The following is a 144,179-nucleotide window of genomic DNA, read 5'->3' on the forward strand; positions in this document are numbered from 1 at the left end:
CTACTGCGCATGCGTGGCCCGGTGTTGTATGAAAAAACTTCGGGGTATGAAATATCTTCGGTGAAGAGATTTCATACTTAGATCATCAACATTAAAACACTAGGTTATTTTTTTATGTTACTCAAAAATCAATACATCAAAGATTAAAATCATTTAACTTTGCCAAAAAAATTACTATTCATTGCCTCAAATTTGATATTCCATATTCGTTTGTGAGCATGCCATGGTACTAAAGGCACCCGGTGTTGTGTTATTTGGTGTTCTATCGTCAAAAGCTGGCGCTTTTGTTTACAAACACTGGTCTCTCGTTATCTGCGCATGCTCAGACCAGTAAGCGTAGACCTGTACAGTCTCACAAAGCTTTTTAACACATTAATAGTTGCTGGAAGGCTGAATCAGACATACAGTACCACCATCCTCGCTGTTTCTAGAGCGACACTCTGTACATATGAATACAACTCGTACAAAGTGTCGTTCTAGAAACAGCGAGGATAGTGGTAGTGGTACTGTATGTCTGATTCAGCCTTCCAGCAACTCTTAATTACGGTTAAAAAGCTTTGTGAGACTGTACAGGTCTACGCTTGCTGATCTGAGCATGCGCACTTCACGAGAGACAAGTGTTTGTAAACAAAAGCGCCAGCTTTGACGGTGGGGACCCCAAATAACACAACACCGGTTCAGGCGTTTCTAGTATTACCGTCCATAGGTACATGTCAACGTGTGGTTTTCAGGTTTTGTAAGTTTTCTAAAATACAGATAATGAAAATTTGAATTCATCTATGTTTTTCTATCTGAAATATCAATATAGTATCGTTTTCGCCTATCGGACTTATCGCTAGGTAGTATCGGAATTATGGATTTATATCGGGTATCGGTTATCGCCTATATTTGTGTCTCCGGCAAACGAATATCGGTTATCACCGATAAGGTTTTGCACTATCAGTTATCGGTTATCGGGAATAAGGTTTTCTGTTATCGTGCCCAGCTATGATCAGAAGCACAGGGATGTCAGGCTCCAAGTGGCTTTTCCAAAAATGTTGGGGACTTTCACCACCCTAGTGTACGGTGACTATGACTAGTGCATTTTTTTTTTCACCATCCTCAGAGCATTTACTGTGGGCAAGGCAACGTGCCTCCTGATGTAAGGCCCCATTGATTTAGAGCATATTTGTAGCTGTGTCACTTACAGACTTGGTTAGATACCTGCATCACTTCACAAGTTTCAGTCTTATAGGACATTAGTCACATTACAGTTTGTAGAATATTATCATAGTTTTCATTAGTTTAATCTGATTTTGTAATTAAAATTGTTTTTGACATATTTGCTTGTATTTGTTCTATCTATAGAAAGAGTAGAAAGATTGTTTGATCTAATTTTGTAAGTAAAATTATTTTTTAACATATTTGGTTGTATGGCAGAATGTTCACAGCTCTGCCTGGTTCTTGTACCTGTGTCTGAGGAGATGGTTTTGCCTGTATCTGAACCTTGTTTCTAGCATCTACATTGCCGTCATCACCCTTAGCTTCATGGGCGCAACAGGTGAGTTATCCTGGTCTCAGTTCTCTGCTTTACAACATAAAATTAACTTTTATGTATTCCTAATTATTTTTCTGAGTTCTGCAAATATAATCCTGAAAGGATTATGAAAATATGGAATCCAAAAGATTAGTTTGGCTTTAATAAATAAGGTACAGTTAAGGCAAGGCACCTTAATCACAAATGGGTGCAACTGGCTGGAGATGCCTCTAGCTACCCTTAAGAAAGGCACCATTGCTCCCGGTAGACCAGTATAGTATAGGTGTATCCCGCACTACTGATCTCGCCACCAGGCCTTTGTTTCAGAGGGTCCCACTATATCCAGTTTCAGAATTCTGAGCTCATTCAGTAGGTAAGACAGTTGGTGAACCTCCAAGAGACAGGATTTTTTGGGAGCCCACACGGAAAACCCTTTGGAGGTTCATCCCAGGTTCAATTCTTCAAGCAGGCACCATATTTGCACCACCCCCGACACCTAGAAAACAAAGAGGGGCTAGGGGACCTTCCCTCTGCTGCAAAGGACTATATATAAACTAAATTAACAGGAAAAGCCAGCTAAAAGCAAATGTAGGCAGGAGTAAGATATTTATAATTAAAAGGATAAGAAATCATTGATTTCCAAGACCATACAGAGAAAGGAAAGGGCAAAGGTTATGTCGTACCTGAGGTTTGGCTGTGGGAAGAGACCCGATACATTTTTTTATTCTTTTTATCTTCCCACCGTGCAAAGATCATCATCACCATCATCATGAAAAACAGAGGAAAAGTACTTGAAGCTTGTATCAGATCAATATTGCTAAATGGCTCGAGACAGAAGAAATTGCAAAATGTGTTGGTTGGCAGTGATTGGAGAATGTTAATTAAGGTATATGGCTGGGACCACATGGAGAGATTGGGTATCCAGAGAAGAGGTGGCAAAATGTGGATTAAAGGAGGTGAATACAGTGCTAAGAGTACGGAGCCTGAGGTGGTTTGGGAATGTGAAAAGGAGAGGGGATGGTGAGGCATTAGGGAGAGCTGTTGGGGTGAAAGTGCCAGGTTGTCTTCCACCAAACAGGTCAAGGAAGACCTGGAGGTAGTATGAAGAAGATTTGGCAATACTTTGCACTGGAGAGGCTGAAGCAATGGGCAGAAATAGTTGGAGGCCTTTCATCGATCGTCTAACGGTCTAACCTAACAAGAAATAAATGGGAAACCTGGTGTTAAACAGATGATGGTGAGTGTGAAGGACATTGCTGAATTAGAAGGACTTCAATGCAAGGCACCAAAGATGATAATATTTCACAACAAACCCTGTGAGGAAAGGCTGTTATGTTTTAAAATGTACTCTCGAGAGATGCCACCTCCAAAGGAAACATATAAAATCTTTCAAGATATTTAATGCCTTTATTAATGTGGATAAATCCAGACTTTATGACTGATGGCAGGTCGCGAACAAGGAATAATGGTACCAAATTTAAGTGGGAACATGAAATTCGGACTGCAACAAATTAATTTTCACCAACACTATTAAACAGTAATGGAAGAAGATCCCACCTTCACCCACCCACGTTCAGTGCAACACGATTGATTCAGTTTATGATTAACACAAGTGACACTTCCTCCACCTTAACATTTTCCAACATCTTTGCAACATCATAGCGGCTATTTGATATCATTTCACTTCAGCTCAAGCACAGACCACCTAGTACAGACCACTGAGTCTGTATGATCTAAACATTTATGAAATCTCTCTCTCTCTCTCTCTCTCTCTCTCTCTCTCTCTCTCTCTCTCTCTCTCTCTCTCTCTCTCTCTCTCTCTCTCTCTCTCTCTCTCTCTCTCTCTCTCTCTCTCTCTCTCTCTCTCTCTCTCTCTCTCTCTCTCTCTCTCTCTCTCTCTCTCTCTCTCTCTCTCTCTCTCTCTCTCTCTCTCTCTCTCTCTCTCTCTCTTCCTCAATTTTCTTTTGGATCTTTTTAATATACTCTTTAGAAGCAAACTTTAAACAACTATTATTCTGCATGAGTTTTGCCCCAATATATGTATTTTACAATAACAGAGGGATATGCACATTGATGAATAGATGAAAAAATCATTTGGTACATATTGGTAAATTAATTTGTTGACAAATTAATTATTACAGCTCATTCTTTCTTTTCACTTATTAAACCATCACTTAGAGTATCATATTTTTGTTTTTTAGAAAGCCTCGGAGGGGATGTTGGACTGGCCATTTCCTCTGCTTTGACTTTGTCTTTTCAAGTCAGTTGGTGTTTGCGACAACTAGCAGAGAGTCAGAACCAGTTGATCTCAGCAGAACGAGTTTTGGAGACCTGTGACTTGAAACCTGAAGCTCCATGGGAGATTAAAGGTAATATATATATATATATATATATATATATATATATATATATATATATATATATATATATATATATATATATAGATATATATATATATACCGTATTTCCCGCCATATAAGATGCCCCGCAGTATAAGACCCACCTATAATTTGACAAGGTATTCTGTATTTAGAAAAAAAACTTCCACATTTTCTCTAAACTTCATGCATATGCAGTATTACATTTGGCCACCTTACTTCATTATTAACAAACATTTTAACACACACGTATCAGCAGCCCCACCCGTTACCCGGTTCAATAAGGGTGATGGCTGGGGCGGGACGGGGTGGCGAGGGTGGACGACTAAAGCCCCGTTCACACTGTGCCGACTCTGGGCCACGACAACCATCGACTTTTCCATTTGACAAGTTGGTTCCCACGCTCCAAGAAGGGGGGGGGAGAGGTTTTATTGGGGTCTTGGTGTCATGCCGACTGTCTGGGACATTCGGCCAACTAGTTACCAGCATGTCGTGCTAACCCTCACGACTCGAGACTCCCGTCACGACGTCGGCGCAGCATTCGGCAACAGTCTCAAGACCTCTTTCAAGACATGCCCAACCCTTTCACATCAACACCCGAGACCTCGTGTACGCTAGAGTCGTAGGTTGTCGTGGCCCAGAGTCGGCACAGTGTGAACGGGGCTTAAGGGGTCGGAGGTGACAGGTGGGGAGGGATGGCGGCAGGGGCGTTCCTCTAAAGCCCTCATAGTGCCCGAGTGGAACTCATACTCGCGAGGTTAAGGTAAAGAATGGTCTAAATCCGTTGTGTAACTGATTGCGCGGCACCCTCCCAGTACTACGCGCCCATCATGATATCACAATATGGCAGATATGCACAAATAATCGCGAGCATCCGTATTGTGTGATGAGGATGTTGCCTGTCAAGCTTGGAAACACCACTGTTTCTGCTGTTTGCACTGCCCTAATACATCCACTGACGACGTGCTGTTACCTGCAACCCACGTAGCCTTTGCCACCAACTCGTTTTCATACCATTAACGAGTCTCTTGATGGACCATCTTCCACTGCTCCTCACTCCTCAGCCACTGCCGTCGACTGTTTGCATACAACCACGCGGTTGTTCGTACACTCAACCGTGTTCCATCCGTACGGACAACAGACAACTCGCTCCCGGTTGGGCATACGGGCAACTGCGGTTGCCATAGCCCCAATGGTTAGAGGAAAAGGCCAGTGTGACACCGTCTTTTAAGGCAGCGCGCGTGACGCCGACTGTAGGTAAACGTGACCTGTACATATCAAAGCACCGCGATAGTCGGGGCGATAATGCGACAATGTCGGGATGGTAAGAATTTAGGACTAAGCGCGGAACTCGAGGATCGCGAAACTAGGAAGGGTACTGTATTTACCGCATTAAATAATAATCCTCATCATCTGTTATTTAATACACTCATATATATATTCCTGATCATAACGTTCAGCAAATCGGGCAAAAGGGGATGGAGCATCCTCTGGGCAAGGAGTGGGGCTTTTCGATGCATAATGACCAACTTAAAATAAAACAACTGTAGTATATAATATTCCCTCCTATTTCTCAAGATCCATATTTCATGCAGTTTTTTTACAAATACATTATGAAGAAGAAACTAATGCTTCTGCTTCTCCCCTACATTTATCTCCTCAGTTTTAGCTATTTTGTTGAGGTAATTGAATTGAATATGTCAGACTGCTGAGTGAAACAATGATGATGTAACAGAAAATTGCTTCAAACGATATCCAAAGTCTCAGTATTTCCACTTCTAGTGCAAACAAAACCTGTTTTGCTTTATTTTTTTTCATGATTTTTATACTTCAAAACTAGTAAACATTTTCTAATAGCTTGTTTTTTTCTTTAACTATTTTATAACCACTTTTCTGCTCTGTGTTTTATTACCAAAGAATATGGTGCCAATAGTTTCTATTAAATTTCATAGACAAAACCCCCAGTGCTGAGTGGCCACAACATGGTGTCATCGCCTTTGAAAATGTGTCTGTGAAATACAATGAAAATGAAGCAGCAGTGCTGAAAAACCTCACTTTCTACATTAAAGAAAGTGAAAAGGTAAGTGGGAGAAATTTTGATTATGTGTATTTTCACTCTTCTGCTGCTCTTTCAAAGTCATGTTGCCCCATTTTGAAATGGGAATGTCCATTAGCCTTGCTTGGGCACAATACAGGGCAAGATAGGTTTGGCTCACAGAGGAACTGTAGAAAGAGTTTAGTGAAAAATTAATACCATGCCGATTCTTTTAAGATGCATTAGTAAGTAAAAAATAGGCTTTCGTCTCCTGCAATTCCTACCTTTGAATTTTTCCCATACTTATTTCTTAAAACCTCCTTTATTGCTACCCCTCTCTATGTCTTCCTCCAAAATGATCCTTACTTTTCTCTTTTAATCCTGTGTCATTTTCTCTCTTTTCCTAAGATTGGGATTGTGGGACGGACAGGTGCAGGCAAGTCATCCCTCATCTCGTCAATGTACCGCATGACTGAGCCAAGTGGAGATATTCGAATTGATGGCATCTCTATAGGAGATTTGGGCTTACATGATCTGCGGAGTCGTCTCTCCATCATTCCGCAGGAGCCAGCAATATTCTCAAACACAGTGCGCAAGAATCTGGATCCCAGCAGCCAGAAATCAGATGATAAACTTTGGAAGGTCTTGGAGGAGGTAATATTTTTGTACTTATTTTGTGGCTTTCTCTTTGGAACTCCATCTTATGTGCATGCAGTGGAACCTCGGGTCACGAATGCCTCTTATCACGAACAGTTCGAATCATAAACAAATTTTCCGAACAAAAAGAGCGTCTCGGGTAACGAACGGTGTCTTGAGCTACGAACACGCAAACCGGTAACATCGTGGGGCGACAAGCCGTGAGGATCGGCAGGAGAGCGTCAGTTGCTGTGTAGCTTTCCTTATACACATTATGGAAGGGGACTCTCCTTCCAAACAAATACATCTCTTCCCTTTCCCTTCCTCACCACCTTCCACTTACTATTGTCATATTGTCCTTAAAAACTGTGCTTCCGTACTGACACCCTGCCTGGTCAAACTCTTTCGTCTCTGCCTGTCAACATCTACCTTTCCTTCCTGCTGGAAGTATGCCTTCATACAGCCTGTGCCTAGAAAGGGTGACCGTTCCAATCCCTCAAACTACTGTGCTATAGCTTTCCTTTCCTGTCTATCTAAAGCTTTTGAATCAATCCTTAACCGGAAGATTCATAAGCATCTATCCATTTCTGACCTTCTATCTGATCGCCAGTATGGGTTCCGCAAGGGGCGTTCTACTGGTGATCTTCTTGCCTTCTTAACTGACTCTTGCATGGTCATCCTCTCTTACCCGTTTCGGTGAAACTTTCTCAGTTGCGCTAGACATATCGAAAGCTTTCGATAGAGTCTGGCACAACTCTTTGCTTTCTAAACTGCCTTCATACGGATTCTATCCCTCTCTCTGAATCTTCATCTCCAGTTTCCTTTCCGGCCATTTTATCTCTGCTGTGGTAGACAGTCACTGTTCTTCCCCTAAACCTATCAGTGGTGTTCTGTAGGGCTCTGTCCTGTCTCCCACTCTTTCTAATATTCATCAATGATCTTCTTTCCACAACAAACAGTTACTGTCCTATCCACTCACACGCCGACGACTCTACTTTGCATTATTCAACCTCTTTAAACAGAAGATCCTCACAACAGGAATTACAAAACTCTAGACGGGAGGCTGCAGAACGCATAACCTCTGACCTTGCTATTATTTCCGATTGGGGCAGAAGGAACCTGGTGTCCTTCAGTGCCTCAAAAACTCAATTTATCCACCTATCAACTCAACACAATCTTCCAAACTCCTATCCCCTATTCTTCGACAACACTCAGCTGTCACCTTCTACAGTAAACATCCTCGGTCTGTCGCTAACTCAAAATCTTAACTGAAAACTTCACATCTCTTCTCTCACTAAATCAGCTTCTGTAGTGCCACGGCGACTAAGCCTGATGGGCGAGCCTCCCATAACTACCCTAGCCAGGGGGATACCTCTTTGGCAGACTGATTAAGAAGTGGCTCTCATGTCTCGCTGGTCGCGAGTTCGATCCCCGGCGCCGGCAAACCTTTCCTTGTCTGGATTAATTTCTCGTGTGTTTCGTTACACGCAGTGGTCGTGTGGGAGTGTAGTAAAGAGAAAATTCTGGCATTTCGCTTCTTCAAGGTTGGGCTTTTAACCCCCAAACAACGGCTATTGTTTTCATCGAATGGTGCCTAGATACGGGTAAAGAACAGCAGCTATTTTTTATTTATTTATTCATATTGTATGAAGCGTCTTATCTCACTGAACACAGCAGTGAAATCCAAAGTGCGATACGTTGTGTAATAATCACACTAGAGGGTGTGAGATGTAGCCAGGGTGTGAGCTGCTGGCACAAAACACTGCTCTGGGCAGCTTGGGGCGGGCCTCCGCCAAGGACACACATGTCGACACAGGCTGGCTACGGTGGCGGCGTGCTTCACCCTCCTCCCTCTCATAATTGAATGTCAATAATATGAATTGTTCATTACATTGAAATAATTTAGACAACATCTACTTAACTCATATATTTTCAGTCCTCAGAGCTGGGTGTTTCAGTCATGGCAACGCTTGCCTACGTGTACCATTCTTACCCTGCACTGTTGTAATGGAACTACTTGCTGGGGTACAGTACAGTAGGTACAGATAGTGAAGTATATTATATCACTCTTAGTCACTCTTACTACTGCTGCCACTGCTCACAATGTATTCATCACTGTTATCCCATCATTTCCTCCTGACGCGTCACTGAGTTTCTCTGTGTTTTCTTGAGAGGTGCTGGGTGTGGGTTCCACAGGGCTGCTCAGTGAGGACCACTCGGTGAAGGTAGTTACTAGTCCTCACACTGTTATGTTTAAACATTCTCTCTTGATACACGTTGCAAACAAGGAAAAATTGATTGTTTAAAAATACTTAATGGCTTGACGAATGTGGACAAATCCAAATTGTTTATGATTGATGACATTTCCTGAACAAGAAATAGCATCACAAAACTGAAGTGCAAAAAATATATATATATTCAAACCACCAGATTTTTCTTCACCAATGTTGTAGCGTGAGAATGGAATCAACTTCTACTTTTATTGGTTCAGTGGAACTTGATTGACTCATTTAAAAACAAACTCGACCACTGTTTCCTTCACTCCAGTATTCAATTAAAGCTGAAATTCAGTCTTGTTGACCATTGGCTATATGTTTTGCTGTACTGTCACTGTCACTTAGTTTTAAGGACAGACCACCTAGTCTGGACATTAATGCTCTATGTAATGAATTCACCTAAAGGATTTTTAAGATGCTTAAATCCTGTTCCTTTTATTTTCTTATGTTTTAGGTTCACCTGAAAAAGGTGGTGAGTGATATGCAAGGTGGTTTGGATGCTAACCTAGCAGAAGGTGGGTCCAACCTAAGTGTGGGACAGCGACAGCTGATATGTCTGGCACGTGCCATCCTCTTGCACAACAAAATTCTCATCCTTGATGAAGCATCAGCACATATTGACCTGAGGTATGTGATGTGTAGCACCATAGACATAGCTTGATAATTATGTTCTTTAATGAAATGTATATGTAGACATTACTCTTAGATAAGAGAATGTAAAACTTAATGCAATTCGAAGCCTGATAGAGATTACGAGCATAAGATCAGTACTATAAATATGAAAGTGCTATAGATAGTAGTAATTCATGTATGAAATCTTTTCACTTGATGCCTTATATTTTCCTTGTGTTGAACAAAATTGCATTGTTGCCACCCTGTTTTCTGATTAAAGTAGTTTCAGCTCATCTGCACAAGTTTAATGTTTGACTTAACTCTTTCAGGGTTTGCCCCTTGGAATTTTCTCATGGGTTTGGCTGTAGTTGAAGAATCTTCTCATGTTTCTGTCCATACAGTCCCTTGTAAATTTACTTTTTTTTATATAAACTCCATCTTTAATGTCTTATCTTTTCCCTTTTCTTTTTTGGTCAAAAAATCCCTAAACTTATCATACCAGTATTCTCTCTTTCAGAACGGATGAACTAATTCAAGAAAGTATTAGAACCAAATTCAAGGACTGCACTGTGCTTACAGTTGCTCATCGCCTGCAGACCATTATTGACTCTGACCGTGTAATGGTGCTCCGGGCAGGACAACTTGTGGTGCGTTTTTGTGTAATCTCATTCTTAAGGGACTAGTTGTAAAATCTGTGTTCATAGACATTTAGTGATCTTACTTCTCTCATGGGGTAGGTCTTTAGAGATGATCCTTACAATAAGTTTCAGCCCTAATTTTTGTTTATAAAGAAGATTTTTCCAAACATGTACTGAATTACATTTATAATATTATGAAGGGGATTCTGGTAGTGGCATAGTTAGGCCTGGGCTTTCGGGGCTATAGTCCCGAATGTTTTATGAATAGCCCCGGATCTCAAAGAGTTTTTTTTTTTTTTTTAAGAATAGCCCCAGCCAGGCCAATACAAAATGTTAATTCTTGTTAAGCTGTTAGTAATAGAAATTAGATTTCATAGATCTCATACGGAGATCATACGGTTTGTTTCCGTCCGGTTCACGTTCCTTTCACGTATTCACGGCCACTCGCCAGTCGGCCATCAGTCAGGTAGTGGTGCCAGGCGCCAGCCAAGGTGCGTAACTGCGTATCCCGGCCCGCGCACTCGTGTGAGCCAGATCTTGTTGATAGGTAGTAGCGAGCAAGACCTGAGTCTGTGGCTATGGATATAAGCAGCTTTTTTCAAATGGAAAGAGGACCAAGGCAATGAGTTACAGCCTGCAAGGCAAGAGCAGGCGGAGAAAAAGTTACTTAATCCTGCTGTTGATGTAACTGCAGATGAGTCATGACGGGAGACTGCCGCTGCCTTTACATTGTCTGTTAGCTCAGGTTGGTGAAGCAGAGGGCTTTTTAGCCAGCTAGGTCGGTATTAATAAAAAAATATAATAAGAAAAATAATATATTTATCATTATTGATAATACATAGTAGTAGCAGTAAAAGTAATAGAATAGTAGCAGGATTAATTCATTTGATATATAGTTCTCTCTCGAGTTTCGCGCTATCCGAGTTTCGCGATCCACGAGTTTCGCGGTTAGTCCTAAATTCTTACCATTCCGACTTTCGCGCATTATCACCCCGAGTTTCGCGCTGCTTTGACACGTACGGGTCACGTCTACTTACCATCGGCGTCACGCACGCTACTTTTAAAGGTAGTATCACACTGGATGTTTTCCTCCAAACATTGTGGGTATGGCAAGAGAGAGAGAGAGAGAGAGAGAGAGAGAGAGAGAGAGAGAGAGAGAGAGAGAGAGAGAAAACGGGAAGAGAGAACGGGTCGTATTGAAGCCGCAGTTGAAGGCGGCTGCCTTACAATTGGCTGACAGTTCTGAAAACACGCTTGTGATTCGCTGGGAGTCCGATGACGTCATTACCGACGCTCACCCTATCAGCGGCTTCACTGCCTTAATTAAGGCGGTGTCACAATGGCCATTTTCTCTCATTTGGCCATTTTACTCGATCCACGTGTTTGTGGTCGGAGTCTAGATGGGTGGGCCGGCCGCTCACGCGCAGTGGTGACAATGAGAACTGGCACGGAGGAACCACAGGCACGCCACACCCACAACAGCTTATTCCTTCCATTTAACTGCAGCAACAAGTCCATAACTTGGGTAATGGCAGCAAAAGCCGCGACAGCCCTTACTTTAGCAGACGACGCCATGTTGATACAGGGCAAGTGCTTTAATTGTTTATGTTGTGGATGTGGTTACGGGCAAACGACCTTGGCCGTGTGTGACGCACACCCGGAAAAGTTGGATTTGCCGGTTGCCCAAGCTGCCGCCAACGCGGTGGGAAGAAAAGGCCCAGTGTGACACCAGCTTACGGATAACCGACAACCTGCTTCCGGATGGGCGCACGGGCGTTGCCAGTAGCCACAACGGTAAGAGGAAAACGGCCAGTGTGACACCGCCCCAAGGCAGCGAGGCCGCTGACCGGGTGAGCGCCGGCGACAACGTCACCGGACTCCCAGCGAATCACAAGCGTGTTTTCAGAGCTCAGCCAATCGTAAGGCTTCATCAGTGGCTTTAAACGACCCGTTCACTCTTCCTGTTTTCTTCCTTTTTAAAAGGTACGTATTTTGAGGTAACAAGGAAGTAAAGGAGGAAAAAAAGTGAGCTACGGGGGGCAGCATAAGCCAATTATAATGGCGCCATTATAAACAGTTGCCTGCGCCATGACGGGCTCGGACCGACCATCAGGCCCAGATGGATAGCCTACCGGCGTCATAGCCCACATGTAAAAAAAAAAAAAAAAAAAAAAAAATCCACGGGTCGGAACAGATAAGCGCTTTTTCAGTGTTTTCCATACCTCGAGTTTCGCGATCCTCGAGTTTAGCGCGATATCTTCTGAACGAAGCGAGCGCGAAACTCGAGAGGGTACTGTAATTACCTCAAGTATTTCAGTGTAATTTATAGTAAATCAACAATGAATCTGCATATTATAGCAAGTTTTCAGAATTTCTGGGGAATAATTTTTAAATTTATATAAAGTGTAATGTTCTGAATACTTCTGAAATCTTACTAATGATGAGTGGCTTTATGTTTTTTTAGTAACTCAAAACTATTTTTTTTTAATTTCAATTTCAGTCCTGAAATCTGACTGTCTGTCTGGAATTGTCTGAAAGCACCATGTTTAACCTTCACTTTTTTTTTCTTTACAGAAGGAAGTTTTCTTTTGCTCTCTTTTTGCTACAATTGCATCTGTTTGATGTTTTTTTCTAGGAGTTTGATGAGCCTCATGTCCTGCTGATGGACAACACCTCTTTGTTCTCATCCTTAGTGGCACAAACCAACCCAGGCACTGCCCGTCAGCTGCGGATCATGGCAGAACACGTAAGTTTCCTTTGTGTGGTCAAACCAGAGTTGCTTCCTTGAGCCACTGATATTTATTGACATGTTCAGTCATCCACATCTGATTCATTCCAATCATCAATACTTTTATTTGGGAAACTATATATCTTGATATTATTTATACTTCTAATCCCTAATATATGTACTCATAACTCCATGTTCTTCTGTTGCCTTTAATCATAAGGTAATCCTTACCCACATTTACTAATCCACTTGCTGCTTTAAAATTTGTTGTCTCCTCTTTTATTCCTCCTACATTGTCAGTTCCAACTTATCTAATTTCTCTTCATATGACAATGTCGTCCTGAACGCGGCGCCGTCACGCTATCCATTTAGCCACCGCCTAATAGTAATCTCTACTCTGTTCCTTCCTACTCTCTCTATCCTAACTTTCAATCCAAAGCTGAATGTTGCATTTATGTATGCAATGATACCACATGCTCTCATGCCCACAACCTTGACTCTTCAGAATTTCCCACCACCTGGCCAAGACTTAATTGTCATTTTATTATTAAATGCGTCTGTACTGCTTATCTCTCACCTAACTCTACCAACTATATAAAATTCTTTGGCAATTTATATCATGGGTGTGGAGTCGGAATCACTGGAGTCGGCAACTTTTTTGGAATCGGAATCAAAGTCAGTAAAAACATCTCCAACTGTGATTCATCTACATAATCAAATCTCGTTTGAAGTACTTTTGTCTGCACTGCTAGAACAGTATTGCCAATTTATGGGAAATTTCCACAAATTTGTGAAAGAGGGAAGTTATTAAGGGAGCTCTTGTGGGAGGACGTTTCAGAAAAATCATTTGTCGATTGCTGAATGGCTATAGCATGCCGGCGCCACATCCAGGAGAACGCGGGTTCGACACCTGTCCACCGCACAGCTCGGATTTTTCAGTCACCGCCGAAGAACCTAAGACTACCCAGGTGCTATCCTAGAGACCATCGATCAACCTAGACTCTAGATTCTCTCTGCGCCACTAACGGACTGGGGCCGTCCATAAGACCCCCTTAAGAAAGCCTACCAGCGCTACAGGCAGTACAAAAAAAGGGGGGTGATGCTTAAAAAATGATGAGCCAAGCAAGATGGCGCCCTTATAAACACTTGCCTGCGCCAGAATGGGCTGGGCCGACCATGAGGCCCCACCAAGAAAAGCCTACCGGTGCAATAGGAAAAAATGTAAAAAAAAAATATATATATATATATATATATATATATATATATATATATATATATATATATATATATATATATATATATATATATATATAATGATAATGATGATAAAATGGACTTTTTTGTGGAAATGTGTATTATTATTATGCAAATTAATGAGATAAATTGCTAGACACCGGGCGAGTCTGATTCCTGTAATATATTCATGTGTCTCTACTCTCGTCTCTGCATTGAATCAGTGCTAGGCTGCTCAGAGCTCAGCATAGGGTTGCCAGGTTTGTCCTTTTAAGGATAACCTCCCCTTTATGATATCAGGATATCCTATTCATGCTAAACAAGGAAAGATCAGGCTGAATCTGTGGTTGTAGTGTGTTTTGTGGTGCATGTGGCAGTGAACTCCTAAGTCGACTATGGTGAATATCACTTAAACTACGACGACAAGACAAGATTATATGGATGAGCTTAAGTAGAAAGTCATGTGCAGCGGGGCCGCGGGAGGGGGTGAGGCATGCAGTTAGCAAGTTCAGAAGTGCCTCCCATTGTTCTTAAACACTGTGCTTCTGTGCAGACACCCTGCCTGGTCAAACCTTTACATCTATCTTTCCTTCCTGCTACAATTACACCTACATACAGCCTGTGCCTAAGAAGGGTGACCTCTCTAATTCTTCAAACCACTGCCCCATATCTTTGTCTTCTTGTATTCTAAAGCTTTTGAAAGGAAAGATCTTAAGCAGTTATTAACTTCTGACCTCTCTGATCATCAGTACTGATTCTGTAAGGAGCATTCTAGAGATGATCTTGCCTTCTTAAATGACACTTGGTCATCCTCTCTAAGCCATTCCAGAGAAACTTTTGTTGTTGCCTTAGACATCTCGAAAGTCTAGCACAAATCATTGCTTTTTAACTACCCTCTTACAGAGTATATCCCACTCTCTGTTCTTTAATCTCTAGTTTCCTTACAGGTCGATCTGTCTGCAGTTGTAGATGGTTACTGTTCTACCCCTAAACCTTTCAACAGCGGTGTTCCACAGGAGCCTATTCTAACTCCCACTCTCTTCATATTGTTCATTAATGATCTTTTATCCAAAACAACTTGTTCTATCCATTCCTATTCTGATAACTGTACTCTGCATTAATCAACATCTTTTCACAGAAGACCCTCTCAACAGGAATTACATGACTTAAGGCTTGACACTACAAAATGCTTGATTTCTGAGCTTGCCATCATTTCTGAAAGTGGCAGAAGACACTTAGTGTCCTTCAATGCCTCAAAAACTCAATTTTTTTTCTCCACCTGTCAACTTGACACACCAAACATTCATTCCCTATTCTATGATAACATTCAGCTGTCCCTATTTTAGACAATAAACATTCTCAGTCTATCCTTAACGCAAAATCTTAAATGGAAACTTCATATCTCATCTTTTGCTAAATCAGTTTCCTTGAGGTTAGATAGCATGTATTGTCTCTTAACATTTTTTCCCCCGTCCCAGATGCTGTGTTTAATTATCCTCCAGTTTGCTAATCACTGTTTCTCATCAGTAATGCATTTATTGTTTCTCCCGTAATGTTAGTTGATCAGTAAAGTATAAAAAAAAAATTATATGCTGTAAGTAAAGATCTTTATTATGAATTAGGTCATTATTAATTAAATGATTGAATAGATGAAAAATTATAGCATAATTTTCAAAATATCATTTTCCCTCATATTGTTTTGGGCATACGATAGCACGTGTTGCATGACCTATAGGGATAAAAAAGGCTAGACATTTAATGTAATGACACAGGCTGCTTTACAACACTATCCATCACCAACTGCATTGGTAATGTTTAGTTTGTTTTATATGTCTGAATCCATGGAAGCGTAAGTTTATACCTGACATGTTGCAGTCTTTTCTATAACTATAATGCATCACTAAACATTTTTCCTTTATTATTATCTCCAGTTTAAACTGCTCATTGTAAAATACATTATTTGTTAAAAGCAAAAATTTGCTTTTTTTCTTTCCAGGCCTACCAGAAGAGAAGGGGTACCTTAGGAAAATTGTGAAATAAAAATGGGTCGCACTCTTGAAACGGCAGTGAGGGAAATTCAATCAGCTTAGGAAAACAAGATGGCAAGACCTGCCAAGAAGTGAAGTATTTTTCTGATCCAGTCATGTCTATTGAAATGTTTTCATATCAGATAGATAGTAGATATATTAATAGGCTTAACAGCTAGGGTAGCTATCTAAAGGTTGCATATTATGAGTGTTCTTTGAATTTCTGCTTATTTTTTTTAATCAGCAGAGCTCTCTAATGTCCTTGAAATAAATGACACCAAACACATTGAGCTTCAGTCTCATGAGCAGTAACAAGGAGCAAACTGCTTACACTTATAAATGCAAGTCGCCCACCCCAGCTGCATTTTGGTTGCTACCAGGTGCGTATATTTAGCAACACATAGTAGTCTTATTTCCTTCCTTTGTAGCTATAATAGTCCATTTCTAATTTTGTTAATTTGTTCTATGTAACTGTAATAATTTATTTGTCATTATAAGCAGAAAATAGGAAAATACTGTTCCAGCAGTCATGTGAATACATATAAAAATGTGATTGCATTTTGCAATAGAAGTTTGTGTTTTCATTTGAATAAAGGAGAGCTTAGCCAGGTCCTCAAGTTGAGAGTTGATTGATTTCCTCATTTCATAGCAGAAAAATGTATGTGACAGGTACGTATTGTTTTCATCGAATGCTCCTAATATATGAGTAAAAACTTTTTTTTCTAAATGGTATTAAGCATCTTAACTCACTGTACACAGCGGTGATGTCCAAAGTGCGATACACTGTGCAATAGTCACGCTAGAGGATATAAGGGAGGCGGTGGCTGAGTGGTTTTTTGCCGGCGCCGCGTCCGGGAGATCCAGGAAGGACGCGGGTTCGAATCTTGGCCGCCACACAGCTGGGATTTTTCAGTAACCGCCGAGTGGCCTAAGACTATTCACATGCTGACCTGAAGACCACCTATCAACCCGGACTCTAGATTACCTCTCCAAAGAGAGGTTCAAAGATGAGCTCTGGGGGGCAGTATAAGCCAAAACAAGATGGTGCCACTACAAACACTCGCCTGCCCCACAAAGGGCTGGGTCGACCATCAGGCCCCCACCAGTGAAAAAGCCTAACGGCGCAATAGCCCGTGACGTAAAAAAAAAATATAGGCTAGCTAGGGTGTGAGATACCAGCATGAAACTGCTGCGGGTAGCTTGGAGAGGCCCTCTGGCAAGGGCACACAGCATTTCAACACAGGCTGGCAACGATGGAGGCATACTTCACACTTTCTTTTCCTCTCATAATGGAATGTAAACAATATGAATTGTTCTTTACATTGAAATAATTAGACAACATAAGGGGGTATCCAAAAGTAACCGGAATAGTTTTCTGTGGGACAAACCCGTAATAGTCCATGCTTCCGCAGCTAGATGCAGCCTGAGACAACCGTTAGGCAATTTAGGGATGGGCATGTACCGTTAATTTGAGTACCGGTAGTACCGGTACCGAAAACTCAGGTACAGTTAGTACCGGTACCGGTACCGGTACCCAAAGGAGTTTTTTTTATCTTAATGACTTCTGATGAAATTCCCAAATAAATTTCCTGTAAAGAAAACTCTCTCTCTCTCTCTCTCTCTCTCTCTCTCTCTCTCTCTCTCTCTCTCTCTCTCTCTCTGAATGAAGTGAATATTTATTTTTTCGATAAAAAAATAGCATGTATAGTTATTATGGATGTACTCGATCATAGTCTAATAACAATAACAATATATATTAACAACCTAAAAAAGGAAAAGAATCGGACATGAAGAATTGTCCAGTAACTCCAATAAATAAATCAAATAATAAAATAATGGAAACGGGAGCTGTGATGGAAACGAAAAGCAGGACAAAATGGTGGGAACTTGGGGAGACGGTCAGCGAGGCAGTGACTCAGCAGCGAGCACAAGTTGCACAACATTCAAGGCTTAAAGCGTCTCCACAGGGCCCATACCGCATGGAGACGGGCGAGCGCCGAGCGTCACTAAGATCCAAACGGTACCGGCACTAGCGGCAATGCTCAGTGCCGAGTGATCATGAGGCTTCTCGGCACCAGGTACCGGTACCGGGTGCCGAGAAGAATCGATTCAGCCGGCACCAGGTACCGGTACCTGGTGCCGAGAAGAATCGATTCAGCCGGCACCCGGTACCGGTACCCAGTGCCGGGAAGCCTCATGATCACTTGGCACTGAGCATTGCCGCTAGTGCCGGTACCGTTTGGATCTTACGGCCGTTTTCTTAAACAGTGTAAACCTAGGATACCACATTGTTAGTTAGCTAGACACCCACAAATGGATTTCATAAACGCATCTGACGCCGTTCTGTGTATGGCTAGGATCCCACATTATTGGAACATAAAAAAAAAAAGAATCGGACATGAAGAATTATCAATAAATCCAATAAATAAATTCGAGCAATCTGGTAGCGGTACCGAGCAATCTGGTACCGGTACCGTACCGTTTAGCTGGTACCGTTAGTACCGGTACTGGTACCGGTACCTGCCCACCCCTATAATAGACTGGGGTCGTGATGGGAAGACGTACGGCCCGTGGTTCGCCATTGTTTTGAAGTTTTTCGCGCCATTTCGTCTTCTTACGATGGATGAAAGGTAGGAGCAGCGTGCTGCCGTGAAATTCTGTTTTTTTGCTGGGGAAAGCGGCAGCCGAAACGGTTATCATGCTTCAAACAGCTTACAAAGATGCTGCCATGAGCAAAACACAAATTTACGAGTGGTTTGCACGCTTAAAGGCGGCTTTACACCTGGCAATTCCTGGCCGGCAATACAGCCGCAACGTGCTGCCGGCAGCATTTTGGGTCTGGGTCTGGGAGCCCTTTTCGCGGCAAGTTCTCTGCAGCTGAGCGTGTCCGTCTTGTATTGCCGACTGGCGGCTGGGTAAACAACATGTCGGCACCAATAAAACAAGAAATGACAGTTGCAGATAACAAGATTTGGAGCCGGGAGGCCGAGGTGGCATTGCATGTAGGTCAAGCTGTCAACAACACCAACAAAAACGACAAAAAAAAAAAGATATACTTTCCCATGAAATAAAAATGATCTTACCGAACAATATATTCTAATAATTGACCTAATACATTAAGGACGAGGTCAACAATACCAAGGGACTATAGTGTGGAATGGAACCAAACCACAGTAAACCACAGGATTAGGTCAACAATATAAGTAGATCTCCAAGATCCTATTAGAAAGTAGTATGTAATGGAACCCAAACACCAGGAAACCATGGAACCTTTTCTTAATGTGGTTAACGCACGAAGACATGAACACTCAGATATGGAGGAAAATTAGATAACCTTTTTTTTATCAATTAATGTGACATTATACACCAGTAATGTTAATTTTTATAACCAGAGACCAATGAGGACTAAAATATTTCTGTATTTCCAGTCATAACTATGCCAGAACACTTTTTTCCTCTTAAACCTAGAGAAAGGACGCGGGATAACCATGTGTCTGAACCGGGTCTTCAGAGAAAACCGCCGGTTATCAAAACGTATTGGAGGAAACCAATTAGTTACTGTATGGAAGGGTATTAGTGACACGTAATCATGTATAACTAAGGTGGGCAGAACTCACTCTCTTATGTGCTTAGCTTATTATTAATCTTTTCACCTGTTGATGATCAATACCAAAAGGGAATACACACTAAATAAATAGAAGATAAGTGAATGTAAAACAAGTACCAAATTAAGCATGTTAGAAACCAGACATGCTCTACAGTATTCCGGACATACAGGCTGACAATCAATGATCTAGCATTGTTGAAACCGACAGCATAATAGGGAATATATTACTGGATTACAGGTTTACTTTATCCTAATCTTAGCGTAACCTATGCATCATCAAATATTGTATGCAGAGAAAATAAAGGAGTTACCAAATGACTAGCAAATTAAACTGAAAATAAAAGGGTACGACAAGTACATATCAATTTTAGTTACACATCGTATCAAAAGATAAAAAAAAAGTTCATTAATTAGGATCAGGTATGTAAAAGGGAATTGCTGCTCAAAAACTAAATACATGGAAATCACAGTATATACAGTAAATTGAGTAAAATTACAGAAAAAAATAATAAACCAATAAACATTATGTTTCAATGAATATTGTTCATATAAATTCTTGCTGGAAGACTTTGATTATTGAAAAATAAATCCTCCCACTTGTGAACATTATGATCAGTAGTTCTCAATACCAGTATTTCATGATCTTTAATTCAATTAGGGTGAATATTTCCTCTATTACCACTTTTGCTTTTGGAATTTTATTCTTCCACTTGATAGTTTTTCAACACTTTTGAGTGTTTTGATGTCTCATTTGTTGTGAAAATGAATAATAGCCATAATATGACAATTGGGGAGATTGTATTACTCACGCGCCGACATCTCGTTTTCTACTCAACCAACTGCTCTTCTGTTGCTATACGTTACATGTTACGTTACGTTACGTCACGTTACATAATGCGTTATATATTATCTACTACCCTGTAAACCTTCCGTAAAAAAGAACATTGGGACTGTAGAGATGAAAACAACGGTAAATCTTTCCTCTATTCGCGTGTTCTCTTTTTTTTTCTTTCTTTTTTTCCATTGACAGAATTTAAGCTCTTTAGTGTTTTGAAGCATCATTTGTTGTGGAAATGAATACTAGCCGTTATATGACCACGTCAACGGAGTTAAGATTGGTGTTACCTCAATATACTCAAAAAGGCTCAAAAATTATCAAATGGAAGAAAAATACAAAACAAAGAGGAAATAATAATAAAGGAAAGAAATACCAAAGTGTGAAAATAGACATGAAATGTTGAAATGGGCGTGACCATGATGTCTCAATAGGACTTAAAGCGTACCTAGCATAGCCTATCCATCTATTTGATATGGTTATATTATGGTTAATATTCATTTGCACAACAAATGACGCCTCAAAACACTCAAAAGGGTTTAAAAACTATCGAATGGAAGAAAAAAAGGTGCGTTACCAATAGAAGCGCTGAAGTCATCCTCAAGCTTTACTTAACACTAGTTAGACCTCATCTCGATTATGTGGTTGAGTTTTGGTCAGTCCATTAAGAATGGATATCAAAATGTTAGAATCTGTACAGAGTAGGATGACAAAAAGTAACTCAAAGGACGGAAAATTTTCCATATGAGGATAGACTTAAGCATTTAAATATGCATTCTCTAGAGAAGCGAAGGTTACGAGAAGACGTGACTGACATTTATAAAGGGATGAAGGGCTTTAATAGGGTTTTGGTTGTTAAAGAGTCGGGTAATGCACGTAGCAGTGGTTTAAGATAGATAAATTCAGATTCAACAAAGACACAGACAAGCATTGGTTCACCAAAAGAGGCGTGAATGAGTGGAATAGGCTTGGCAGTCATGCTGTGCGTGACAGTATCATAAATACATTCAAGAAGAGCTTGGATAAATTCATGGCTAGTGAGGTAACCTGGAGTTAGGCACACAGGAGATGCCTTGTACCGACCAACCGGTCTCATGCAATAAAAAGACCATATTATGGTCTTTTTTATTTTTTATTATTGGCCCAGTCCACCCAACTCTGTGCTCCAGCCGGCAACTTCAAAGTGGAGGTAAGTTGTAGGTGGTGATGATGGTGGTGGTGATGATGGTGGGTGGAGGAGTTGGTTGAGAGAGAGAGAGAGAGAGAGAGAGAGAGAGAGAGAGAGAGAGAGAGAGAGAGAGAGAGAGAGAGAGATTTACATAGATTTACATAGAAAATCAGACCACACAGACCCCATGGTCCAGACTTGGTGGTCTGTCCTTAAACCTAAGTGATTTTACATTAATCAGAAGACTCCAAAACGTTGCATTTCTACTCTAGTTGATATTAAGTTGAAGGAGAGAGAGAGAGAGTATAAAACCTGAGTTATGCCATATGTCATGTCAGTCCCTCTCTCTCTCTCTCTCTCTCTCTCTCTCTCTCTCTCTCTCTCTCTGTTTGTGAAAACCACCATCACCAAGACCACCACCACCACCACCACTATCACGTACCACCACCACCACCATCACCACCATCATCACCACCATCACCACCACCATCATCACCACCACCATCACCATCATCATCATCATCACCACCACCACCACCACCACCATCACCACCACCTTCACCACCACCACCACCACCACCACCATCACCACCACTATCACCACCATCACCACCATCACCACCACCACCACTATCACCACCACAATCACCACCATCAAAAGTTCAAAACCACAACCACAAAGTGAGGGAATATGGGCTCCCCAAGATGGCTGCCGCGCCAGGGCAGCTTGCCTCTCCCGCCGCCAACCCCACAACTCGGGAGCGCGCGCTCTAGGTATATAACTCCTTGGTCTCGGTGAGTCCGAGGCATGGAGGTAGAATTCGTGGAGTCGACACTGCCCGCTAATTCCATTCATTGAGGTGAAGCCGCCGAACTGTCATTTTTAGGGCCGCAAGATGAGGGATACCCGGCTGAGAGCTCACGTGCACTACCTTAGTTGTTAATTCCAGACCCCATCTCATTCTTTATGATGGTGATGTTTTTGAGAACTGTGCAGTTATTGTTGCGGTAGATATATTTCGTAAATACTTAACCTGACAACACCAGGCAGCCTGGCCGAGCCCATAAAGGGGCAGCCTGACCTGACAACACCAGGCAGCCTGGCCGAGCCCATAAAAGGGCAGCCTGATCTGACAACACCTGACACCTGGCAGGTGTTCACAACCTTGCGGTCCTAAAGAGTTAAGAGTGGCAGTTCGGCGGATTCACTTTTTAGGGCTGATGTCGACTCCACAAATTCTACCTCCATGGTCCGAGGACAGAAAACGAAGTAATTGATGGGTGACTTGTATTTTTTTTATTTTGTCCACTGTACTACGTACCTTTTCAGTCATTCTATTATTTCTTTATTAGCTCCAAGTATACCATTAATTCCACGTTTGTATTTATAAATGGATGTGCAGCCACCTACAGCATATTAGGCATCCTGGTCCACGTCAACGCTGTGCACCCGACCCCGTCTCGTTGCAGACCAAGGAGACTATAGTCTCTTTGTTGCAGACTGACTCGGCCCCACCCAACGGACCCGGGGCCCCGCCTTTGAAGACAACTTGACGTTATGCGCGGGCCCGACGAGATTTTCGCGGGATGTGACCAGTCTTATTATAATTAGATTTTGCTCGCCGGCACGCAAGGCGGAGACTATAATCCACTGGGCCACGGGAGCCCCCTCCCTTTACACTAATTTGATAAAGCTTGTGGATGAGTCTTGTACGTATGGCACGGTGTCAAAAGCTTAATTAATGCTGTTCTGTTTTACTACCCCGTGTTATTTACGCCGCCTGCCTGCCTGCCTGGGGTGTGTGTGTGTGCATGGGTCATTCTGTTGTTGGTGGGCTGGGGTGTGGTGTAACATTCTTATTATTATTTATTTTATTTACTCATTTATTTATTTATTAAATCCCTCCCTTGTTGTGCTTTCCTTCCTACCATTGTATCTTTTTAGTTTCATGGTGCTACCCACACATGTATTAATAGTTGTATAATCACACTCTGTCCTGCCTGGGGGTTGGGATGGCATGTTCCTCCCTTCTCCCTTGTTGTTTACCTGCAACAATAAACTATCAATCAATAATTTTTTTCCCTGACCTGTAAGACTGACTGAGGCACCTATAAAATCAAGTCTCAATCCAAGACCGAGAACAAGCCTGGCAGGCAGCGGCGGCTGTGAACGCAACAGGTCGTGGCTGACCTTGCCCTCCCTGGCTGGCGGTGGACGAGAGCCCTCACTAACATGCTGGCAAGGTCGGCAGTATTACTCCTGCTCATCAGTTATAGTGGGCATGTTGATACAGAGGAAACTTGTGCCGCCTCTCAGAGAGAAAAGTGCAGTGATGAGCGGGACGAGAGGCTGGACAGGTACAGCAGAGGTAAGGCTGACGTCGCCTCGCGGTTTCGATTTATCCCTCATGGCCAGCATGCAGGAGGAAGTGGAGTGCGCTCTCAAGCACATGGGCGGTGTGCAATGTCATGGGTATTATTCCAGATTGTCACCCGTCTAGCAGCAAAAAACACCTTGGTACTATGTGATGTATTTTGTGTCCATACAACACACCACTGTATTGCTTTTCCATCGCAAATAGATGGGGGGGTCTATTGGGGCAAAGCCCCCCTTACAAGGGGATCGAGGGGGGGTGAAACCCACCCGTTAAGTAGGTTACGTCAAGTTAGGTTTGGTTGGTTTAAATTTATTCAGCACGCAGTGTGGGGCAGTGGAAATACGCAGGACAGGACAGGACGGTGACGGTCCACTACACAGACTGGTGTTGCGAGAAATGGTAATTGTGGAGAATCACTCCGCGCCTCCAAAATATGATATTATGCCTCTATATTACGGTTAAGGGACTAAATACATGTCCCTTAACCATAATATGAAGGGCAAGTACTTAAAAGTAAAGAAAAAGGCCGAATTAATCCCCTTTCCCCAATGCTCTTGGGGACCTGCGGGATTTGGGGGTTTTGGGTTTGGGAGCATATTTAAACTACTCCAACTGAACTTTACGACCCGACAGCTAACGGGGGGGGGCTTCGCCCCTCTCGACCCCCCTGCTAACCAAGGGGGGCTGCAGCCCCCTGGACCCCCCCTTACTTTTACTGGACGGAATGTTGCTCCTCACATCTACCACGTCTGCCCGCCATTTCTCCTTTTCAAATACTGGTGAATGGCAACCTGGGCAGGGGTAAGGCAAGAAACAGCTGACCGCGATGCCTATTATACTCGTCACACATATGAAACCAACATAAAAGCCTCTCAAAACGACTACTTGAACTCCGGAATCTCTTACATTTAATACTCGATTTTCCTTAAACACTTGATCCCTTAGCAAGAGAGAAGTTTCGTGCATTTGAGCACGTGCACTGTCGCCATCAAAACGGCGATGCCCCACAGGGTGGCCATTGGTGGCTTTATTTACAAAATAAGTATACAGTCGTCCCTCAAATAGTACAGTTTCGGTTTTATACGGATTGTTATAGAAAAAAAATTTGGATTTTTTAAATTTCCCTCTCGTCACACCAAGTGCCATGGTGTGAGTGGCAACACTGTTCTAGCCATGGAGGTAGAATTGGTGGAGTCGACATCAGCCCAGTTAAGTGAATCCACTGAACTGTCATTTTTAGGGCCGCAAGGTTGTGGAAACCTGCCAGGTGTCAGGTCTCGTCAGGTCAGGCCCCCCGTGTATCCCTCATCTTCCGGTCCTAAAAATGACAGTTCAGCGGCTTCACCTCAATGAATGGGATTATCGGGCCGTGTCGACTCCACCAGTTCTACCTCCATGGTTCTACCAGACTGCCACCCATGCGCATCTCCTCAGTTAATGTTTTTATTTATTTATTTATTTATTTATTTATTTATTTTTTTTACGTCGTTGCCTGTTGCGCCGGTAGGCATCTTCCTGGTGGGGCCTGATGGTCGGCCCAAGGCTTCTTCCAGGTGGGGCCTGATGGTCGGCCCAGCCCGTTCTGGCGCAGGCGAGTGTTTATAGTGGCGCCATCTTGCATTGGCTCATGCTGCCCCCCCGGAACTCGTTCTTGATTCGCTTGGATGGCTTCCTCTAGAGTCCGGGTTGATGGGTGGTCTTCAGGACAGCATGTGGGTAGTTTTAAGCCACTCGGCGGTGACTGAAAAATCCGAGTGGTAGCGTGGGGATTCGAACCCGCGTCGTCCATCACGCAGTGAATGTGGGCCCAGTACGCTACCAGTTCGGCCACCGCCTGGACATCAGGAACACTGTTTTGCCAGATTGAAATGTATGCGCTTTCCTTAAGTCCGTGTGTGTGCACAGCCTCAGATACACTTCTCCATTACCACATAACATGAACATGGCACCCAAGAGACAAACCAAAACACTTGCTATAAGCACCCCAAAGCATTTGAGAAAGCTGTTCACCATGCAGAAGAATTCAGATTTGGGAGAAGTTACATTTTGGTATGAGTTAAGATGCGGTAGGGAGAGCATACCACGTGAATCCAGGTCCTGCCTGGCTCAGCTTCTACTCGCCGGCCAAAGTTGCAAAGTTATGCATTTTCTGGTGTAGTGTTACCACGCTGGGCAACGGAGCCATCCTGGCAGCGCTGCCTTCCACATTGTCAGCGAGCGGGCCATGCCATACACTCACACTCTCTCTTACTCTACCATAATCTCTATTGCTTTCTAAATCATACTTGAAAAAAGATATGAAACGGTAATTGTGGAGATTGACTCCGCGCCTCCAAAATACGGCATTGCGCTTCACTATTATACATGTCGTTAAGGGACACATATTTAAACTACTCCAACCGAATTTTAAATAACCTGACCTCTAATAGGGGGGCTTCGCCTCTCTCGATCCTCCCAGTGTAGTAACACTGCACTGTGACTGCAGAAGAAAATGCATAATTGGCAACTGAGCCAGGCGGGAGCCAGATTCCGTAAGTGCCCAGGAGAGTTTCTGGGGGGGGGCACTAATTTCATACGGATTTTCAAATAGTACGGGGGTCCTGGGTCCCTAACCCCCGTACTATTTGAGGGAAGACTATATTTTCGCCGTAAGTAGAGCACAGAAACGCTTCATTTCAGGTAGACAGCATCATTTGTACTTGACAGTAACAATCAATTTTAACAGAAAATAACAAAAATAATAAGAAAAAAATGATATATGTGTGTGTGTAGAATTCCTCTTTCCTCGAGTTACCCAGTGGCTTTTATTTTTTTTTTTTTTTTTACAACAAAAGAGCCAGCTCAAGGGCAACAAAAATTATATATATAAAAAAAAAGCCTGCTTCTCAGCACTCCCACAACAGAAAATAGATAAGAGTAGCCAAAAAAAAAAAGGTCATTTTCGGGTGGAGAGGTGTCTTGATACACTTTTCTTGGAAGAAGACAAGTCATAGGCAGGAGGACATACAAACGAAGGAAGACAGCTCCAGAGTTTATCAATGTAATGGATGAAAGAGTGAAGATGCTGGTTAACTCTTGCATAAGGGGTTTGGACATTATAGGGATGGGTTAGAGTGGACAGTCTAGTGCAGCGGTGCGTGGGAGGAGGGGAGGCATGCAGTTAGCAAGTTCAGTAGAGCAGTCAGCGTGAAACTATCGATGGAAGATAGAAAGAGAGGCAACATGGCGGTGGAATTTAAGAGGTAGAAGACTATCAGTAAGAGGAGGAGAGCTGATGAGACGAAGAGCCTTAGACTCCACTCTGTCCAGGAGAGCTGTGTGAGTGGAGCCCCCCCACACATGAGATGCATGCGCCATACGAGGGCGGACAAAGCCCCTGTAAATGGACAGCAACTGTGCGGGGAAGAAGAACTGGCGGAGATGGTACAGAACGCCCAGTCTCGAGGAAGCTGATTTAACCTCTTCACTACGAGCTGTCAAATCGCGCGCCCTTCCCATATCCGAGTACTATACCCGAGAAGAAATAAAACACACACTGGCTGAAATGACCATGACGCAGTATACGCGTCACTCGGATATGCTACGAGAGACGAAATGACGCGTATACTGCGTCATCGGATGCAAGGGGTTAATAAGAGAAGAGATATGAAGTTTCCAGTTGAGATTTTGAGTTAAGGATACACCGTGGATGTTTGGTGTTGAAAAAAGGTGATAGCTGAGTGTTGTCAAAGAATAGGGGATAGTTGTTTGGAAGATTGTGCCAAGTGGATAGGTGGAGAAACTGTGTTTTTGAGGGGTTGAAGGACACCAGGTTCTTGCCCCAATCGGAAATAATAGTAAGGTCTGAGGCCAAGCGTTCTGCTGCCTCCAGCCTGGAATCGTTTAGTTTCTGTTGGGTGGGTCTTCCATTAAAAGAAGTTGAGTAATACAGAGTAGAGTCACCGGCGTAAGAATGGATAGGACAGTTCGTTTTGGAAAGATCATCAATGAACAAAAGAAAGAGAGTGGGAGATAGGACAGAACCCTTGGGACACCACTGTTAATAGGTTTAGGGAAGAACAGTGACCGTCTACCACAGCAGAAGTAGAACAATCAGAAAGGAAACTGGAGATAAAGGTACAGAGGGAATGATAAAAACTGTAGGAGGGTAGTTTGGAAAGCAAATATTTGTGCCAGACCCTATCAAAGGCTTTTGATATGTCCAGCGCAATAGCAAAGGTTTCACCGAAACGGCTAAGAGAGGATGACCAAGAGTCAGTTAGGAAGGCAAGATCACCAGTAGAACGCCCCTTGCGGAACCCATACTGGTGATCAGATAGAAGGTCAGAAGTGGAAAGGTGCTTTTGAATCTTCTGGTTAAGGATTGATTCAAAAGCTTTAAATAGACAAGAAAGTAAAGCTATAGGTCGGTAGTTTGAGGGATTGGAACGGTCACCCTTCTTAGGCACAGGCTGAATGAAGGCATACTTCCAGCAGGAAGGAAAGGTAGAGGTTGACAGGCAGAGGCAAAAGAGTTTGACCAGGCAGGGTGGCAGCACAGAAGCACAGTTTTTAAGGACAATAGGAGGCACTCCATCAGGTCCATAAGCCTTCTGAGGATTGAGGCCAGAGAGGACATAGAAAACATCATTCTTAAGAGTCTTAATAACAGGCATAAAAGAGTCAGAGGGGTGATGAGTAGGAGGAATATGCCCAGAATCGTCCAGAGTGGAGTTTTTAGAGAAAGTTTGGGAGAAGAGTTCAGCCTCAGAGATAGATGAGATGGCAAGCTGGCTATATAGTGCATTGTCTCACCACCCCCTTGAGTCGGGGACGTGGCATGAGGCTCACGCGGGAGCTCCGCTCCCCCTCACATCAATCCCGCTGTCTTTTTTCTTTCTTCCTTCCTTCCTTCCTTCCTTATACCTCCTCCCTGCAGTGTGTGTGAATGTGTGTGTGTGTGTGTGAGAGGGAAAGAGAGAGAGAGAGAGAGAGAGAGAGGGGTCTCTTCAACAAGTTTCAGCTTGCTGCTCCTCGATCCTTCCCTCCCTTTCTCACCATCTAATCTGTGTGTGTGTGTGTGTGTGTGTGTGTGTGTGTGTGTGTGTGTGTGTGTGTGTGTGTGTTAGATTTACATTGATTTATATAGAAAAACAGACCCCAGGGTCCAGAGAATACCGGGTCTGATCAAGGGGCGACCAAAATTCAAAAGGACTGCACATGCAGTGACGTCACTAGGTGCCAGTGAGGGTCCAAGGGTGTGTTGCCTGGCAAGTCTGTGTTGTAATGTATACCTTTGTGAAAATTATATTTTTTCTGTGATAAATAAAGGATTTTCAACATTAATATCTTATAAACATGGTCAACAGAACACAGGTGTGTGATATTGTCCTTGTTGCTTCTTTCAGCCCTGTTAACCTTGAGGACTTTACTGGGTTTAATGATTATGAACTACTGCAATATGAAAGGAGTGAGTTGCTGAGGGAGGGTGCTGCACGTCTAACTGTGCAGGAGGGCAGTGACTGGTGGTGGTAGGGTGGACTCTCACTAAACCGATCCACTCCCATCTATTACAGTACCAGATATAAAATGTTCTACATTCATTCTGCATTATTTTTTTCTCAACATCTTGTAATTATAGAGTTCATAAGTGTTGTGGAGACCATTGCCAACCACTCACATTAACCCTTTAATTTATTTTTATTATAAACCATTGAAATTACTGTCATCAGCATCACAGACAGCTATTTTTGTATATAATGGCAAATTTTCATAGAAATGTCTCTTTAGATGCAACCATGAGGGGCATAAGCTATGTGACCAGAAGTCCATGTTCCAAATATTGGCGCACTGTGATTTTCAAGGCTATATATAATAGGGGGGAGGAATTCAAGTTTTTATTTATTAGTTAATTATCAGCATAATCTTTGATCATCCTTTGATCTATTTTATAATTACTATATTAACGCAAGATAAAATCTTTTTTTTTTTTTTTTTTTTTTATTGTATCAATATTTGTGTAACCCTTGAATTAAAGCCACATCTATGATTCTCATTTATTGTGGATATCACATTTTGCTAAAATGGCTTACTGGTCAGTCCTCACAGCTTTAAGATATCTTATAGTCTTCTACATTCATATAGTCCCATATGGCTTTTCAAATTCTGCTCTTCTAACTTTCCACCTCAATGTGTACCTGTGGATCATTTTAGACTGAAAAACAGGTGTGTACTAGATATAGATCTCTTTCAGCACACATTTCAACAAGGTACAGTCATCCCATCAGATTTCCAGGGCTTAAGGACTGAGACTTAGGGCCGCTTTCACAGTCGTTTTGTTTGTTTTGATCGTTACCAATGGTGACGATCGCCGCTATAGTATTTATACGTTAAACTGGCCGATGCGGTAGAGGCGGCTGCGGGGTTAGCCTAGCCCTGCACCTTGCCACACTCACACACCTCTCACTTCCTCTGCAGCCGCCACTACCCCATAGGCCAGTTTCACGTGGAAAATTATAGCGTCGATCCCCGCCATTGGTAACGATCAAAACAAACAAAGTGACTGTGAAAGCGGCCCTAAATCTGACTAATACAAAAATACAAACTCTTTAAATATCTATTGAGATCTAGAAATGCTGCAGATTGGACTGAATTGTACTATTGCTTATTATACTGAAAATATTTTTTTATGAAATGTCTAAACAAACTTCATTTTCAGAGGCCAATGAAAAATGGGTTTCATACATAACAAATATAGATGAAGCAGTGTCAAGATATAAACCTTGTTCTACAAAGAAATGTTCGTGTCACTATCATTTAATAAAGAGAGATTTGTCTGCATTTGAAGATGGTATCCAAAAAGAGGCAGTTCAGTCTGCCAGAGAAAGGTACAGTATTTTTTTCCTCTATGCATGTATGTATATTTGTATCTATGCAGCAAACACACATATACACATAAAGGAAACTTTTACAAAACAAAGTACACAAGCTCTAACCAAAAATTATGCAGGTTAGGTTAGTGAGATCTTTTCTATCTCTATCTGGGATGATCGATCATAACAGTTCTTTCCACATTTTTCACTTATTCATCAGGACCTTGAGTGAATTGATTTGGATAACTGAGTGTTGTTTTATTAAACACAGTGCAATAGGTAGAAGTGGAAGGCTATAAATGCTTTAAGCTTAAAAGTCTGTTTTCATGATATAGATACCTAAAACAGAAAATTGTGGCTTTTTCTTTCAGTTTTATCATTTTGTGTGTTTGCAGTTCAGTAATGAAAGAATGTATGAGAGGTTTGGTATAGGTGTAAGAGGAAAGGGAGTGGATTGTGAAGTGGTTGAATGGGTTTAAATTGTTGAATGTGATCTGAGAGGGTTTTGACATGTGATTAGAATAAATGAGGATGACTTTGAGAAGAGAGTAAATGAGGGCAGGGTTGAGGGAGGTGTTAAGGGGACCGTCCGCTAGATTTCTATTTTCAGAACTATTGGACAAAAAAATCTAACTCTCGTGTCTTTTAGACGTGAATGATGTAAGAATATTGCGGAAGTTTCAAAAGATTATGATGAATCGAAAAAAAATGCAGTCAAACCTTGGTTTACGAGTGCCTTAGTTTATGAGTGTTTTGATTTACGAGCAAGAAAATCCCACAAGAAATGCCTTGGGTTACAAGCGGTGACTTGGTATACAAGCATCCTGTTCCTTTTTATTTATTTATTTATCTTTTTATTTATTTATTTATTTATTTATTTATTTTTTATTATTATTATTATTATTTTTTTTTTTTTATTTATTTATTTATTTATTTTTTTTTTTTGCCACACCCTGGGCAGAGGCTGCCAGGGTCAACCACATGCGTTCCTTCGAGGAGAGACCACTAACCCTTGCCGGGTGATGGCTGATGAAAGGGAGGGGAGGATGCCGATAGACCGACTATCGGCTTATGTCAACCTAGTCGACCAAGTCGATCTTTCGGTGAGGACTGGTGTGTCTTTTTGTATACGTCGAAGATGTGAGCGTGGATTCCTTTTGTTCGCTGCAAGACAAGAGTGCTCAACAAAGAAAACAATAGGAATAGAGTCTCAGTCAGGGCTCCCACCTTGATCTAAAAATAATAAGGAACGCATCATCCCATTCTGCAATACAGAACGAATCCGGATTTTAAGGAACAAATGGCAACCCTAAAATTTCTCTGGCCTACCATGACTGACAGCTGCTGCCTGCTGCTCATGAAGGCAAGAGGAAGGGGGAAGAGACGTTACGACGTGTATTGTACACGTATTTCAGGACGAGCCTTGACAAACAGAATTTTATGGACTGGTTTTGTGGTTCACCAAAAGATGCGCTCACTACAGGTTTAAGATACAGAATTTTATCTGTTTAACCATTCAGACAGGCAAGTATGGAACAAATGGCGTTTCGTATTTTAAGGACATATCAAAAGCTTTTGATAGGGTCTGGCACAAATCTTTGCTTTCCAAACTACCCTCCTACGGTTTCTATCCTTCTCTCTGTACCTTTATCTCCAGTTTCCTTTCTGACCGTTCTATTTCTCTTGTGGTAGACAGTCACTGTTCTTCCCCTAAATCTATTAACAGTGGTGTCCCACAGGGTTCTGTCCTATCTCCCACTCTTTTTCTGTTGTTCATTGATGATCTTCTTTCCAAAACGAACTGTCCTATCCATTCCTACGCTGATGATTCCACTCTGCATTACTCAACTTCTTTTAATAGAAGACCCACCCTACAGGAACTTAACGACTCGAGGCTGGAGGCTGCAGAACGCTTAGCCTCAGACCTTACTATTATTTCTGATTGGGGCAAGAGGAACCTGGTGTCCTTCAACACCTCAAAAACACAGTTTCTCCACCTATCCACTCGACACAATCTTCCAAACAACTATCCCCTATTCTTTGACAACACCCAGCTATCACCTTCCTCAACACTAAACATCCTCGGTCTATCCTTAACTCAAAATCTCAACTGGAAACTTCATATCTCATCTCTTACTAAATCAGCTTCCTCGAGGCTGGGCGTTCTGTACCGTCTCCGCCAGTTCTTCTCCCCCGTACAGTTGCTGTCCATATACAGGGGCCTTATCCGCCCTCGTATGGAGTATGCATCTCGTGTGGGGGGGCTCCACTCACACAACTCTTCTGGACGGAGTGGAGGCTAAGGCTCTTCGTCTCATCAGCTCTCCTCCTCATACTGATAGTCTTCTACCTTTTAAATTCCACCACAATGTTGCATCTCTTTCTATCTTCTATCGATATTTCCACGCTGACTGCTCTTCTGAACTTGCTAACTGCATGCCTCCCCCCCTCCCGCGGCCCCGCTGCACTCGACTTTCTACTCATGCTCATCCCTATACTGTCCAAACCCCTTATGCAAGAGTTAACCAGCATCTTCGCTCTTTCATCCCTCACGCTGGTAAACTCTGGAACAATCTTCCTTCATATGTATATCCTCCTGCCTACGACTTGAACTCTTTCAAGAGGAGGGTATCAGGACATCTCTCCTCTCGTATTTGACCTTGCTTTCGGCCACCTCTTTTGTTTCTTTTTTAGGAGCAGCGAGTAGTGGGCTTTTTTTTATTATTGTTTTCTTTTTTTGTGTGCCCTTGAGCTGCCTCCTTTGTTGTATAAAAAAAAAAAAAGGAAAGGGTGGCGAGTTTGCAACTCTAAGGCGTCATCTGGCGATATATGTCCTTCTTGAACGACCTCCCATTCTTGAGACTTTTTCACCTCCCTCCCTTAATCCGCCAGCACGCTCTATCTTGTCCATATGATTGGATAAACTAACATTATTTCTCATTTTGTCACTCATATAGGACAACACGCTTTAATTTAGTCACAGTTACGGGATCTTCAGTTCATTAGGAGAATTTCAGAAGCTACTTAGCATCATTGCATGCGACTTGAGTTTCTTAAAACGTCCTTTTTCTCTACAAGATATTGACAAATGGCATCGTTTCACTTTCTTGTTTCTAACGATGACGATGATGTTTTCATACCGTGAAGTTCTTACTGCACTAGCCCACATGTATCTCTCAGCGGCTTTAACTTATTTTTCACATCTTTTCGTAAAATCACTACGGGACGGTCCCCTTAAGGAAGACCAGTGATTGGATTAATCTTGTGTCAGCTCTGCCTCTTTGCCATAAATTCTTTCAATTTCTTATGTACAACCATACTGCCTTGCACACTTTCTTCTGTTTGTCACAAGCCTTTTGCATTTTGTTTCCCTTAACACCTTATTCCACATTCTCTTCATCCTATAGATTGTATATAAGTTGTTCATATCCACTACTTTTATCCTTGAGTTTTACTTCACATAGAACATAAATTTTTCCTCTTTGAGGTAGGGTGGATACTAGTCAGTGGTGGGCATGGTCTCGCTAATCCGCTGACCGCTAATTAGGGAAGCTACTTCCCAACTTAATTAGCTGATTAGCATTTTCGCTAGCTTTGGAAACAGTTAGCGGACCAATTACCTTCCACTAAATGTAGTTCCTCTTCTGCAAACTTAAAGTCCACTAAAAAATCATACAGGTTTGTTCTTGTCTGTTGTGGGCAGAGGGCTTCCATTTTGGGGTAAATTATGCCTTAAAGTAGGGTAATTGGACAATTATTAAGAAAACTTTTTGGTGTTTTAGGGTCACATATATTCCATTTCCAACTCTTTGAACTCGGGATTCAATAACAAGAATTCAATATTTTTCACCTGACAAGAAATACTTAAAATAATAAAAATAAAATTGTCAGTTATGGAAAAAAGTAAAAATGCGTAAATTTGCAGAAAATCTTTGATAAAATATATGGATTTAGGATAAACTAGAAGCTTTTTTCTCTTCTCTTCTTGTTGTTGCTTGTATGTTTTTTTTTTATTTGTGTAGACCTTCATCATCATCTGATTTTGGCATGCTATACCTTTCTGGAAAGCTCTATGACTAAGCTACAACATATTGAAATTTCAGGTCACTAGGTCTGCTTTTATGGTTTTAGAGCCAAATACTAAACCGAAGCTAAATCCTTATAAAAAAGTAGTGGTTAGCATTAGCTCTCACTAATTTCTTTATTAGAGAGATTTAGCGTAAGCAAAGTTAACTTTTTAGTCAGTGGATTACCAGTTAACAAAACTAACTTTTTGGTTAGTGGTGCCCACCACTGGTACTAGTAAATTCATAAATCATTTTTAATTAATATTAAGGAAGATCATGAAGTGAGTTTCCTGTTGTGTTTGGAATATATGGTGTTGGTTTCTTGCTGGAAATTTCTTGCCTTCTAGGCATGACTACAAATCCTCAACAATATTCTAGTAATCGTGAAATTTTTTGTTACAGGGGAACATTTTACCAGATCATTGATCATGAATTGTACAGGGAGCGAGATTGCATGTTCCCAAGCCGGTGCAGTGGTATTGAACACTTCATTCTAAAGGTAACTCCAGGCAATTAAAGGATGTTCCCTAAAATCTATGGCATCTAATGATCAATTCTTATCATTGTAATCATTGAAGGTTTAAAGGCATCAGTATTGTAAGCAATATAAATTAAGTTGATATTATCTTAACCTCTTGATGCATGATAATTTTCAATTACTTTTCTTTTCCATGATTATTTGCATTACCCCCTCCTGGGCAGCTCCTGCCATTTTTCCCACACTCCAAAATATGTGGCTTCTCAGCTAATTTTAACCTAATTTAATACTTTCATCCATATTAGTTATATTTCAGTGGCTTTGTTATTGGTTGTAGTTTACCATGAGCTCATAGAAATTACAAAAGAACCTGTTAGACCCATTTATGGACACAAAATGCTGTACAGTGGATTGTTGGGAACAAGGGGTCTCCATCTGTTCCAGGGAAGGGGAGGAGGAGAAGGAGGGAGGAGCTCCTTAGGGTGGCGTGTTTTAATGTGAATGGGATGACTGAGGAAGGGAAGAGAAAGGAGTTAGTAAACGAATTCCAGAAAAGAAGGATTGATGTATTAGGTGTGAGATGCATATGAAAGAATGTGGTGTGTGGGAGTGATGGCTGGGAGAGGCTGTGGGAAGGTGTGAAATGGGGAGTAATTTGGGCAGGGGTAGAGGGCGGAAGGGGGAGACAGGGATGTGCATTATCGGCTTCCCCATGAGTGTGGGCAGTTGTGAATGGGCATGGTTGGTGTGACTGGAGGGCAGTGTGGATGACGGGAAAGATAAGGATAGTAAGGTATGCATGGGTGTGTCTATGTGCGCCAGTAAATGATAAGGGAAGGAAAGGCAAGTGTGAGATGAAAAGCTTGTAGGAGGACTTAGGACAGTGTTTTAAAATCTTTGGAAGTGAAAGAAGAATTATTTTGTTAGGGGATATGAATGCAAAAGTGGGAACAGGGAGATTGATGGTGTGGTTGGGAAAGGGTGTGAATAGAGTGATTGAGAATGGACAATGCCTTGTGGATCTTTATGCTGAGAGAGGTTTGTTCTTGGCAAACACCTCCCAGCACATGCTAATTCACAGGTATACATGAACAAGGGGAGACATAAGGAGTGTAATGGATTATGTAGCTGTGGATATGATGTTGCAATAGGATGTACAGTACCCTCTCGAGTTTCGTGATCCACGAGTTTCGCGGTTAGTCCTAAATTCTTACCATCCCGACTTTCGCGCATTATCACCCCGAGTTTCGCGCTGCTTTGACACGTATGGGTCACGTCTACTTACCATCAGCGTCACGCACGCTACCTTTAAAGGTAGTAACACACTGGACGTTTTCCTCCAAACATTGTGGCTATGGCAAGAGAGAGAGAGAGAACGGGTCGTTTTGAAGCCGCAGTTGAAGGTGGCTGCCTTACGATTGCCTGACAGTTCTCAAAACACGCTTCTGATTCGCTGGGAGTCCGATGACGTCATCACCGACGCTCACCCTATCAGCGGCTTCACTGCCTTAAGGGGGGCGACTTTGGGGGGGGGGGGGGTCCTTCTGCGCATATGGTACGTCCAATAGCTTTGAAATCTTAGTATGTTGATTGTTACTATAAAGGTATGTTATTCTGTGAATTTCATCAAATTCGGGGGAAGTTTAGGAGAGACTCAAAGTTTTTTTTTTTTTTTTTTTTCATTGTTTCACAGGCTTTATTTTTCAGTTAATCAGTTTGAAAAAAATACCATAGAAACTTTGTTTACCTATCTACATTTTGTTGGAAGTAACTTTTTGATTTTTTGTTTTGTCTTCGAAGAAAAAAAATTACAATCTTTTATCAATTATTATTTTCTCCTCTCTGTGTCCCATTTTCTTTTGACATTATTGAAAATCTATTTCCAACAAAAAATTGCCCTTAAGTTGTAGTTTCAGCTGATACCTAACAAAAGCTGATCAGACTTTTTACAGATTTTGTGGAATTATTTTAAGTTTAAAAAACTAATTTTCGAGGTATTGGCTCCTAAAGATTTTTTTACATTTCATTCCTGTCTTGCCATTTGCATTTATTTGATTGGCATGAAATTTTCACATATTATTGTGTATATCTTGTTGACTTACTGGAGAATGATCAGGCATCTGGGCCCGCGGCACTCCGGCGTAGCACGAATGCCGCAGGAGTCCCTTGCTTCTACACTACTCTCTTGCTTGTTTTCTGAGGTTTGGCCGCTCCATAAGCCCTCTTGATGTTGGTGACTTTTTCTGGTTGCCTTGCGCTTGTACATCATTTGTAAGGACGTTTTTTTTGGCTGGAGAGGAGAGAAAAGTACGACATAGTCTTCCCGTCTGCGTCTCGCTTGGCACTGGCGTGGTGGCACCTGTCTTCCTCCCCTGCCTCTCCGCACGAAGAAGAGAGGATGACAGATAACAAAATTTACGAAGAAATAAAATATTCTAATGCAATTTTTACGTATATACGAATGATACCATGAACGTCTTATGACGCGCATGTCCGACTATGACTCAAAAGCCCCCCCAGGGGGGAGGGGTTTTAATTTTACGAAAACAAACCTCACCACATGGTAATTTAGGGTTTCCCGGCCACGCTGAGCGAAAAACGTACTCGTCCGATTTTAAATATATTCATCAAAAAATACCCCGTAGTTGCCTCCCTTAAGGCGGTGTCACAAAGGCCGTTTTCGTCCAACCGTTGGGGGTACAGGCAAGGCCCGTACGCTTAACCGGGAGCGAGTTCACAGTTATCCGTAAGCTGGTGTTACACAGGTCTTTTTACTTCCCACCGAGTTGGCGCCAGCTAGGGCAACCGGCAACTCCAACTTTTCCGGGTGTGCGTCACACACGGCCAAGGTCAGTTGCCCGTATCCACATCCACAACGTAAACAAAGCACTTGCCCTGTATCTACATGGCGTCGTCTGCTAAATTAAGGGCTGTCGCGGTTTGTGCTGCCATTACCCAAATTGTGGACTTGTTGCTGCAGTTAAATGTAAGGAAGAAACAGTTGTGGGTGTGGCGTGCCTGTGGTTCCTCCGTGCCAGTTCTCATTGTCACCAATGCGCATGCGCGGCCAACCCACCCATCTTGACTCAACCACATAAACACATGGATTGAATAACAACACACACACACACACACACACACACACACACACACACACACACACCAGACTCATTAGGAACCATTGCAGATGTTTCTGACAAACAGAAACGACTTCACCATTTCTTGAGTGTTAGAACGTATTTGGTGAGTGGCTCACATGAACCAAACCTAGCTCTTGGCAAGAAGAGAGCAGTCGTCTTTAACACTGCTCTCTTCTTGCCATTGGGTATGTTTGGTTTGTATGAACCACTCACCAAATAAGTTCTAACACACTGGGAAATGGCGAAGCCATTTTTGTTTGTGAGAAACATCTGGCATGGTTCATGAGTCTGGTGCGTGTGTGTGTGTGTGTGTGTGTGTGTGTTTCTTGTTACTCGATCGGAGTCTAGATGGGTGGGTTGGCTGCTCACATGCAGTGGTGACAATGAGTACTGGCACAGAGGAACCACAGGCATGCCACACCCACAATAGCTTATTCCTTCCATTTAACTGCAGCAACAAGTCCATAACTTGGGTAATGACAGCACAAGCCGCGAGAGCCCTTACTTTAGCAGACGATGCCATGTTGATACAGGGCAAGTGCTTTGTTTACGTTGTGGATGTGGATACGGGCAACCGACCTTGGCCGTGTGTGACGCACACCCGGAAAAGTTGGATTTGTCGGTTGCCCAAGCTGCCGCCAACGCGGTGGGAAGAAAAGGGCTCAGTGTGACACCAGGTTACGGTCAACCGACAACTCGCTCCCAGATGGGTGCACGGGCGTTGCCAGTGGCCACAACGGTTAGAAGAAAACGGCCAGTGTGATACTGCCTTAAGGCAGCGAGGCCGCTGACCGGGTGAGCGCCAGCGATGACGTCATCGGACTCCCGGCGAATCACAAGTGTGTTTTCAGAGCTCAGCCAATCGTAGGGCTTCATGTGTGGCTTTAAAACGACCCGTTCTCTCTTCCTATTTTCTTCCTTTTTCCAAGGTACGTTTTTTAGATAACAAGGGAGTAAAGGAGGAAAAAAATTGAGTTCCGGGGCGGGCAGCATGAGCCAGTTAAAATGGTGCCACTCTAAACAGTTGCCTGAGCCATGGCGGGCTCGAGGCCGACCATCAGGCCCAGATGGATAGTCTACCGGTGCCATAGCCGACATGTAAAAAAAAAATTTTTTTTAATAAAAAAACTCCACGGGCCGGAACAGATAAGCACTTTTTCAGTGTTTTCAATACCTTGAGTCTTGCGATTCTCGAGTTTAGCGCTATACCTTTGGAACGAAGCGAGCACGAAACTCGAGAGGGTACTGTAGTAGATGCAAAAGGTATGAGAGGAATATTTAATGGATCTGATCACTTTACTCTGATCCCTAGGCAGGTCTCGATACAGCAGCACAACACACTGCTCTGTGACGAGTAAATATGTCGGCAATGCCGCATATTTGCCAACACTGCTTTGGCAGCCCTGTCGTAAACAATCAGTGTTGCTGTTCTAGCAATTTTCCCCGCTAGATCTAAGGATTTTGGGTAATGACCTAGCAGGAAAATTTGCCATCTAGCAGCTAGCATTTTTGTGAAAATGCCTATTTTGGCATTTTTGGAGGGTATAATTATTGTTTTACTTAAAATTTAGTGATTTGGGACTCTGATCTAGCAATTTCTTGGGGTGAATCTAGCAGGACTTACAATTTTTCAATGGCAACACTGTAAACAACGGCAGATCAGATCTGAGCTGTTGTTTTGGATGCCAAATAAATGAGATTCTACTGTTGTAATACTGGTCTGATATATGCTTCGGATACTTTTCCTCTGTCTTTCAATGGAATGCTTTTATTTATCAGCAGTCCTTCTATCTCCACTTCCTTGTTGTTGTTTCTATTCATATTCCTACTGCTCCCTCCACTCCACCCTCACTATCTAACAAATCGCCAAGATGCCAAAACTGTTTCGGTTATTTATTACACTACCATCTACTTCTATGATTTCTGCCTCTTCTTTTTCTGGTGGATCCCCTCTATTGATTCTTCTTACACATACTGGACAGCAGAAATCTACAGTGGCCTTGCATTCAAAATTGGAATTTAGCCGGAGATTGCACTGCATTGGACAAACAAAAAAATCTGGAAAAAATTAATTTTGTCGAAGAATTTCTGAAAAATACACTCGACCCTCAATTTCCTGGAACTTGGATTTCCTGGACAAAATCCAGGGTCTGGCAATTGCCGGGCATATGCCTGGCCAAGTCCCAGAACCAAAATAGAATCCAGGTAAAAGATCTGTGGTTCAGCCAAGTCTGGCGTTTACTGGACATATGCTTGGCCAAGGCCGCAGCTGCAATGCTCATTAGGTGGCCATGTGTTTGTGATGGCGGTGGTCATGTCACCTCCACAACGGGCTCACTAAATCAGTAAACTTCGTATTCTTGTTCAGAGTTGCTGAGTTCCTTTTATATTATTTGCTGTTTGTGTATTGGTAATTCACTCTCTTTAAGTTTATTTGTATCTTCAACAAAATGTCCACAATGGGTTCAATAAGCTTCTTATTCTTGTGACATACATTCTTGTCTGTTTATGATTATCAGCTGAGCAGATACTTGTAGTTTTGATCATTTTTATTATAACTTTCATGTTTTTATGACCTAGGTTTCATATGTTGGACAAATTGTGGTAAAAGTCTAGGGCAGGTACTGAGTATTAGCAATTGCCAGACTGAGTATTGTAAACATCTGTGAATGGGCCATTTCCACGGACTGTAGTGATCTCCGATTCCTAGTAAGGTGCTCCTTCATATTAGTTCAGGAAATTGAGTTGCATGTACCATAAGAAATACAATGAAAATCCTTACATGCTTACGTGAAGTGGGAACAGGCATACTGATCTACCCAAGAAAATCAGTTGGCATCATGCACCATGGGTCTACCTGATTGGCTGAGAGTGACAAGTGCAGTGCGCCACGGAAGATTTTTCCACACGTAACAGAAATCTCTGCAGATTTGGGCCACTTGTCAGCTGGGGTTTGTTGCATGTTGGACCATTTTATACACATTAAAAGGCTGCATTGGATATGAAACACCCTGGACAAACACACACTGGATGCAATGCTGCTGTACCTCTCTTGATTACTACTGTTCAGCATGTGTGAAATGATATGTTTATTATGCCCTCCTTACCTTTTTCCTGTACCACATGAGTGGAAATCATAGTACAAAAGTACAAACAATAAAGTAAGAAACAATCAGTCATCATGCTATTCATAGTATTTCTTAAAAGTAATTTTAAGAGTTTACTTGGCCCTCTGTAATGCTAATTTTCCACAACCTTTTCAAGTATTATAGCAAGAAGGTTGCAGCCATTGCTAGACAACAGAAAAGAATGTGTTGCCTCCAGCATTTACATTATTCCTGTACACCACAGATCATTGACAAGTTGCCTGATTTGGAGATGGTCATCAACACAAGAGACTGGCCACAGATTCATCGTTCATATGGGATGAAAATGCCAGTGTTCTCCTTCAGCAAGGTATTCATTCACTTTTTTTAATTTTATTTTCATGAAAAACTAATCTCTACCCATTCATTTGTGTGAGACCTGTACAAATTCTGAATCCTTTTTTTTTTAATAAAATGTAGATTGAATCTTGATTGCTATTACTGCTTACAAAAGGATAGATAATATTGCCCCTCAAGGCTTTAACCTGTCCATTTCAGCTGAGTTGAGGCTTTGAGTGGCTGAGAAACAACTAAATATGGACCAAATATGAGACAAGCAAAACCGCATGGAATGTACATTAACGTGCTCCTCTCATAACCATGCAGCCGCTTGTATCTTTTTTCACCCAACATCGTTGTTACTGGGTGGTTTTGGTTACAAAATAAACCTGCTTGTGACAGCTGGCATCCAGCCCTGGTGCTCCTGCTGTCTTTGTTGTTCGTTGTGGCGCCTATAGATCTTGTTGGGTCCATTGCCCTGCACTGGCTGGCTGGCTTTGGGAACAAGGGTTACATGTCTTGCCTCAATTAGTGCTACAGGTAGACTAACCTGGGTACTGTATTGTGGATTGTCACATGTCACCATGACCTACAATTTATTACAACTTGAGGTGACAGGTTGTGGTTTCTACTGGCTGTATCAAAACACTGACACTATCCACATTTGGACACTGGTGGCTGTATTGATGCAGACAGGTTAATTCCTCAGGGACAGTTCTATGTGAGCATGAAGGGAGTGGTGGAGGGCCCACCCCACTCCAGCCCCTGGCCATGAACTCCGGTTATCACTGTGTGGCTATTTATGAATTACATTCAATCCGAAGAGGTGTGAGCATGGAGGTAAAGAGGGATTTGAAAAATACAATAATAGTACCAACCCTCACATATGCAAGTGAAATGTGGGCCTGGAATGAAAGTCAGAGGTCTAGAGTGCAGGCAGTGGAAATGAGTTATTTGAGGAGTGCTCGTGGTATGAGTAGAATGGATGGAATGAGCAATGAAAGTGTGTACTAGCGTTTTGGAATGTGTCACGGGGGTGAAGGGAAGAAGTGTGGAGTGGTGAAAGAAGTGAAGCGACAGACTTTAAAGTGGTTTGGCCACATGGAGTGAATGGAAGAGAGTAAGATGACCAGAAGGGTGTATGTGAGTGAGATAGAGGGAGGGAATGCTAGAGGACCACCTCCAGTGAAATGGAGAGATAGGGTGCAGGAGTACGTTAGGGAGAGGGGGGAAAGATCTTTGAGAAACTTTGTGCAGGCAAGGAGGGAGTGTCTGGATAGAGAAAGTTGGAAACTTCTGCTGTGGCCATCCCCTGTTGGAAACTCCTAGGAGCAGGCGTCGATGAAATGATGATGATGGTGAAATTTGGTGCGCACGCCGGTCCCAGATGCGGCGCGGGGCGCTGTTTTGGCCCGGCCATAGTGAGTTTCTTTGTGCACCATTTAATTCTGCATGTTTTCGTATATAATACATGATGATTATGTTGAGTTTATGGCTGAAAACTTGTTATATTCAATAGCGACATTTGAAATTTGGCGCGTGCAGTGATCTCAGATACGGCACGAGGCACTGTTTTGGTCTGGCCGTAGTGAAGGGGTTAAGGCAGCACGCATGACACCGACAGTAGGTAGACGTGACCCATGAATGTCAAAGCTGCACGAAAGTCAGGATGGTGAGAATTTAGGACTTAGCCCAAAACTCGAGGATCGGGAAACTCGGATAGTGTGAAACTCGAGAGGGTTCTGTAGTGGGCAACGTTAATTCTGTAGTGTCAGCAGTTTGTCCCTCGGTGCCTCCTAGGGCCTCTCAGGACAGTTCACACCTCCTCTGTATAGCTTCTGCACGCACACATTCGTGTTCTGTTTACTTTCCAAAGAATATACAGATTTTAGTTTATTCAGTGTTTGTCTGTCTCACCATTACAAGTCAAGACTACATCCTGAACAAGTTACTGTCAGAACAAAGGTGCCCAGGGTCGTGATGAGGTGTGTGGGAAGTTGTGAGCACTTTGGCTGGCCACAAAAATGCTCAAGAAAATTTGCAGATACCCAAATATTTAACATATATGAACCTTTAACCCATCCGCTGCAATTGGCATGGATTTGGCTTCACTGGTAGCCTGGTAACATATACTCCCAGTTCTTTCTCTGCCTCTGTGGTGGATAGCGGAGTGTTTCCCATGTGGTATTGGTCTGCTGGGTATCGCCTCCCAAGGTGCATGACTTTACATTTTTCTTCATTGAATTTTAACAGCCACTTTTTGTTCCACTCTTGTAGTTTTGTGATGTCTTTTTGTAGGAAATCCATAGTCAAGGGGTTAATGTTAAATCCACAAATGTTGAGGTTCAACTCTCTACAGTGGACCAAAGATGAGTTCCAGGGGGCAGCATGAGCCAAAACAAGATGGCATCACTATAAACACATACCTGGACCATGAAAGGGCTGGGGTTGACCAGCAGGCCCCATCAAGATAACCTACCAGTGCAACAGGCCAAACGTAAAAAAAATAAAAAAAAAATAAAAAATCAATTCTCCAATGGCAGTACCCCCTGGTACCTTTTTACATAGCCAGTACTGTTAGCACCAGTAGTGCTGGTCCTGGTACCTGCTCAGCCCACCACCGACACCCTGTTTGTTTACGTTTATCAGCTGTACAGCTTGTATTTATGATCCAGCTTTTATTACTCATTTCATATTTTATTACCTAATTTTTATAGAAAAAAGTATTTATTAGTAAATGATTGGCATGGTATAATATGCTTAAGCATCTGAATTTGAAAAAGAAAATGGCTGAGACTTTGTGGTGAGTGCCCAACAATTAAGTGAGATCTTAATGCTACGTTTTGTAAGAAGTTTATGTATATAACAGAACAGTTTATAGTATGTATAGCTGATAAATATTTCTATTTATGATATTTTGTTGTGTTATGCATTTATACATAAGTCTTTACTCATGAATGGCTGAATGATCAGCAGGCAAACTGAAAATGTTTGGAGTGGCGCCGTGAAAATTCCTTTGGGGCTGCCTTTGTGTATTTGGGGGAAAGCCACAGATGTGCAGATCCATGAGTAGTGAACCCACAAGTACAAGGGTACAAGTATATATCATTTCAGTCTTCAAATATAGTACCTTTGAGATTTTTTTTATCTTGTATTTGTTTTCTATCCTCTTTTAGACTGATGACTACTCTGATATCACCTACCCTGCTTGGACATTTTGGGAGGGTGGCCCAGCCATTTCTCTCTACCCAACAGGACTGGGCCGGTGGGACCTCCATCGCACATCCCTTGCAGCTGCTTCTGAAAAATGGCCATGGGAAAAGAAGAAGTCCCACGCTTTCTTCAGGTACATAATCATATGCAATTTTTTTTCTTTTTTTTACATGGGAGTATCTCACTTATTAATTTGTCATGAAGCCATTTTTCTCTATACAACTGTTGTAACAATGGATAGACCTACCTATATATCATTTTATGGAGTCAGAGTAGGTTAAAGTTGAAGTTGAGGGGATTGTTCATGTGGTATTTCAGATATCAGCAGATTATCATGATTATGTAATATGTTATGGGTACAGAGATGTTGACCACCAAGGTTCAGATCATTTTGACAAAAAACAAACAAAAAATTTAAGTTTAGTAAAAATAAATATTTTGGTGTTATCCATTGATCAGTGGTAAAGATATGGGCATGCACCCCTATTAGTATATGAATTACTAAATAATTTTAAAATTACTTTGGCAATGAGGTGCTGAGGGTCAGATGGTTGCGGAGGCATTGTGCGGTAGATCTCCCAAATAAAGGAGTGTTAGGTGAGCCACATGCTTTCCACTGTGACCTTACACATGTTATTATGTTTTCGTTACATTTTCATTGCTTATTTCTGTTTTGTTTTGTCCAAGTTCACTCGAATGACAGCGTGGTGTGGTAGTGTTGGTAAACTGGCATGGACAGCACTACTTGTAAACAAACTAAAGTATTCGGTGCACCATGTTCATTTCAGTGCAGAATCAGTCTGCTCAAGCTCACCAGTACCTTACCAGTATCATTATAATAAGCAAGTGGATTGTGTATACACCTATTGGTACTCTTTAACCTCTCCTCTTAAGTTTGTCTCTTATACATTTTATAGTTTTGTGGACACTGTCATTTTTCTTAAACCAATTTAAGAAAAATGGAAGCATCGAGAAAGCTATAAATTGTATAAGAGACAAGTTTAAAAGGTGAGGTTTGAGAGTGCCAATAGGTGCATACATAATCATCTTGCTTATCATACTGATACTGGTAAGGTACTGGTGAGCTTGAGTGGACTGATTCTTCTGGAGGTGAATCTATTTTGGAATTGGCTGAGTTGAGCATGGAAACACGGGAAGGCACATGCGCAGTAGGGTGGGGACCAGGGGGGACAGATCAGTCCGGCACAGCGGATCTTCAATTAACCCTATCTTCAGCTACTTCAGTCAAGAGGAGCACCGGGGGACAGCATGGGCCCAGCAAGAGTCATGCATAACAGCTGCCACTATAAGTAAAATTAGCCTGCGCCACTAATGGGGTGGGGCCGTTCATAAGGCCCCTCAAGAAAGCCTACAAGCACTACAGGCAGCACATAAAAAAAAAAAAAAAAATTAAGAATGTTTGTAAATTCGGGCCCCAGAACTGTGCCGTTGTTTTGAGGGTGCCATTGTTTTGAATGCCGGATAAATGAGGTTCTACTGTATATAAGTAGTCCTCAAGTTACGATGTATGTGACTTTTGACATTCAAACTTCAACCAGGCCAATAATATTTGTAATATCTTGTGTTTTCCTTCACCCTTTGCATCATCAAGTTTTCCATCATCAATCTTAGCAATCTTTCCCCCAATGCCATTTCTCCACCACTGCTTTCAAACATCTCCCAATCTACCTCTTTACAATTAAAATCACCAACTAATAGTACTCTTTTGTTTGCCTTGAGTATTCTACTTAAACTCTGAATGGTATCTTCAGTCATGATTTCATGTTCTTTACTCCATGAGTTTGTTTTAGATGATACATACGTTGTTGTAATCGTCATTTTTTCTCTGTTTTTGTTCTCCAGATTTACACTCACTATTTCTGCTTTTCCTTCTAAATATACTACTGATTTTACTAATAACTCCTTTTTCATTATCATCACTCCTCCACCACCCTTGCCCACTCTATCTTTCCTCCATACATTGTATTTTTTATCAAACACAATTTGGATGACTTCATTTAGTTTAGTTTCTGTTAGACATACAATCATGGGCTCCTTCTCTTGTAGGTAGGCTTGTAGTTCCAGCTTACTAGATATTATTCTGTCTACATTTCTATACATCACACTTAATCCCTTAATTGTATTTGTATCAATCTTGTCAAACATTTGCTCTCTTTCTTCTTCTCCCTTATGTACCACTTTCTGACATGATCTCCCAGAACTCTCCAAAAAAATACCTCTTTTTCCTCATCAGATCTTACATTATTCCTTTCTTTTGCCTCTGCTAGAAGTTCGTTCCATTTCTTCTTTTCTTCATTTTTATTTTTATTTATATATATTTCCTTACATTCTTCTACTTCTCTTAGTTTAGTTGTTCTGTATAGTATTTCCTCCGTTACTTTCTGTGACTTCAGTCTCAGCTTAACTGGCCTTGTTTTGGCCTCTATGTAAGGACCCATCCTATAGATTTCTTCTACCTCATCCTCCAGGTCTTGAATTTCATCGTCTTTAAGTTTTTCAGGAGAGCCTGCACTGACTTCAGCTCCTCCTCCTCCCTTTTAGGTTTATAGGTAATGTTCTCTTTTATTCCGAATATTATTACACTTTTTTTCTTATCTGCTACATCTCTTACTAAATCTTCATTCTTTTTAATGACCTTGACCACCTCTTTCTACATTTTCCTTTTCCTCTTTTAGTTGCTTCTCAATTACTTGCTTAAAGTCTATATTTGCTTTTTCGTGCTCTACCTTCCAAGTCTTCATTTCACCCAGCACTTCCTCCTTAACTCGTTTTTCCCCCATATCCATTATCACTTTCAGGTCTTCATTTTCTTTTCATACTACTCCCAATCCTTCACCATACTTTTGTATTTTGCTAGCTTCTCTTTCAACTCCTCATTTTCCTGAACCAGGTGTTTCTCTCTCTTCTAGATTCCTTACTCTAGATCTTAGTTCACTATGCAGTCTCTTACCCCAGACATCCTCTTCTTCCTTGACCTTGACTCTGTCTATCCACGTATTTAGCTTCTTCACCAGCAATACTCTTCTGTATACGGATGATTCAATATCACCAAACCCTGAGAACGCAGGCTCAATGTTTTCGTAACACTCGTCACCTCTCAAGCCCCCCATGGCTCCTTCTAGAACATTCCGCTTTGTTCCCCTTCCTCCTCCTCTTTTCGGTGTCCACCACCCTTCATCCTCCTCACTCATCCCACTCAAGCTATTTAAGTTCTTTAGACGGGAGACGAACCACTATTACCGCATCGCCCCGGCCCAGTATCACAACTACCTGGCTGGCGAACAGCTGATCCTGGAGACGGGACTCGGGACCCCAGCGGCCGACGTGTTGCCTCTTCCCTGACTCAGCTCCGTCTGTGTGTGTGTGTTTCATTTTCATCACCTAGCTGCTACAATCACGGAATATTCAATGATCTTCCCTAAGTAAATTGATAAAATAGTGGCAGTCAGTGACACAGTCTATCTCAGATGAGCTTCTTGTCAACTGCTGAGCAGCGTTGATCAGGTTGAGACTTGAGAGTGGAGACGCGTATGAGTACTACAGGAATCAGACACGTTCGGTACAGGATCTTTCATGTGTCGTTGGGTATGTTTTCTCTGACACCGTCTAGTAATTTATCTCACTGGTCTGCAGTATTATTACATCCGGCGAATTATCATGAAATATAACATTTTTACACAAAAGAATCCACGTTAAATCACTATTCCTGGCATAATAACTCAACCCATAATGCTTGCCTGAAATGTCCACCCACAAGAGCCCCAATAAAAGCTAATTTCTCCCACAAATTTGTGGGAATTTCCCACGAAGTAGCAAAACTGGCCTTACAGTCGTGTGTCATGGCAGTAACAGGCTGGGATTGCCAAAGAGGCCACTCAAGAAAGCCTACAGATGCTATAGGCAACATGTTAAAAAAAAAAAATCCCTACAAGATAAATGATTACGTAAAGGAATTGGAGTTGGATGTATTTTTACCGACTCCGACTCCAGCGAAAAGTAACCAACTCCACCGACTCTGACTCTGACTCCGACTCTGACTCCACACCCCAGATGCATATGATCAGACATCATCTAAAGTATGCACTACTTATATTTCAGAGGGTCACGTACCAGCTCAGAGAGGGATGCACTCGTTTATCTCTCCAGGGAGTCTCCCCACCTTGTTGATGCCCAGTACACTAAAAACCAAGCTTGGAAGTCTGATGCGGTTAGTAGAATATATTGACAGAAATTATTTGTCATGTGTAAATATAAGATATACACTAAAGTTTCACTTTTGTATTATTTGGATTTAGCGAATTTGCATTAGGCGACTCCAATCAATAACCACCGTTTGGCAATTATTTCCACCCCTCCAGCAATCACTATGTTATATTTGGTGACCATAGTGTTGGATTTGACAAAAGTTTCCCCTAGGAAATGCCTGTTAACTTATTGCTGTATTTCCGTGCCAAAAGATTATTGGTGTTATACATTTACTCCCCCAGCTTTCAGTGGCTCGACCGCCATGTTGATGACGTCAAGCCAGCTGATGAAACAGTTATGAGTGAGTCTTAAGCATGTGATAACTTGTTCACCCCCTCTCACTCATGCCAGTGTAGCCCAGCGCTGTCTTCTGAGTGTGAAATGGCATTAAAGGCCTCTACAAGTGCTGGAGGGAGCAATTGGGGGATGAGGACAAAGATAAATCTCAGAGCGGAAGAAAAAGAACCTAAATGCAAGTATTGTGTGAGAAAGATATTGAGTACATTTGCAGCATGGGTCCAATGACAATACTATCTTTTTCTGATAGTTTTTGATGTGTTTCAGATTAATCTGATGTTTGTTTTTCTTGCAAATCACTATTTATTGCTTCCCCCTCTCCCCACCTCCTTCCAAAAACTAATGAGTTCTGTGAAACAAATAATGCAAATCAATACCACATAAATCACAGCTTCCCATATAAAAGTTTCATCCTCACAATTAGTGTAAATGAGGAAAAAATAACCGCACGAGCCCTCTCAAAACAATGGGGCTGACAAACTTTGATGCTGCCTCAGAAAGTTATTGTTGTTGTCACTGACAGTGACAACAACAGCAGTCTGCTCTCCTCATTATTTTGTGAGGGCTTAAGTGCTTATTTTTTCCTCATTTCTACTTTTTATGAGGACAAAACTTATATTACTGGTGATTTTGATTTGAAAGGAGAGATGGGGTACTTGTAAAAGGGAAAGAGGAGATAAAGGAGGTATGGAAGCAGCACTTTGAAACTGTAATGAATGAGAGTGTGGGAGGGAGAGCAGAAGTGACTAGTGTAGGAATAAAGATCAATGTAGGGCGGCCAGATCCACAAGGGAGGTGAGATAGAGGAGGCAATGAAGTTAAGAGTAAGAAAGGCCCCTGAAATTGATGGCATAACATTAGAAATGCTGAAGTATGGAGGAAGTGTAGTTGTGGAATGGATGTTATGGTTAGAACCTAGCATGGGAACAGGGTGAGGTGCCAGAGGACCAGAGAAGGGCTACTGTTGTGCTGCTATACAAAGGGAAAGGAAGCAAAGGTAATTGTAATAGTTACAGGGGAATAAGTCTACTCAGTGTGGCAGGAAAAGTGTATGGAAGGGTTTTAAATGAGAGGATAAAGAAAATAACTCAGAAAAGTGTAGGTGATGAACAAGGGGGTTTTAGGAAAGGGAGGGGTTGTGTAGACCAAATATTTGCACTGAAAATACTAGTTGTAAAGTACCTAGAGAAGGATATGAAGTTGTTTGTTGCTTTCATGGACCTAGAGAATGCTTATGACAGGGCCGACAGGAAGGATTTATGGGATGTTTTAAGCATATATGGTGTGGGAGGATGTTTGCTTGAGGGGATCAGATCCTTCTATAGGATGCGAGTGCCCCTGCACGTCAATGGTGAGCTGAATGAGTGGTGTTGGTGTGGGTGTGGGACAGGGGTGTGTGATGTCACCATGTCATTTTAATGTGTACATGGATGGTAGTATGAGAGAAATGAAAGCCAAAGAGAGGAAGCTAGGTTCAAGGCTGAAAGTGAGAGGTACAGAGGAGTCATTGGTGGCAGGCCTGTTTGCAGATGATACAGTATTGTTGGCAGAGAATGGGGAGATGCTGTAGAGGATAGTGGATGAGTTTGAGAGGGTGTGTAAGAGGAGAAAACTGAAAGTGAATCCTGGACAGAGTAATCAATGCTGGGGGGGGTGTTGCCTCGCCCACCCTACGATGCCAAGTCCAGGGGTCCCTTTGGACGAGTCCATGCAGGCCCCCTTCCCATTATGAGCACTTCCTTGCAAGATCTGTCAACTTGCTCGAGCCACAAACTCTGTGGGCGTCCCCTTGGCCTCCTCCACTCAGGATTGTCGATGAGCAGGGTCAGCTTCGGAGTAACATGCCACGTGCCCGTATGGCCAGAGGTGGCATGGGCAAACTGTGCAGGTAATATACGCTAAATCAGTCTCATGGAGTAGTTGTCGGTTCAACACAAAGTCATTCCAGTGATATCCATAGATGTTTATTACCAAAGGCATCAATCCGCCTCTACAAGTCCCTATTTAGTGTCCATGTCTCACAGCCATAAAGTAAGACAGGGAGCACAAGGGACTTGAAAATCCAGATCTTTGTCCTTCTACACAGGTATCAGCAACGCCATATACTCATGCTGAGCAAGTCCATAACTCCGTTGGCCAAGCCAGTCCGCCATAAGACTTCCTGGCAAGACTCACCATTGTTCTGAACTACGCTACCAAGGTATATGAAATTTTCCAAGATCTCAATGTCCTTGCCACATGTTTGTACAGACTGTACTGTTTTATCTTGCAAGCCTCCAGACACCTGTACCTTGGTCTTGGCCCAAGAGACCTCAAGTCCCAAGGGCTTCGCCTCCTCGTGCAGTTCCTTGAGAGCCATTACCAAAATCTCCAGCAACTACACCAGGATTACTGCATCATTGGCAAAAGCAAGGTCAGAGACCCTGGTGTCACCAATGGATGCTCTAAATGACTGGCCCACAACTCTGCCTAGTATCCAGTCCATACAAGTGTTGAAAAGTGATGGGACAAGGACACAACCTGCATCTCTCCCGCATTCACAGGAAAGAAGCTGAGCAAGTCCCCCCCCCACACTTCACAGCATTCTCAGTCACAGACTACAGGCCAGTCAGCAAACCAATAGCCTTTTGCAGGAATCCCACTGAGGTGCAGGAGATCCCAGAGCCTCATGATGTACTGAGTCGACGCCTTCTTGAGATCGACATAGGCTGCAAGCATCCCCTGTCGAAACCGGTCAGTTGTTGACTTACCAGGCATGAACCCATACTGTTCAGGTCTCTGTATCTTCAGCAGCTGGCTGCGAATTTACGTCAGCAATAGATGAGCAAGCACCTTGCCTGGCACACCAAGCTGCGTAATACCACGGTAGTTGTTGCAGTTCTGATGGCCCCCTTTCCCTATCCAGATATGGACGTTCTAGTCAGGAGGAATGGTACCAGATTGTCATACAGCAGTCAAGACTACATGCAACCCGCAGATTATTGCCTCACCTCCAGCTTTGAGCAGCTCCACGCTGATGTTACAGATACCAGTTGCCTTTCCACCCCTCAACTTTGCCACAGCCTCTCTGACCTCGTCAAGAGAGGATGGGTTTCCGTTGGTGGGTGGATCGGCATTGACCACCTGCAACCCAGCAACTGGAAGCTGCCCACTTGGAGGGTCTGCTGTGGACATCAACTCGAAGTACTCAGCCCAACAAACCCTCTGCCCATCTGTCTGACATGAGGCAGGCATTTACTGTTTGGATAGTGCTTAACTGAAAGGGAGAGTTAGAGCGGAGCTTCTTCAGGGCTTGGTAAGCAGATTGAAGGTCATTCACATCTAAATGGCCCTCGACTTCCTCAGCAAGACCCCTGCCTTACCTCTCCCTGTCTCTCCTCAGGGGAGCTCTAGTCCTATGCAACAAAGCCCTATATTGATCCTGATTCCCAGCAAGTCTGGCAGCGCAAATCTCCTCAATATTCTCCAGCCTCTGTCAAGGCAAATCCACTCCTAGATCTCATCTCAGTCATTCTCCAGTGCAGTCCTTGGCAGCTCAAAGAGTCTCAGGTTTGAAGGTGTCCCACAGTTCTTCAGGGTCCTCAAGGGTGCTGAGCAAGTTGAACCAATTTGAAACTGTCACTACATACTCCTGAGCACATGCCAGTTAAGGTTTTGATATTTCAGTGGACAATAGAGCAGACCATTGATTTTGCAAAGCCAGACAGAGCTAGAACAGAGAGCACAACAAAATGTAGGATAAGGCTGTGGGAAGAGAGAATGGAGGAGGTGACTGACTTTAAATATTCAGGGACAGTTTTAAATAAGCATGTAAGTATGGAAGGTGAGGTGTGGGAATGAGCAGTGAAAGGCAGACAGGTAGTAAGTGCCTTGGGAAGAGTTATGAGAGGAAGAAGTGTGAGCATGGAGGTAAAGAGGAATAAGGAAAAGTATTATCCTGCCAACTCTGTCATATGCGTCAGAGACATGGACATGGAGTGCAGCACAGCAATCGAGAATACGTGCAGTGGAAATGAGTTATATAAGAGGTGCATGTGGTGTTTCAGGATGGGATGGAGAAAGTAATGAAAGCATGTATGAGAAGTTTGGTATGGGTGTGACTGTGAAGGGAGTGGATTGTGGAGTGGTCAAATAGGTAGAGTGTGGTACGCTGAGATGGTTTGGACATGTGATGAGAATGAAGGAGAATGAATTTGTGAAAAGAGTATGAGGGAAGGCTTGAGGGAGGGGATGTCAAGGGAAGACCACCTGTGAAGTGAATCGATAGGGTGAGTGAGTATTGGAGTGAGAGGGTTGGAAGTAGCAGGGTTGAGTGTGCTGAGAGGGAGTGCCAAAACAGGGAGAGATAGAGACACTTCTGCCCCTGGAGGGAGGTTCCCATTTGGGAGCAGGACATCGGAGATATACTGTATTTCCTGCCATATAAGGCGCACCGGCGTATAAGTAAGACACCTATTATTTGGCAAGATATATTAAAAAAAAAAGAACTCCACATTTTCCTGGAACTTAATGTGTGTGCAGTATTACATTCGGCCACCTTACTTACAATAATGAATATGATACCATATGTTGCTTTGTGCCCTTCTCTTTATTCAAAGTGTTCCACTGATGATTGAAGAATTACAGTGCTCTCACCCCGAGCAGCACTTTGAGAGCCAACACCAGAACTCTCAGAGATTCCATGAGAAGTGCATCATCATCAGCAAACACAAGGTCAGTGACCTTGATGTTGCCAACAGATGCTCTGCAATGACTTTGATCAGCAACTTTGCCTAATACCCAATCCACGCAAGTGTTGGAAAAGTGATGGAAAAAGGACGCACCCATGCCTCACTCCTGAATAAACAAGGAAGAAGCCAGAAATCCCTCCCACACACTTACCAGCACTCTCAGTCCCATAGTAAAGGCCAGTGATCAGGTTAACACCCTCACTACGGCCGGGCCAAAACAGCACCCCGCGCCGTATCCGGGATCGCCGCGCGCACCAAATGTCAAATGTCGGTATTGAATATAACAAGTTTTCAGCCATAAACATAACATAATCATCATGTATTATATATGAAAATATGCAGAATTAAATGGTGCATGTAAAGAAACAAGTTAATTGATAATTATGAGATGTAAGCATACATATACAGAGATGAAATAACTCGTATACTGGCTAAAGCAGGGGTTCCCAACCGGTGGGTCGCGACCCCCTGGGGGGTCGTGGAGCCTTGGCAGGGGGGTCGCGTAGCCTTGCTAAAAGTAGCTTGGGATGATATTAATTTCAACTCATCAATTACATTTTTTATGCTCTTACATATTTTTGTTTTGTTTTTGTTTCAGTGCAAAAAAAAACATGTGTTACAGCGATTCAATGTGATTAGATGACATTGGGGGTGTCTGTATGCGTGCCTGTGAGTGTATGTGCCTGTATGAATGTGTATGTGTGTCTTCAAGTGTATGTTTGTGTCTGTACTAGCAAGTATGTAACTGTATAGGCATGCACATATGCTTGAGTGTCTGTTAGCTGTGCTTAAGCATGTGTTCAGTTAAGCCCCGTTCACACTGTGCCGACTCTAGGGTACACAAGGTCTTGGGTGTTGATGTGAAAGGGTCGGGCATGGCTTGAAGGAGATCTTGAGACTGTTGCCGAACACTGCGCCGACTTTGTGACGGGAGTCTGCAGTCATGAGGATTAGCGCATAAAAGTATTCCATGCTAAACTTTCACGACAAGAGTCGGCAAGAGTCTGGACCAACCGTCACTTCTGGTTGAGGTCTGAGGGAGGTCGGGGGCAGTCGTCAAGACTGTCATCTGTCTTGAGACAGTCGTGACGACTGTCGGGGCCATTTTTCAAATTTTTACAGTTTCCTGTCGGCACAATCGTCTGTGCTGACTTCTTAAGAATGATGAGGGACTGTCATGACGACGGTCTTCGCTTAATGAAGGACATTCGTGACGACTGTTGGCTCAGAAATATAGGCTAACACTGCTGCTATCAAGAAATTTATATTTTTATCTTGCAGCTCACAAGGACAATAACAACTTCTGGGCATGGTTACGTTTCGCTGGCACAAACTTGGGAGCTGCACAGTACGCACGCACTCCTTTTGCCTCGATCTCTCTTGTGTTGAATAACATAACTAGGGTTGCCACCCTGAGGTCAGAAAAATGTGGAATGCAACATCTCACTCTCCAATACGGAATGGATCCATATTTAAAGGAACGGGTGGCAACCATAAAATTTCTCGACCATGCAATGAGTGACAGCTGCATCACGCTTCTGGTGGAGGCAAGAGGGAGGGGGAGGGACGTTACGTTGGGTATTTTACATGTATGTTGGGACGAACCTTTGACAAATTTTACGGGCTGGTTTTGTGATTAACCGAAAAATGGGCTCACTACAATTTTAAGATACTGAATTTTATCTGTCTGACCATTCAGTTAACAAAATACCGTGCGGAACAAATACCGTTCCGTATTGGTTCAAAACGGAACAATATATTTCATTCTCGAACACAAAGCGATTCCGTATTTTAAGGAACGGCAAGGCTGCCGCCAAAACAGTCACGAAGACCGTCGGCCAACTCCTTGGCAACTGTCGGCCAGCTAGTCGGCCAACCAGTTGACAGACAATCTGGAAGACTGTTGTCAAGACCGTCTGCGACTGTCGGCCAATCAGTCGACAGATTCGTGGTTGTCGTAGACATGGCGCCATTTCAAAAATTGACCGTTGAGACTCGTCTTGAGACTAGTTGGCAGCATGTCGCAGACATTCTGCCAACTAGTTGGCCGAGTGTCCTAGACAGTCGGCAATCATGCTAGCCGACACCAAGACGCCAAAAAATTCTTGGAGCGTGGGAGCCGACTTGTCAAATGCAGAAGTCGCTGGGTTGTCGTGGCCCAGAATCGCCACAGTCTAAACGGGCTTATACTCGTAGTGCTGTAGCGCATGCCGTGTGTGTGTGTGTGTGTGTGTGTGTGTGTGTGTGTGTGTATTTTGTTAACTGAATGGTCAAGCAGATAAAATTCAGTATCTTAAAATTGTAGTGAGCGCATTTTTCGGTTAATCACAAAACCAGCCCGTAAAATTTGTCAAAGGTTCGTCCTAAAATACGTGTACTCCAAAGTCAGCATGATAGCCTTACGTGTCCTTATTCCATTTGCTTCTACCTACTTGTGTGAGGCAGGATTTTCAACTCTTGTCAATATAAAAACGAAAAGTAGGAATAGATTGGATGTTGGAGATGACATAACAAACGCTCAGCCACAAATTTTAAGGCTTGCTGCTCAAATGCAACATCAGGCATCCCACTGGCTGGCCTGGATAGCTGTTGAAACCTATGTTGATATTGTTGTATAGGAATAATTGTGTTCTTTTTGTGAATTAAGGTTGGACCAATGTTGTGATTGTTTGCTAATAGATAACTACAGGATTCTTGAAGAAATATTTTGTTAGGAGTTTCTTTCCCTCTCCTTCATAGAAAACAAAATGTAAATCAGACTGCTGATAATAGGGGGTCGCGTGGGGTTCAAGCTTTTGGGTAAGGGGTCGCAAGAGCAAAAACGTCGGGAACCACTGGGCTAAAGCGAGCCAGGACGCAGTATGCGCATCCTTGGATATGGTATGGCGCACGTAAGGACGCAGTGTACGCGTCCTCGTGTTGAAGGGGTTTATAATCCTTGCAGAGATATCAGGTTCTAAGACACCTCCCCAAAAAACTAAAAGTATGTTGACTGAGGGTTCTGGTACCAATTAACCCCTTCACTCCGGCGATGCCGATGTTGGCGTCCGACGGGCGTCTGACGGCATCACCGTTAGTCCTCTTCTAAACCTCTTAAGCGGAAATGGAAGAGGAATTTAGAGGAGGATTGAGAGGTTTAGAAGAGGATTAATCCTCTTCCATTTCCTCTTGACCCTTTCCATACTGTGACGCTGACGTCTGCGTCACAGATGGAAAGGGTTAATGTTTTTCCTATTGTTTTGATGATTCACATTTGGCGAATTTGAATTTGGCAAGTTTTCTCTGTCACTAATTAGCTGCCAAATGTGACTTAACTGTATACTTATTGGTGAGGTAGAGGTTGTGTTTTGTGAAAATATGTTGATTTATTTGCATTATCCAAGAAAACAATTTGTTTTTCATTTCTTTATAAACAGGATACTTTGTATGCCCCACCTGCAAGTGAGGTACCATTAGAAGACCATTGCCAGTACAAGTACCTCTTCAACTACCGGGGAGTGGCAGCCAGCTTCAGGTTCAAACACTTGTTTCTCTGTGGTTCCCTGGTGTTTCATTCCGATGACAAGTGGACTGAATTTTTTTACCTCAAGTTGAAACCTTGGGTTCACTATATACCCATCAGAATTGGTGCCTCCAAAAATGAAATAAGGTTAGTAAAATAAAATAAAAAAAGTCCTAAGTCATTGTAGTTAATTATATTGAAACGCATTATAGTTCATTCACATAAGTTGGATCTCCTCCCAACAGTGGCTGGATCCTTAGCCGAGTATGTAAGAATACTGTTGATTGGCTGATGTCTTCATCAGCCAACACAATCAAGTAGTTTCAGAAAATATTCATATTTCTTTACTTAGCTCATCTGTTATACAAGATAGATAAGATTCTTTCCTATTATCCTACACAGCGTAGGTGATTACTTTTATTATAACTGGTTTGATCGCGTAGCAGCCCTTTGTACTCTTTCAATCTTTTTAACCCTTTCACGCACCAAAAGTTTAATATGTTTCTCTTTCCACTGCGACATCCATCTGGGGCTCCCTAGGTGGCCTCGTGGAATGGCCTGACCGTGCGGCGAAAAATTTTATCATGTTATCGATTTCACCTGCGAGTATTCTTTTTTCCGGGCATTATTATATATCATTGGTTTTGGAAGAGATTATTCTGCCTTATGAAAGAAAGAAATATCAAGAAATGCAAATAAATAGCAGAGTTTACCAACTCTGAGAAAAAAACAATTTAAAGGGATGACAGTCGCACTCACAGGCTGCCTGCTGAGAGGCAACTAAACCACAGGCAATTATCACTTCAAATCCAACGGCACGAGAGAGTTGAAAATTAGTTTATTCTATAGGTCTAGCTTGGATCTTTGAAGCAAAAAAAATTGATGCCATTCTGAAAGATACTTTATTTTTGGCAAATTTTTTAAAGTTTTTTATGCGATTCGAGTCAAAAGCTCAGATGTAGACGATTCCGTTCAAATTCTCGTCCAAATACACAAATGACATCCTTATGTTCCTCAGCAAATTCATAGTTTGTCCCGTTATCCTGTTGATATGTTTGTCCAGTGACATGTTCTCTGAGACACTCACTCCCAAATCTTTTTCTTCCACTCCTCTGCATATTATCTCGCCTCCCATCTTATAATCATATTTACATCTTCTACCATTCCTACCAAACTATTTTTTTACATTTCCCAAGGTTGAACTCCAGCTGCCATGTACCACTCCACTCCCATATTTTATCCAGGTCCCTCTGCAATGCCTCACAGTCCTTCACATCATTCACTGGTCTCAATAGCTTTGCATCATCTGTAAACAAACTCACATAGCTGGTCACTCCGTCCACCATATCATTTATATAAACAGCAAACATTATTGGCGCCAACATGGAACCTTGTGGGACCCCACTCATCACAGGGCGCCAATTGGAAACCTTGTCCCTGATTATCGTCCTCATTTCCCTGTTAGTTAGGAAGTCCTCCAGCCATTTAATCAGTCCATCACCCACTCCACCTCTATTTTTAATTTTCCAAATTAGTCTTCTGTGCAGTACTTTGTCGAATGCCTTTTTCAAATCCAGGTACACTCCATCCCCCCAACCTTCTCTGTCTTGTATTAAATTTGTCACCCTTGAGTAATAACACAACAAGTTGGTGACACAAGATCTCCCTCTCCTGAATCCAAATTGGCAATCAGAGATAATTTTCTCACTTTCTAAGAAATCCGACCACCTGTTTTTAACCAGGCTCTCGCATATCTTCGCAACCACACTAGTGAGTGATACCGGTCTGTAATTTAATGGGTCCTCTCTCTTTCCTCCCTTAAAAATCGGTACTATGTTTGCTCTCTTCCAATCTTGTGGTACCTTTCCTTCACTCAGGGAGGCACTCATTATGGAGTGCAGTTTCTCTGCAAATTGCTCACTACATTCTTTGAAGATCCACCATGATACTCCATCCGGCTCCGTCGCCTTTCTTACATCCAGCTTGTTCAAGCTTTCCTTGACCTCCTGCAGCATTAACTGTATCTCCTGCATAACCCTTCCTCTTTCCTGGCCCGGTGGTTGTACAAATTCGTCTTCTTTTGTGAAAACTCTATGGAAGCTGTTGTTCATCACTTCTGCCATTTCTGCTGGGTCCTCATATGTAGTTTCATCCATTTTCATTTTATCGATTGTTTCTCTATTCTTTAATTTGCTGTTCACATGTCTATAAAATAGTTTGGGTTGGTCTTTGCACTTGTCGATTATATCTTTTTCATATTTCTGTTTTTCTTCTCTTCTAATCTTTGTGTATTCATTCCTTGCTTGTTTGTAATCGTTCCACGAGGTGATTCTTCTTCGTCTCCTCCATCCCTTCCAAGCTTCCTCCTTTCTCTTTCTACCTGCCTCGCATCTTCTGTTAAACCACTCCTTTTTACCAACATCCTTTTTGGTTACCTTAGGGACATATCTATTTTTGGCTTCCTTGTATAGTTTTTTAAAAACTCTTCCCACTTATCCTGTATACAGGGGGCTTCGTGGTGCAGTGGTTAGCACACTCGGCTCACAACCGAGAGAGCCCGGGTTCGATTCCTGGGCGGAGTGGAAAAATTTGGGCGGCTTTTCCGATACCCTACTGTCCACCCAGCAGTGAATGGATACCAGGTATTAATCGAGGTTGTGTCCCGTCTCCTGGGGTCTGTTCCCTTCTCCTATAATTCCTTCCCCTTCTGTCTCTCTCCAGCATATGACCACAGATGTTGCGCCGACTGAACGAAACTTTCCAAACTTATCCTGTGTACTCTTGGCTTTGTACAGCCCACTCCAATTTGCATTTTCAAAAAAAGTTTTCATGCTAACAAAGTCTGCCTTACAGTAGTTACTTCTCCCAATTTTGTGATCCTCTTTCTGGTCAATTGTTCTCTTTTCTTTTACTTGAAATTCCACAACCGCATGGTCGCTTTTTGCTGTTGGACAATCTACTTTAAGATTTTCTATTACTTCCGGCTCCTTGCTAAATACCAGGTCTAGTCTTGATGCCTCGCCTTCTTTCCCGAATCTGGTATGTTCCTTAATCCATTGAGTCAGTACATGTTCCATTGCCAGTTGCAGGAGTCTTCCTCCCCACGACTCTTTTGTTCCCTGTGTCTGCCAATCCTCCCATTCTTCCTCCTTGCAATTAAAATTACCCATTATAATTATTCTCTCACACTCTCTCAACATTCCATCCAGGCAACTCACCGTGTCTTGTATTGTTTGTTCATATTCTCGGACCTTCCATGCATTGGTTCTTGGTGGCACATACCCTACTACATACTGCCTCCTTCCTTCAGCACCCACAATTTTCACTTTCAGTACCTCTGCCAAGCCTTCACCCTCAATCACCTCCTCCACCCTAATGCCTTTCCTTACCATCAACATCACACCTCCTCCCTGTTTTCTCTTTCTGTCTCTCCTCCATATATTGTATGTACCTTCTCCAATCCCCACCACCTCAATTGGGTCACACAACCTAGTTTCCGTCAGCCCCACAATATCAGGTTCCTTGTCTCTCAAATAGCCGTTAAACTCTATCCACAATGACACTATTCCATTGATATTCGTATATGACACTTTCCATCCTTCCTCTTTTCTGTTAGATTTTTTCTCTCCTTCCTCTTGTCACCATGAACCACTTCCTCACTTTCATATCCATTACTCTCCAAATGGATATGAAAGTGAGGAAGTGGTTCATGGTGTGTGTGTGTGTGTGTGTCACCGACTCATGGGTGTGGATACGAGCTGTATGGTGGCTGTCAGGGTCATGCGCTTACATTCCTCCGAGGAGGAACCACAGACCCTTGCCAGGTGACTATCAGCTAATGTCAGCCTAGCCAAGCAAGTTGGTCTTTCGACAAGGACTGGCGTGTCCCTTTGTACAAATCGAAGACGTGAGCGTGGGTTCCCTTTGTTCGCCACAAAACGAGAGTGCTCAAAGCAGAAAACAATGGAGATAGAGTCTCAGTTAGGGCTGCCACCTTGAGCTCAGAAAAATAAAGGACACAACATCCCATTCTCCAATACAAAACGAATCCATATTATAAGGAACAGGTGACAACCCTAAAATTTCTCTAGCCTGCCATGACTGACAATCACTGCCTGCTGCTGGTGAAGGCAGGAGGAAGGGGAGAAGGACGTTAAGACGTGTATTTTACCCATATTTCAGGACGACCCTTGACAAACATAATTTTATTGACTGGTGTTGTGGTTCGCCGAATAATGCGCTCACTACAGTTTTAAAATACTTAATTTTATCTGCTTAATCATTCAGACAGCCAAATACGGAACAAATCGCGTATGTAAAGTTAGGTTTGGTTAGTTTAAATTTATTCGGCACCCAGTGTGGGACGGCAGAAATATGTAACGCAGCGCAGGACAGGACATGGCAGCGGCGGTCCACTATACGCAGGTCGGTGTTGCGAGAAATACCTCCTCGCAGAAATAAGTTGCTCTGCTGTTCAATATGAATGCACACTGGGGGAATACACAGCAGGAAAAACATTAATTTGTCTGGTTTTGTTCTAGTTTGTCCACTTGTGATATTTGTGAGCAGTAACTAAAATAGAGAAACAGTAAGCTATTTTGCAGATACAGCAGCGGATGCACAACAGGCAATTGAAAAGTCAATCATTTAGTGATTTCCGGTGAATAATACTATCCATAATAAACAGCTCATATTTTGTCCAGAAATAAGCAGTCAGCATCTCAAAATTAGTAGGCTACCCTCTCGTGAATAATCCCCTATTTCAGTTTTCATTTTATGTTGATTCAAATAAAGATTCTCAACCTGTATTTGCAAATCTGAATTTCCCAACTTATTTTCCCAATCAGGTCTCTTGTTACTTTTCCCAAACTTCATTACATGACACTTATCCACATTGAACTCCATCTGCCACTTGACACTCCATTCATAGAGCTTGTTTAAGTTTTCTTCCAATTTTCCACAAGAGTCTCTGTGATTCTTCTCTGAATTTTAGCATCATCAGCAAACAAGGTCATGTAGCTGTTGTCCCCAATATTGATATTTATATAATTTACATAAATTGAGGATATATCAGGATATATCAAATACCCTGCCCGCCAACTGCCAATCAGCAGCATCCTTACTTACTCATCTACGAGCCAAGGATCCAGCTTGTGAATGGACGAGACACATTTGTGCCATATGTTTTATGATTTTGACTATATATTGTTGCTGGCCACACTAGATCATCCATATAATATATTTATGATTTCAGAGAACTTCTGGAGTTTGCCCAAGAAAATGATCCAATTGTTTCTCAGATTGCTGAGAGAGGAAAAAATTTCATTAGAGACCACCTGAGGATGAAGGATGTTCTTTGCTACTGGAAGAAATTGCTTGTATCATATGCCAGCTTGTTAAGTTACCAGCCTCACAGAGAGAGTGGATTAATACAAATTCCGAAGAAGTTAGGTTAAGGTAAGTACAAATAATTGAATCTACACAAAAAATTCAAGGTATAGGCTCTATAGTTAATTCCATTGATTTGAGTTCCATTGGTCTGAAAATCCCAATACAGGTATCTCTCACCATCCAGTTGAGTTGCAATCCTAAGAAAATGATCATAAAGTGACCAATCACATAACAATAGCTTTGTAACATGGGTTTAAGGAGGATACATTCCTAGCCACTCAAAAAAAGGGGGAAAGGGGAATCATAATAAAGCCTGTCCTTTTCATTACCAAAATTTTCAAGAGGTTGGTAATACAAATATGTTTACTCAATATTTCCAACAATTATTTAATCAGTACAGTGTCATTAAGTCATGTCAGGTTGCAATTTTTTTGTAGTTTTTACTTTCCTCAAATAATCTCCAGAAAATATAAAAATTATTGGCATGTAAGCTTGTTTCACATGAATACAGTTTCATTGCGATTTATATCTGCATATTTTCCTCCACCTTGGAGCTCACAGTGTCACAATAGGAATTAGGAAATTCTATGTGCTGTTAGTATGCTTCTTATATACACTTCCTTCATATAAATCTAAAAGATGACAACTACAGATCTCTTTACCTAAGAAAAACATGTGGATATGTCTGAAGAAAAAAAAATGGTTGCATATTCATTCAGCAATGCTGTCCAGACAGCGCAAGGCTGAGTTTACACTACAGTAAACTTCAAAATAATCAGAAATAAGAACTGATAAATTGAGACTGCATAATATTTATTTCAGCTTTGTGGTGTAAACTCAGCCTTGCGCTGTCCAGCATTGTTGACTAAATATGCAACCATTTTATTTAATGTTTTTTCATACAAGTATACATGTGTTTCTTGTGTAAAGAGATCTGTATTTATTATCTTTTATATTTACATGAAGGAGGGGAGAGAGAGAATCATCAAATGTCAGTCCTCCACTTCAGTTAGGCCATGACCAGGTCGTGACAGCTATTGGTCGATAGTTCGCTGTGTTTGAAGCCGACTAATTTTCTTGCTATCAAACTGACATCTGGCAGTAGACCCAAATTGGAGGTTACACGATTTTTGTATCTGACAGTACTACAATGAGTTCCACAAAGCTAGATAAGCTTGGAGTAACCAGGTTGAGTAGGTCTTGGACCCGAGTCTTGTCCAAGCGTAGCCACTGCTTCATCACGTCTGGGTCCTCATTGCTAAGTTCTCAAAGCATTTAATGGTAGCAACCTGTAACACACCCTCCCTTTGTCTACAAGCCAACCATTCACGAGTTCACAGGGGCTTTCTTTTCATTTCATTCTTTTTCTTCAACAAACACCACAAAGCATCAGCTGCAACATCTGGATCCATTGTTTGTTTTGCTTTTCTGCTGATATTTGACAGAATGCAACAGTCCTCCATGTGACCAAACTTGATAAATTTAAGGCAGAAAATTGTCGGGAGATAATTTTGGTGGAAAATTCCGGATAAATTTTTAGGCATTTTTAACCTGGCAGCGTCGGTGGACCCATTTTTGGGCTCCTGTGAGTCAGTCCGCTAAAACGGCGGACCCCGTATGGGGCTCAGCTCAAAACGCCTAATTTGAGCTAATTGTAGGCAGTGGCAGCATAGAGCAACCCACCATGCATTCCCTGGGTCATTGTGGTGGGTGATTGATGTTGAGGTGGGCTTATTTGTCTTAGGTGGTGCTGTAAGGTTATGGCAGACTGAATTAGCTACCCATACAGTAATCACTTGTCACATTCTCTAAAGTAGACAACAGGCGACTCGACTAGATGCCACGTGTCACGAGACTGTTTATTTTGTAACAAACACCACCCAAAAAGAATGGAGTTTGAGTATAAGTAAATATTTTTAATGGCTTTATGGTTATGAGAGGAGTGCTGTGGTTTACATTCCATGCTCTTAGTCTCAAAATGCAGTGTAATATTGCCGTTTCTCAGCCACTTCTCGGCTCTTCCATAGCCGAAGCCCACGGGTTAAGTAATTTTAAGCCATTGTAAGTCATTTTGTCATGTCATTTTCAATTATTTTGTCATTGCAAATCATTGTGTTTATGTGAGTTTAGGTAGACCCTAGTACAGTCAAACCCCGGTTTACGAGTGCCTTAGTTTACGAGTGTTTTGATTTATGAGCAAAAAAATTTCCACAAAACTGCTTTTTTATTTTATTTTATTTATTTATTTATTTATTTATTTATTTATTTATTTAAGTTTTTGCCAATGGCACCGGTAGGCTTGTTTGAAGGGACCTGATGGGATGGCCCAACCCATTGTTGTGCAGGCAAGTGTTTATAGTGGCACCATCTTGCATTGGCTCATGCTGCCCCCCACAGCTAATCTTTGATCCTAGAATCTAAGAGTCCGGGTTGATTGGTGGTCTTCTGGACAGCATGTGGGTAGTCTTAGGCCACTCGGCAGTGACTGAAAAATCCCAGCTTGTGGCACCGAGCGGGGTGCGAACTTGCGCCGTCACGCTATCCACTCAGCCACCGCCTCCCCACGGTGACATGGTATACGAGCATCCTGTTCCTTTTTATTTTTTATTTTTTATCGCCACCCCCCAGGTGGGAACACAGGTTATATGGAGGCCGTCAGGGTCAAGCACGTACGTTCCTTTGAGGAGGGACCACAAACCCTTGCCAGGTGATGGCTCATGAAGGGAAGAGGAGGATGCCGATAGACCGACTCTATCAGCTTAAGTCAGCCTAGCCGACCAAATCGGTCTTTCGACGAGGACTGGCGTGTCTTTTTGTACAAGTTGAAGACATGAGCGTGGGTTCCCTTTGTTCGCTGCAAGATGAGAGTGCTCAACGCAGAAAGCAATGGGAACAGAATCTCAGTTAGGGTTGCCACCTTGATCTAAAAACATAAGGAACACAACATCCCATTCTGCAATACAGAACGAATCCATATTTTAAGGAACGGATGGCAACCAAAAAATTTATCTGGCCTACCATGACTGACAGCCGCTGCCTGCTGTTGGTGAAAGCAAGAGGAAGGGGGGAGAGACGTTACGACGCGTATTATACGCGTATTTCAGGACGAGCCTTGACTAACATAATTTTATGGACTGGTTTTGTGGTTCACCAAAAAATGCACTCACTACAGCTTTAAAATACTGAATTTTATCTGCTTAACCATTCAGACAGGCAAATATGGAACAAATGGCGTTCCGTATTTCAAAGAAAGGGTGGCAAGTTTGCAACCCTAAGGCGTCATCTGGTGATGTATGGCCTTCTTGAATGACCCCCCCCCATTCTTGAGACAGTTTTTCACCTCCCTCCCGTAATCCGCCAGAGCACTCTATCTTGTCCATATGATTGGATGAACTAACGCCATTTCTTATTTTGTCACTCATCAAGGATAATGTGCGTTAATTTAGTCACAGTTACGGGATCTACAGTTCATTAGGAGTATTTCAGTAGCTACTTAGCGTCATTGCATGCGACTGAGTTTCTTAAAACTTCCTTTTTCTCTACAAATTATTGATAAATGGCAGTTTCACTTTCTTGCTTCTAACGATGATGATGATGATGTTTTCATAATGGGAAGTTCTTACTTATCCTACACTGATGCTTTAAAATGGTCTTTGGTGCAACAGTAACACAACAGTAACCTTGTGAACTCTATATCCACCCCCAACTGGCAGGGTTACCTATAGAAAGCTCAGGAAATGGTCATCGCCATAGGCCTGTGGAGGTGCGGCCAGCAAGACAGTGGCCGTACCCAACCCCGCCGCGGCTTGTGCAGGACCCCTGATTCTTGCCAAGAATTGAGGGTAATTCTTTAAAATCAGACATGCCAGAACAAGAAATGCAAGAATTTCGCAAGACTTGGGGTTAATTCTTGCTCGGTCTAGTGTAATTCTTGACCACCAGATGACGGCTCTAGTCTCAGTCCATGATGTAAACTCGTAGAAATAGTATCCGTGCGCTCGTGTCGTGTTTTCAGCACTTCAGTGTGAGTTTTTTTGCTTTGAAAATGTCCCCCAGAAAGATGGTTAAAAGGGATGGTGCTGCTAAGAAGAAAACAGAATCGGAGGATACTATGGTCACAACAGGAATGGGGGGGCGAGCCTCGGCAGCTTGTATGCCCTCCTGGACATGACTGACACCCGTTCACCCTCCATCTCGGATGATATGTTGGGTTAGCTTCACGTTGGTGGTCGAACGTAGTTCCGGTGCCTCGAGAATAGGGAAACTGCGGCTGCTAAATCCCGTGGCGAAGTCTACACCTCGAGTGTTTTTAGCGGCTGTGTGAGTCTCCATAACAACTTCAACACATTGATTTGTGTTACATATTATTTATCATTGCTATTTGTTACTAAAATTACTTTTATTCTGTAAAAAATAACATGTAAAATGATATATATATATATATATATATATATATATATATATATATATATATATATATATATATATATATATATATATATATATATATATATATGGGATCCATTGATGGGATTTACATTAATTTCAATGTGAAAATTTGTTCTGGTTTACGAGTGTTTTGGTGTGTGAGCCAAATTCCAGAACGAATTAAACTCATAAACCGAAGTATGCATTCTTTGAACCTATTATATATAGGAGTCAATTTATAATATATCAATATATAATCACATCCTCAGAGACATAACCCAATTGTAAATTGCAGGAGACATGTACACAATGATGCCGTGATCTTTCTGAACTAAGAAATCATTAACCCTTTCACTACGGCCAGGCCAAAACAGCGCCTCACGCTGTATCCGGGATCACCACACGTGCCAAATTTCGAATGTCGCTATTGAATACACAGTAATCCCTCGCCATATCGCGGTCCACTTATCGCGGTCTCGCTATATCGCAAATTTTTCGCTATATCACGGGATTTTGTGGCTTATAGGTATTTTTATATATTTATTATTTCAAATATTTTTGCGGTAAAATAAGCATTTTCTAGCCTAAAAAATTAAAACAAAAAAATTTGAATTTTATACCTCGTTAAAATTACGTTGGTTTAAAAGTGTAGAAAGTGTTTAAGAGTACAGGAGGTCCTCAACTTACGACGGAGTTCTGTTTCTCCCTCTCAGTCCCCGTATTTTTCTCCTTCCTTCTCATTTCTTTCTTCTTTTCCTTTCCCCTCCCTCCCAGTTTTTCTCTTTTAATGTCTTTCCCTCCCACACATCTTTTCTTTCTCCCTTTTTCCTCACCTTTACCTGACCCTCCCTCCCTCTCTCTCTTCTTTTCCCGCCCCATTTCCTTCACTCGTTTCCCTTGTTTCCTCCTTTCTCACACCCTCTTATATTTTGCCTTATCTCACACTCTGTCACTCTTCCTCCCTTTCTCTTTCCCCATTAGATTATATGAACACACACACACACACACACACACACACACACACACACACACACACAGACGAAGAAGAAGAAAGAAGGGTGTGGGGAGGGAGGGTCAGTAGGGAGAGTCAGGTCAGGGCTTCTGTCAGGACATGACCTTGTGTGTGTGTGTGTGTGTGTGAGTGAGTGAGTGAGTGAGTGTGTGCATCTGTACGTTCGCATTTGCCTAGTTGTAACATATGGGAAAAGAGCTATGTCACAACCAGGTATATACAACTAGGTAAATACGCACGCACACACGCACTCACTGTGTGTGTGAGTGAGTGAGTGCACGCGTCTGTACGTTTGCATTTACCTAGTTGTAACATATGGGAAAAGAGCTGTGTCACAACTAGGTAAATACGCACGCACGCACTCTCTCTCTCTCTCTCACACACACACACACACACACACACACACAAAGGGAAATGTGAAGCCTACAGGGAGGGAGGGGCAGAAGTAAGTCAGGTCATGTCCTGAGGGAAGCCCTGACCTGACTCTCCCTACTGACCCTCTCTCCCCACACCCTTCTCCTTTCTCTTTGTTTTCATCCTCTCTATCTCTCCCTGTTTCATCCACTCTTTTTTCTTGTTCTCCCTTCTTACATCCTCTGTCTATTTTTTTATCACTCACTCTGTCCCTCTCCTCCCTTTCCCCTTCTGTATTTACCTAGTTGTGTTATAAAGGAAGTGAGCTACGCTCATATTGTCCTTTCTCTGAGTATTCTTCCGCCCCGCTCAACAAACTAGTTCCTGCGCGAAGTTCGTATTTACGAAGCAAATGTCGGAAGTCGAGACAAGAATTATAGAATCATTTATTGGAACCGCGTCGTAACGATGAAACGTCATAGGTCGAGACAAGTCGTAACCCGAGGACCTCCTGTATAGGAAGTGTTTATAAGAGTGTGGGAAAGGTTTATGAGTAAGGGGAGGGTTTATAAAGAATTAAATTATATATAAATAATAAAATAAATATAAGGTCGCTACTTCGCGGATTTTCGCCTATCGCGGGGGGTTCTGGAACCTAACCCCCGCGATAGACAAGGGATTACTGTAAGAAGTTTTCAGCCATAAACTCAAAATAATCATCGATGTATTATATATGAAAATATGCAGAATTAAATGGTGCACATAAAGAAACTCACTGCGGCCGGGCCAAAACAGCACCCCGCGTCGTATCCGGGATCGCTGCGTGCGCCAAATTTCAAATGTCACTATTGAATATAACAAGTTTTCAGCCATAAACTCAACATAATCGTCATGTATTATATATGAAAACATGCAGAATTAAATGGTGCACATAAAGAAACATATATAAATGGGTACCTGGGGAAACCTGGGGAAGGTAAACTGTGGTAACCCGGATGTCACACTGGCCCTGTGTCCCAGGGTTATGGGCACCCTCCCACCACAGGGTCAAGGGCCAATGTTACAGAGATGAGCACCGAGGCCTCGCGCTGCCACAGCGTATGCCCCCAACTTTACCTTTATATATAATGAGCTTGCACAAGGTATTCTGAACTGCCACAGGACTTCACTGTGAGACTATTTTTCTTTATTAGGTTACTTTATTCTAATTCATTGGAAATAAAATAGCATAGCTTTTCATGCTTATCCCACATAACTGATCCATTTAAAAGAAAATGCTTTCCTCTTTCATGCTTAGCCTACGAAATTGATCCATATCAAAGAAATATACTTTCTTCTTTCATGCTTAGCCTTCGTAATTAATCCATATGAAAGAAATATACTTTCTTCTCTCATGCTTAGCCTACATAATTGATCCATATAGAAAAAAATGCTTTCCTTTTTCATGCTTAGCCTACAACATTAATCCATATAAAGGAAAATGCTTTCTTGATAAGCCAATATAATTTTCATCCATATGAAATAGATCGAGTGATAAAAAATAACTAGCTACTTTCTTTCTGGTGGGGAGGGGGGATTCATCATTCATGTCATTAGAAAGGGATGCAGTGCTTGCCTTATGCACAGTCTCCCATAACTGACAGTGAGCGACTGCGGATAGCTGGGCTGAGCGGCGCGTGTGACTCATTATTGTGTGCGAGAGGCAGTGTTACCAACGTACAGAATGCCTCCATTCTGAATTCCTAACAAATTATTTTTTCTCATCTTCTGCTTCTTTTTATGCCTGAACTTTGATGTCATTGTGTTTAGTAGGATCATGAATTCAGTGACTCAATAGGCTTCCCATACAAATGTCTTTATCACTCTTGACAGACAACAAACTAGTGACATGACTAAGATGAAAAATGAAACATGAGATGCTATGCTAACTAGGTAAAAAAGATTTGAGGGTGTACAAGGCTCAGCAATTTTATAAAAACAATGTAAAAATCGTGCTTCCAAAAGGTGTACAGCATGTTCACGAAGAAGCCGCCTGAGAGGCGTAAAGCAGTTTACGGGTTAAGCTGAATTCCTAGCTCTTGGCCAAGTAAGGATGCTGCTGATCAGCAAGCAGGGTGTCTCTGTTGCCCGACTTCTTTACTTAGCAAGTGCTTGATAAGAAGCTTTATGGCAGGATGTTCATCAAAAAGTTATATAAAAATTATAAATGTTTATTGCCCCTAGACTTTTACAAGCATATTTAACGATCACTTTCATGTTTCTCTGACAAATGCCATGATAATACCAGCTAATGCCTGTGACTTAAGTATCTGGAGACTCCTATGTTCTAGAACCACCATACTGTCCTCCAGAAAATAGTATTTTTTTGTGTTGATGAAAATAGTTTACTGAAAACTTTCATACTCTATCAAGATTCACTCTAACTGGTTGATTCTACACACTGTAGATCTTTAGGGGGCAGTCATGCTTAATTGCTCTTAACAGTTAATCTAATCACCACTAACAGTTCATATAAAACACAACTCTTAATCAGGTTATTTCTACTTAACACCATGTATATATAGTCCTTCCAGTTATAAAAGGAGTGAGACAAGTACACATGAGGTTATAAAAGGTTGTCATTTTGGTCAGGGCTGTGGGGTCACATGGGAAATCTAATGTATCACAATAACTAACTTTTAACGAGTGAGACTTAGAGACACATGCTCACATAATTTTATCTTATTGCTTAAGAACTTATGGGAATTACATAAAGAAAGTATGAAAAACTGCTGCATTCTTTCCTGTCCAAGACATCCACTCACAAAGTTTACAAAAGTTTATTTTGAGCACTCAGAGTTTTATAAAAGTTGAAAAGCTAACAAGAAAGTGCATAATTATATGAAACATGTAAATCTTAAAAAAAATACGTACATTCAATAATTAATGGAAATTTGTATCCTATTTTGGTTGAACTGAGTTCACTACAAGTGTAGGGAACTACAAATTTGACACTCAATTTATAAACTTGTTAAAGTTTATGGCACTGTCAATACTGAAATCTTACTTGATTGTATTACAATAGAAATATTCAGTATAATATGAAGACCTGGCCTGTAACACACCCCTAATCTTCATAATTTATAATAGTAATAAAGTTCATGAATTTTACTCTGAAAAGAAGTTCAAGCTGAAAATACAATAATCTTTGTCATTTACCAACTACAACCTGACTAAGTGTCTTTGGCATTGCCATCAAATGAAACATTATTAATCCTATTGAGATATTTTTTGCTAAAGGCTTTCTTAATCACATACATGTGTGGAAACCAATGGCACAAAATATCAAAACATTACTAAAGAAAGATACATGAAACCAAGTTTGCCAATTGAGGGCCACATGAAACAAGATTTGTTAATTCCCCATATCCGCTGGTTGACATTTTCCTCGTAAGAAATCAGGAAAAATTATAATTTTATCTGAATTCTTGTTTCAAAGGAACCCATAATTTCTTTACTCAAAAAAGTATCTTCACATAGAATTTGGTTAACATGCTAAAGGATTAATTTAGAAGGTACAATTTTTAACCATGAATAAATTCATGCTAATTTAACATTTTTACCAGTGCTTAACAACTTCAGGAGTAATTTGCTCAAACCATGCTATATTTTTATTCTAACCTGGAAGAAAATAATCTTCCACACTTAAATCAACAAAATGTGATATATAAAGCAATACAAGAAACATAAGCAGCAAACACCAGGCAGGTTTCAGAATTAAGGCACGTTGTACAATTGATGTGCTCACCTGCAGCAAAACTTAAAGGGGGGGAATAGTTAGTCTCAAATACTTTTTACTGAATCACTTATAAAGGGTAATGTTAAGTTTATTGTAACAAAACTCTTAATATTATGATTTTGTGATTATATCACTTTTATAATATGAAACTGGGTGTACTGCAAAACCAGAATAGTTCATTCAAGTAAAATAAAATTACTTCTAATAGAATAAGTTACAGTTGTGCCATGGTATTAGACTGACTGACAAAGCTAAATTTCTGACAGCAGATAATTTTGAAAACAACACTTCCTAGACTTTTAATAATTCTTAAGTTTTCAATTGGTATAACAAAAACTATCAAACAGTTTTTCATATGAAGTTGTATACTGTGCAGCTATACTAAATATACACTGGAAATTATTGCATTAATGAATATTGTTTTTCATGAAATTCATAAAACAAATGAAGCTACAACACTGAAAAACTCAAATCCTATAACTTGTTTACTGTTATGTTTAATAATTTATAACATACAAAACCTGAATCAGATATAACATTTAATAATGATTAAAACCCAGGCAGTCTGCAATACCTGCATTAAGTGTAAGTGATAGGATCTGCATTAGTTACTTAGTTTATACCATTTCTGCAGTCAAACACATTCAAGGGTACCAAATACACTTTTTGTCTACCGAATATTTTTCCACCCTGAAATTCACAGTAATATTACTGCAAGTTTCTTTAACAGCACTTTTCTATTTTCTTCTAAAAAAAAAGTAATAATAATGAATAAATAAATCAATGAAAAATCAATATAACTTGTTTGATGAGTAGGTGGTTTCACTCTGAAATCAGGTTGCTATGATTAGGTATGAAGGCACAGTAATATGCTTAACAGCAAACCATATATGGAAATTTCACTAAATTTTTCTCAGTAAGATAACGGAAGTTTACTCGGAATCTGTGTTTAGCTGACATTATTTATATTCATCATAACTGCAATTTCCCATAAAGTATATAGTGGTGGCAATAATTTGTTTTTATAAGTTTTGGACCACCCCACCACAAAATTAATCTTCCCTGAAGCCAGCTTGATCTGTGATAGTGAGATCGGCACACTATAATTATTATAGTATTAATGAAAAGCTAAGATTTATTCCAGAAAATTTATCATGTAAGGTGTTGTCAAGACTATTCTGCTGAAATTTATATCAGAGGATAGTAAATACTATTTTGAATATTTACAAAACCTGCAACAAAATAATTAGGAGTAATTTAATCTTCGAGAACAGAAACCTCCTAACCTGTGATTCATGAAGCACTTTTCCAAAGCTTCAAATCAAGTTATAAAGTTTCTAGATCTTTTCAGAGTCCCATCTTAACTGTGGTAGCCTTAGAGCTACAGTACATTAAACAAAAATCTTTACAAAACTTGTTGTTCTGAGCTGTGAAGATAAGGGTATTAAAGGCATACACTATGAAAATGTTCAACCAGGTTCTTCAGTAACTCAGAAATGTAAAGTTTTGGCTCGCCTGTCAGGTGTTTCTGACAACACTTACTTTGTTTTGGAACAGTAGGTGGTCCGTAGACTGAAACCATGACTACAGCTATAAAAGCAAACTTTGAAAACAAGTAGCTGAATATTCCCAGTGAATAAACTTTCCTCTTTCCTAGGAAAGAAAGATAATAAAATTGTCAAACTTATGCCATTTTGTAAACTATATGATTAAGTTTAAAAGTCAGTTCCCTCTACAACAAGCACTTTCCCTAGATCATGGCAGCATCTACCCAGTAACAATGCCACAGTTCACTGTAGTCAACATCAAATGCCAGTTACAGTAAATGTGTACCAATTTATGTGTGTGTGTGGCAGGGGATATACTGTGTATATATGTAGGTATGTTTGTGGTGTTTTTTATATATATATATATATATATATATATATATATATATATATATATATATATATATATATATATATATATATATATATATATATATTAAATCCCCCAGCAGTGGAGGCAGTCAAGGGTGAAAAAGTAAACAGGAAAAAAAGGATGCAGGATCACTGCTCCTAATAAGAGAAAAGAATAGATCCTAATCAGGTATTCCAAAATGGTTAGTGAGGTATCTTGATATTCTATTCTTGAAAATGTTTGAGTCATAGGAAAAAGGAAATACAGATGGAGGAGAGCAGTTCCAGAGTTTACCAGTAACCAAGATGAAAGAATAAGATCCTGGTCAACTTGCAAGAGGGAGTTGGACAGCTTAGGGGTGGGCTAGAGTAGAAAGTTGTGTGTATCAAGCTGCAGAAACAATGGAGGCATGCAGTCAGCAAGTTCTGAAGAGGTTAGCATGAAAAATTGTGGTAGAAAAAAGAAGAGAGGTAAGGCAAAATTGAAGAGGTAGAAGACTCATTTAGAGGAAGGTGATGAAGCAAAATACCTTTGCTTCTACTCTGTCCAAAAGGACTGTGTGCGTAGACTCCTTCCTCCCATGTATGATATGCATGCTCCATACAGGGTGGACAAATTTAAACCCTTGTTTATGGTTAGCATCTGTGTGGGGAAGGGTTGGTGAAAAATTGCTGGAGAATGCAAAATGCCTAACCTCATGGAAGGTGATTTAGCAAGAAATGACAAAATTTCCAGTTGAGACTACGTTATGTATGTGCATATGTGTGAAGGGTATATATATATATATATATATATATATATATATATATATATATATATATATATATATATATATATATATATATATATATATATATGTGTGTGTGTGTGTGTGTGTGTGTGTTGGGGGTTGGGGTATAGTGTATAAGTCTGTGTACAAATGTATATTAACTGCATCAAATTAATTTGAGCATTACAATATAAAGTGTTCTTATAGCAGTACCAGGGAAAAGATAGGGTCACTTTGTGCATTTCAGGCAAAGGTGGTTCAGTTTCCTATGGGCAGACTTAACATGTATTGGAAGATAGAGATGGGAAGGAAAGAGTCAAATATTACTAACATACAATAAACAGCATGCAGTCAAATTATTCACTACAACATTACACAGTAATCAATGAGTTCATACTGAACTGCTGATTGACATTAGCATCCAAGAGAAATAAGTATCTTGACCAAGAGCAAATCAAGTTAAGACTCTATTGTCTGAATTAATGAGCACTTTTCACATGAAAAACTTTTAAATGCATTACCATGAGGTAAAACACTTCAGCAGCTCACATTAAAATGTAGGCTACCAAGAAGCACCCTGTCAAAAATATGAGCTGGTAGTACAAATGTGAACCCGTTCTCTCTACCACTGACATACCTGCAATTAGTATTTAAGAAAACATAATTTTATGAAAAAGTTTATTGGTTCCCTGACTATGCACCACTTCTGAGGAAGTAAACTTAGCTCTTCTCTTACAAGCCCATCAAACTTAGCTCTGCTCTTACAAGCCCATCATAACAAGCCACTCATTTTCTCAATTCCAGTCCTTTTTGATGTTGAAGGACCACTCCCACTTGAGGTGTTCATTGTTGTCATCATCTGTGAAGAGAGACTTCACAGTGTAATGGCCACGGGCAATGAGACCTGAAGGTGCATCCTCCATTGGGGTGGTGTAGGACTGAACCTCTTCCTTAGGGGCATAGGAACCCACCATGTGAGTCATCTTGTCCACTGTAAAAGTTTATATATATATTAAATAAATTGTTTTAATATATTTGGCGTTTGGTGACCTTAAATTTAGTGGCCCATCCCAACACAAATAATCTTTAAGAAAATGTTCAAGAAAAAACTCTTACAGTTAAAATTTACTGAAATACAGAAATTGTAAAGGATATATTAACTGATGGCACTGGAGAAGAAAGGAACATAAACTGAAGATCAGCAGATGAATAAAAATATAGGAAGTGGTAGATTTTTCCTTTTTTTCCTTTGAGTATTCCCATAAAAGAGATCACAAATTTTGTAACAATTATAAGTATATTTCTATTCCATGAGTAATATCCAAACCTATGCAAATTGCTATTACAAAATTGTCACAACACTACTCCAAAACATTCAAACCAAAACCCTCCAATGAAAATCCTGGTCACAACACTGAAAAGGAAGCCAGCTGTGCTATCATAATTTGCCGAGATACCTTGCCCCCTACATTTGACATCTGACCCCCTGAAGTGCCTGTGCAGCTTTGGGGTCCCTTCTTCATTGCTGGGTAATTGAATATTTGATATCCTACTTTGAACCAGAGTTGTGAATGTAAAGTGAGTTATTCTGAATAAAACAGAGCCTGCAATTCATTCTTCACTCTTTCACATCAGAGGTGTTTGCAAAAAACTAGAGTGACACATTACCAGCTGACACCATGTATGACCAGTCATGCAGAGGTGTTTCAGTTTCACTGCTTGTAGCAGTTCTTAACTATCCTAAAGAGATGAATTTGGTCTTTTGTAAGGCTTTGTAATTGTACTTTATCACATTCTGTACAAAGGAACAATACACTTGACCCTCAATTTCCAGACCTTGATTTGCTGGATATAGGATTTCCCAGACAAAATCCGGGATTCGGCAATGGTCAGATATAACCCTGGTCAAGTCCGGGAACTGAAATAGAATCCAGGTAAAAAATCTGGGCTTTCGCTAGGTCTGGCAGTTGCTAAGTCCAGGTTTCAGAATAAAGGTCTGAATATACAACAGATTTCTTCCCTCGGTCAGTGTCTGTAGCTCGCCACTTGCCGTCACTGGCAGCATGTTATTGTTCTGGTGGTGGTGATGGTCATATCGCCTCCACAACAGGTTCACTAATTCACTAGGCTTCGTATTCTTGTCGGGAGTTGCTGAATTCATGTAGTTTCATTTGCTAATTATGAATTAGTACTGTGCTCTCTCTTTAAGTCTGTCTGTAGCTTCACAAGATATCCACAATGGGTTCAATAAGCTGCTCTTTCTTGACATACATTCTTGTCTGTTTACAATTATCAGCTGAGCAGCTGCTTAGTTATGATCATTTTTATTAGTTTCATATTTTTTTACCTTGATTTTTATAGAAAGTAGCATTTGCAGTACCCTCCTGAGTTTCGCGTTTGCTTCGTTCCGCAGGTATAGCGCTAAACTCGTGGATCGCGAAACTTGGGGTATTGAAAACATTGAAAAAGCGCTTATTTGCTCCGCCCCATAGAGAAGCTGACTTTTTTTCCCACTTTACTCCCTTGTCATCTCAAAATACGTACTGTGTAAAAAGGAAGAAAATGTAAAGAGAGAACGGGTCGTTTTGAAGCCGCAGCTGAAGGTGGCTGGCTGCCTTACGATTGGCTGACAGTTCTGAAAATAAGCTTGTGATTGTCCAAGTCCGATGACATCATCGACAGCGCTCATCCAATCAACGGCCTCTAACTATAATGAAACAAAAGCTTTGTGAATCTGAAGTCAACGTTGATAGTTAAATCATTAGTTCGAAGCTTTTACCGTGGGCCATTAACCCGCATCTCTGTGAATCTCGCCCCAGCACGTGTGAACATGATCACCCAACCGCTAGTTTCTCAACAAGTTTGTACAGAGATTCAAAGTCAGCTACATTTCACGGGAAACTCATCAAAATTCGAGTCAGAAACTCAAGTCACTAGCATGGCAGTTATTTTCTCGTGAGGTCAGTAAGTTGTGGTCACAAGAAGAAGAAGTGTATCAGCTGATCAGTTCAGTAGCTATCCACATGTTTATTCCAGTATCACAATGAGTTCCACGAAGCTAGATAAGCTTGGAGTAACCGGGTTGAGCAGGTCTTTGACTTGAGTCTTGTCCAAGCGTTGCCACTGCCTCATCATGTCTGGGTCCTCACTGCTAAGTTATAGCACTAACAGAAGCAAGCTGTAACACACACTCCCTTTGTCTCTGAGCTAACCACTCACGAACCAACAAATGCTTTCTTTTCATTTTTTTATATTTCTTCAGCAAACACCACAAAGCAAATTCTGCAATGTCTGGATCCATTGTTTGTTTTGCTTTTCACCTGATATATCCCAGAATGCAACAGTCCTCTATGTGGCCTAACTTGAAGATAAATTCGAGGCAGAAATTTGTCGGGAGATAATAAAGGTAGGAAATTCCCGAGAAACTAGCGTGTGTGACCGCGTCTTTATGCTGCTGGTGTCACACTGGGCCTTTTTCCTCCAACCGCGTTGGCGATAGGGGCGACCGGCAACTCCAACTTTTCCAGGTGTGCATCACACATGGCCAAGGTCTGTCCGTATTCACAACATAAACAAAGCAGTCGCCCTGTATCAATTAAACAGTAAACAAAGCAGCTCTGCCAGTCTACTTTACGAATCTCTTGGTGGGCCATTTTCCACTGCTCCTCACTCCTCAGCCACTCCTGTCGTCTGTTTGTTTACATACAGCCGCGCGGTTGTTCGTACCCCCAAACGTTTTCCATCCATACAGACAACCAACAACTCGCTCCCGGTTGGGTGTACGAGCAACCGCGGTTGACAGTAACCCCAACGGTTGGTGGAAAACAGCTAGTGTGACACCGCCTTAAGGAATCGCGCATGACGCTGACATTAAGTAGATGTGACCCGTACATGTCAACGCAACTCTGAAAATTGGCATTTTTCCTTTTTTTTGGTGGCCATTTTGGATTTTCGCAGCCATATTGGATATGAGGCTAAATTCAGGGTGGCCCACAAGCTTATTTCAAAGAGTATGCTCTAGAGTAGCTAAATCCATTGAGAAAACCTTGACTGGAAAAGGCGGCCGTTTTTTCCTGGCATGTGAACGGGCTAACATCGTCAGTGTTAGAAATAGGAGATTACCTGAGAAAAGAAAAAAACAGATGTTAAGGGGATTACGGAAACAAAACTGACTGGTAGTATAGATGCATTTAACTTAGGGGATGGTAAATATAATGTATGGATGAGAAATAGAGAAAATAAACAAGGAGGAGTGATGCCATTGATGAAAAAAGTGGATAGTGGAGGGGGTCACCTATGGCGAAGGGGAAGCGGAGGTCTTGAGTGTGGGAATAAGACTGCAAAGGGAAGGATGCAGAAATATCGTAGTGCTGTATGTCCCCAAAAAAAAAAATTCATGGACGGAAGAACTGTACAAGAAGAAGCTGGAAGATACATTGGATTGCCTAAGGAAATTGCTGGAGAAGGATAAGATTCTGATAATGGGAGATTTTAATTGTAAGGAAGTGTCATGGGAAAACTCGTCAACAGAAGGTAGTGAAGCTTCATGAGGGAACAAGGTTTTGGAATTGGTTATAGATAACGTCCTCACACAGTGGATAGAGGAAAATATGAGATTCAGAGGAGACGACGAGCCATCTAGATTGGACTTGATAATCACCAGGGAGCCGGATATTATAGAGGAGATGAACTATAAAAGCCCTATAGGGAAAAGCAATCATGTACTTACCGAATACATATTACGAGGAGGTAAAAAAATCAAGAATGAGGACTACAGGAAAGAATGGTTTAACTTTAATAAGGCAAATTTTGAACAACTTGGAAAACATTTTGAGGAAGCACAATGGGATACTTTTTTTGAGGCTGACAATGTGGAGGGAAAATGGGCTATCTTTCAACAGATCTACAACGAAGGAGTGGAAAAGTGGGTACCAAGGATGAAAGTTGGCCAGAAATCAAGAGAAGAGTGGTATAATAGAAAGTGTGTAGAAGCCAAGCAGGATAAGAAGGCATGGAACAAATGGAGAAAAAATAGGAGGACAGATCTATGGAATGAGTATATCAAAATAATGAGTATGTCAAAATAAGAAGAGAAGAAAAAAGGAATTTTGAGAAAATATTGTAGATAAGTGCAAAGACCAGCCAAAACTGTTTTGTTCATAAATGGAAAGTTGAAAAATAGAGAAGAGATCCAGAAAGTTGAAGTTAATGGTGAAACTTTTGATAGTATAAGTGAAATAGTAGAAGTGATGAATAATTGTTTCCAAACAGTGTTCACAAGGGAGAGTGAGTTTGAAGGAGTAGATGCAGTGCTGGGGAATAGTGGGTCTGGAAAGGATACAATCATCAACAGATGAAGTTAGAAAATTACTGGAAGAACTGAATGCGAGGAAATCAGCAGGACCGGATGATATATCAAATTGGGTGATAAAAGAGTGTAACCAACAAATACAGTAGAGCCCCATTTAGCACAAGAAATAGGTGGATGAACGCGGTCACGCTAATTAAATAAAGTAACCAATATGAAAAAAATTATTTGGTACACACGTGGGTCTGACTTTTGGGTTTAATAATTACTCAAAATAATCACTCACATTAAAAAAAAAACCTACGATTAGCTGAGCTCAGAAAACACGCTTGTGATTCGCTGGGAGTCCGATGACGTCATCGCCGGCGCTCACCCGGTCAGCGGCCTCACTGCCTTAAGGCAGTATCACACTTGGACAACCAGCAAATCCAAATTTTACCCTTTGATGACACAAAACATCATCAGATGTGAGAAAATTAAACAGATGGTGGAGGTTTAGAAAGAATCAGTATATTAATAAATAGCCAATTCGGATTCAGAGGACGATGATCTTGTGTAACTAATCTGATCAGCTTCTATTCAAGAGTAATTGCTATAATATAGACAGGAAAGGGACGGTTGGGCAGATTGTGTGTATTTGAACTTAAAGAAGGCTTCCAACAAGTTTCTGTTCTGCTCAAAACAAACTGTCCTATTCTTGCCACGCGATGACTCTACATTCCTGCATTATTCAACTCACAGATATATCCCACCCAACAAATTTGGTATCAATGATTTCAGACTTGTACTAGAACATGTGCAAATAAAAAATAGAAAATATATATAAAACAACACAAACTTGTTTAAAGTCTCCTATAGAGTATTGTAGACAATAAACTGGTACCAACTCTTCCCCACTCACTAGCTTGAAATTTTCCAACTATTAGCCGACATAATCTTTCAAAATTTAGTAAGGATTCTTGTGGTATCCTCAAATTTCTCATACACCTATTAGTTCCCGAGTTACACCGAGAAAACTGGATTCTTTTCCTCTCCCGTCAGAGTAGGCTAACAAATAAAAATCGCTCAAAGCTCCTCATCTACGCTCCTTAGAAAGGTTGCCATATGTTACCATTAAGAAACTTATCCCAACAAATGACTCTCCCAAATTTGACGCACTTTCACCGAAAACTTAATATTTAATCAATTTTTTTATCTTTTATGACGCGTTTCACGTCATCGTGCGCCAAGACCTTTTACCCTTTGATGACACAAAACGCATCATCGTGCGTGAGAGGGTTAATCATGTTGGACAGAGTGGAGTCTAAGGCTCTTTGTCTCATCAGCTCTCCTCCTCTTACTAATAGTCTTCTACCTCTTAAATTTTGCCACCATGTTGTCTCTCTTTCTATCTTCTATCGATATTTTCATGCTGACTGCTCTTCCGAACTTGCTAACTGCATGCCTCCCCCCCTCCCGCGGCCTCGCCACACACGACTTTCTACTCAAGCTCATCCCTTTACTGTCCAAATCCCTTACGCAAGAGTTAACCAGCATCTTCACTCTTTCATCCCTCACGCTGGTAAACTCTGGAACAATCTTCCTTCTTCTGTATTTCCTCCTGCCTACGACTTGAACTCTTTTAAGAGGAGGGTATCAGGACACCTGTCCTCCTGAAATTGACCTATCTTTCGGCCACTCCTCTAACTCTTTTTAGGAGCAGTGAGTAGCGGGCTTTTTTTTAACATTTGTTACCTTTTTTATGCCCTTGAACTGACTCCTCTGCTGTAAAAAAAAAATATATATATATATATATATATATATATATATATATATATATATATATATATATATATATATATATATATATATATATATATATATATATATATATATATATATATATATATATATATACAGAATACAAGAGGGATTGGAGAAATTGGACAGGGAAGACTTAGTGGTACGTGACAGGAGTGTGACAAGTGGGAATAGTAAGAAATTGAAGAGGAGCAACTGTAGGAAACTTCAAGAAATACATTTTTCCACACAGAAGTATAACTACATGGAATGGACTTGACGAGGAGACTTTGTGTGCAAAAACGATTCATGAATTTAAAGCCAAACTGGATAATAAGCGTTATGGAGACGGGACAGCACGAGCCTAGTTCGGCTCTTTTCCTGTATTTCACAACTAGGTACAACTAGGTGAATACACACACACACACACACACACACACACACACATGCACACACCATCACCAAAATTTGAAGCATTCTGGTATCATGTAAGTACATACATTATTAATTTATAAGTGTTTCTTTAAAAAAATAAACGTTTATATGATTCTAATTGTTCAGGTATTCTTTTATTTATTTGAGTGTTGGATTTTGAAATGGTAACATTTTGGAGAGTGCACAGGAATGCATTTCAATGTCTACATTGAAATTAAATGGAAAAATGTGCTTAGATTAACAAATTTTTGCTTTACTAAGAGCAAATTTCAGGGAACATAAATTGCTTCTAAATTGGGGACTTGGTGTACATGTCTCATACTTGTATCATACCTGCCACTATGTGGCCCCCCTACCACAGGGCCCCAATGGCAACTTGCCAGCCTCAGTGCCTTGCAGTTCATCGCTAAGTGTGCTGTGCGGCTATACTAACAACATGCAGACTACACAAAAAAAAATCTATATGCTTACGTTTATTAGGTTCGTCTTTATTATTATACGTGATTTTAAAGGACTTTTGGCATCAACAGACTAAGTTTTCCTGCAATTAGTCTGTTGTACCGAGGGTTTACTGTATAATGCATGATGATAATACAGCAATACTGTAATATATCAGACTAAGAAAGTAATATTGCTCTAAACTACCTTCTATCAGTCCCGAAAAATCCATATTAGTATGATGAAAAAAAACAGCAACTCACCTAAGAGTCCTTTTCTGAAGGTACGCTGAACATATTTAAGGCCAGTCACTATCTCCCTCTGAACATGGAAGTCAATACGAATTTTATAGCTGATACCCTCCTGAAAAAGATAACCACATTAGTTTCTATTCATTGTCATTTTCATAGAAAAGTCATGATGAAAGATGGGTAATACAAAATCCTTTCTAAATCTATTCTCAAGTACATTCCTTTTTCTGCTATTTACTCACTTATCAACTAAAGCAACAAGGTTACCAAAAGTGTTTCCTTGTCATCACAGGACACTGCTAGTGCAAGTAGGGACTGCTAGACTGTAACAGTCTTTCCAAATCTTACCTATAGGCCTAGCCTATTCAGTCTCCAAGATGCATGCTAAATTTTTTAATCTTATTTTGTGGGAAAAAGCACATCTTTGACGCCATCAAATACAGTACCGTACATTATTACCAAGCAACAGATTTTACCAGTAGTGGACTTAAGTCTGACACTAATATGAAGTCAGTTTGGGTGGGGCCCAATCTTCACAGCACTGCTGCATCGCCCCCAGTACATCACTCTTTCCCTCATATGTATCTACATACTATTTCAAACTGAGTATCAAATATTCTGTATACATTAAATACGATTTGGCAGCGCTAGGGCCAGGCGAATTCCCAAGCGAGCTTTGCCAAAATTTACTTCATAGGTGAGTGGAACTATAGTTGACTTCCCTTTAGTCCATTATATTGAGGGTCAAGTGTATTTGAGTCACAAGCTGCTTGTTTTATAATTAGCGTTTTTTTTATTTTTACATATATATGTGCCTCTCATTTTACACAAGTTTAAATTGCACAAATATGGTTTAACAGGATGCTAAAGAGACAGTATAATCGGAATGGATGGAATAGATGAACATAAAAAAGATGCAGTTTTTAGTCTGACCTTTGGCATTTATAAGGTGTCACTTGAAGTGCTACAGACTACAAGCGCTAATTTAAGCAGGTAAGTGGTATGATCCCAAAAATGTTAGATAAGAAAACATATCAATCAGCATTAAGAAGAAAAGATTATGAAAGTGGTACAAATTAATTAGTGGTAATAGAAATATCTGCCCAACAAGTAGCACTGGTAATTGGAAAAAAAAAAGGTAAAAGATAAGATTGGTTCACATATTGACCTTTTTTCTTGACGGATGTAAATCATCAGTCAGGTAAAGTTAAGCTGTGAGCAGCTTGGGTGCTCATCTCTGTCACATTACCCCTTGAGTCTATGGTAGGTAAGAACTCGTTACCCAGAGATGCAGGGCCAGTGTGACATCCAGCTTAATATAGAATTCCTTCCCCAGGTACCCATTTAGTGACCAACCTGAATGAGAGGATGGACAAGGTGAGCTGTGTACTGACTGTCGAGGCTGGAATCGACCATGGACCCACAAACACATAGGTGGGCATGTTAACCACTAAATAATGACGCTGCCAACAGAAGACTGTTACATAACCAACCTTAATGGTGAAGGCAGCATCCTTGAGTGCATCCAGATCTCCAGTGAGGTCCAACTCCTTTTCTGACTGCCCCTCTGCTAGCAGCACCAACTTACGCACCAAAACACGGTTAGGGTTACTTGATTCTGCAGAACAAGGGTTAATGTATTGATCTTCAAAATACAGTCAGCTTGCCACAGTAAAACAGAAAAAAAAACTCAATACAGAACATTTGACAGCCTTGCACATATAACTGCTAGCTCAATACACACAAGAAACAACATGCACTGACTGATGCTGCTGAGTCAAGACATAGACCTAAGTCCAGCTAACCCTCAATCCTGCTGTACTGGTGGACATGAGATTAGCTTTTTCATGGACAGTCATTGGCCCACAGGAGATGCAACTGGCTGGTTGATTTTATACTGATACAGACTTCGATATAACAAATTTTGACTTTAACGTACTCTTTGGGCCAGTGTGGTATATGCAGGGATTTGCTGAACAAGTTCTGTTACTGCGGGGTTTGGTTCGGTGGTAGGCCGACTGAGCATGTACACACATGTTGATCGGCGGAGGTTACAACAAAGCTGACCAGGTAGTCTAGTGTCTGGTGTCTAGTGTCCGCCTGAATGTAATCACTTCCGATCTCGTCCTTCTGTGCTTCACTTTTCATATAATACAAGTAATATAATTGTAAATGATTGGTCATAGCAAGCATATCTCCTCACATATAACAAACAAAGTTCGTTATATGCGAAAAGTTCGGATATAACATTACCCCTCCAACTGGTTCGTTTAAGCAAGAGCTTACTGTATATGTTCAGTACAACATCTCTAAAACAAGCTTGTTTCATCATAATTAAAGACTTGTTGCTGAAGGTAATTACCTTCATTGATAACCTTTGGCTGATTTGGGAGTAGATACTTCTTTTAAGTCACCTAATGCTGAGTCCCCAGTAATCCAAAGATTTTATAGTTTACAGCATTCCACAGAACCAATCACTGTTAGCTTTAATTTATTTTCTCATGGTATCTTCAAGATTAGAGAAGCATTCATGAAGGCTATTGTGCTTTCTAAAGTAACATGTTGCTGACCATAGGAATATTCCTATACCTAATGTCCTCCATCCACATATTCAAAGCTTTATCTGGCTGTATATAAAGATGATAACTCCCACAAAGTGAATACAAGGGCTAATCGACTACTCACACTAATTGAATACAGGGCTAATCTAGCAAGTGGGTTATTACTCTTTCCGACAATTTTCATATACATTGGAACCTTGGGTCACAAACACCTCTCATTACGAACAAATTGGTTCACAAACAAATTTTACGAACAAAAAATGTCTTGGGTGACGAACAGTGTCTCGAGCTACGACCACGCAAGCCGGCAACATCATGGGCCAACAAGCCAGGAGTATCGGCGGTAGAGCGTTAGCTGCTGTACAGCTTTGGCTAAATATGCAATTTGGAAGGGGATTCCCCTTCCAAACAACATCTCTTCCCTTTCCCTTCCTCCCCACCTTCCACGTATTAAAGCTGGTATCACGCGAGGCTTTTTTCATCCAACCGCATTGGCGGTAGGGGCAACCAGGAACTCCAATTTTTCTGGGTGTGCATCACACATGGCCAAGGTCAGTTGTTCATATTGTTACGGCCGGGCTTTCCCATCCTTCATTTTTTTTATTCTCTCTACCGAGACACGTTGGGGTCACCCACTTGGCCTGCCATGACCCTTTGTTCTGTGGTATGTCCACCCACGCCGACCCAGCATGAACTGGATATTTCCGGTTTTGGGGAGTGGCATAGTGACCACCCGGAGTCTGGAATATTCCACCAGCCGCTCCTTGTTCTGCCTGGGCTAGCAACCGCCCCGCGCGACGACCCAGGGTATGTTGCCACCGGGCTGTTCTTTTCATTTATATCTCTTCTGCTCGTTTTCAATGTATTGTAACATATTATGTATATTTTATTTTAGGTTTAGGTTAGGATACATTGTATTTAAACAATGTATTTTGTGTTGTCGTGGGGTTTGTTGCCCCGCACCGCCAGTGACATCTGGCAGCCCGTTCGCGTGGCGGCGAGGCGGCGTCGCCCCAATATAAGGAGTGACCCGAGGTCACTCGCTTTTCCCTTGTTTGTTCCCGTTCACGTCGAGTTAGAAGGGAGGCCAGCTCCTCTCTCTCCCCTTTGTGTCCCTACAGCGCCTTCTGCAGTTTTTCCACGCCTGCAAGCGTGTGAGAGAGTCGTTAGTGTTTTAAGGTAAGGTTTTTATTTTGTGTGTGTGCTTTTCGCGTGCCATTTTTAGCGTTTCCGTGTTTATCAATCTTTTGCCTTCGTGTTCAGTGCTGCCCCTCGTCCACATGTTTTTCAATAGTGTTTTGTGCTTTTGTTATATTATTTGATTCATGTTTTTAAAGGAGAATGTTTTCTAAGGCAATCTTGAGTTTTACTTTACTTTTGTAATTGATATAAATATTAACTTTTTGTAAATATATTATCTTTAGTTCATTTTGTGTTTCCGTTCACCATTTCCTTTGTTTTAAGTTATTCATTTTCCTTTTGTTGTTCGGTTAAGGGGAAAAGAACCTGGTTTTTTGAGGCCTAACCAACCCAGTTTTTGTTTTGTCTTTGTTTTTTTTTAACTTTTCCCAAGACCCCTGACCACACCAGTGTTACGACACTGGTGACATAACAGTATCCACAACGTAAACAAAGCAGTCGCCCTGTATCGACCCCACCCTACCCACCCCCCTCCACCAATGCCCTTCCCTTCCCTCCTACGAACAACAAAAAAGTCAAACTCATTTATCTTCCTGGTCGCATCATCAGTGTCCTCTGCCAACTCATCATCACTGTCAGTCACTATCAGACACATGAGATAAATGGTGGTGAACCACACCAACAAAAAGAGTAATCTCTGTGAGACAGGTAGCACAGGTCAACAGCAAATCAAAACTCACCAGAAATAAAAGTTTTGTCCCCACAACATGCAGAATGAGGAAAAAACAAGTACCCAAGCCCCCACATGACAACGAGAGTGGAAGACTGTTGCTGCCGTCACCGCCGACAACAACACAGTTGTTGAATTTGTTGTTGTTGGTGGTGGTGGCAGTGGCAGTCCACCCCCCCCACCGTCCTGTGAGGGTGAGGGCTCAGGTGCTCATTCCCTCCCCACCTCCACGCATCGTGAGGACAAAACTCTCATCTCTGGCAAGCCCTGATTTGCTTCCTGCTGGCTTGTGCCATTTGTCTTGCAAAAGTCACTGGTTTTTGGGGCAAACCTTCCACAAAGGCCATCACCATTCATCTCACACATCCACCGATGATATGGTGACAGTGAGGTGGCAGAGGGTGTTGATAAAACCAGCAAAGTGAAGGAGCCTGACCTCCTGCTGTTCATGGGAGGGGAGAGAAGGGCAATGGTGTGGGGAGACAGGCCAGCAAGCAGTGTGATGGGAGTGGTGGTGGGGTGCTGCCAAGCCACCAGTGCTCACCTCTCCCACACACCATGCCAAACAAGGATGAAGACTAAAGAAATTATTTTTTTCATCTCACATTTTTATTATCTCTTGGTGTCCAATCATGAACAATAGAAAAAATTAGGTTTTAAGACACAAAAAAATAAAAATGTTAATTGAGGGCTCTGGTGGCAATTAACATTTTTCATACTGTTTTAACCCTTTCCATCCGTGACGCAGATGTCGGCGTCACAGTATAGAAAGGGTCAAGAGGAAATGGAAGAGGACAATCCTCTTCTAAACCTCTCAATCCTCTTATAAATTCCTCTTAATCCTCTTCCATTTCCTCTTAAGAGGTTTAGAAGAGAATTAAGAAGAAATGGAAGAGGATTAAGAGGTTTAGAAGAGGGCTAACCCTTTCCCTACGGTGACGCTGTTGGACGCCGACGTCGGCGTCGCCGGAGTGAAGGGGTTAATGATTTGCATTTGGCAAGCATTCTCTGGCACCAATTAGTTGCCAAAAGTGAAATTACTGTATAAACAAACCACACAGGTGATCTGGTCAAAGGTAGAGAAAGTTTACACAAGTGTATTCCTGAAAAACTTTACTGTAAACCGTCCACAGAGTTTAAATCTATGTCAAAATATCAATGAAGGCAGTGCTACAGCATTAAATTTAAGCTACAGGTTATAGGCTGGTGAAGAACATTGTAATAAGGCAGCTGCATGGTATTTCAGTAAGCCATCAGTCAACTAAATGGTGATTTTGTACTTGATTCCAGGACATACTGTATTTAAATGTTTTTTCCCTTGAAAGCATCCTTGTGAATTAGGATGCTTTATGTGAAAGTGAGTACTATACACTGGCAAAGTACAAACATGGGCAATTTCTGAATGTTGATGTGGATGGTTTAACCCTTTCATCAGGGAATTTCACTGAGGAGATTTTTCCTGCAGGTGTGAATTTTCCAATAAAAACTGTGCAAATATTTCAATTTTCATTACCCTATTGATAAAAATATTGCCTGATTTTTCAGATACAGCAATATTTTTGCATAATACTTAACAAAAAATACAACACAAAATGAAAGAAAAACAGCAGATATTGAACTCCAGAAAAAACATTATAAAGTTGTCTTACACTGATAAAATGGGAAAATATAGTGCACAAAACCTGCATGTAACCAAGTCAATGGAATACCTTACATAATTCTCTCAAAATACCCATATATTACACCGTCTGTTTCATATAAAATTTATGTAAAAAAAAAAATAATAATAAATAAATGAATAAATCAACAATATAAAGCAGGGGTGAGGTTGGATAGAAAAATTCTGACTTCGACTTTGAATCCAGGAAATTTTAAGGTTGCGACTCTGACTCCTCCCCTCCCCATCTTCTGCAGTATAGTGGAAGGCAAATCAAACTCAGCCACACCACACCACGTTCCAAACCAAGTCACACCACATCACACATGACACCCAGCCACACCATGTCAAACATCACACTCAACTATACCATAAGCCACATCACACCACACCATACATCATATCAAGCCACACATCACACCCAACCACACCACACAAAGTCACACTACATCCCAGTTCCCACATGCTAACCACACCATACAACACATCATATCCAGCAATAAACACCACACCAAACCTAGCCACACTATACACCACACCTAGCCACGTCACTTTTCAATATACTGTATTTTGCGTCATATAACATGCTCCAGCGTATACCACCAACCCCAAACTTTAAGACAATTTTGAAAAAAATATTCAGTGCTTAAAATGCTCAGAAATATGTACGGTTAAGCAAGACTGATGATGTACAATTTCCCGAAATTTCTGTTAACCCCTAAAGGGCAGGGGTGTATCATGAAATCGGTTCTCCCCATACAGTAATGTTTTGACGTTCTTCTGAAAATTGATAACTTTCCATTATCAATTTCACAGCTCTACCCAAGCCAGTAGTTTTAAATTTATGAGCATTCACTTAATCCATCCTTCCTCTTCAGTCTGCCTCAAACCTTAAGTCTCTACATCATGTGGTGTTTCCATGGTGACGTGATGAAGTGCAGTAACTTTAGGTCAGAGCAAGCCTGTGTTCACAGCGCTGTGTAGGTTGTGATTGGCAGCCGCCCTCCCCCTCCATGCCCTTGACCCTGTTACAAACCCCTTTCATTACCCTCATGTTCTTAACTTGATAACCCTGAAGGGTGGTGGGATACATCCTCAGGGGCCTGAGTATCACTTCCACCATCACCATAATGAGACTGATCTACAGAATGGCCACCAAACTGAGGTTGCACAATAATAGGGCTTAGTCTTCCTGATAAGACGAGGGGTTGAAGTTCAATGTTGTTGATGTCACTGTCTTCACCACTAACACCACTTTCTAAGTTTGAAAGTCAGTGTCAGCTCTCTCCCAATTGCGCTCACACTGAGAACTCTTTCGGGAGCAAGAGGAGGCTTATGAGGAGTCGAGGTCACTGGCTGTGGGCACTCGGGCGCGGAATCAGCCGTGGAAGATAAGAAAAATTCTCCTCCCATTGTTACAGTCACAGAAACACTAAGTAATTAGTAAGAATGGCACGGAGAAGTTGTGTGGCAGCCTAGGAGTCACGCTGACCCATAACACCCTGCACAAACTTCAAAATTATGGCGGAAAAAGGCAGACCGAAAAAAAAAAAAAATCAAAATTTGTACCTTCGGCATATACCGAGCAAGGGTAACATTCTGACATTTTTTAAGTGAAAAAGGTGCACGTTACATGCCCCAAAATATGGTAATACCCAGCAACCACAAACCACACTTCACACTCACACACCATACCACACATCACATGCAGTCACATCAACCCACACCACATTATACCCAGCCACACCACACCATACATTAATCCCAGTCACACCACATACCATACCCAACCACATCATACCTCACACCACACTCATCCACATCACACCCAGCCACACCATCTCACATAGCACACCAAGCTACACTACACCCCACATTACATTAAGCAACACCACATCTTACACCATACCAGACTTTACACCTAGCCACACAACACGACACACCACACCCAGCCACACTACAACACATCACACCCAGCCACACCACTCCACATCAGATCCAGCCACATCACCATACCTCACACAATGCCCAATCATACCACACTACACACATACCATTTCCAGCCATACCACATCACACCACACCTCCCACCACACCATATCACACATAACACGCAAGCAATAACATGCCACACTACACCACACATCACAGTCACACCATACCTCACACAAAATCCAAACACACCACACCACACACCATACACAGCCACACTACACACATACCATGCCTAAACACACCACACACAGCCACACCAGATTATAAAACACACATAGCCACACCTAGCCACACACAACACATAAAACCCAGACACCATACCGAAACATACCACACCTTATACCACACCCACCCACACAATACATCACACCAAGTAACACAACACTTCACACCATACCCCACCACACTCACTTACAAATACCTCACACCACACCCAACTACACCACACCATCTCACACATTACACCTAACCACACCACACATTATACCTGGCCACACCACACCTCACCTCACACCCAGCTACACCACACCACACCACCCATCAGACCCAGTCACACCACACCACACACCATACCACCCAGCCACACCACACCACACAGCACTTAGCCACAGCATGCAACATAACACCCATCCATGCCACGCTGCATTACATTAGCTACATTCAGTCATGAAGAAAATGGCAAAGTTTGGGAGGCTCCTTCCAAGCCAAATTGGAATGTTCCCATTCTCTTGTCTCTATGGCAATGCTGGTGACATCATAAGCAAAAGGTAACACAGATTTGAATTAAACATGCCTTTGAATACCTTCACACAAGCAGAAAAGTTTTTTGAAGGTCATGCCATTTTTGCAATTTTGTCGGTCGCAACCTATCATTTTTGCGCTTCTACCAGTGAAAGGGTCAAAATTGTCTTTCAATTAAAAACTCACCAACAACAATTGCCCCAGTGGCAGAGCTGCCCAGTAGTTTCTCTTTATACTTGCGGAGACTTTCATCTTCCTGGTCTGTCTCAATCATCTCCTGAAGGGACTTCTCTGGTGGGGGTTTGTAGTTTGTTGGCTCCTCTTCTTCAGCTACAGGTTCAATCTCAACATTATCTTCTTCTGCCATTTTGCCTCTTTTCTGAAGTGCAAATGTGTATGATTACTCAACTGGCTAAAGAGACAAGTTGACAATAGGCTAAAGCTGAAGCTCAAATCAAGAGAAAATACTTGAGTACTCCTAGGAGGCAAGGTGAGTGTTCCTCCCTTTACAGTATAACGCAGAGCATGATTTAACCTCCTAAGGAATAAAGGTTTGCTTGATTATTCAGATCCCAGTGTTCAGTTGTTCTATGAAGCATTCCCTTTCATTCCATTATGTCAAACTTATACAATATTAAACACAGAGAACTGTGTATAACTTCAGTATCCAACCCTGGCAATAGCTAGAACCACTTACATACACTATGATACAACTTCTCTCATCCCTAAGGCAATAGTTACCACATTAGCTCCAGCACAATTCTGTAACCTCACAGGAATGTTATTACTAGGCTTAGGATAATTATGCACTTAAAATGGCTAAATATGAATGAATTTATGCTGTGAAAAGCGAGAAAAATGCACATGATAATAAGCAAATAAATATTATTATTATTATTAAATCTAATATTTTTTCCTAATTTTACTTACCCACAGGTGTTGCTGTGTCAGGCCTTTAATTAATAAAGGATTACCTAAAAAAAATGTACCTACAGACTATTATTTATTGAGTAATAAAACAACACTTTCAAAGATAAAAATCTATGCTGAGTGTGCATTTACTCTGTATTGTTAAGGGCTATCATTACATGGTGCAACATTTCCACGAAACTTAATAGTTTTTGTGCTAAGTGAAAAAATATGGGTGTCTAAAGTCACCCCATGTCTGGGGGGACTTCGGACAGTGGCTATATTTCATTGAGTTTACATATCTGAGCTTGTTCGCACATTTCAGGGGTGACTTCGAACACTGTTGAACCGGGAAAAAAATTGGCAAAAATCTTGGGAAAGAACTTCCCACATTTCAGGTCAGTAGTAGCAGGGAAGTAAAAAATGGTAAATAATTTTGAAAAAAATGTTATTACAAAAAAGCTATAAAATGTAGCGCATAGTTTTAGTTTTTTTTTGGGGGGGAAGCTTAATGATCACATAATCACCACAAGAAATTTTTATAATGGTAGGGCAACATTCAAGTATGTTAGGGCTTATTGAAGTGCTCACTATTTTACATCTCATTTATCAGATTTTATCATGATGCATTTCACTAGAAATTTATTCTTGTACATGTTATTTTGTAGCTAAGTACTTCTATTTATTATTTTCATGATATGTAGAACATTCAACATCACTGGACTGGCACCACCACCGCCGTTACAGACTCAAAAGTTAACTTGAGTTAATCTCTGGATGGGCTCCGTTGATGACATCACTGACGGTTGACGGACCCGTGAAAACGGAATAGTGGGAACCCCACCTTAGTCATCACCCCACAATATGAAGTTATATTTAGGTGTCCAAAGTCACCCCATTCTGAGCCATTTTTCGACATGCCTCCATTCAAGTGACATTTACAGGTGTGTAGGATATGTTAAGCACCCCTGAATCATTCTAACTGTTCTAGTTAAGCATGTTTCTGATTGCTTTCTCTAGTTTTGATATTGTGTGTAATATAGATCGTTCCTGCCAGAAGAAGTTTTCCAAGGGGGGTAAATTTTACGAAATCTCAAAAACACATATCGTGCTTGTTTTCAAAACAGAAACATGTCACAAAAAAAAAAAACATTCTTATTCAAAAACTATAGGGCAAAATACAAATTCTGACACTAAAATCATCTAGCTTGTTGCAACTGGCTACGAGTTATCAACATGTCAACTTTTTATCCACTTTTTGTCCGAGGTCACCCCGGTTGATGGTATCTCATTGGCCGAAATAATAAGTCAATGATTGCGACTGACTGTGACAACCACTCAGCCACGAACGTTGCCAGATTGGCGTACTCAGCCTCTTTAGTTTGTCAATTTCTGACCCATATAACTGGCACAGCAGCAATGAGAGCATACCACTCAATTGAGTCGCTCTCAGTGTGTGATGAGCCATGATGCTGGGAGGTGTGGCTGATTGCGTTTCCAATTACTAACTGTCAAATGGGGGTAAAATGACCAAGTGGGTAAAATGACCAAGTGGGGGAAACGGGACCAAATCAGTTAGTACAGGAAAATGGCTGAACTGAAGCTTCTATTAATCCTTTTTTGCTGGGACTGGAACATGTTGTGCCTAAATACTTGCTTATTAAGATAATTAATAATGTAAATTAATTTACTAATGGTAATTATTGAGAATCACTACGCTCCTCCAAAATACGATATTACGCCTGTTTGTTTGTTTGTTTGTCCTATTGCGCCGGTAGGCTTCTTCCCGGTGGATCCTGATGGTCGGTCAAAGGCTTCTTCCCGGTGGGGCCTGATGGTCAGCCCAGCCCGTTCTGGCACAGGCGAGTGTTTATAGTGGCACCATCTTGCATTGGCTCATGCTGCCCTCCCGGAGCTCATCTTTAATCCAAGAATCTAGAGTCCGGGTTGAAAGGTGGTCTTCTGGACAGCATGTGGGTAGTTTTAAGCCACTTGGCGGCGGCAGAAAAATCCCAGCTTGGTGGCACCGGTCGGTGATTGAACTCGCGTCGTCCTGAATGCGGGGCCGTCTCGCTATCTGTTCAGACACCACCTCCCGAAATACATGTCCCTTAACCATGATATGAAGGTGGAAAAACTTATAAGTAAAGAAAAGTGGTAAAGGTAGTGAAAAGCATATCTTTGTTTTGATAGTGAGCAGTGTTATCCAGTTAGCGATGGTATGCTAGGTTAGCGATGGTACGTTTAGTTAGCCATTAGCCCACACATGTGAGACCAGGTCCACCACGCGTGGTTATTTTTTTTTAAGAACATGCACCTTTACCTAATACTATACCCGGCCAAAACCTTCACAAAACCCTTTGGGTAAAGGTGCATGTTCTAAAAAAAAAAACATAACCACGCGTGATGGACCTGGTCTCACATGCGTGGGCTAATGGCTAACTAAACGTACCATCGCCAACCTAGCGTACCATCGCTAACCGGATCGTTGACAACACTGCTCACTTCCCAATGGCCGCCATCAAAACAAAGCACGCGTATGTATAGTATGTCTTTTCAATACCTCTACCACTTTTTCTTTACTTTTAAGTTTTTCCGCCTTCATATTATAGTTAAGGGACATGTATTTCGTCCCTTAAGTATAAAATGGAGGCGTAATATCGTATTTTGGAAGCGCGTAGTGATTCTCAATAATTACCTTACTAATTTAACCTGTTTCCATCTCTTTTTAAAATAATGTATGAAAATGAGTCATCATCTGTAGTAAGACGCTCAGGGTCGTGACTACTAAACCATCAACTCATGAAGCTTATAATTTTGGAGATATATCAAGCACTTCATAAGGTAAGTTCAACATGGTTTACATATAATATTAATTAGATACAGGGTGCAGGTCACCATTGTATGTTGGGGTAAAAAGGACCAGGTTTTGGGGGGTAAACGGGACTGCTGCTTTCAAAGAAAAAAAATTTACAAAAATATTCCTTTTCTTCTTCCCCAGGTCATTGACAATGCCAAGGACTTACAAAAAGAAGGAAGATGTCTGGCGGATGAGGTACACCCAGGACGACATGACACGGGTGCTGAGATCTAGCTGAAGGTGAAACAGAGAGGGTTGTGGCTGCACGGTACAACATACCAAAAACCACACTGCACAAAAGGTTCCACGGGCAAGTCGAGCAAGGCAGCCAATCTGGTAGGCATACCGCCTCGACAAGTGGCGAGGAGGTGGCAATTGCCCACAACCTGGCCATCCTTGGGGACTTTGGACTGGCCTTTACCATGGAAGAGATGTGTCTGTTCATCAAAGACCACCTTAACCCTTTCCATCCATGACACAGACGTTGGCGTCACAGTATGGAAAGGGTCAAGAGGAAATGGAAGAGGATTAATCCTCTTCTAAACCTCTCAATCCTTCTCTAAATTCCTCTTAATCCTCTTCCATTTCCTCTTAAGAGGTTTAGAAGAGGATTAAGAGGAAATGGAAGAGGATTAAGAGGTTTAGAAAAGGACTAACTCTTTCCGTATTGTGACACCGTCGGACGCTGACGTTGGTGTCGCCGGAGTGAAGGGGTTAACAAAATGCAGAGGGTGGTCCCTGCCTTCAAAAATAACCTTCCTGGCCGTGACTGGGATTATGCCGTTTTGAAACAGCAATCAGGAATTCTATCGCACAGACATTGTCAAAACATATCACAAAAACAGGCAGCAGTGATAGAGGCCGACGTACAAAGTTATTTTGATCACCTGAGGATCACAGTAGATGGAGTCCCCCCTTCAAATATCATTAAGATAAAACTAACCCGGTAGCAGCAGGAATCATACTTTTTAATGGTTCCTCTAAGCGAAAAAAATGAGAAAAATCATCACTCACACAAACCATTTCATAATATTTATCAAAGCATTTGTGACCCGGGTTTGAATCCCGGCCCGGGCAGTCGGCGTGCAGCTCACCCAGCTGTTCATCCTCCCTCTCGGGCAGGGGTGGATACAGGGGGGGGGGGCCCCAAGGGGCCTGGGCCCCCCCCAGAAGATCTCGAGTGTATGAGGATAGTCGGTACATAACGGACTCGCTTATAATGTGTTGCAACTATAATACGGAGTGTGCTGTCGGCTGTAGGCATATGCAGGCGCAGATATGGGGGATACGGGGGCCCAGGCCCCCCCCAAAAAATATTGGGATCACTAAAATATTTGAAATACACGTAAATTGAGGAAACATAAAATATATTTAAGACACCCCTAAAAAGCTAGAGAGCTGGGGAGGGAACCCGGCCGCCACTAGATAGCTCTGGACGCCGTCCTCCAAACTTTAAAAAAATCCTCCTCTATAGGTTCCTTGGGCTTTACTATGTGGAGATGAACGGGATGCTCAGGCAAGATTTAAATTTTGTCAGTGTCTGATGTAGTTTTTCACTCTCCTGCAGGGCCAGGGCACAACGGGCACGTGCCCAGGGCCCCGCTAAATACTCGTACAGGGCCATAGTACGCCATACCCAGTGGGGGGGTGGGGGGGCTGGGGATGTCGGACGCCCCCGACTCCCCCCCATCTGCTAAAATCTCCCCTTTCTGTGAGTCAAAACGAAAACTGGTACCTTTCTGTTGCATTTCTGGAGAACTCAGGATTTTCTCTATTTATTTTCAGTATTTAAGTTACGGAATCGTATATTGACTATTATAGAGCAAGATGTAAAAGCCTAGGAAAAATCTTTGTGACCTCATTCCTCACATGCAGGCAGAAAGTGGATTTTAGTGCAGGCCACTATCATCATTCGGCACTTCGAAGAGGAAATAAGGGAAGACTTCCTTGCCTTTGTGCACCCTCAAGACCTCACCGGTAAAGGTTTAGCCTGGCTCCTTTTGCGCACCGTTGAAGATCTCGGATTGGACATGGCCAAGTGCAGGGGACTTGGTTTCGATGGAGCAAGATGGGAAAATTCAAAGGGTGTGCCGCAGTACTCATGAAGAAGTACACCCTGGCCAAGCCAAGCCATTGCTTTAACCACCGGCAGAATCTAGAACTGACGAAAGCGTGTGACGTCAAGGAAGTGAAGATCGCTCTTCAAACACTGACCGAGGTGTACAACTTTGTTCATTCTTCGAATATGCGCTCTATCCGCTTCACAGAGGTTGTCAAGCCTACCTCTGCCAAGCGCAAAAAGCTTGTTCCCCTGTGCCCCACCAGGTGGATTGAGAGGCATGACGCAGTGCTGGTTTTCATTGAATTTCTGCCTGTCATCGCTGTTTTTCTAGAGGAAGAACTTGACGCCACCGCTGGGCTCCTCATCGCCATACGTGTTCCCTGCTTTCTCGTTGGACTGGTTGTAGTGGAGTGTATATTGGCGCATACCCTTGAGCCGAGGCGAAATCTTCAGAGAAAAGATGGCGACCTGGTGTCACCCTATGCCATGATTCGTGGCATCAAGACCATTTTTGCCAAATTCAGAGCAGATGCGGAGAATCATTTCCACGACGTGCTCATGAAAGTGGAAGAGCTTTTGGTCGAGGTGGGGTCATCGCATGACACCATCCCTGTGCCACGACTGTGTGGACGACAGACCCAGTGATCAAATGTTCCGTGCAAGAATGCTGAGGAGTACCAACTACCACCGGGCGGTGTGCATTCTGTTCGTGGACCGCATCTTGGCTGAGTTGAAGAGTCGGTTCGGCGACGACACAGTGCCTGTCGCACTTCAGCTCAAGCAACTCCTCAAAGGCCCCAAAACGGATGTTGCAGCTGTGCTTCAAGCGGCGAAGCTCTACGAGCTCGACATCGAATCCCTGACACTCGTGAAGGTGCTGGGCATTATCTGTTCCGGTCTTCCAAACTATCAAAGAAGCCCAGGCACACGCCAGCACCAGCATGTTCCCCAATCTCGCCATTCTCTTGAAAACTCTATTGATGCTTCCAGTCTCCAACGCGGAAGGTGAGAGGTCTTTCTCAGCTTTGAAAAAGCTGAAAACCTATCTGAGGAGTACCGTTGGCCAAGAGCGCCTGAACGGACTTGCCCTCCTCTGTGTCCACTATGATATCCCCATTTCAGTCGAGAGAGTGATAAGCAAATTTGGTGAAAAAAAATAAAACGCCGACTATTCTTTGCTTAGTGAGGCACTTGTTGAATACTTGGGAGCTTGTAAATATATTTCTTTAGATCAGCCAATATTTGCAAATGTGTTACCTCAATCCCATGTAAAAGAAGCCCTATATGAATTCCTTTTTATCTTCAGCTGTGTCTAATTTTACATATTAATTCAGTTTTGTAAAGGTTAGGTTTGTAATTTATATATGACGTGCATTATTATCACCCTTGCTGCTTACATATCGAAATAAACGTTTAGTTATTTTCGAATGCTCTAATGGTGATGATTTCTACCTGTTCAGATCTGCCTTTTCACTGGTCGGATGTACAATTTGAATTGTTTCTTGTTATTGCTTGCCAGCTTAAATATTGATTGCACTTTATATAGTATATATATATATATATATATATATATATATATATATATATATATATATATATATATATATATATATATATATATATATATACACACGCTTCTACTGCGTATGCCCCCAACTTTACCTTTACCTATGTCATGGCACAAGTTTGGCCCGTCACTGCTACACGGTAATGCCATAAATTTGGCCCATTGCTGCTACCGGGTTAAGGAAATTTTTGTATTTTTATTTTTTGTACACTCAGGCAAGGCCTGAAGCTTGAATATTTTGTATCAATAAATGTAGCTAAGAAGTTATATGTGTTTGCCTTTATTATCCTTAAACAACCCCTATCCCCCACTTTTGGTCACTTTTCCCTCATTTGACAGTATGTTTTATTCTAATTTAAACATTTTCTAGACCATTTCCGATACTCAATAGATTAGCCTGAATACACTGAGGTGTAAACAATATGGAATATATGTCCCTTGTGCTTCACAGACCACGCCCACTTCTGCACATTAACCGAAGCTTAACATTGGAGTTTACTAAAATAAGCCATTTATTTTTTAGGTCCATTCAATGGCTTTTATTGACTAAACGTGTTTAAATGATATCTTTATCCATGTGAAGGGCTGAAATAATGACCGAGTAAACATTCAGTAAAATTTTAAAAATGAACAAAGGTGAATTTATTAGAAAAACTGTATTAAGTGAAAATATCCCATAATGAACACATTATGGGAAAGGTGAATTTATCTGCGAGATAATCCCTCCCCTTCCTGCACGGCCTTCCCTTGGCTCCACCCGACCCTCAGGAGCCATCCATTTTAGGTAAGGGATTCGCTCAGCCAAAAACAATGGCCATCCGTGACACAGACTGTCCTGGTCAGAGCACACAAACCTTAGCAGCCAGGCGGCGAGTGTTATCAGCTGGCGGGTAATGGGCGGGGCGGGGCGGGGACTCGCCCGCCCTCACGCCCTGCACAACCCGGCCCGGCCTGGCACTGCGTCCCCAAGGCAAACACTTCCCTGCAGCCTTCAGTAACCGCAGATCAACATAAAAGCGATAAATACATGCAATAAAGACGGAAACATGGGAAGCCTCGTAATCTCACCTTCTCCTAGCGGCGGCTGGAGACACTGATCCTGCAGTGTTGCCACATCGAGCGAGCCGCCCAAAGTTCCCTTGATTCACTGGATACATTTCAAGGTTTAGCCCTGTATAAATTCCCTGTCACCTTTTTATTGATACATATATATATATATATATATATATATATATATATATATATATATATATATATATATATAAATATATATATATATATATATATATATATATATATATATATATATATATATATATATATATATATATACATATATATATATATATATATAGGGGGCTCCCGTAGTCCCGTGGTAGAGTCTCCGCCTTGCGCTTCGGCGGGATGCTAGAGCGTGAGTTCGAGACCTATCCGGTGCCATGGGAGTGGAAAGATGGGCTCTTTCCGACACCCTCAGCCCCATTGTTGGGCCTCCTCCTTGAAAGAATTGGGTATCTCTCTACCAGCCGTTCGGGGGGTTGCGCGGCATGCACCGCCTTCCTCCATTGGGGTATATCCCCAACGAAATAGCCCCCCGCAAAAGAAAAAAAGAAAAAAAAAATATATATATATATATATATATATATATATATATATATATATATATATATATATATATATATATATATATGCAGGGAGTAGGTAGTAAGACACCTACCGAAACGGCTAAAGCCCCGCCAAAGACCCTTCCCATGTCCTCATGCACTTTCCGTTTCCCTATTCTCTCATCAACACTAGAGTATAGTTCAGCATATGCTCTCTAAAGACAGATCCTTTCTCTTTCCACACCACACTACATTAACACAACAGATACACACCTTTTCCCCAAATTTGAAATGCAAAATGGCGCACAATCGCAAAGCGTGAGTAGTGAGCACAGAGTTATATACTAGATCGAGCGCGCGAGCCAGACACTCGATCGGGTGCGGCAACCGGAAGTACCTCGGCCGCCATCTTTGGGAGCCCAGTCCAGCCAACTCTGCATGTGCCCCAGCCCGCAACTTCAAAGTGGTGGTAATTAAGGGGTATAGGTGGTGATGGTGGTGGTGCTATAGTGGTGGTTCTGGTGGTGGTGGTGGTGGTGGTGGTGGTGGGTGGAGATGGTTGAGAGAGAGAGAGAGAGAGAGAGAGAGACGGACTGACGTGACATGACATAACTCAGGTTTATACTCTCTCTCTCTCTCTCTCTATATATATATATATATATATATATATATATATATATATATATATATATATATATATATATATATATTGTTACGAATGTGCTGTATGTGAATGCTTGTATGTGTAATGTGATGAAATTGTAGCACGAGGCAATGTTAGCTCAGCATGGTGCAACTCTACTTGTTGGGACAAGAGAGACAGGAGGGGGCCCGGGGCCGCCGGGCAGGAAGTGCTGAGTCGGCAGAGTGGAGGGTGGCGAGCGAGGGGCGCTGAGGAGCAGTTGAGGGTGGCGTGTCTGGGCTGAGAGAGTGTTGAGCTGCTCCGCTCGCGAGCTGTGTGCTTCCGGTGTGCGTGTCTGCCGTGCCCCTGTACTGTGCCTGATTAACTAACTGTTCTGTGCCCTTGAAAGTTGCTGTACTCTGTACTGTGTGAGGAACCTGTCATTAAACTAGAACTTAGTGTTGAACGTGTATCCTTTGTGCCCTGCCTCGTTCCCTCCTCCCCTCGGTGTTCTGTGTGGGCCGCTGTGAGTGACTGGTGTCTGGTGCCCGTGTGGCTGTTCTGGTGAGGATCACGCCACCTGCCTGCCCGTGTATGGTGTGTGGTAGGGGGGGTGGCGTAACACTTGGTGTCAAAGGAGTGGGATAAGTGAACAGTGAAGCGCGCCGAGTGTCATGGCGTCCCCCAGTGATCGCCGTGAGGGTGAGGAGACGGGCAAGGCCGAGGCTGACCCGGGTGAGGTGAAGCCGGGCCAGATGGAATTGTTCGCTGCCATGCTGGCCAGTATGAGGCAGGATTTGGATCAGAGGGCAGACGAGAGGGCACGCGAGCAGGCTCGGAGGGCAGAAGAGAGGGCAGACGAGAGGGCTCGCGAGCAGGCTCAGAGGGCAGAAGAGAGGGCAGACGAGAGGGCTCGCGAGCAGGCTCAGAGGGCAGAAGAGAGGGCAGACGAGAGGGCTCGCGAGCAGGCTCAGAGGGCAGAAGAGAGGGCAGACGAGAGGGCACGCGAGCAGGCTCAGAGGGCAGAAGAGAGGGCTCGCGAGCAGGCTCAGAGGGCAGAAGAGAGGGCAGACGAGCAGGCACGCCATCTTGCCGATATCCTCCAGAGCAGTCTCTCGTCCCTGAAGGCGGAAACCCAGCAGTACACCGACAAGGCCTGCGACAGCGTTAAGAGTGAACTGCTGGGAGAGGTGCAGACTCTGAAAGGCGAGGTCCAGGGCCTGAGGGAGGAGGTGGAGGCGGAGAGGCGGCGGCGAGAGCTGGCAACGTCACGCGGGGAGGAACAAGAAGGGTCACGTGTGCTGGCGGCGGGTGCACGGGTGGCGGACTGGCGGGGCTCCGCGTGGGGTCCCTGGCAAGGGCCCCTGAAGCCCGGTGGCGTCGTGGCGGAGCCGGTGGAGGCTGCAGGAGGCTGGGGAGCCGTCGGAGCCGCTCCCTTGGGTCCAGCTGGTGCTGGAGTCGGACCCATTAACCCTGCCTCGTTGCCTCTCTCACCGCCTCCCTCTCCGCCATGCCGGCCGGCTTGCAGCCCACGTGGTCCGCCCGCTCCTCTCTGCGGCCCCTCGGCCTCCCGCGCTCAGGGAGGCTTAAGCCAGCGGAGCACGACAGGAAGTTGGCATGGGAGGCCAGTTCAAGATGCCAGCTGCTGCCCAGGGCTGGGGCGAGGATGAGAAGGCGTTGCTGCTGACGACAGCGCTACGGGGCTCAGTGGACGGGCCCGGCCGCTTGGTGGGGAGCGCCGAGAGGACCTTGGGGCGGCCTGACATGCCGGCCGCTACACGACTCCAGGACGCGCCACAGAGGCTGTGTGGCGTCACGGGGCACTGCGTGCAGTCTGAGGGCCCAGTGGAGGCTCGTATCGGCGTAGGCAGCGCTGTGGAGCGCCGGCCGATGGACATCGCCGATCGAGACGAGCCGTGCGTGCTGGGCCTCGACTACCTGCCGCAGGACGAGGCCTGTGCCGACCTTGGACGGGAGCTGGAGAGGCTGCGCGGACAGGCGCCTTTGCTCCCGAAGGTCGGCTGTGCAGAGGTAGTCGCGGCGGGCGACTGCACCTTGCCCCGGGGACGGAGGCCAGGGTCCTGTGTTGCCGGTCGGATGCGATGCCAGCGGAAGGCACGGTGGAGTCCACGGAGGGCCTGCAGCTGCCTGATGGTGTGGCAGCCGGACGGAGTCTCGAAGGAGCTGGGGAGGAGTAAGTCACGGTGCTTGTGGCTAACTCCTCCTAAGAGGCTCTGAAAGTACCAGCTGGTGCCAAGCTGGGCACCTGTGAAGAGGTGGAACAACAAGAGGAAGCGTCGGGGAGCGCGGAGTCGGCCGCTGTGAGGCCGCTGCCCGACTTCCTGGAGGATTCGGCGCACCGGAGCGCCGCTAACCTGACGGAGGCGCAGACGGAGAAAATGCGCCACACCCTGGCCCAGTACGCGGACGTGTTCAGCAGGGGTGACTTGGATATACTGGGCTGCACGGGGTTGGTGAAGTACATCAGCACGGGAAATGGTGCGCCCACCAGGAGCCCGCCCCGACGTGTCGTGCCGGCCAGGCGGGAGGAACTGCAGCGCGCCGTCAACGAGCTGGCGGTGCAGGGGGTGATGGAGCGGACAGACAGTCCGTGGCCCTCAGCAGTCGTCCTGGATATGAAAAAGGACGGCACGCAGCGCTTCTGTGCGGACTGTCGGGCGCTGAGGGACGAGACTGGCGAGGACTCTCACCCCCTGCCGTGGACCGACGACGCGCTGACGAGGGCCTTGGAGTTCGGGGCCTTGACGATGACCAGCGGCCTAGCGGCGGCCGCCCCGCCCTGCCATGACCTCCGGGGCCGGATGGCGAAGGTGAAGATGAAGGCAGCGTCGATGAAGGCGAGCCCGGAGGGTCTCCGTGGCTCGTACGGGGGCTGTGGCAAGAGGAGGCATAGGTGCAGTCGGTGCCTGGGGGAGCGAAGGACGCGTTCCCTCGACCGGCTGAGCCCCGACGCCCTCCAGCCGCGCTGTAAGGACTGTGGCCAGTCAGGCCACCGCTTGAGTGCCTGTCCCAGGTCCAGGGACGCGGCGCGGGCGGGAAGCGCGGACGGGCTGGAAAAGGGAGTCGACTTCAGCCGTCTCCGCCCTCGGGCCCCGCCTTGAGTAAGCTGCCGCCGCCCGACCAGCGTGTTGCCAGTGGGAGGCTTAGCGGTTGTAGCCACGACGCGTGACAGTGGACACCGGGGGCTGAGGAGTCCTCGGCGCGGCCTGACCCGGGGTAGTGTGTGCTGCTGGAGGGGCCAGTGGAGGCTCGTATCGGCGTAGGCAGCGCTGTGGAGCGCCGGCCGATGGACGTCGCCGATCGAGACGAGCCGTGCTTGCTGGGCCTCGACTACCTGACGCAGGCCAGTAAGGCTCGTGGTGGCCTCGGACGGGAGCTGGAGGGTGACCGGAATGGTGCCCTTTGCTTCCAGGAGGTTTTCGAGCATGGCTGCGTGGGGAGGTAGTCACGGCTGAGCGAGGGCACCTTGCCCCGAGGGTGGAGGCCAGGAGCCGGTGTCGACTGTCCCGAGCGTCACGTGGAGTGGATGGCGTGGAAGAGCCCACTGAGGACTGGCGGCTGGTCGACGGCGTGGCTGACAGGCGGAGCCCCTTAGGGGCGCGAGAAGAGACTGTGGAGGACAGACTGATTTATGTGTATTGCATGTATTTTTCTGTGTTCAGTTTTCCGCCGGGAGCTCAGGCTACCGGTGGATTTGGCCACGGGGCGGCCTCCCGACGTGAGCTTGCCCACCGTCACCTCTGGCTTAGCAGCGGCACTGCAGGAAAGCCTGGCTGAGGTGCACCGACGCGTACGGGGCAAGCTCAAGGTGGCAGGCCAGGCCATGAAATGGAGACATACGACCAGCGCAAGAGGGGCGTGAGCCCCAGCAGCAGCGAAGGGGACGTGTCTGAGGTCGACCAAGGGGCGAACGAGAACATGGGCGGTGCGGGTGAAGCGGCAGATGTCAGTGACGACCCTGAGCAAGTACCTGGGGCCGACGACGCGGCTCTGGGTGCCACCGCCTGCCTGCCGCCGCCCGCATCCCAGCGGCGCCCTCGGCGAGAGAGGCGTCGGCCGGGATGGTTAGGAGACTAGTGATGTCCCAGGGGACTGATTAGTTTGATTAATTTCATGTTTTGTTTGTTGAATGTTGGGGCAGCCGGGTCGACTGCCTTCTGAAGGGGGAGATAGTGTTACGAATGTGCTGTATGTGAATGATTGTATGTGTAATGTGAGGAAATTGTAGCATGATGCAATGTAAGCTCAGCATGGTGCAACTCTACTTGTTGGGACAAGAGAGACAGAGGGGGCCCGGGGCCGCCGGGCCGCCGGGCAGGAAGTGCTGAGTCGGAGAGTGGAGGGTGGCGAGCGAGGGGCGCTGAGGAGCAGTTGAGGGTGGCGTGTCTGGGCTTGAGAGTGTTGAGCTGCTCCGCTCGCGAGCTGTGTGCATCCGTGTGTGCGTGTCTGCCGTGCCCCTGTACTGTGCCTGATTAACCAACTGTTCTGTGCCCTTGAAAGTTGCTGTACTCTGTACTGTGTGAGGAACCTGTCATTAAACTAGAACTTAGTGTTGAACGTGTATCCTTTGTGCCCTGCCTCGTTCCCTCCTCCCCTCGGTGTTCTGTGTGGGCCGCTGTGAGTGACTGGTGTCTGGTGCCCGTGTGGCTGTTCTGGTGAGGATCACGCCACCTGCCTGCCCGTGTATGGTGTGTGGTAGGGGGGGTGGCGTAACAATATATATATATTTATGTTTATGAAAACCACCACCACCACCACCACCCACATCATCACCACCACCACCACCACCATCGCCATCATCATCACCACCATCACCATCACCACCACCACCACCCAGGGCCAGGGAGAGCCATCACTGGGCCCTGGTACTATGAGTGTCATTGGGCCCTTACCATTTGGCGAGCGAAGTGAGCCCATCCAGCTGGGGGGATCAGGATTTTAGAATTTGACCAATTTTAAGAGCCAATTTAAAGCCATAAATGTTCACTGGTAGGATGTAAATTCTGTTCATCTTGCCGTATTGGAGCTTTATTTATGACTTGCAGTTAACAACTTATTTTGTTATTACATTTCGTATAATTTGAGATAAACAAAACTTACTCATGAAACTCATTAAAGTGGCATTGTGCAGTAAGTCACTGTTGGCCTGTTGCATGTTGTGTATAATTATCATGCATAATAAAGTTTTGATGAATTTGAAATTCAAATTTCCCTATATTAAATAAATCATAAATGTGACTGTTTTATACAAGTATACATGTATAATTATTAAAGAAATACTCCTTTCCTTGCTTTTCTAGCAGCAAAACACTCAATTTTTGCATATTAGTATTCTCTCTCTCTCTCTCTCTCTCTCTCTCTCTCTCTCTCTCTCTCTCTCTCTCTCTCTCTCTCTCTCTCTCTCTCTCTCTCTCCATTTACTCTCCCATTTTTTTCCCTCCTGGTCGGGTGACTGGCCCCCTTTGAGGCCGGGCCCCCTTTGAGACCGGGCCCTGGTGTAAAGATACCAGCTTCATCCCCCTCTCACGGGCCCTGCCACCACCACTATCATCACAACCACCACCACCACCACCATCACCACCATTATCACCACCACCACCACCACCATCACCACCAGTATCACCACCACCATCACCACCACCACCACCACCACCATCACAACCACCACCACTACCACCATCACCACCAGTCCACCATATCACCACTACCACTACCACCATCAAAACCACCACCACAGAATGAGGGAAAGTGGGCTCCCCAAGATGGCTGCCGCGCGAGAGTAGCTTGCCTCACCCGCCGCCAACCCCACAACACGGGAGCGCGCGCTCTCGGTATATAAAGCTGCTCCCACACTGGGGTTGGTAACGCGCGTCATGAGTCGGACTTTCGAGGGGGAAGGGGGGGGAAACTCCCAAACGGGCGAGGCGACCGTCTGAGTCAGACGTCAGTGGACGTTGTACGGTTCCTTCCCTCGGGGTAATACAGGGAATCCCTTTATCCCTCTCTTCTCTCCCTGTCCCCGGTATAAAAGAGAGCGCAGAGCGATGAAGTGGCCCATAACCCACCCTCATTTCAACCTACAGGTAAGCAGCTTTCCGTTGCCCAGTGATTTAACGCCCTCCAACACCCATCCCAGTGAAGCATTCCTCCCCTTCTCCCCAGTGCATCATCCCCCCCCCCCCTGTCCCCCGGCTTACCATACTGATTAATATCTTAGGGGCGAGTAATTACCCTTTTGCCCACAAGCCGCCCTCGATCATTTCAACCTGCTGGTGACGACCCGGCGACACAATCGTCTCGTCCACACACACACACACACACACTCGCACACACCACCCAAACTCCCTCCTACCCCAATTAATGTTCAACATGTAATCGTTCTCTCGTAGCTCTTGTGAGCGAACCGTAGGTCCTCCAAGGTCATGTCGTGTAGATTGTAAGTTCTAGGGCAATCTAGGCTATTAACATGCAGTGTTTCTCTCGTATCCCCGTGTGAGCGGACCGTTGGCCCTCTGAGGTTATGCCGTATAGATTGTAAACTCCTCTAGGCCATCTTCACTGTATGGAAACAACTGAGCGCGGGACTCGCCAGTCCCGCCAAATGCCCCTCGGCTAGGTTCTCGGTGAGTCCCGCGTAGCTCCGCCCATTTTACCATATATGGGAGTTGAGGCGATCGAGTAGCGTGATGACGCGCTTGAAAAGTCCTAGTGTGGGAGCAGCTTAACTCTGTGGTAGTGAGTCGCCGCGCTGAGCGGATGTGTTGTGTCTTGCTCGCGCTGGCCGAGACAGGACGTGAGGGATTTGTTACGTTTGTGTGGATCCCACAGGCGATAAGTGGATTGGACGCTGTCTGTGCCCTAAATGGTGTCCTTGGAAGTGTGCTCATTTTTCTGGAATTAAGCAGGAGAATACCTAAAATAAATTGGATTTGCAACCCATGCATAAAGCATCTCTAGCTACCAAAATTGTGGAAAAAATGGATGAATTCAAGCAAGAATTATCTAAGGAAATATCTGTGGTCAAGGATGAAATTGAATCAAGGGCTGTGAAGGTGCAGGAGGAGCTGGGATCAGTTGTTGACACGCTTAACGTGCTGACTGCTGAGCATGCTGAATCCATTTGGGCTGAGGTGGCAAAGAGAGGCAAGAAGGTCCAGAAAAATCTCTTAGTTGTTAAAGCTTCTACACAGGAAAAGAAGGCAGCAGACATGAAGGATGAAGTCTCCCAGGCATTGAATGGTATTCAAATAACTGATTCAAGATTTACAAATAGAGGTAACATTGTCATGAACTTTGATAATGAGAACACAAGGGATGAGGCTGCTCAAAAACTGGAGTCTGCTGAGCAAATTAATACCAAGAATGTTGGAAAGATGAAACCAAAGATCATGATATGCAACGTGCATAAAGAGCCTTAAAAGAGGAGACCAAGGAAAAAATAAAGGAGACCAACTTAGACCGCAATGAGTTAATTCTTACATGCCACTGGGGGTGTTGAGGATAAGATTGACCTGGTTTTTAGCAAGCCTGCAGCTGCCGGCACGATGCACCATACATACTGAGGTGTAACCCAACTGTAAGAGAGCTGATTCACAAGAATCACAAGTTAAAATTAGAATGGGGAATATACACAGTGAGAGACAGATACCATGCAATTATATATGCTATCATTGTCAGAGATACGGCCATCTTGAGGCCAACTGTACTGCCAAGTCAAATGGAGACGCCCCAAATGGACCGTATTGGCTTTCCGTCCAGCGCCGCACTCGGAGACTCGGGGAAACACAACGAAAGTACTATTTTGACTTAACTCGGTTCCTCATTTCTATTTCGGAAAAAAAATAATACTGGTTGTCCTTTGGAGCCAAACGTAAAAACGTGGTATCTGCTGGTAAGAAAAAAAATGTACTTACCCTTTGCTGGTACCCATTGCTATATATATATATATATATATATATATATATATATATATATATATATATATATATATATATATATATATATATATATATATATATATATATATATATAGCTATTTTCACTTCTGGTCCCAAGATAAGTGATTTAATTAGAGACGCCTTCTCGTTGGAGGCAGCGCCGAAAACCGAAACCATTGTAAATAAAGACTCCCCGGCCGGGCACTGCTCCTGCCTCTGGACCCTCTAGATTGCTTCACCTTTCGTTCCTCTCAGCCCCCACGTCTTCTTCGGACCCCTTGGTGGAACAGACAGTGCGAGGCTGCGGTGAGGGCCAACCGCGGGGCATTCAATGCCTGCGCCGCAGGCCCATCCCGGAGCTGCGCCGGAGGTTCCACCAATTGGAGGCTCGCTGTAAGCGCACCATCTTGTCAGCCAAAAGGGCATCCTGGTCCGCCTTCTGCGCCTCCCTAGACTTCTCCACTTCACTCACAAAAACGTGGCTATTCTTCTGGAAGATGGTCCGGCCCCAGGCCCCTCTCATGTTCCCCCTCCACCACAACGGGGTTCCACTAGCTGGGGATGCCCAGAAGGTGGAACACCTAGCTTCCCACTTCTGCACGCGACTTCGCCACAGCCATAGCTGCACTGCTGGTGGGGAAATCCACAGGGGATGACGACATTCCCAATGAATTTCTCAAACACCTCCCAGAAGCCTACTCCCTCTTCCTCCTTCAGATCTTTAACTACAGCTGGCTTTCCGGCACTTTCCCTCATCAGTGGCGCCACGCCATCACACTTCCACTCCCAAAGCCAGGGAAGGACCCCACCTTGCCCTCCTCTTACCGACCTATCAGCCTTCTTTCCTGCATCAGCAAACTCTTTGAACACCTTGTGCTAACAAGGCTTTCTTGGTGGTTGGAACACAATCATCTCCTTCCCTCTAACATGTCTGGCTTCAGGCCCCGCCGGGATACCCTCGACACCCTCCTTGACCTTGACCATCATGTTCAGGAGGGTTTTGGCCGGGGGCGCTTCACGCTGGCCGCCTTTTTAGATCTTGAAGGGGCCTTTGATTCTGCCTCCCACAATGCTATCCTCTATAAACTCTTCACTCTGGGCCTCTTCAGCGCTCCTCTGCTCTGGGTCCGCTCCTTCCTTTCGCGTCACACCTTCTCTGTCTCTATCGGGAACACCTTCTCCCACCCCTATCCTATCCGTAGAGGGGTTCCCCAAGGCTCGCCCCTAAGCCCTCTCCTCTTCAACATTCTCCTGTCCGACCTGCCTTCCCCTCCTGGCACTCATACCTTCCTCTATGCGGATGACATTTCCCTCCTATGCTCCGCTTCTTCTCTTCCTGAGGCACAAACCCTCCTCCAGGGGGGGGCTCGACACCATAAGCCAATGGCGCACTCAGTGGGGCCTCGCCCTCTGTGCACCAAAGTTGTGCCTCATGTGCTTCACCCGTCGCCGCATCCCCGCCATCCCTCAAGCACACCTCACAGGCACAGTCATCCCTGTCCGCACAACACACAGATTCTTGGGTCTAGTGCTGGACGGCCCTCGCCTCACATGGAGGCGACACATCAGTGCCCTCCGAACCTCCTGTCTGCCCCGGCTGAACCTAATGAGGGCCCTGGCGGGCGTCAAGTGGGGAGCCGACAGAGCCACACTCCTCCACTTCTACCGTGCCTATATCCATAGCAAAATGGACTACGGGTGTGAGGTCTACGGTTCGGCCTCCCTGACGCTCCTCCGCCAGCTGCAGGTGGTGCAGAACACCGCACTGCGGATAGCCCTCAGCGCCTTCAGGTCGTCTCCCACCCTGGCCCTGCAGGCAGACTAGACAACAGGCGCAACACTAAGACAGTCACCACTTTTAACATAATAACATCCTCTCCTCACTCCTCCCTTCACACTGTCCTGTCCCAACACCGACCTGACCCACTTCCAGCCCCACAGGCCTTCCGCGCTCACACGCCATTCATCACTTGAGCCCTCTCTATCTACACCGCTCTCTCTGTCACCCCTCCACCATTCTCCCCCCTTGCACACCTCTCTCCCCTAGGTCCATGGTTCCCCATTCCTTCCTTCATCTCCCTGGACCTTCAGACACCATGGACCAAAGCAGACTGTCCACACCAGGGGAAGGCCCTCTTCCTGTATCTCCTCTCCACCAAATACAGGGACACCTTTTTCATATTCACAGACGGCTCCCATATCCCCTCCCCTCCCTCCACTAGTGCGGCCATATACCTCCCAGCCCTACACACCTCCACCAACTGGAAACTCCAACCCCACACCACCATCCTTGGGGCAGAGCTTTTTGCCATCCAGGAAGGCCTCACAGCAGCGACAACACTTCCCCCACACCAACCTGTCTCCCTCTTTACTGACTCCCTCACTTCCCTTCAACTCCTCTCAACTCACAGACCTCACACACACCACACACTACGCTTTGCCATCCACTCCCTCCTGGCATGGCTAACCTCCGGGGGCAGACAGGTCCACCTTCAGTGGGTCCCTTCCCACATAGGCATCATGGGCAACACAGTGGTGGACCAAGCTGCCAACCTGGCACACTCACACCCCCAGCCAAAACACAGACCTCCGGACCACAGTGACCTTAAGACCCACCTCCAACAGTCCTCCAACACCCACTTGACCACCATACTAACGACAGACCTCAGACAGCTCACCCTCAGACACTACAGACACTCCCCCGCCCGGCACTGGCACCCCTACTCCCCCAGTCGCCCCCTGGACACAGCCATCACCCGTCAGAGGATTGGACACACCCGCCTCAACGCTCACCTGCACAGACTGAACATAGTCCAAGACCCACACTGCCCATGGTGCCCCACACAACCCGACACACCAGAACACCTCCTCCTCCACTGCCCAAGATTCCACTCCCTCCGCACCACCCTCAAAGCATCCTTAACCAGTCTCCGTATTCACAGGCCAACCCTAGAGGACTTACTGGGCAGCGACGCCCTCAGCCCCAACACTGCCTTCCAAGCCCTCAAGTGCACGCAAACCTTCCTGCAGAAGTCGGGGCAACTCGACAGGATCTAACTCCCACCCTGGTGACAGGACAGCCAACACAATAAGCAACTCCTGATAACAACTAACACTGACGGGGCTCTAGAGGCTGTGGCCCCACAGCCTAACTAGCCCCATAAAACACCCAAGAAGAAGAAGAAGAAATTGCCCTTCGCACCTTCAGGTCATCTTCCACCCTGGCCCTGTAGGCAGAGGCAGGCCTTCCTTCACTAGACCACAGGCCATTGAGAGAATTCGTAACATGACCGATCATGGCTATTAATCAGTGTCTGTACTCAGAGATAAATTGTGTGTGATGAATGTTCAGTGTGCTGGAAATAATCGTTGAATATTTAATTGATACTATAATGAAAATATCAGACATGAAAACTGAAGCTAATGGTTATATATGATATTATTTGTGAAAGAAAGAAGACACTCACTCACTCACTACGATGTTTGAGAATAAGTGCATTGAAGACTATTATTGAGGCTAACGTTGTAATAGGAAGGGTGCCATACCCCCAAAATTGCCAGTGATCGCTAGCTACTTTAACTAAAACAGAGTCAAGGCCTTTTGAAGCAATGAGGACTCGCACACTCTAAAATCTCTCACGTGATAAATCATGATGCACTGTGCCTATATATTCTACAAGACATCGATCCCAAGTGTTTATGCTAACATTTTTCATGTGAAGTGGTGAGAAACACTCTACCATTCAGTTATTATAAGCTAATTACTCGCAACTAAGTTTACACCATTCTCGCATTTTTTTTCTAATCTCCTGCCGCATGTATGGCTTGAACCATTTTTGCAATAGATTCCACGAAGACTAATGTTCAATCTGGCAAGTAGGCCCATACTGAACTGAATCTAGTCAGTACTACTCGTGGTAAAGAGATATTTAAAAGGCCGAAACCCGCGTGATGCCGAAAGGAGACGCTGAGGGGCCGAAGTAAACCTTACCAAGACTTACCAATACAAAAGGGTTGTAGCTATAGGACACTGGGGAGAAAGAAACAGTTTTGGTTTGAAATGCCAAGTCGTATAAATCTTCCTCCAAGGTATAAATACATATGAACAAGTAAAGCCTGTGTTCGTGATTTATTAATTGCTTTAGTGTATCAAGTTCCTAAAACTGATAGTACAGAAGTTTTTTGTAGGGCATAAAACAACGAACAACAGGTCGTAAATTCTACAGTGGTGCAACCGAAGATTCAAAATTTCATTTACCATAATACCGCTACTGAGCCAAAGATTATTGAAGAAAACTGTTCTTAGTACTCATAACTTTGTTTTTAATTACACTGGGATAAGCAAAACATTTTTTTTTTTATAGTAGACCCACTTTTCTGTACCATATTATGCTTTCCAGATAATCTGGCATCTTTTTCGATGAATGGAACTGTTGACGGCTCTCAAGAGTGCTGCACATCAGTAGAGTCCCTTGACTGAGAGAGTCCCGACCAAGGCAAGTATAGGGAGGTATCGTCACTCTCATAGAACGTGAAGAACCAAATTTTGAAATGAGCTTTTTTATTAGGACCTCTCGGATGTTTTTTATGTTATAAACTACTACAATAAAATAAAATAAGATGTGGATTTTTTTGTTATATACCCTATGAAGCAATTGTCGGTGAATAAAAAAATATAAATAGAAATGTTCACAGCATCTCATTCTGGACGATGATTGGCTGGCGTCTCGATAAGCTCCGCCCCTTCCTCGAGCCTAATTAAGCCCCGCCCCATCCTCATTGCCTGCCCAAACCGATGACTTCACACACCTCACTCCCACCCTGTTTCCTGACCCCAACATTAATTTTAACAAAAAACTGAGACCACCATCATCTTGCTGAGAAAATTCTGCATCACACTAGCATAAAATTGTAACAATAATGTAAAATTACACATCCGAAATGAACTATGGAATACACATTTTCTTGCACTTATTTCCCTTCAACTCCTTAGTACTCAGCTGGTTTTCATCGCATCACTTTTTTAAGCACAGATCCTAAATCTGCATGCTTTTCTGCTTATGATGGTGTGTGGTACGTCCCGAGGTAAAAATATGCATAGGGTCAAAATCGCCTCTGAACATAAGCCCTTCAAGAAAGCCGTTTTCCATCCGTACGGATGATACCAACCGTTGGGGCTACGGGCAACCATGGTTTCTCGTAGCCCCAACGGTAGGGGGAAAAGGGCCAGTATGACACAGCCTATCGCACCGTCAACTTTCCTCCATAGGGGTACAGTAAAATTGAGATATCATCCATATTTTATGTTCAGTATTGAATTCTTTTTTTGTGTTTTAATTTATTGATTTCCATTGGTTATGTATTATGATCTTGTGCACAAAGTACTGTTGTAAAAGTTTAAATAAACAATCATCTGGGTCCCAGGAACGGATTAATCCATTTTACATTGATTCCTATGGGGAAAATAGCTTCGGTCTTCAGGAACAAATCAAGTTCGTGAACCGAGGTTCCACTGTGTGTGTGTGTGTGTGTGTGTGTGTGTGTGTGTGTGTGTGTGTGTGTGTATATATATATATATATATATATATATATATATATATATATATATATATATATATATATATATATATATATATATATATATATATATATATATATATATATATATATATATATATATATATATATATATATATATATATATATATATATATATATATATATATATATATATATATATATATATATATATATATATATATATATATATATACTGGCCCATCCATGAAGCAAAGACAGTTAATTGAGACACTGGGATGCCTAGACATCCATAAGTGGCGACTGCATGAGTGCAATATCATAGTGCCTTGCTGGTTCTGTTAGATAGGTAATTAAAAAAAATATCTAATTTATCACTTATGTAGTAAAAGAACTGAGGATAGTCAGTCTTTAGTCATTTCATTAGAAAGATTAAGACTGAGCAAGTAATGGAGCTATCAATACGTTTTGAGGACTTGGTGTCCACCTTTGCATATTACTAAAATCCCACAAAATAAAAATGTCCTATGTATAAAGTAAAAAATAAGTATAGTATGTACACTACCTGCTATGAACTCGCAATCACAAATCTATTTTATATTACATCACATCCACACTGTGCATATAAATAAGTAAGTACATTCCCCCTCCTCCCCCCCAAAAAAAAATCAATACACATTCAGCCCCATGGATATTAGATAAGGATTGTCCTATCTATAATGTATAATAAAAATCATAAAATAAATGTTATAAGTATATATAGTATCTGTTATAGTGCAAACCTCATCATGGAAAATAAAAGTTAGTGCTCTATATCAAGCCTTGGTGAACAGAGAAGAAAAATAAAGAGAATGTAATATTACTTGAATGTATGCTGATGTAAGGCATTATGAACAGTGAAACATATTCTGATTGTAATAACAAAGATATATATTTTGACTTATCATTGTATACATATAGCAAACAACAGACAGACAATTCAATTAATTAATGTACCACCATGTAGTAATAAAAAACAAAATTGAGGTAGACAAAAGATAAAATTCAACAGAAATTCCAAAGAATTTACATACTGCCCGGCATACTGGCCAGACTTTGACACTGAGGACGGTCGTCACCATTCATTCATACAGTTTTAGGAAATCTTATTGGAAAGCCTACCTCCCCCCCCTTTACAGGAAGCACCAGGGCATTAGTAGAACCCCTCATTATTTTCCTCCAGTCTACCACCAAAACACAGGTGGGGTTTTCAGTCATTCATTCAGTTAGTTTTTATCATTCATTCAACATCATTGTTAGTTTTTATCAGATTTATCCCAAAATTTTATATACTTGAGAAATTTACAAAGTATGTTCTCATATAAATTTGATGACAACATTCTGTAATGCCAGCATTTAATTAAGGACTGCAAAATAGAAATTAGGAAGCAAAAAGTAGTGTAAGTATTGTAATTAATTATAAGTACCGCCAGAAGCCGTTACTGCTTGGAATGTCCCGTTGTCTCACGCAAAGGGGCCCAGGCCCTCACCCCTCCTCGCATTCCGCCATCTCACGCCAAGAGGCCCATCACCCCCCTCCCCTTGGACCCCCCAAGTCCCTGCTAGAGATCACGTGGTGTCTAGCAGAGACTAGGGGGGTCCAAGGGGATGAGGGGATGACCTATGGTGCCCTCCCAAGTTTCGCGCTTGCTTTGTTCTGAAGATATATAGCGCTAAACTCGAGAATCGTGAAACTTGGGGTATTGAAAACAATGATAAAGCGCTTATTGGTTCCGACCCGTGGAGAAACTGCCTTTTTTTTTTTTTACTTTACTTGCTTGTTATCTCAAAATACATACCGTGGTAAAAGGAAGAAAATGGGAAGTGAGAACTGGTCGTTTTGGAGCCGCAATTGAAGACTGCTGCTTTATGATTGTCTGGTAGTTCTGAAAACACGCTTGTGATGCGTTGTGAGTCCGATGACGTCATCGACGGCGCTCACTCAATCAGCAGCCTCGCTGCCTTAAGGCAGTATCACACTAATTGATTTTCTCCAACCGTTGGGGCTACGGGCAACTGTGGTTGCTCATACGGCCAACCGGGAGCGAATTATCAGTTGCTGGTGTCACACTGAACCTTTTTCCTCCAACCACCGGCACTCCAACTTTTCCGGGCGTGCGTCACATACGGCCAAGGTTGGTTGCCTGTAAAGAAAACAGTCGCCCTGTATCCACGTGGCTTCGTCTGCTAAAGTAAGGGCTGTCATGGCTTATGCAACCGTTACCCAAGTTATGGACTCGTTGCTGCAGTTAAATGGAAGGAAGAAGCAGTTGTGGGCACAATTATGGCTTCAAAGACGGGAGGATAGGAGTGTTTGCTCAAACCTTGTCAAAGAACTGGGAAATTTTACAGAACGTCGCCCATGGGACACTGTTGGACGAACCTATTTTTTCTGGTAGTTTTCGATGTGTTATGAAATAATCTGCTGACTGTTTCTGTCACAAATTATTAAATCACTAATATAATGATTGACTTTTCAATGCCTCATGTATGTCTATACCCGCTGCCGCAGCCACAAAATAGCTCAAAGAGAGGTCCAACTTGCTTCCTGTTTCCATATTTCACTCACTGCTCACAAAGATCACAAGTGGACAAACTAGAACAAAACCAGGCAAATTAATGTTTTTCCTGCTGTGTATTCCCCAGCAAAACGACTTGAGAGCGATTTTGACGAACTCCAGACATTTTGCCGTTTTTGTCTAGTGTGACATTGCTATTGCCTCTAGAAGGCTGTAATTTGGCATGTAGCCCCCCTTGACAATGTAGTTTGACTAGCTTGAAGGATTTTTTGATAGCTTGATTCCAAATTTGTCGTCAAGCTGTCACAAAATTGCCTGTTTTCGGCCCATTTGCCGCGATTTGGATATGTCCTAGTTTTTTGCTTATAACTTTTTTTATTTATTTAGTGCTTTCCAATTTTTTTCTGATTATTAATCTGTATTAATAGAGCTTTCATTTGTCACCAAGCACGCCTTCCTAGCTTCAGTAGTTTTTGCTCGAGCTTGACCAGAAGTTGCGACGAAAATGCGCCAAATCTGACTCATTTCACGTGCTGCAATTTTGCTGTTGATTGATACCAAAAACATTTCTGTAGCCCCAGAAATAAGGGAGTTATAGCGATTCGCACCAAAGCGATTGATTTTCCAAAATTCGAGGCTTAATGACAAGGGCGCCGCAAAATCAAAAGAGTCCGTCGTCCATTACTTGAGATGTCACTGCCGTTTCCCATTCCTACGGACAACCTACAAATCGCTTCCAGTTGGGCATACGGGCAACCCTGGTTGCCCGTAGCCCCAATGGTTAGATGAAAACGGTCAGTGTGACACTGCCTTTAATCCATGGGATGCTACCCTGCCCTATAGGGCAGATGGTAGTCAGGTGCTAGCCAGCCCAAATTGACCGATGTGTTTTAGCAATTTTTTAACGAAGTTATTATTAAGGAGACACCTGGCAACTTAACCTGACCTATGCCGAAGGCAGGTGAGGTAGGTCAGTTAGGCCACCACCTCCTCCTCCTCCTCCCCCTCTTTTTCTTCTAATCCCCTTATCGTTTTCTTACTTTACCTCTCTCTCTCTCTCTCTCTCTCTCTCTCTCTCTCTCTCTCTCTCTCTCTCTCTCTCTCTCTCTCTCTCTCTCTCTCTCTCTCTCTCTCTCTCTCTCTCTCTCTCTCTCTCTCTCTTCTTTTCAAATGACCTTATACACTTTTACGTTGTTACTTTTTTGTGTGTGTGAGAGAGAGAGAGAAAAACTCCCTTTCAACACACACACACACACAGACAAACAAACATACAACTACACCCCTTCAAAGAATCTGAAAACACCTGGCAGGGTGGCTACATCCAAGAAGATCTAACTGCCTTGCTAATCTCTTAACCCTTTCATTGCTAAACACTTGCAGTGGGTGTTAGGCGTATTTGCTGGTGGCGCTAAAGGCTCGCTGCGAGCTCCAGCCGCACTCAAATCTCCAGCGTATGAGAGTGTTCCAACACTAATTCTCACAACACAGGATTGCCAATTGAGTGGGTTCTCCACTAAATTTGGTGGAAAATCATATCAGCCCAGCGCAGCAAATCTACAGACGAGTAACTGGTGGATGTTCTTGCCCAATATAGTGGCATTTTTGCATAGCTTCACCTATCACCTGACTGATTCTTTGACCAAATAGTTGTAAATATTGCAGTTGGCAATACTCCCTTGCCAGAGTCTGCAGTTACCTCAATATGGCTGATCATCCTGCACGCACCGATGTAAGTGTTAACATTCAACACTCCCTGAACGTGCATGTATGTTTGCAAGAGAGGCATACATAACCAACTCCTATAGATCTGGACCTCCTCTTTCCAGTGGTGTTTTTGGTTGTGATGAATAGTTTTTGAGATACAGAGGTTAAAAGAACCCCCCCATTGGGCTCCCCGACTGCACCTGAGGGGATAGTCGCATCCAGACTGCGAGCAAGGAAAGGGTTAAGTGCCTTTACCTGCTTCCGCAAGCCATATAGGCTTAAACGAACCCAGTATTTTCAGCCGTAACGAGTAGAGATACTTCTCATATCTAGCATCTTTATTTTATGACTAAAATAACTGATCACATTCACGGTTTTATTGAAAAAAATAATAATTGTCATCTGCACATTCATGAAACCAATCCGTTGATATGGGTAAAGTATCAATTTGAAATGGTCGTTCTGAGGCTATTATAAGCTGCACTGACGGACTACTTCTTGAAAACGGTCCCGCAGGTTACAGGTTAAGGCAGCGCATATGACGCCAACTGTAGGTAGACATGACCTCTACATGTCAAGGCAGCGCGAAACCATGAAACTCAGGGCTGTAATGCGCGAATTGGGATCGTGAGAATATAGGACTAAGCATGAAACTCGAGGATCGCGAAACTCGGATAGCGCGAAACTCGAGAGGGTATTGTAAGTTTTTCAATATGACGTAACTAAAGGCTCTATTCACACTCCATACAAGGGCCACCTCAAGAGCATCAGGCATTTCCAGCAGGCACAAGGAACTGTGAATAACTTAGGCAGCTTTCACACCAAAGTGGCACACTGTACGTGGCAAGTAGCAGGAGGCAAGTGGTAAGTGACGTGCGGCATGGTTCTTTCACACCAAATTGACATGTGGCGCATGTCACTGCTCAATTCGCAAGATGACATCATCGGAGGATGAGGCAGGAGGATGAGGCAGATATAGTTACTCTGATCGGTGCTGTAGTCACCTAGCTGAAGAACACGTAAGGAAAAGAAGGTGCTGGATACATGAAAGAGAACGTTGGGGTTCACGTTGCCTATGTAGTTGTAAGGCAATAGGAGCTGCATGACAAGAAGTTTCAGCAGTTTTTCTAGATGCGTAAAGACACCTTATGTAATCTGGTAACCATTGTGAATATCTTATTGCAGCAGAAGGATACTCGGACTCGGGTGAACCGACAATAGTTGTATGTGGCACATGCGATGTGTCATACTACTCCTGTGGGAAAGGTCTGACTTCTTTGTAGAGGTTCGTTTTCAAGTGGCATACAATGTGTGACTTGCCACTTTGGTAAGAAAGCTGCCTTACATTGGGATTTTCCCTCTCTAGGGTTGGAACAGTTACATTGTTGTGTGGTGGAGAGGGTTTGGTTCTGTAAATACAAGTGTAGGCTAAGTGCTGAATATGATGGTAATCCTGATGCACTAGGGTTGGTATTGCTTTCTATACATCTTTATTCATTTCAAGAAATTAGTTTTCATACTTATTTTATTATTATGCTCTTTTTCTTGACACCCTCTTGCACAACTATTATTTCCAAATGGATGTAGCTCATACCAATGACATACATATAATACATACCAACTGCACTAGGAATGATTATGGATTTTTTCCACAGGTAAAACATCAATCTTACAGTGACTCATACCTTGGAGAATCAATATTCATCCCTATGCAACTTAAAGTGAAGTATTATTCTGCTTTCAGTAAAGGGAGGTTTCATCTGCATTTTGAAGCACTGTCTAGTCAATTTAAATATTTAGTTTACTAAGCCATGTAGCTAATGCTATTCCTCATTTGATGACATATCACAGAACTGGGTTTTGAATTTAATATCCATACACTATGTATACATTACAAACTCCTAATCCTGAGCATTAAAATGATAGAAAATTCATCGCTCCAATTATATGCTTACCACATATAATGTGCTACTACCTTCTTCTAACCACATTCATAGGAACAAGTCTTTTGTATATTATGAGATCAAGCAAAAGAGTAAAAAACATTGGACATAATAATAAAATGAAGGTCCATCGTGTTCCCAGCTCAGTGTAAATGTAGGAGACAAAAATTGGACCAATTACCCTAGACAAGCTACCTGTGCTTGTTAAGATTCCCATCCAAACCCCCTGTGGTTTGGGTCCTAATATTTTTGAGAATAAGGCACTTGCAATTGAAAAGGTAACCGGATAACCAATAATTGAAAAGACACTCGCAACTGCAAGCTGAGGGATTTCTATAATGGGTGTATACAAGCACCATTCTTGTTCAGGAGGACAGCCAGTGTCTTCACAGTCTCCATCAAGAGACACATGCCGCCTCTGTCGTCTCAGGATTCGGGTAATCGAGTCATTCTCTTGTGCTATACGAGTGGGTACTTTACTTGCATCTGTAGTTTTAACAATAGACTCAACAGTTGCATTCCTTAAAGTCATGACACTGTCATCCAAATTATTTACTAAATCACTTGCCAATGCTTCAGTATCATTAAACTGAAATATAGATTTGACTCTTGTATCACGAGTTTCTGTCATGTTGTTGACATTGCCCGGATTAAGATCAAGAGGTACTACTAACTGGAAGGAATGAAAAGTACCTTGTGATTCATTAAAATGTTCTGGCAAAGGATCAACTGAGGTGCAGTTTTTAATCTTTGGATAAGTATTACCCATAGGGATGAAAATAACCAACCCTACTGTCATTGACAACACTCCCCCAATAATTAAAATAAGTCGCTCATCTATTATTTTTGCAGCACAACCTATGACAATGAAGACTATGAGACATAAACAAGCTGCAATGCAAAGTGCAATACCTACAACCATTACTGCTGTTTCATCTGTCCAAGCATATAAGTCCATGCACATAGGAACCATTATAGTCTCCAATAGCACGTAAATCATCACACTTATAAAGAAAGTGATCAGAATCCCAGAAAGGCCAATATAATCTGGTTTTGGTAACTTTGATGTTTCATCATTGGCAGCACACTTTTGGAAGTGGGCTTCTTTGGTAGCAATGTTGTGCTCCTGAAAAATAAAGGATATTTTGTCACTGCATGATAAATCTTCATGCTAAGGGTGCAATTATTTGTACTCCCCCCCCAAAAAAAAATGTATGCTATGAAAATAACAAATGAGGCAAATACCATATGGTCAAAAATAAATAAATACATATATAAACAAATCAAATCAAATCAAAATAAAAGATAGATTAATATAAATTTTACTAAAACTTTTCAGAACTAACCATATTTCAAATGCTAACTTGATTAGACTTTATAATAATTTGTAGACAGGAACAAGTGACACTACTGATATAAGGAAATGTATGTACTGCATTACATAGTAATGGAGACTCATTTGTGTTTTGGAGGTATAAATTGGTCAGAAATTAAAAAGCTGAGAAATGTACAACAAAAATATGACTACTTCCTTAAAACTTATAATGAAGGTGTAGTAAAGTGGGTACCCTATTATGTGATAAAGAAAAGCGGGAAAAAGAGTGGTGTAATACAAGATGTCTGGAAGCAAAGAAGAAGAAAGTTAAAGCATAGAGAAACTTAAAAATGAGAAGGAATGCCTTAAATAGGGAAAGCTATAGACAAGCTAGAAATGATTACACTAAAGTGAGGAGAGAAGAAGAAAAAAAGTATGAAAAGAATATAATAGAAAAATGTAAGGAGGACCCTAAACTTTTTTTATAGACATACAAATAGGAAATTAAGGAAAAACGAAGCTGTGAATACGATTAAAGTGGGTGACCAAGTCTATGAGGATGCAAAGAAAATCTGTGAAATATTATATGAAATCTTCCAGAAAGTATTTACCCAAGAGACAGAATTTGAAAAGAGGGATGAGGAGAGAAGTGTCAAAAGAATGGAAAACATAAAAGTGGATAAAGAAGAGATACTGGGCCTATTTTTTTATTTATTTATTTTTTTTTTTGCAGTAGAGGAAGCAACTCAAGGGCAACAAAAAGAAAGTATAGAAAAAAAGCCCGCTAATCGCAGCTCCTATAAAAGAGAAAAGTAAAGGATGGCCAAAAGAGAGATCAATTTCAAGAGGAGAGGTGTCTTGATGCACTCCTCTTGAAAGAGGTCAAGTTATAGGCAGGAGGATATACAGACGAAGGAAGGCTGTTCCAGAGTTTACCAGTGTAAGGGATGAAAGAATGAAGATGCTGGTTAACTATTGCATAAAGGGTTTGGACAGTATAGGGATGAGCTAGAGTAGAAAGCTGAGTGCAGCAGGGCTGCAGGAGGGGGGAGGCATGCAGTTAGCAAACTCAGAAGAGCAGTCAGCATGAAAATATTGATAGAAGATAGAAAGAGATGCAAAACAGCAGCGGAATTTAAGAGGTAGAAGGCAGTCAGTAAGAGGAGGGAAGCTGATGAGATGTGGAGCCTTAGACTCAACTCTGTCCAAGAGAGCTGTGTGTGTGGAGCTTCCCCCCCACAAGAGATGCATACTCCAAATGAGGGCAGACAAGGCCCATGTATATGGAAAGCATCTGTGCAGGTAAGAAGAACTGGTGGAGAGATACAGAACGCCCAACCTCGAGGAAGCCGATTTAGTAAGAGAGATGTGAAGTTTCCAGTTGAGATTTTGAGTTAAGGTTAGGCCGAGAATGTTTATATGTAGAGGAAGGTGACAGCTGAGTGTTATCAAAGAATAGGGGATAGGTATTTGAAAGATTGTGTTGAGCTGATAGTGGAGAAATTGGGTTTTTGAGGTTTTTGAAATCACTAAATGGTAAGAAGGCAATGAGTCCAGATAAAAAATCAGGCAAAGTACTGAAAGAGTGTAGTGAACAGTGACTAGAACCAATTCACGACATTATAAGTTGTTTGATTAAGACTGAGGAAGTCCCAGTGCAACGAAAGAGGGCACATGTGGTCCCACTATATAAGAGCAGAAATAAGCAAGAGTCATTGAACTATATAGATTGGATTCCCTAACAAGTGTAATGTGCAAACTGTGTGAGAAGGTAATTAAAAGACAGTGAGTAGACCATCAGGGAAGAGAGAAGATAATAAATGAAAGTCAATTTGGATTCAGACAAGGTAAATCTTGTGTCATGAATCTAATATATTTTTATTCAAGAGTAATAGATATAGTACAGGAAAGAGACGGATGGGCAGACTGCACATTTCTGGACCTTCAAAAGGCATTCAATAAAGTTTCTCATACAAGATTGCTGTGGAAACTTGAACATAGAGGTTTGTTACAGAGAAAAATGATAGAATAGATGAAAAATTACCTGACAAACAGAAATGAGAACCATGTTAAAAAATTAAAAATTGGATTGGAAAACGGTCACAAGTGGATTGTCACAGGGATCAGTGTTAGTGCCTATAGTGTTTTTAATATACATAAATGATATGCTGGAAAAAGTAAAGAGTTATATGAGTATGTTTGCAGATGATGCCAAACTGCTTAAAAAATACGAGATGAGGATAATTGTAACAAGCTGCATGAAGATTTAAATGAAGTACATGAATGGAGTAAAGAATGGGAAATGGAGTTTAATGAAAAGAATTGTCACATAATGTAAATGGGAAAAAAGTTAAAAATAGACCATGTGGAGTGTATAAGATGGGAAGGACAATCATCGACACAGTGAAGGAAGAAAAAGACTTAAGAATTATAATACGATATACTCTGACACCTGAGAAGCACATAAATAAGATATTCAGAGAAACATATAGTTTGCTGCAAAATATTAGAGTGGCATTTCACTACTTGGATGGGGACATGAAGAAAATAATAACAACATTGATTAGACCAAGGTTAGAGTATGCAGCGGTTGTTTGGTTACCACACAGGAAAAAGGATATAAGGAAACTCGAAAGGATTCAAAGGATTGCGACTAATTAAGATGGTACCAGTACTATCAAATATGTCATATGAGACTAGATTGGAGGAAATGGGCTTACCAACACTCAAAGAAAGAAGAGAAAGAGGAGACCTGATAGCATTGTACAGGAATACAAGTGGAATGGAAGCGTTGGATAGAAATGACTTAATTGAGACAGAAGGGGGGAGGCAACTAAGAGGACACAGCAAGAAATTAAGAAAGGGTACTTGTTTTAAAGACATAAAGAAATACAATTTTCCATATTGGAGTGTGGATACATTGAATGGACTAAGCAATGACATTATGGAAGTGGGCAGTGTCCATATAATGAAGGAAAAGTTGGGCACATATAGATTGGGAGACAGGACTGTCTGGGCTTGAGTTCAGGCCTGTATACTACAAATAGATAAATTCAAATTGGTAAACACATCTGACCTTTGGTGCTCTGAACTAACAGGTTGAAATCGATAAATAGAGCTTCAAAGTATGAACACAGTTAAGCAGACTAACCTTAAAAATGCAGGGAAGGAAGAGGATTAAGTTAATGAGTCCTAGGAAGCAGCCAATCCAGCCTGTGGCTGTGTACATATTCCACTGTATCTCCAGGTTACTAACTGAAGTCTCATCCTCATCCTCTGCCTCTGTCATGTTAGCCACAGCTGTTGAATTTGTGACCCCACTTGTATCCTTGGAAAAAGCCACAGCCAATGCTGCCTGAATGGCTGTAATATGAAGAAAGAGTTGGCAGAATTAATTATCAGTGATAATGGCATGTTGCAGTTACAACATTTTAAATACCAAAGAAAAACAAAATGGAACACAGTTTTGACAGTCAAAATGAAATACAGTTTTGACACTGGGAGTAGGCAGCTAGACAGCTGCCAAAATGGGCATAAACCACAACTACCCCCTCTTCAGATCCTAACCACAAGAGGTGTCTTGATAATTCCAATTTTTTCTTCATAAATTTCTGCAGCATTCACAGTCTTCAATCGAATTTCCATTCTGTGAAACACCATCTTCCCTGCTCTAAACCTTACCTTCTCTTCCTTACCAAAACACAGGTCTCTGAGGCTATTGTCAGTAATCTCTGCTCTGTTCCATTCTATTAGCTCTCTCCTTTTAATCGAAAGCTGGATGTTGTACATATCTATGTATGCAATGACATCACTTGCTCTTGTGCCCACGACTTTGATTATTCTAAATTTTCCACCACCTGGCTAAGATTTAATTGTCATTCTATTACTAAATATGTCTGTGCTGTTAATTTTTCACTTAACTCTACCAACTCTGTAAAATTCTTTGACTATCTGAATTCCAAAGTGGAGCACATCTTGAATGTCTCTCCTTTTGCTGAATTCTCCATCTTTGCAGATTTCACTGTTAACCACCAGCTTTGGCTTTCATCCTAGCCTGGTAAACAAGCCTAGAACTTTGCTCTCCTCAAAGATCTAAAGCAGCTGTTGCAGCACACCACACATATCCCCTAACACTAGATCTCTCCGTAACCTTCAATCCTTCAGCTTATTCTGCTAAACTGTTCTCTTTGTTGGGCTCCTCTGATCACAACCTTATTTCCACATTCTGTTCTATCATTTCTGTACAACCTTTGGACCCACCAAAGAGGCAATGCTTTTGGCATTAAGCTCTAGTTGAGGATGTTCTTTTCCAATTTCCTGTGGAATGATTACTGCTTCCAGGTCAGAGACTCCTCTGTGTGTGCCCAGTGCATAATGGAGGTGATTGTCTCTGGTGTTCCTTTTCTCTTCATGCTAAAAAGCTCTGGTTCAGTCACACTTGTTCTCCTGCTATCAGAGATAAATGGACAGCTCACAAAGCCTTTATACTGCTGCTAATCATTATCTTTCTATTTCTGCCCTAAATCACTCCAAACCTATTGTTCAACTCACCAAAACCTCTTTCATCAATAGAAAATGCCAACATCTTGCTTTCTCAGGTTCTTCTAGAGCCTTCTGGCACCTAGCCAAAAATATCTCCAACAATTTCACTTCATCTTTCCCACCTCTCCTTAGTCTTGTTGGGGTGCGTCGCCTCGCCCACCCTACGTCACCAAGTCCGGGGATCCCTCCAGGCAAGTCTCCATGCAGGCCCCCTTCCCATCCTGAGTACCCCCTGCTAGGATCTATTGACTTGCTCAAGCCACAAATTGTGGGCATCCCCTTGGCCTCCTCCACTCAGGTTTGTCTCTTACAGAAACAACCCGATGGGCAAGGTCGGCTTCTGAGTGACGTGCCACATGCCCGTATAGCCAGAGTTGGCATTGACAGAATATGGGGGCCTTGAATCAGTCTCACAGAGTAGTTGGCGGTTTGACACAAAGTCATTCCTGCAGTATCCCATGATTCTGCATACACTTATTACCCAAGGCATCAGTCTGCCTCTCCAAGTCCAGACTAGTGTCCCTATGGACACTAGTCCTTGTCTTGCAGCCACAGAGTAAGACAGGGAGCACAAGGGACTTGAAGATTTGGATTTTTGTCCTTCTACATTGGTATCAACAACGCCATATACCCACACTGAGTGAGTCCATAGCACCGTGGGCCAAGCCAATCCACCATAAGACATACCGGTGAGACCCAACATTGTTCTGAACTACACTACTAAGGTATGTGAAATTTTCTGACATCTCAATGTCCTCACCACACACATGAACAGACTGTACTGTTTCATCTAGTAAGCCTCCAAACACCTGTACCTTGGTCTTGGCCCAGAGACCTGAAGTCCCAAGGGGTTCGCCTCCTCATGCAGTGCCTGTGAGCCATCACCAGAACCTCCAGAGACTCCGCAACGATTACTGCATCATTGGCAAATACAAGGTCAGTGACCCAGGTATTGGTAATAGCTAGATGCTCCACAATGACTCTGGTCCACAACTCTGCCTAGTACCCAGTCCATGCAAGTGTTGAAAAGCGATCGGGCCAGGACACAGCCATGCCTCATTCCCACGTTCACGGGAAAGAAGCTGGACAAGCCCTCCCCCCTCCACACTTCACAGCACTCTCAGTCCCAAAATACAGGCCAGTATGTATAATGGGCCCCCAAGAATAAAGCTTGATTCCACCTTGGTCCATCCATATGATGAAACCTAGTATGGATGGGTTCAAGTTCCATTTACCAGAAAGATAATCAATAAAGTTGTGAGAAAGAGAATCTAAAATTATGTGAGTTTGTAGGTGAAATATCCCTCCTTGGGAAAAAATCTCTACCTTTTGTTCAATAATTTGTGATTATCCACTTCAAACTCTCTGTTATTTCAATAATATATGGCACATGAGAAAGACTACAAAAGGTATACTGCTCTTAATTTTGGTCTGTGCATGTGTTAACAAATATAATCTTCATGACTGCATTTTCTACTTTTGTAAGCCAAACCAGTATCAAATAAATAGATGAATATGCCAATATAGGCTACAAATGAACAAGATATCCTAAAGGCTGAAGATAATGATAAGGACTACAACTATATGCCTTAATACCCACAAAAATGTTTGGAAAAAAGTTCATATGAAAGGATAAGCTAATGCATATTTTCATGTGACCATGGTCAGTCCTGCTGACTTCCTGTTCAATCCCCAATAAAGTTATGTGGAAACTCCCATGCGGCCAGTTTTATCAAATTTGTTGAAGGGACTTGTCAATTATTTTTCCAACAAGGACAATTTCCATTTCTCATTTTTCCCTGTAAATATAAAGCCAACCTCCAAAACACTGTAAACATCCATGTGAAGTTATGCATTCTTGCCTTTTACATGTATATTGAATCATCCCTCAGCCCATCTACTTTTTTTTAAAAAGCAATGAATTCTTTACAGAATGACAAAACATTTCAAACAAATTCAGGCAGACAAGTATGTATGAGCATATATTGTGACTAATTTGTGAATATTTACAGATACAGTGCAGTATACATTACTAGACAAATACAGTCTTATGTACCGTAATTTCTACACATAGGTGTCTTCAATTTGTGTCTGCCAAAGATTTATGATTTCAAAGTTCATGGCTACAGTACAGTGGAAAAGAAGTGATAAAGTGTAAATGAGTTTCAAGTCTGGCTCTGCTGGTAGCCTGCAGTTGACAAAAGTGATGGGTGTATGTAAACAAGTTATAGAAACCTTTTCCATCATAATAAACTCTGGAAAGACGCAGGCAAGAGTTCAACAGAGATGAATGGCACCTGAGACAGTAGAAATAAATGTATTAACCTCGGGTAAAGAAATGGCATTATACAGTATCTTTAAGAGAGAAAAACAGGGTTTTGTCTGGATATTTTGAGTAACAAGTTATCACACCAATATGGCACAACAAGTGACAAGTAAAAACACTTGACTCACCAGGTCCAATGATGAATCCTGTAGCCTGAGCAGCAGAGGTGAAGCTCACAGCAGCAGTCCTCTCCTTTACAGTGGTGGAAGCAGATATATAGGAGCGGATGATAGCGATGTTAGCTAAGGATGGGTTAAAATTGAAAACAGGGTTAAAATGAAAAAAATGTAAGCATCATACAGGGGTCATATATAAAGCAGGTTATATATGATACAGTAATTTACATACTCCTAGAAGGAATAAATCATTGTTTGGTGATTAACTAATCAATTATATCTCCTAGGAAAACTGGGTGATGATGTAAAGAGGAGGGATAAGGAAGTAGGAATGATAGTAACTGTTTTAAGGGAATAAGTTTACTCAGTGCAGCAGGAAAGGTTTATAAATGGGTTTTAAATGTCAAGGAGCTGGGAAAGGCATATGACAGGGTTGTGAGGAAGGGCTAATGGGATATTCTGAGGATATATGGTATAGGATGACGTGTGTTTGAAGGGATCAGTTCATTTTGCAATGATATGAGTGTGTCTGTGCTTGTGGACGAAGAACTGATTGAGAGTTATGGGGTGGTGTGGGTGTGAGATGGGTGTGTGATGTAAGTACTGCTGTTTTATGTTTATATGAATGCTTGCATGAGAGAGATGAAAGTCAGGAATAGGGAATTTAGGTCCAATTAAGGCTGAAAGTGATAAGTATGGAGCACTCTTTGGTGGCAGGCATTTTTGCAGATGATAGTGTTGTCGGCAGAAAGTGAGAGGATGCTACAGAGAATTGTGAATGAATTTGAAAGGGTGCATAATAGGATTAAACTCTAACTAAAAGTTAACAAGAGTAAGGTTATAATATTTGATAAGGCAAGAGAGCAGACTACATGTTAAGTTTGCAAAGCCATAAAGAGTTAGAGCAGAGAGGATGACAGAGTGTAAGCTCTGATTAGGAGAAGAAACAGTGGAGGATGTAACTGAGCTTAAGTACTTAGGGATGGTTCTATGTAAGCATGGAGGGTGAGGTGAGAAAGAGAGCAATGAAAAACGGACAGGTATTAGGTGCTTTGGAAAGAGTTATGAAAGGAGAGTGGGTTAGCATGAGGATAAAGAAGGGTATAAAGAATAGTATTATCCTCCTAACCCTGCCATTTGCATCAGAGATGATGTGTCAGGATTGAGTGGAGAAAGCAAAAAAGCATGTATGAGATATTTTGTATGGGTGTAACAGCAAAGAGTGTGGATTATGCTGTGGTTGGATTGGAGAAGTGTGGTGGCATGAGATGGTTTGGACATGTGATGAAAATGAATGATGACATTGTGAGGGGAGTATACGAGGGCAGTATTGAGAGATGGCGTGTCAGTGAAAGGGCTTAAAAGAGTGGTTGAGTATTGGAGTAAGAAAGATGGGCAGGTGAGTATAACCCTGACTATCCAGTCCCTGATTATCTAGAATCCCCAGGTATTCGGCAGAAACCTGGCTGGTCAATGACTGAAAATATTCCAAGAAAAATCAATAAAAAATTACTGGTTCTGGGACTGGGTAAAAACATCCCAATGTGAAAGAACATCTTCACAGCACAGTTTATGTTCCAAGGTAATTTTTACCCTCTAAATATTTCAATATTAAGATGTATTTTATACCAACATAACAAGAGAAGAAGGTAAATTCGGGAACTGCGCCAGAAAATTTGACACGATGAAAAATAGCAGAGTACTAAGGAGTTGTAAGGAAATAAGTGTGAGAATATGCTTATGCACTACTTCATTTAGCCCTCATTTTTGTTTACTTATGGGTATATGTTTTCACCTTATTGTTGCAGAATTATGCTTATGTAATGTAGAATTTTCTCATGAAAACAGTATTTGCTTCAGCTTTTCTTGATATATCTTCATTTGGGGGAGGCGGTGGCTGAGTGGTTCTAAGTCTATATATACCAAGTCAAGTCACTCTGCTTTAAAACTGCGACCGGTACGCGCAGGAGGCGGTTTTGGGGCGGAGCAGCGGGATGACGTCTCTTGGAGCATAAAAAAAAAAAAAAAAAAAAAAAAAAAACGCCAGTTCAGGGGTGACTAAAGTTGGGGCCGTATGTGCACTCTGGATGTGCATTCTCGCCTTCTTTCACAGCGCGTTCAGGCAAGCCACTGACGAAAAAATGTCTTTTTATTGTGCTATTGCGTAACTGTAATTTCAATGACTACAAACGGTGGTGTGGGGTGTGAGGGAGGGCATGTTGAAATGATTGATTTAAATTAGTCCTCCTTTTTTCGTTTCTACATTCTCTAGTTTGGCTCCAAGCAGTGTCACGCATAAACCACGCCTCGGCCGTGTCTCCTCCCACAAACTTGCGTATGACTTGACTTGGTGTATATAGACTTAGGAGTGGTTAGCGTGCGGGCCCCGCATTCACCGCGTTCTGGACGATGCGGGTTCGAATCTGCTGCTACCACCTGGGATTTTTCAACCACCGCCCGAGTGGCCTAAAACTACCCACATGCTGTCCTGAAGACCACCCATCAACCCGGACTCTAGAGGAAACCGTCCAAGTGAATCAAGAATGAGCTGCGGTGGCCTGCATGAGCCAAGAATAGATGGCGCCACTATAATAATAATAATATCATAATAATTTTATTTCGCATATCAACATATATAAAGAACAGGACAAGTAAACGAACGAGAACAAAATCGAGATACATAATTATACATTCAAATAGAAGACAGCTTAATGATAACATGCGTGTGCACGGCACACTTATGCACAATCTACACATACAGAAAGCCCAGCCACTCCCGCCGCATAGATCCACATTCATAGGCCGAACTCTGTCTGACGGAGGTGATCGTGATGATGGAGTTCCCAGATTGTTCCACTCAACTCATACTGTACGGCTACGCGGCTTGGCGACGCAGCACAGCCAGACAGTTCATCCCGTGCTCGGTGAAAGCCAAGGATGAGGTAGTCCATTTAGGACGCCCCAGAAGCCGCTTGAGGATGTCGTTATGACAGACCCTAAGACGGTTCATGGAGGCAGCCCTATATATATACCGCGACCACAGCGAGTTGCAGTAGAGAGTAGCAATGGCTCCTGAATAACTCCAACTCCACCTCCGTGCTACAGAAGGAGAATTTCCTCAGCAGCATGTTGCCGATGACTGTGAGCTTGGTGGTCTGCTTCTTGATGTCATCATCATCGGTCCGTTCCCTGTTGATGACATGGCCCAGGTATGTGAATCCATCCACAAATGTAAGTGCACTCCTACTTAGCCACGCTGATGTCTGGTAGGCCACCCTGGAGTGTGGCGGCGGCACTACCATGCACTCTGTCTTGGCGGTGTTGTAGACAATATCGTGCGTGGCAGCATACGCCTGACACACTACAATAAGGTCCTGCAGAGTGGGCGCCATCAGTACCATGTCATCAGCATAACTCAGCGAGTTGATGCACCTATCATGTAAGTGGCAGCCTGTGCCTGTGTCACGCAGAGCGGCAGTGATATCATCCGTGTAGACGTTGTACAGGTAGGGAGATAGCTGATCCCTGACGTCGCTACGATGTCGTGCGTAAATGCCGATTTCGGAAATTTTCAAAATCGCCAGCCGTCGCAGAGCGAAATCGCGGATGTGTGATCCCAGCATATTTAACGCTCTAGAGAAAGCGTCTGCCTAGGTCTGAAGTGTCCAAACTTTTTTAACAGAGGGCTACATGCGGAAAATCTACGAAAGGTCGGGCTACTCAGTATATTTATGAATGGATATAGATTTTAGAGTTTATAGTTTTACAGGAACTACCACGTGTAGGTCAACTGGCCTCTTGCAGATTCCTTATTTTCTTATGTATGTATTTTTTTTTAAGGAATGTAATTAAATATCCAACTTTCTGTGGTATCATCTCCACTGTCTTGCTAGGTAATTTCTCCATCAAAACAGGGGAGATGAACCAACTAGAACTATCCCAAGTTCTCCAATTTCCTGAGGGTGCATTCTAGTTGAGCCCAAAATTCAGACAATGAACTTGCATTATGTAGGTACATAGGCGGTGTATGCTAGCAGCTCTTCGGCCATTTTCTGCTTAAATGGGGCTATGTTTTGTGTCGATCTTCAGTAATATAACAAGATGTGGCTTCATACTTTATCGATAACTCATGAGCCGGCAAGAAGACGGGAACAGGAGGCAAAATTCCAAGGGAAAACTTGCTACTCGATGACCATAGTACAACCGAGTTATTATATTATGCCAAAAGACAACTCCCGGATATGATGTGGATCATAATTTTTTTGTAAAATATATTGTCTGCCCTAAATTAGATTGGATGATACGTTAATGGAAGTGATAAAATGTACGTTGTTCGTGGAGATAACATGTAATGTATCAGTACCATCAGAAATTTGGTGTAGAAGTATCACCTATTTGTTTTTTTGAACCTTATAAGTAGAGTACATGTTTAGCATTGTGCATGTAGTATCTGTATATCAGACTTTGGGTATAGGTAGAGATACTATAGAGTGATATATAGGTTACTGGTCACTGAGTTAACATCACGTGTATTAATATTATATATATATATATATATATATATATATATATATATATATATATATATATATATATATATATATATATATATATATATATAAACAATACCTGAGCTGATGCCGACAATGAAGCGTGAGGTGATCATAACGGCACGGGCAGCAGAGCCAAACAAGCTCAGCACAGCGTAGAGGAAGTTTCCTATGCAGAATATGGCTACAGTAGCTATGAAGGCACCTCTGTGGGAAGAAGGGGAGACAAATGAGTTCAGTCAGTGACATCTCAAGTAATGGACGGCTTACTCTTTTGATTTTGCGGCGCCCTTGTCTTTAAGCCGCGAATTTTGGAAAAACAACCGTTGGTGCGAATCGCCATAACTCCCTTTTCTTCTGGGGCTACAGTAAAGTTTTTGGTATCAATCGACGGCAAAATGAAAGGGCTATATTTTATAATTAGCGACCGGGCTCGAAAACCGACTCGAAAGGGTCAAATATCGAATAAATTTACAAAAAACGACTCTGAAAAAAACTATTTTTGAGTTCCCAACCTTGAAACCCACTCATTTTTTTAGAATTTCAAAAACCTTATTTAACAAATGATTTAGCCCTACCAATGTGCTTTCCAATATGGTGCATAGCATTTTCTTACTCCCAGTAGTTTCGTCGCTAGAGCTCAAAACGTAAGCCCTGTCGTGAGCGATTTTGACGAACTCCAGACACTTTACCGATTTTGTCTAGTGTGGCATTGCTATTGCCTCTAGAAAGCTGTAATTTGGCATGTAGCCCCTCTACGCAATATAGTTTGACCAACTCGGAGGAGTATTTGATAGCTCGATTCCAAGTTTGTCGTCGAGCCGTCACAAAATAGCCTGTTTTTCGGCCCTTTTGCCGCGATTTGGACACGTCCTAGTTTTTTGCTAAAAACTTTTTTTTTATTTAATGCTTTCCATTTTTTTTTTCTGATTATCAATCTCTATTAAAAGAGCTTTCATTTACCACCAAGCACGCCTTCCTAGCTTCAGTAGTTTTTGCTCGAGCTCGACCAGAATTCGCGACGAACATTCGCCGAATCTGACTTCATTTCACGCGCCGCGACGAAAAACTTTCCTGACGCCACAAAAATTAATATATCCGCATAAAAATTCATATATGAACACTTCAATATGTTGACTAACTTGTATTAAAGCCACCTTAAGATATCTAAATAAAAAAGTCAATATTTTTTTATAATCATTTCACTATATAAATCAATTTATATTAAGGGCCTTATTATACATGTTATTTCTATTTTTTATTTTTTAGTATTCAACCATATTTCTTCTCATTTATGAATAATACATTTAATTTGCTTTCTTTTGATACCAAATATTATATATATATATATATATATATATATATATAAATATATATATATCTATATATATATATATATATATATATATATATATATATATATATATATATATATATATATATATATATATATATATATATATATATATATATATATATATATATATATATATATATATATATATATATATATATATATATATATATATATATATATATATATATATATATATATATATATATATATATATATGATTATAAGAAAATAGTATTTTTCTATTTAGATATCTTAAAGTGGTTTCAATACAAGATAGTCAACACACTGAAATGTTCATATGTTCATATATATATATATATATATATATATATATATATATATATATATATATATATATATATATATATATATATATATATATATATATATATATATATATATATATATATACAGTAACAAAGTAAAGCAAATTAAATGTATTATTCATAAATGGGAAGAAATATGGTTGCATACTAAAAAAAAAAAATTTATAATAAGGCTTAATATATATATATATATATATATATATATATATATATATATATATATATATATATATATATATATATATATATATATATAAAGTGAAATGATTATAAGAAAATAGTATTTTCTATTTAGATATCTTAAAGTGGTTTTAATACAAGATAGTCAACACACTGAAATGTTCATATATGAATTTTTATGCAGATATATTATTTTTTGTGGCGTCAGGAAGGTTTTGGCGCATGAAATGAGTCAGATTCCGCGAATGTTCGTCGCGACTTCTGGTCGAGCTCGAGCAAAAACTACTGAGGCTAGGAAGAACTGTTTGGTGGCAAATAAAAGCTCTTTTAATACAGATTAACAATCAGAAAAAAATTGGAAAGCATTAAATAAATAAAAAAAAATAAGCAAAAATCTAGGACGTGTCCAAATCGCGGCAAAAGGACCTAAAAACAGGCTACTTTGTAACGGCTCGACGACGAACTTGGAATCAAGCTATCAAAAACTCCGAGTTGGTCAAACCTCATTGCCAAGAGGGGCTACATGCCAAATTACAGCCTTCTAGAGGATATAGCAAGGCCACACTAGACAAAAGCGGTAAAGTGTCTTGAGCTCGTCAAAATCGCTCTCGACACGGTTTACGTTTCAAGCTCTAGCGACAAAACTACTGGGAGTAGGGAAATATTATGCACCATATTGGAAAGCACATTGGCAGGGATAAATCATTTGTCAAAAAAGTTTTTCGAAATTCTAAAAAAATGAGTGGGTTTCAAGGTTGGGAATTCAAAAATAGTTTTATTTCAGAGTCGTTTTTTGCGAATTTATTCGATATTTGACCCTTTCGAGTCGGCTTTCGAGCCCGGTCGCTAATTAAAAAATATAGCCTTTCATTTCTCCGTCGATTGGTACCAAAATTTTTTCTGTAGGCCCAGAAATAAGGGAGTTGTGGCGATTCGCACCAAAGCGGTTGATTTTAAAGGAGTCAATCGTGTTGCACTGGGCCACTGAAGGTGGCAGGTTATTCCAGTCTCGCACTACAGCGTTGGTGAAGAAAAATATATTGTAGTCTGAATTTACTTGTTTGCACTTCAGTTTTGTGCCATTATTTCTCGTTCGCAAAGTATCATCGATTATAAACAATTTTGATTTGTCCACATTCGTAAAGCCATTTAGTATTTCAAAACATTCGATCAGTTTTCCTGGGAGGCGACGTTTCTCATGAGAGAACATGGTAAGAATTGAGAGCCTCTCGTCGTAAGATTTGTTGCGCAAGAAAGAGATCATATTTGTTGCTCGACGTTGAACACCTTCTAATTTAGCAATTTTCTTTGCATGTTGGGGAGACCAAAACTGAACCGCATATTCCAAGTGGGGTCTGACTAAACTACTGTAAAGCGGAAGTATAAAAAAAAATTCTTAATGAAGCCAAGCATTCTGTTCGCTTTATTTGCTGCATCAATGCATTGCTGTGAGAATTTGAGGTTCGACTCGCTTTTGCCACCCAGGTCAATGACGCATTGAACGCTTTTGAGTTTAATGCCACGCATTTCGTGATAGAACCTATTATTTCTTGTTTCAACTTGAAGAACCTGGCACTTAACTATATTAAAGGGCATCTTCCATCTATCAGATCAAGCTGAAATTTTATGCAAATCTTCTTAGAGGCTTTGCCTGTCTGTGCGGACCGAGTTACCAATCTTTGTGTCGTCTGCGAATTTACTAATGATCGTTGATGTAAATAATGAACAGCACTGGGTCAAGAACCGAGCCCTGAGGGGACACCACTAGTGACAGGCGCCAACTCTGAGTTAAATTAATCCGTCGATCACCTCCCTTTGCTGTCTATTACTCAACAATTTGCGATCCATTGGTGTACCTAACCGTCAATATCAAATTACTGAAATTTATAAAGTAACTTATGGTGTGGAACTTAATCAAATGCTTACTGGAAATCAAGATATACTACGTCCATTGATTTGGTAATGTAATAAATTGAGAAGAGGCCATTATAAAAGGTCAGTGGGTTTGATAAGCAGGATCGCTTGTTACGGAAGCCATGTTATGAATCCTTGATTAATGAATGTCGCAAATGATCCTCTCGAGTAGCTTACCTACTACTGAAGTTTGACTAATGGGCCCGTAATTACCTGGTATTTTTTTGTTTCCTTCCTTAAAAACTGGTCTTACGTTAGCTATTTTCCAATCCAAAGGGACACTGCCTTGTCACAAGGACATAATGAATATGGTTGTGAGAGAGGAAAGTATTTTGCTCTTTGTTTCTCTAAGTATTATAGGATATAATTATATTGTCTGGTCCTGGGGCGGTATACTCAAATCACGCCTTCCCGACAGGCTCCAGTTGACAAAAGGCGCCGTTTGAAACGGCGCACCAACGGCGCCTTTCGTTTCGGCAGAATCACGATACACAAATGCCACAAATGCCAATGCCAAGTAGCATGGAACTAGCCACTAGAGTAAATATACTAAGTGCATGAAATAATAAATGTTCAACTGCCTTAAGAATCATTCATTAATTCCCAAACATCCCCATTGTATAAATATATATATATATATATATATATATATATATTTATATATATATATATATATATATATATATATATATATATATATGCGTATAAAGTGACCGAAGAAACTACTGCAGTAGTTTGCAGGAGAGAGAGAGAATTACATAGAATTACAAAGAAAATCAGACCACACAGACCCTATGGTCCAGACTAGGTGGTCTGTCCTTAAACCTAAGTGATTTTACATTAATCAGATGGCTCCAAAACGTTGCTTTTCTACTCTAGTTAATATTAAGTTCAAGGAAGCGACGGTCGAGCTTGTTTTTAAAGGAGTCAATCGTGTTACACTGGACCACTGATGGTGGGAGCTTATTCCATTCTCGCACTACAACGTTGGTGAAGAAAAATTTGGTGCAGTCTGAATTTACTTGTCTACATTTGAGTTTTATGCCATTGTTCCTCATTCGCAAAGTGTCATCGATCATAAACAATTTTGTTCTGTCTACATTCGTGAAACCATTAAGTATTTTAAAACATTCGATCAGTTTTCCTCGGTGGCGACGTTTCTCAAGAAAGAACATGTTAAGGGTGGAAAGCCTTTCTTCGTAGGATTTGTTGCGCAAGGAAGGGATCATTTTTGTTGCTCGACGCTGAACACCTTCTAGTTTAGCAATGTCCTTTGCATGGTGGGGAGACCAAAACTGAACCGCATATTCCAAGTGGGGTCTGACTAAACTATTGTAGAGCGGAAGTATTACATCTTTATTCTTGAATAAAAAGTTTCTTTTAATGAAGCCCAACATTCTGTTTGCTTTATTTGCTGCATCGATGCATTGATGTGAGAATTTGAGGTTTGACGCGATTTTGACCCCCAGGTCCTTAACGCATTGAACGCTTGTGAGTTTAACGCCGCGCATTTCGTAATCGAGCTTCTTATTTTTTGTTCCAACTTGAAAGACCTGGCACTTGTCTACGTTAAAGGGCATCTCCCATTTATCCGACCAAGCTGAAATTTTGTGCAAATCCTCTTGGAGGCTTTGCCTGTCTTCGTCAGTGAGAACCGAGTTACCAATCTTTGTGTCGTCTGCAAATTTACTAATGCGACTATTGAGTCCACCATCCACATCGTTGATGTAAATAATGAAGAGCACTGGGCCAAGAACTGAGCCCTGAGGGACGCCACGAGTGACCGGCGCCCACTCTGAGTTAAATCCGTCAATCACAACTCTTTGTTGTCTGTTGCTCAACCAATTCTCGATCCATTGGTTTACTTGACCGTCAATGCCTATTTGCTTTAATTTATAAAGTAATTTATGATGTGGGACTTTATCAAACGCTTTCTGGAAATCAAAATAGACTAAGTCCAATGATTTGGCTACGTCATAAACTGAGAAGAGATCGTTATAAAAGGTCAGTAGGTTTGACAGGCAGGATCTTTTGTTACGGAAGCCATGTTGTGAATCCCCAATTAATGAGTGGCTTTCGAGGTAACTCACAATTTTGTCTCTAATTATGCTCTCAAGTAGCTTGCCTACAATTGAAGTTAGACTAATGGGTCGGTAGTTACCTGGTATTTTTTTGTCTCCTTTCTTAAAAATCGGTGTCACGTTAGCCTTTTTCCAATCCGAAGGGACGATGCCTTGTTGCAACGACATATTGAATACGGTAGTGAGGGAGGAGAGTATTTCGCTCTTTGTTTCTTTAAGCAGTATGGGATATACTTTGTCGGGTCCGGGACTTTTATTTGTTTTAAGTGAATGGAGAGCTTTAAGGACTTCATCGGTTGTTATTTCAAAATTAGGCAATGCATGCTTGAGATTTACAATAGTACTGGTGTTGGTGGTAGTGGGAGGAAGACTGTTAGTATTAAACACCGAGGAAAAGTAATTGTTTAAGGGGTTTGCAATGTGTTGGCTGTCAGTCACTAGTGCACCGTCGCTGTTTGTTAAAGGTCCAATACCACTTTTGATCGCCTTTCTGTTGTTTATGTAACTGAAGAAAGATTTCGGATTATTTTTACAGTTGGCTGCAATATTTTCTTCATATCTACGCTTTGCCAGACATACTAGTCTTTTTACTCGTCGCCTGGCATCATTATAAAGTCTAATATTTTCGGGCGTGCTTTGTTCTTTCTTTAACCTGTAAAACAATTTTCTCTCATTGATTGATTGTTTAATTTCGCTATTAAACCACGGTGGGCTTTTATTAGTGTTAATTCGCTTCTCGCACAAGGGGACGAATGTGTTCTGCTGAGTGAGTAAATGATTTTTAAAGCTTAGCCAGGCTTCCTCTACGTTGCCGTCATCTGATAGTTGTATTTCTGTTAGTTTTTGTCGGATTTCTACGAAGTTAGCTCTTTTGAAATTGGGCACCTTTACTTTATTTTCAGTCACTGATGATTGAGCTCTAATGTCGACGCGCACTAATTTATGATCGCAAGAACCGAGGTGTTCTCCTACCGTGACATTACTGACTAGGTTATCTTGGGTCGTTATAACAAGGTCGAGTATATTATTTTGTCGAGTTGGCTCAGAAACCATTTGGCTTAGATAATTTTCTTCTGGAAATTCTATCATTCTATGTGACTCGCCTTCTGTACCTGACAGTGTCGCCCAGTCGATATGGGGGAGGTTAAAGTCTCCTAATATCAGTGAGTCGTTGTTATTAAGTGATTGCCTTAAGACGCTGTACATTTCAAGGTCGTCATCGAGTGATTGCCCGGGAGGTCTGTAGGTGACAGATATATTTAAATTGACTTTTGCAGTGTTTACTCGCACGCACAAATGTTCAACGTTACTGTTTCTTGGTGTTTTGTCAGTGGGTTGCAAATAGCTTTTGACAAAAAGGGCGACGCCACCGCCTCTACGGTTTACACGATCTTTGTTGAAGAGTCTGTAGTTAAGAGAGAGAGAGAGAGAGAGAGAGAGAGAGAGAGAGAGATGGAATATATTTACCGTGAGAAGAAATAATTACACGATCAGGGACAGACGCAGAGGCAAACAGACAGATAGATATGCTACCTGTATTTAGCATGAGAAAGAATAAAAACACGATAAGTGCATATATAAACACACACACGCACGCATACACGCGTACACACACACATACACACATTCTCCCACACCACACAGCATGACACACACAACACACACACACACGAATACACGCATAAGGCGATATGGCATAGAACGCCGAGCATATAAACACACACACGCACTAGGCCGACAGGGAGAGTTAAGTTGTATTTTGGTTCCGGTTGGCGCAGGGGCGGGGACACCGTGGCGTGACGTCAAGGCCAGGAGAGGGTGGTGGCTTGGCTAGGTGTGTGAAATGAAGCTAGCACTCCGTTTTCTATCGGCGTGGGGAAACTCTTTCGTTTTCCCTGGTTTTCATTTCTCACGCGTAGGATGCCTAGTAGTACGTGTGCAGTGTTTGATTGCCACTCGAATTATATAAGAGAGAGAGAGAGAGAGAGAGAGAGTCGGATGAACTGAAGTAGTGGGCGAGAGCCGCTGATTTCTGGTAACTCTAGGTCACTAGTTTGGCCTAGGTGGCAACTCTAATATACTTTGACCGACGTCACTCTTTAGCCCCACCCATCTGAGCGGACGGACCGGGTGAGCTGGGGTGGGTTTCATCAAAGTTACCAAGTCCTTGGAAGTACCTATGCTCAAGAAGTCCCAAGCGTGCGAGAAACCTTGGGCATGTTTCACGAAAGCTCCCAAGCCTTGGAACTCTGCCTATCTCGCTCGCCGCCTTGGGAGGCCGTGCGGGGTCTCCCAAGCGCTCCCAAGGAAGGTCCCAAGCGTCTGACTGTAAACATGGCAGCCCGTGAACAACCCCGCCAGCACCGACCAAGGAATTTTCGCCCGAGAAGGGACATCTTTAACGAGTACGATGACACCGAGTTCAAGAAAAGGTACAGGGTGGATCGTGCTGACCTGTTGTTCGTCACTGACTTGGTGCGACACGTGATTGGCAACAGGACTGAGAGGAGCCGTGCGGTCACAGCGGAGCTGAAAGTGGCGTTGACTCTGCGATATCTCGCCACCGGGAAAATGCAGCAGTGCAGCGCAGATGACTTTGGAGTTTCCCGGGCCACAGTCAGCAGAATCATCACCCAGACCGTGGATGCTCTCGTGAAACAAGAGAATATGAGGCGGTTCATGGGCTTCCATTTAAACCGGGGGAGCAGCAGAGAATGAAGGCGGAGTTTGCCGAAATTGCTGATTTTCCCGGTGTGGTGGGTGCTGTTGATGGCACCCACGTAAGAATAGTGGCCCCACATGAGCACGAAGAAGTGTACGTCAACCGCAAGAACTACCACAGCATCAATGTGCAAGTGTTATTTGATGCACAGTACAAGCTGCGGGCCATGGTGGCGAGGTGGCCAGGGTCTACTCACGACTCATTAAATGTTTGTCTACACCGTGGTGCCGTTGAAGATGCAGACGGAACAAAAATACGTGCACATATTCCTTACAATGAAGATACTATCGCTGTATTTAAACTAAATATCAATTGTTTATATTTATAATTCCATAATTATACATAAGAAGTGTAATTTAGGTTAATTGAAGACATATTAGACATCAAAGCGACGCGGAAGATTGACAACGCTGGCTACTCCCAAGACCGCCCCCAATCCTACTTGGAAGTGCTTGTGGCGCTGTGATGAAACACGCCCAAGAAATTCTCCCAACTGCGCGTGACGTCACCACGCTTGGGAGAGCACTATGATTATATACTATAAGGATAGCTCACTGAAATGTCATCGATGACGTCATGACTGCGGTACGTCATCTGGTTCACACTCACCCTGCTCTCACGGTATAAAATGTACTAGAAAACCCTTATTCATTCTTATTCATGGTCAGATTTTGCGCTTTTTTGATTGCTAAGGATAAGTAGTTAAATTAGGCAGCTGTTGTG

General features: G+C 42.4%; 3 protein-coding genes across 10 annotated transcripts in view; 1 reads left to right on the top strand and 2 right to left on the bottom strand.

Annotated features, from left to right (window-relative positions):
- The first annotated feature begins 23,830 nt into the window (after positions 1 to 23,830).
- Positions 23,831 to 85,365, top strand: LOC127003743 (O-glucosyltransferase rumi homolog). Of its 3 annotated transcripts, none has more exons than XM_050870726.1 (9): positions 23,831 to 24,058; positions 30,765 to 30,933; positions 35,388 to 35,484; positions 41,955 to 42,059; positions 45,205 to 45,374; positions 49,361 to 49,469; positions 57,951 to 58,183; positions 63,291 to 63,493; positions 85,215 to 85,365. In XM_050870726.1, exons 1-8 carry the CDS (start codon positions 23,923 to 23,925, stop codon positions 63,490 to 63,492), a joined length of 1,221 nt encoding a protein of 406 aa, XP_050726683.1. In that variant the 5' UTR covers positions 23,831 to 23,922; the 3' UTR covers position 63,493; positions 85,215 to 85,365. The 3 variants fall into 3 exon arrangements, with proteins under 3 accessions (XP_050726683.1, XP_050726682.1, XP_050726684.1); XM_050870725.1 differs by lacking the exon at positions 85,215 to 85,365 and adding an exon at positions 76,472 to 76,701; XM_050870727.1 differs by lacking the exons at positions 63,291 to 63,493; positions 85,215 to 85,365 and adding an exon at positions 49,859 to 49,979 and having other exon boundaries at positions 57,951 to 58,097.
- On the bottom strand, positions 71,411 to 101,284 carry LOC127003744 (rho GDP-dissociation inhibitor 1-like). 2 transcript variants are annotated; one of them, XM_050870729.1, is made up of 5 exons: positions 101,169 to 101,284; positions 92,889 to 93,081; positions 85,372 to 85,496; positions 83,891 to 83,990; positions 71,411 to 76,658 (listed from the first exon to the last, which is right to left on the bottom strand). In XM_050870729.1, the coding sequence occupies exons 2-5, from the start codon at positions 93,067 to 93,069 to the stop codon at positions 76,462 to 76,464; spliced, it is 603 nt and encodes a 200-aa protein (XP_050726686.1). In that variant the 5' UTR covers positions 93,070 to 93,081; positions 101,169 to 101,284; the 3' UTR covers positions 71,411 to 76,461. The 2 variants fall into 2 exon arrangements, with proteins under 2 accessions (XP_050726686.1, XP_050726685.1); XM_050870728.1 differs by lacking the exon at positions 101,169 to 101,284 and adding an exon at positions 100,955 to 101,127.
- Positions 101,285 to 116,728: 15,444 nt separating this feature from the next.
- Positions 116,729 to 144,179, bottom strand: part of LOC127003745 (major facilitator superfamily domain-containing protein 8-like) — a 97,488-nt gene continuing 70,037 nt past the window's right edge. For all 5 annotated transcript variants that reach the window (XM_050870734.1, XM_050870732.1, XM_050870731.1 and 2 more), the window contains exons 5-8: positions 134,956 to 135,083; positions 130,339 to 130,452; positions 126,494 to 126,705; positions 116,729 to 123,153 (exon numbers count right to left, since the gene is read on the bottom strand). In XM_050870734.1, coding sequence (XP_050726691.1) covers positions 122,056 to 123,153; positions 126,494 to 126,705; positions 130,339 to 130,452; positions 134,956 to 135,083 — 1,552 coding nt within the window. In that variant the 3' untranslated portion in view covers positions 116,729 to 122,055. The remainder of the gene's footprint in view (positions 123,154 to 126,493; positions 126,706 to 130,338; positions 130,453 to 134,955; positions 135,084 to 144,179) is intronic.

Source organism: Eriocheir sinensis, chromosome 26 (assembly GCF_024679095.1).
Source record: "Eriocheir sinensis breed Jianghai 21 chromosome 26, ASM2467909v1, whole genome shotgun sequence".
Taxonomy (NCBI): Eukaryota; Metazoa; Arthropoda; class Malacostraca; order Decapoda; family Varunidae; genus Eriocheir; species Eriocheir sinensis.

Bases quoted from the DNA above. Each gene is read 5' to 3' on its own strand.
- LOC127003743 (XM_050870726.1), top strand. From the start codon at position 23,923: ATGCTGGCAAGGTCGGCAGTATTACTCCTGCTCATCAGTTATAGTGGG. The intron at 24,059-30,764 runs GTAAGGCTGACG...CTTCATTTTCAG, and splicing joins GCTGGACAGGTACAGCAGAG to AGGCCAATGAAAAATGGGTT. The intron at 58,184-63,290 runs GTTAGTAAAATA...TTATGATTTCAG, and splicing joins GCCTCCAAAAATGAAATAAG to AGAACTTCTGGAGTTTGCCC.
- LOC127003744 (XM_050870729.1), bottom strand. From the start codon at position 93,069: ATGGCAGAAGAAGATAATGTTGAGATTGAACCTGTAGCTGAAGAAGAG. The intron at 85,497-92,888 runs GTGAGTTTTTAA...CTTGTTCTGCAG, and splicing joins CACTGGGGCAATTGTTGTTG to AATCAAGTAACCCTAACCGT. The intron at 83,991-85,371 runs GTTGGTTATGTA...TATCTTTTTCAG, and splicing joins ATGCTGCCTTCACCATTAAG to GAGGGTATCAGCTATAAAAT.